This window comes from Dermacentor silvarum, chromosome 8 (genome assembly GCF_013339745.2).
Source record: "Dermacentor silvarum isolate Dsil-2018 chromosome 8, BIME_Dsil_1.4, whole genome shotgun sequence".
Classification (NCBI taxonomy): domain Eukaryota; kingdom Metazoa; phylum Arthropoda; class Arachnida; order Ixodida; family Ixodidae; genus Dermacentor; species Dermacentor silvarum.
In genome coordinates, this window is record NC_051161.1 from 157,967,674 (window position 1) to 158,104,389 (window position 136,716).

Genomic DNA, 136,716 nt, shown 5'->3' on the forward strand with positions numbered 1-136,716 from the left:
GCGCTCTGAAGTGATGCTGTACAATCCGGCTCCTGTCCCCGAACCTCTGCTTCAGCAGATCGATGGCACTCTCATAACACGCTTCAGTCGTTAGTAGTCCGGCAATGGCAGCGGCTGCTTCCCCTACCAGGTAGTCGCGGAGGTAGTGGAATTTATCAGTCGTGCGCAGAGTTGTATTCGCATGGACGGCGCCGTTGAATTGCTCCCAAAATGACGTCCATTGACTCAAGTCTCCATGGAAAGGCTTGATTGTCAGCGTTGGGAGACGAGGTCCGAAGCTCTGTGACGCAACTGTCGTTGGGGCAAGTGGCGTATTTAGCGTCGTCAAGGGAGGAGTCTGCACCGTGCTGCCGACGCTGAGATCTTCGAGTCGGGCCCGGAGGCGTGTCAGGGTCTCAAGCGTCTGGTCGTCATAATGCGCTGCAGACTCGTACTCTCTTTCAAGATCCCCGACAGGAATCACGTCCTCAAGCTCGGCATTGATCTTCCGAAGCTCGTCATGGCTGGCGACGAGCTTGTCTAACCTTGCTGAACGCCGTTCGGTCGTTGCAGCCGCTCTCCAGCAGCGTCGTCGCCTCATTAATGATTTTCGTTGATTGGATTCGTCTAGTAGAGCGTTTCGCTTTCAGGCGGTCCATCTTTCGTTAGGATCGCGGCTTACTTGCTCGTAAGGTAGCCGGTTCCGCGCGTTGCTTCCCTGGGTGCGGTTCCGATGAGGAAAAGATTGCTCCGGCTGTAGTTTCTAGAAGAAACTCGTCGGCGCCGGGGCTCGTTGTCCACGTCGTTGGGATCCGCTCGTTGTCCCGGGTTTCGGCACCATATGTTGCGGAACGCCGGCCGCTTAGAGGTCGCGTCACTAGAAAATACTGAGCCGCGATACACTCAACGAAGCCTTTAATGGCGAGAGACGAACACAAAAGGGTATCATGATGATGATAACGGTGCGCGCACTTCTTGGCGCCAGGCGCGGAGGCAGCCCAGCCCACGATTCCTTCTTTTTCTTCGTCGTCTGCTAATATCCGACATGCTTATCATGAAAAATGCGCCTATCACCACCATTGAGCAAGCTTACATTATTCGTTGAGAATCAGCTTTCGAGAACTGCAGTGACAAAAGGGCATTTTTGCTTTTATAAGACGCCCGGTGAAGCTGCACGACAATTCGGTAGGACAAAAAGGTCGACGCGGACAAGATAGACGGAAACCGGTGGCGGCCGCTCTATCGAGATTCCGCACCCGCTTTGTTGAAGCGGGACTTAGCCTTTAAACGCCCATCAATAGCAGCAAAAGTGCTGATTCACAGTCGACTAGCTGGCCGCGTGTCTTATGCGCGCGGCGGTTATCAGATAACCCATTCCCGATTCGCGCTCGGCCATGCTCGACAGTAAAAGCTGTTGACGTGGTCCTGTTTTTTTAGAGCGTAAGCTGTTATGGGCTCATTCCAATAGCTGTTTCTGGTCACGATGAAGCCGCTGCCGGCGTTTGGCCGTAACCGCTATCGCCGGAAATGGGGAAAAAAGAACCCGCTCTCCGGCGGGATCGAACCCAGGCGCGCTGCGTGGGAGTCGGACACTTCACCACTGAGCCACGCAAGCGCTTGCTATCAGGCAGCACAAAAGTTCCCTTTATACGCGCCCTATAGGCCGGCGCGCAGGCGCACACGACCCGAGCCTCCGCGAGTATGGTGGCACCATCTAGTTAACGTGCCTGCAACCGCCGCGTGCGACGAGATGCGAACCAGACGCGATGCGATTCAGACGAGGCGCGCAATCAACGCTATCCCGATGTTAGATGCTCGCCGCGTATTCTTGGTACCTCTTCGGTACACGTTATGGCGTCTCCTCGCAAGGTACGAACCGCTGCTGAAGAAGCGAATCGTAGAGCTGCGTGCCTGGCAACAACCAGGCATCATCGGGCTCAGCAGACTGCTATGCAGAGAGCATTACAAGCCGCAGCTCGCCGTCTACGCCGACGCCGGGCGGACAGTTCAGATCGTTCTCGTCAAAATCGAGGCGAAGACACTTTGCCGCGAAGACTCTGTTGTGCGTGGTGCCGAAATTGGAGCTACTCTTGCGCCGCTCAACCAGCTTACGCTGTGACTGTGCTGCGTGTGCCGCGCAGGCCTGTGACTTTTTTCTTTTATTGTTATTACGTGTATTCTGTTGTCGTCCAGTAAACTTCGTGCGTCATTGCGCGAATTTCGAATCTTAAAGGTCGGTACGCCACGTGGTGTAAAATCTGTGAACTAAAGGCGATGTCCGGAATTGCTGGGGTTGCTTACCGGGCTTGCCGCGTTGGCCGACAAAGTCATGGAAGTATCCACCGCAACCATCGCAGCCACGACATCTTCTCCGCGTGAAAATACATGTCATCATCATCATCATCCGCCTATAGTTATGTCCACTGCAGGACGAAGGCTTATCCCTGCCATCTCCATGCGATTACCGCTGTCTTGCGCTAGCTGAACTTGGGCTTGCGAATTTCCTTGCTTTATCACTCCACCTAGTCTTCTGCCGTCCCCGACTGCGCTTCCCTTATCTTGGCCCCCATTCTGTAACTCCAATGGTCCACCGGTTATCTACCCTATGCATTACATGGCCTGCCCCGCTCCATTTCTTTCTCTTAATGTCAGTTAGAATATCAGTTATCCCCGTTTGCTTCTGATCCACACCGCTCTCTTCCTTTCTTTTAGGCCTAACATTTTTCGGTCCATCTCTCTTTGTGCGGTCCTGAACTTGTTCTCGAGCTTCTTTGTTAACCTCCAAGCCTCTGCCCCATATGTCAGCACCAGTAGAATGCAATGACTGTACACTTTTCTTTTCAACGACAGTGATAAGCTTTCACTCAGGTTTTGGCAATGCCTGCCGTATGCACCCCAACCCAATTTTATTCTGTAAATTTTCTAATCATGAACAGGGTCACCTGTGAGTTATTGACCTAGATAAACATACTCCTTTACAGACTGTAGAGGCTGACTGGCGATCATGAATTCGTGTTCCCTTGCCAGGCTATTGAACATATTTTTGTTTTCTGCACAGTAATCTTCAACCCCACTCTTACACTTTCTCGGTTAAGGTCCTGAATCATTTGTTGTAATTCGTCCCCATTGTTGCTGAATATGACAATGTCATCTGCAAACCGAATGTTGCTGAGATATTCGCCGTTGATCCTCAGTCCTAAGGCTTCCCAGTCTAAGAGCTTGAAGACATCTACTAAATATGTAGTGAATAGCATTGGAGAGATTGTGTCTTCTTGCCTGACCCATTTCTTGACAGGTAATTTTCAACTTTTCTTCTGGAGAATCAATGTAGCTGTGGAATCTTTGTAGATATTGTTACGGGGACAAAAGGGTATTTACAATATACGCAGTTACAAGGTTGTAGCCAGTGTCTCCGAGACACTGCAACCTCCTCTTTTCCTCCCAACCTCATTTTGTCCACAGCGGCTCAAACTCGTACGTGACATTAACCCCCGGCGGCAGAAGCATCGTTTCGATGCTTCTTTGGGTGTCGAGTCAGTGTGCGAGTTATAGGGATGTAGTCGCGAAACGTACGCGATATCAGTTCCTGATGGGGTAGAAGACTTCGAAGTCACAGGTGATATCTCATATGTGAGGCTGGTGACTAGGCAAAGAACTCGGTATGACCCGTCGTATCGTGGCAGCAGTTTTTCGCAAAGGCCGACGCGACGGGAGGCTAAACAAAGCAGGACAAAGGACCCAGAGCTGAACTGAGCGTCACGACGACGACTGTCGTAACGGTGCTTTTGAATAGTCTGAGACGCCAGAAGACGGTCGCGGGCAAGGTGACGTGCTGTGGCCGCGCGAACAATGGCGTTGTGAGCATAGAACGTGGTAGTGTTGGCATCAGAGGGGAGCAGCGAGTCAAGAGGCAGGAGTGGGTCACGGCCATATAGTAAATAGAACGGGGAATAGCCAGTAATATCTTGACGTGGCGAATCGTATGCAAACATCACGAAGTGTAAGGTGCAGTCCTAATCCCGCTGACCATCAGACACGTACATAGAGAGCATGTCCGTGAGTGTACGGTTGAGACGTTCGGTAAGTCCATTTGTCTTTGGGTGGTAAGCCCTCGTGAACTTGTGGGACGTTGAGCAAGAGCGAAGAGGGTCGTTGACAACCTTAGAAAGAAAACAGCGATCACGATCAGTGAGTAGCTGACCCGAGGCACCATGATGAGGGATCACTTCATGGAGGAGAAAATCAGCCACATCTGTTGTGTAGCTCGTAGGGAAGTCTCGCGTTATATGGCATAACGCATGGTATAGTCCGTCGCAACGGCCACCCACTTTTTGCCCAAGGATGAGGTTGGAAAAGGGCCATGAAAGTCCAGGCCGATGAGGAAACATGACTCACTGGGGATATCTATAGGCTCAAGGTGCCGAGCGGGAGACAATGGAGGCTTCTTGCGGCGTTGCCAAAGTTCGCAGGCAGCGACATAGTTTCGAACATAGCGATATAGCCTAGGCCAGAAAAATCGTCAGTGCACACGGTCGTACGTACGGGAGACACCCAAATGACCAGCTGTGGGTACATCGTGTAACGTCGAGAGAATTGTCGAGTGCAGATGCTGGGGAACAATGGGAAGCACTTCAGTACCATGTCGATTCATATTGCGTCGGTGTAAGGACCCGTCCTGGAGAACAAACATGTCGATTCATATTGCGTCGGTGTAAGGACCCGTCCTGGAGAACAAACATACGGACAGAGACGTCCTGTTGCTCTGAGGTAAGGCGTTCGATGATTGATCGCTAATATAGGGCACGACGCTGCTCGTCGGCGATGCGTGAGAAGTCTGAGATCAACAAAACTCAGGTATCTGTAACGGTTTTGGTGCCATCGGGTGGGTCGAGAGGCTGGCGGGCGAGGCAGTCGGCGTCCTTATGTAGCCGTCCAGTATTGTAGAACATGAAAAATGAGTACTCTTGCAGGCGTAAAGCCCAGTGGCCAAGACGGCCTGTCGGGTCTCTGAGTGAGCATAGCCAACTTAAGGCATGATGATCTGTCGCGACTGTGAAATGTCGACCGAACAGGACCATAAGGGCGGAGCTTAGCAATCGACCAAACAAGGGGCAAGCATTCACGTTCTGTGATGGAGTAGTTTCGATCTGGTGCTGAAAGAAGACGGCTAGCATACGCGATCACACGATTGGTGTTCCGCTGTCGTTGGGACAAGATAGCGCCAATTCCATGGCCGCTTGCATCAGTGCGAACTTCTGTGCAGGAATGCGGATCAAAATGACCCAACACGGGTGGATTGATATGGCGACTGATAAGTGCTGAAAATGCTTCAGCCTGTTCAGGTCTTCAGCAAAAGTGGTGTCCTTTTTGAGGAGGAGAGCACAGACGATTTCGACAAAGGTCTCGATAAATCACGGGAAATAGGAACACAGCCCTAGGAAATTGTGGACATCAGCTGAAGAACACGGAAGTGGAAACTCACCAACGGCACGAACTTTGTCAGGATCGGGCTGTACGCCAGCAGCATCAACCAAATGACCAAGTAAGCGTATTTGGCGGCGCCCGAAATGGCATTTTGCAGAATTGAGCTGTAGACCAGCGCGTCGGAAAACAGCAAGGGTGGCTGAGAGTCGGAGGAGGTGAATCTTAAACGTCGGTGAAAAAACGATTAGGTCATCAAGGTAGCAGATGCATGTGGTCCATTTGAATCCCCACAGAAGAGAGTCTATCAAGCGCTCGAAGGTAGCATGGGCATTACACAGTCCGAAAGGCATCACTTTAAATTGGTAGAGACCATCTGGGGTGACTAAGGCGGTCTATCCACTGTCATTTTCCAGTAGCCAGAGCGCAAGTTAATCGCTGAAAAATAACTGGCACTGTGTAAGCAGTCCAGCGCGTCATCAATACGCGGGAGCGGATACACGTCCTCGCACCTTATGCGCTCGGGCTGTCGGCGTCTCCTGTCGTCGTCGTCAGGGTAAGCAAGCGGCTCGTGTTCGCGCTCGGCACGCGCTCGTGCCACTGCTCCCGCGTTCGTCGTCGTCTTCCACAGCTGGCTGCGTTGCCGTGCATCATTCCAGCATAGAATTTCACTTCTGTCGTCGTAATTGGGAGGCCGCGTTTACGGGCTTTGAGCCATTGCTTAAGGCAGTATGAGCCCATAGCAGTGCATCACTGCATGCTTCGCACCTCCCCAGGTTTCACGTTAGTGGAGCTGCATTTCGCTCAAAGGGTCATTTGACACTTTTTGGTAATCTTATTGAGGTGACGATAATGGATACAAAATCTGCAGGTATTGCCCTTCTTTTTAAACAAAACGACAGGTGACTCCAACGGACTGCAGGAAGGCTCGATAATATCTTTGGAGAGCATTATGACCACATCCGTTTGGATCACCTGGCGTTCAGCCGCTGACACACGGTGGAGCCTCCTGTGTATAGGAGCAGCATCACCAGTGTGGTTTGGATGGGTGACGACACGGGTTCGACCTAGCGGGCGATTTCCAAAATCAAAATGTGTTCATAGGACATCAGAAGGCGGAGAGGGCGTCGGCGTAAGCGGGACATAGATCAGTAGCTATCATTGCCGTAAACGTGTCGTTGCGTGGAGTAGGAGGGTCGGAAGCTGCAGCATTGTCGAATCGTGGTTCGGGCATTAGAGCAGCGACTATACAGTCTTTAAAAGGGGACAGCACAGCGAGAGACACATCTCCAGTAAGCACTTGCAGACACGAACCAAAGTTCAGAAGAGGAAGCCACGCTCTATTGTTGACAAGAGTTACAATTGAGCTTGGTAGTGCTATTTGGCGTGCCAGGAGGGCGTCGCAAAGTGGGGACACCACGTAAGGACCATCTAGAAGTTGTGGAGAAGGCGACATGAGGACGTAGGTCACAGCATCAGGTTGCATTCGAGCTAATTCAGAAGAACGAAGTCGGGACTTGTGGTCATCGGTCATGTTGGCAAAGAAATGGGGCAGCCTAAGGCAAATGGTGCCGGTTCAATATCAATAAGTGCTGAATGGGCAGTGAGAATGTCGATACCAAGAATCACTTCGTGGGGATACTTGGCCAGTACAGTGAACAGTGCTAACACTGGACGGCTGGCAATAGTAACACGGGCGGCGCACATTCCCATCACGGCTGTTGTACTGCCATTAGCTACTCGGATGGCAGGCGACTCAGCAGGTGTCAGGACTTTTCGGAGATGGCTACGAACATCTTAGCGCATAACCGACACCTGAGCACCAGTATCGATAAGGGCTTCACGGGTACACCACCAACAAAAAATGAAACAAGGTTCAGTGGAGCAGCAGTGGTAAGCAGGGGTTTTGCAGTCCGAGTCATCAATGCAGCCTCGCCTCCTAGGGCTGCCTTGCTTAGTTTCCGAGAAGCGGCCCCCCTAGGGTGGGGACGAGAGGCGTCGAGGTGTGGGCGAACGGGACTGACGGCGTTGTGGCGATGGCGAACGGCTAGTGGTGTTTCCCCGAGAGGAAGGCCGGCATTGTACGATTTAGAGAGGGGCGACAGAGGCCGAGGGTCTCGGTCGAAGCGACGATCTGCATAATGTCGAGGCGAGGAGTACCAGCGGCTACTACGGCAATGGCGAGAGATGTGACCGACGCGGGAGCAAATTGGCCTGTCGTCTGGTGTTCGCCACTTAGAGGGGTTCCGATATCGACCCGGGAAGGACTGTCGAGGTGCGGTAGGGGCGGTAGGGGTCGGACGTGGGCGGACGGCAGACTGGATGTCCATGTTTTCAATTTCTTCGCAGACAACAGCTTGAATGAGCGACATGGTCATGTTGTCGTGCGTATGGGGACAGTGAGAACTTGGAGCCATCGCCTCAAGGTCGCGACGGATGACCTGTGTCAAGCTTGGCGTTGTTGGCGGATGTGATGCCGGAGGGTCGTTGCCGAAGGAAGTGGCAGCCGTATTCGGAAGTTGTTCGCAGCGTTGTACAATGCGGTTGGTCTTCGCTTGCTCAAAATTGTGGCATTCCTTAATGATGGACTCAACCGTAGAGCGGTTCCTGCAAAGCAGGAGGTTGAACGCATCGTCAGCGATGCGCTTCAAGATGTATCAAACCTATCGGCCTCCAGCAGGCCCGCGTCCGCTTTACGGCACAAAGCCAGAACGTCTTGAATATACGCGACGTACCATTGGGTTGATGTCTGGGCATGAGACGCTACCTCTTTCTTGGCCTCCATTTTACGTCCCACAGGCCTTCCGAAAAGATTGCGTAGCTTTTCCTTGCAGGAGCCCCAGCTTGTAATGTCGGCTTCATGCGTCTCGAACCATACGTTCGCCGTTCCTCCCAAGTAAAAAATCAGGTTGGTCAGTAAAAGTGTGCCATCTCACTGGTTGTGCTTACCGACGCGGACATACGACGTCAGCCAGTCTTCAACGTTGACCTTGCAGTGCCGACGAAGATTCCCGCGTCAGTAGGCAAAACAGCGGAACTCGTGTGACGACCGCTGCGAAGATCCAGGTCCAGCTTGAGGCGAGATTGCACCTCAACCAAAATGCTACGGGGCGAAAATATGTATTTGCAATATATACAGTTACAATGTTGTAGCTTATTGGCCAGGGTAACACCATCTGCCGATCTCAGAGACATTTCAACCTCCTCTTTTCCTCCCAACGTAATTTTGTCCGCACCGGCACAAACTCGTACGTGACAACATTCCAGAAGATATTCACATATGCCTCCTGAACTCCTTGATTAGGCAATGCCTCTATGACTGCTGGTATCTCTACTGAATGAAATGCCGTTTCATAATCTATGAAAGCTATATTGAGAGGTTTATTCTACTCCAAATATTTCTCGAATACCTTATTGAAGACATGCATGTGATCCACTGTAGAATATTCCTTCGTGAAGCCAGCCTGTTCTCTTGGTTGATTGAAGTCGTGTTGCCCTCATACTATTAGAAATTATCCCGATGAATATTTTATACAGTACTGAAAGCAAGGTAATGTGCCTCCAATTTTTCAATCCTGTAACGTATCCGTTCTTATGTTTTACTATAATGTTGACATTCTTCCAGTTCTGTGGTACACTTGAAATCTTGAGGCATTGGGTATAAAGGGCCGCCACCTTTTCAAACACGATGTCTCCTCCAGCTTTGAGTAAATCGACTGTTATTCCGTCTTCTCTTGCCGATTATGCAAGGATCTTGTCTTCCAAGACCCTTCTAACTTCATCGCTAGTTACGGAAGGAGTCTCTATATCCTGTTCATCACTACTTGTAATGAACGTAGCGTGGCTGCTCTGGGTACTGTAAAGATCGGTATAGAATTCTCCCGCTGCTTTTACTATATAATCGAACTTGCTTATGCTGATGATGACACTAGGAGTGATCCTACATGGTTCCTCCCAAGCTTCCGCACACATTATGAATTGAGGATGTTAGAACACAACTTACCCTTTATATTAAATAAGTATACCGACATTCATCATTACACATTAAGCGCACTAAGACAACATTTTATTGATGCGCATTTATTCTGACAATTTTCCCACTTTCATGCTTTGTCGTTTCTTTATTAGGTCCTTTGTTACTTGGGAGAGCTTACCTACTGGTTGCCTTGGTGCCTTACCTCCCATTTCAATTGCTGCTTCTGAGATAAGCCCAGTTACGGTTTCATTCATTACCTCTGTTATCTTTATCGGTGACAATACAACCTCTCCCCAAACCCTTCCCTGGTGTTCAGCAGCGCATTCTCCGCTCGAACCCTTATGTGAGTGGCTGGAACACATCATCTGTGTAGCGAAAGATCGCTGCACGTCATCTCGTCGCCCACGCAGCCGTAGTTCAGGGAAATCAAGATGCACAGGCACTCGCCATGAAACATCACCTACAACTTCTGGCGTTTTCTACTACCACCGCCGTTTTGGAAATGACGCTCGTCACTGTCGGAGTCTCTGTGCCTGGCAGGGAAACAGGCCGGCCTACCTCCAATGCCGACGAGTCGTCCGGCCCAACACGAAAGTCGCCTTTTCTACGTGACGGACATAGTTACGGGACAGCAGTTCTTAGTCGACAGAGGAGCTGATGTAAGCATTATTCCCGCCCAAACGAAATTTCACCAATGGCACCAGGACTTCTTTTTTCGTCACTCCGTCATGCTAAACCTCGGCCTTCGACGAGCGTTCTACTGGATTTTCCTTGTTGCAGACGTCCGTCATGCAGTTATTGGAGCAGACTTCTTGCACAACTACGGACTACTTGTCGGCGTTCAACGACGCCGTCTCATCGACTCCGTTACCCAGCTGCCCGTTCCCGGCGTCCCAGCGACAAGCACATCGCCGATCACGCCTATTTCTGAGATGTTGGATGCACCGTTCGCCGAGATCGTCGGCGAACGGTTATGCAATTTTCTGCTGCTACAAACCTCGAAGCCTGTAAGAACCCCGACCGTGGTTTGAGAATCATTCGCACACCGGTAGATATTGCGTTCTGGCGGTTTGGCGGCTTGCTGCTAAATAATGCCACGTGGAGCCGTATAACGCAAAATCATTCCATTATGATTGCATTCTAGTCTCCCGACATCAAATTTACGCAACCACGGACGTAAGAATTGCACGGTCACCAGCACGGTTGATTTTCGAAAGTTTCTTGGTTGACCCAAGAAATAATCTCTTCGTTTATAAGAAGTCAATTTTATTTGTTCTGAAGGGAAATAGCGTTGCCTGCTTTGACAGTATTTTATTATTTAGAATTGGCTGAGAAAAGGGAGGAGCGTGATGAAGTAGATAGGGCTTCAATGGCTCCGAGCTGCTGCAGTGAAAGCAGATACCCGGATAAGGAGGGCCGGGCTGGCGTCTGCGATTAGTACGCTTCCCCTTGCTTAGCTTGGGGTAGGTGGCAGAAAGTAGCTGCGGCGTGGAACGGAAAGTTAGAAATGCTGCAAAAACACATCATCAGTTACAAAGACTTGGCAGTGCAATGTCGCATACATTTCGAAAGGGCTTGACAACGTTATATACTACCACACCAAAACAAGTATTATAGGCAGAGAAATTCATTCTCCCCGGCAGCTCAGAGTAGCTAGACTGTGCATTCGGAACGACGCACTCTCCGGCTATTAAAAAAAGTACTTCGGTTTTGTTTGGCCGAATAATTGCATCTTTAGTGTATACAAATCACTGTGACGTGGTGAGTCCTCGCGGTTTTGTGATGTCGCGTGACAAACAGGCGAACTGGCCGCAGCCCGAAAAGTTTGACCGATTGCGAAGCGCTAATGTCGAAAGACTTAGAATCGAAGAGAGTTATATTTCTGGCGTTCGGCCTAATCATGTATAACCATGTATACAAGTCATGTCAGGTGGAATATTTTCGATGTTTTCGTGACGTCGCGTGACAGACAGGTGAAGTGGGAGTGGCCCAAAATATTTTTGGACAATTGTGGAGGGCTCGTGGTATAGGTTTGGTATACAGTTTGGTATAGGTTTACGTTATAGCGCCCCTACTTCGCAACCTAATCAAAACTGTAATGGTTGTTTTCTATTCAGATGGAGAAGTTCTTCAGCGTAGTGACAAACCTACCGAAGAAGCATGGCTGGGCACTCTACGACGTAGACCTCGACGACTTCAGTAACGAGTGCAGCAATGGCGCCTTTCATCGGCTTAAGGAGATCAGCCGATACATGCATCTGTAACGCAGGCTGGCCACCACTGCTCACAGGCGACCACCCCCTGTCTCGGCTTTCTCCGTTTGCCTGTAGTAAAAGAAAAATGCTGGGTTCAATGCAAATAAGCAAGTTTCCTCTATCCAAGCATCTTCGCTTCACACTTTTCATTTGAACATTCTATACATATAGATGGATGCAATAATAATGCAAACATACACGGTTGCGCCAAGTGGCCATGGTAGTGTATCGTTAGGACCCCTTAGTTTGGACCCAAAATAATCGAATGTTTAATTTCCGGCAGATTGTCGAACGTATTTTCTTTCGATTTCGGTTCAGGTTCAGCTTGGGAGCGAAAATTGTAAAGTATCCAACTGGTTTGCAACATTCTGATCCGGTTCATTTGGGTACAAACAGGTTTAAGGTATTACAGTGCCACCGGTTTCCGAGAAAATGCAAGAAGTAACAAGTTGACTTCGATATTGTGACCTACTGAGGGCATCTTTCTTTTCTATGGGTATAAACTTGAAAAATTTGTTGGAATGCGATGCGACGTCTGGTGAAGTAAATGAAAGCTTATGTCTTCCTGGTCTATCTGGGGGTGAGAATGGGGTGTTTAAATGGCAGATTTGGGGGGATAAAATTTTCAGGCTGATGATGGAATCAGCTGGCTCATGACAGCAATACTGGATATATAGATATTGGTAGGAGAGGCCTTTGTCCTGCACTGGAAATAAATAGGCGACGGGTGCTATACCGCCACCACAGCCGCCGCCAACGCTGCAGCCGCTGTTGCCGCCGCCGCCTACATCGACGACGACGCAAATGAAGTATATATAAATAGGTAAGTCCACAACAACACACATCACATTATACGGTCGTTATACGGTCGGGATTCATTGCGCAATGTGCCTTTGGATCGAGCGAAACTGGTGGGTGCGACGTTCTTTCTGGGTTTTTACCTACCAAAACCAGTTCTGATTATGAGGCATGCCGTAGGGAAGGGCTCACGATTAATTTTTACCACTTGGAGTTCATTAACGTGCACTACAAGGCAAGTACACGGGCGTTTTTTTTTCATTTCGTCCCCATCGAAATGCGGCCGCCGCGGCCGGGATTCGATCCCTCGATCTCGTGCTCAGCAGCGCAACGCCTTAGATGACTGAGCCACAGTGATGGTGATGCGTGCTGACATCTCAAACCTCCTCGGCGGCTTGGTAGGCCTTTCACTGCGTAGCTCTTTTAGACCAAGCTGAGTTGCTACAGCGCTCATGCGGTCCCACAAATCGTGAAACGTAGTTTCAGATCACAGACGGGGACATCCCCCCGCACAGCCTTTCCTCAGCTTGTTTGACACCTGCAGCACGAAACGGTGAGCGTTGGTGGACGCTTGCTAGTTCCTCACCGGGACCAAGCAGAGCTACGGAGATATTTATTAACGCGTTAGCGGTAAGGATGCCGTGTCGCATAAAAACAGGGTGAGTGTCACTACCGAGTCTGTCAATAGGCCTTGAAAGTTCATGGTCATCGCATATCTGTTCATTTGTGCCCCTCTTCTATTGCGCCGCTTCCCCAACCATAATCAACAAAAAGTGCTCCTTCGTTTCCCTTCCCACTGCTTGGGCAACATTTCGACAGCGTGTCTTGAGGCACTCGCACGTGGCGGAGTCAATCAGCCCGCCTGTGCGACGAAAGCCGATACCTCTAGTCCAACTTTCAGAGAGCACTCAGCGTCATGAACAGTTACATTTATTTTAGGGTACACTGCTGAGCGAGGACAAAACAGGTAAGTCTACAGCGAGACACAACATAGTGCAAAACGAAATTCAAAGACATGTCTGCGAAGAGAAAAAAAATGGAGGTAACCCAGGGAAAATACAATTTTGGCAAGACCCTAAATACAACATCAGTATAAAGGAAAAGCGTTAAACACCAAGTGCCATCTGTCATCAGCGCACGGAATTGTGGGGTAGAGCGCGGGAAATACCAATGCTGAAAAAGCGCAGTGCGAGCAAAATATGATGCTATCCGACGATATTGAGCGTGCCGTGTTGGTATTGATGAACGGGTGCGCAAGTATGAGTTAGGCCTAAGTTTACATTTTGTAAAGGAGAGACACAGAGACAGCACCTGTTCCGGGGCCGGCTGTTCTATATTCTGCTTCGTCCTCGTCTTCCCCTCGTTCGCCCTCTGGCGCCCGGTGTCCGAGCGCCCGAGCCCAAGTGCATCTCTTTATCTTTTCACTCGGCCACGCTGCAAGTTTCCGGCATGGCTTGCAAACACGCCACTTAACACGGAGGTAACCTGTTCAGTGTGTGAAGTCGTCGTTGGTGAGCCGTCCAGCTTCTCTGGCGGGCGGCCCTGGCTGTTGCGCGCTGGTCGCAGGTCTTGCCGAGGATAATCCTGCCGCTCAGCGTTGTCAATTTCAGGCGAAGTTGAAGAGACGCACTTCGACTCGGGTGCTTGGACACCGGGCGCTAGGGGGCAAATGAGGGGAAGACGAGGACGAAGCAGAATACAAAACCGACGACCCCGGAACGGGTGCTGTCTCTGTGTGTCTCCTTTACAATGGCGCAGTCTACAATGAACCTGCCTTAAGGCGTTACAGCCTTACGTGTCTCTTCGCGGTTCTTCGGCGTGCCGGGTCCCTCCTGCCCAGGAACGCCGTTCACGCTTCCTCGGTTATGGAGCTGGGCACTCTGCCACCGTCGCAAGCACTCACCGCACCCTCCGGAGACGGAGTCCAAGCCTCCTCGTTGGCTCTAGGGCAGGATTCTACCGGGGATCTCGTCGAAGTCATCGCCAAGCTGAATCACCAGCTGGAGCTTTTGTCGAACACCTTCGCATCCGTCGGTGGTTGCGCTGTTGCACATCAGACTGAGACAGCGCATCGGCCCCACCGTCTTGGACCTGTCCTGCCTGGGAACGCCGTACACGCTTCCCTTGGCGAGAATATCATCATCAGAACTCCTTCTACTCTTCAGCCACCAAGGTATGCCGTTGATAACCGGCTGCCGCGACTACCACAACGACCGCACTATCCGTGGACGCCGGCCCTGGTTCCTAGGGCAGCTGGACAGGTAGCCTGGCGGAGATGATACGATGCGACTTCCAGCAGCCGGCTTTCGTACAAATACCGCAGTGGCGCGGCTTTCAAGATGACGTCATCCTTTGGGTTCGCGCTATCAATGCCATGGGTGACCGGCATGCTTGGCCAGACCCACAAAGATAGTTGGTTGCGGCAACCCGACTTCACGGCGCCGCCAAGGCTTGGGACAAGTACAAAGGCATCAAGCAGGGCTCCTGGCTTGAATGAAGTATAGCTCTTAAAGCTGCTTTCGGCCCACTTCCTTATGCCTGCGCGTCCACTACATCCCTGAGCATCAGCTGCGGCTCGTCGTCGTCGAAGATCGCGGCGAAGAATCAATGGTTCAGCAACAGCGGCAGCGAGTTGATCCCTCAGCCACCACCGCATCAGTCACACGCCTCCGGTTCGAGCATCTCCACGTCGGCGTCCTCCGCTTTCCATAGCGTACCCGGCAGCAAGGCCTCCAAGACAGTGGATGAAGCTGCACCCGCAGCGGCGGCGTAAGCAGAGGCATGCGGCGACGACGCGGGCAACCTGCAGTACGGCGACCCTCAGGACACGGACCCAGCCGCCGTGGCTCTACGGCTGCTCAGGACCGAGGAATCGCAACAAAAGCCCACTCCGGCACACGCCACCCGTGCCGCAAAGGGGGCGCCGTCCACCGGCGAGATGGCCTGCCAGCCCGTCTACGAGACGGCGTTAGACTTACGTCTTAAGCAGCGAGAACCCCACCAGGGCCTTGACCGATTGGCCGAGAGTCTTGCCATCATCCTCCCTGGGCTGCAGCAGCCGCCGCGTGCCGGCCCACTCTACCCGGTGCCGTCGTCGTGCTCGTCTTCGGGAGTGTCAGTTACACCAAGTCACAAGGGAGGCATCACAAGACAGCCTTCACTGCAGGATGCCTGTTGTCCGAAGCTACCACCACACCAGGGGAGCAGTTGCAGCACTTCGGTATCTTCTAGCATTCAGCAGCAACCAGCCCCAACACCTTGTTGTTCCAGCAGCAGTGGCGGTGGCAATTCTTCAGTTCCGATTCTTGCTATCACAGCTCCTTATTTGCGTTCAGGCAAGCGTCAGTGGCCATTGACCAGAGCCATCTACTACCACGGCCGCCTTTTTCCGAGAACGCCCCTGCTGCACCTGTCGGCGCTGTCGTTGTTAAGCGTAGCATCCATGCAGGTGTCACGGTGTTCCCTTCAGGGTCAGTGCGGCACCCAAGGCACAGTAGCCACCGCAACGAAGCGCCGCTTCAGAATGCGACTATGCGACATATGCGACTGTGCCCTCCAGTCATTCAGAGCATCACCCGCCGTGGACAACCTCTCAAACTCTTCCTGTGATAGTCCTTCAAAAACCTAAGAGGGGAAGACTGGTAGCACCACTCATAATAATCAACGGTGCACCCTTCAAGGGAATCTCGCAAGACAAAATGTTGTTAATCATGAGAGAAGTGGGTGAATCCTTGCGAGGATAGGAGTTGTACAAAGTTGAAGGAAAAAGTATGAACTACGCCGAGAGACGTCTTAGATCAAGAACAGCAGCGCACACCCCTAATCCCTTGTTTAGGTCGTGAGCCGAGAATGGGCTTCTTCTGGCGGCGTAAATCAACGTGCCTTCTAAATTCACTAGGTGCTTCATGCAAGGATGATTAAAGCGCCGATTAGATCGCCTCGAAGTATTAACGCGACAGCGTTAATACTACGCTTCGCGATAGCGTGTCGCAGAAAATCCGGCGTCGGTGACCGACGTGCGATGTCGGCTCGGTGGCCGAGAAAATCATCCCCGACTAGTCTTACCACTTCAACCGCACAGGCCTTCTACGTGGTGAACGATTTGGTGAACAACAATTGAATTTATCACAGTGAAATCCGTCAGAAAAATAGTAAAGTACGACTCTACGATTCGGCGTCGGATTCGCCGCCCGATTGTTTACCAATCGGCGTCGGATTGTAATTTGAATGTACGAGAAAACCTAATTCTGCAACGAGGAAACTCAAACACAAACCCATTTTCCAGCATTTCTACCAGACCTACAGCGGCGCGTTCGGGTACTTTACTTGCGAAAATAATATCCAGATGGCACTCGCATCCTAGGCAGGTCAACGACTTCGCCTGCTAATTCGCTTTGTACACGCGCGCCCGTCAGGGCGCGCGTGTACAATTACTAAAACAATTGCGCAAACAATTACTAAAACAATAAAAAGGTGCTAAGGAATTCACATTTTATTATAAGACCACTTATACTACCCCTGCAAAAACGTCTATCCAGCAATGCATTTCTGTTTAACAGTGAAGCCGACTTTAGGGGATTGGTGTAAGCTTGATCTTTGTAAGCTGGCTTTCCCACGTTCAGTGTTGTAGTGAATGAAGCTTACGTGCCGTATGCGAACGATGCGATGCCAACGGGCCCCGATATTGCTATCGCGTTCTTCTCTTAAAGGTCATCCAAATTTTCCTTGCGCAATGTTCTTTTGGATCGCGCGAAACTGGTGGGAAAGACTTGCTAGACATCTCAGACCTCCTGGGCGTCTTGGTAGGCCTCTCAATGCGTAGCTCCTTCGGACCTAGCTGAGTTGGCACAGCGCTCATGCGGTCCCACAACTCGTGAAACGCGGTTTCAGACAGCAGGCGCGACATTGTTCGCACTGAGTCCCTGCAGCTTGATTCACACCTGCAGCACGAAACGTTGAGCGTTTGAGGAGCCTTGCTAATTCCTCACAGGGGCCAAACAGAGCTACGGAGATATGCGAGTATGTTCTCAGCAAAGTTTCAAACCTCCCGAGGGAATTTCAAAACGGCTTTGCTGCTGTCTGCCATCGAGCATTTTCCTTGAAAGATCTCGCTCAGTCTTTCTTGGACCCAGATGTAGTCCTCAGTGAACCTTTTCATCGAATTTATCCTGACTGTCCACGTTGTCGGGCACAGTGCAGAAGGCTATTTGGCATTGCCTCTGGCTATCTGATGGATGCGCTACTAAGGGAAGAATAGACGAATAAATACTTTTGCGCTTTTTTGATTCAAGACTGACATTGGAAGCATCTTTTACGGTACCTTACGCATCGCCAGTGATATCGCAACTATTAGTTTCCTGCACTACAGGATCTAGGCAATGTTTACTACAATGTCCATACAGAGATCTTGGCTCGCAATGGCCATGTACAGCGCGTTCCCCTGCTATCTAGCGCATTGTACTGGCCAGTATAGTTTCTGTGGATGTTCAGTGCCCTGTCATCCGTCCGAACGCACGCAGAAGGAAAACTGCTCTTCATATGTCACATCAGTTCTTCCGTCAGCTATTATTACGCCGTAGAAAGGGCTACAAACCGCGTGTCTAAAAATTTCCAGCTGTGTCTTGTGGGCCAAGATCTGGCCATGATCTCAATTAACTTTTGGTTGTGCACGTCACAGCTTATCCATTTGTCCTTTTCCATCCGTTTTCTCAAGGTCAGGGTTTACGGTGGAAATCTACTCGATTTGCTTGATGAAAGGTCAGGGGATGTTCCATTCATGCTGGAACATCCTCTGACCTTTCATCAAGCAAATCGAGTAGATTTCCACCGTATTTTGTGGGTCTAATCAGAGCTTGGCCCATGCGACTCAGGAAGTGGACGGAACTTACAATGACACGTCGAGTCATCCAGGCTTCATCCTGCTGCTAGCTACACCGCTCTGTTAGTAGCTCTGTTACAAGGATACCCCTTGGCTTCGACAGGTTGTGGTCCAAGGAATCTAATTGGAACTGGCTTTTTTCATGCTGTCGGAACCTCTGTATAGATTTTTTTCCAGTTATTAAAACCAGTCATAACAAAAGCTGGTTCTGCTGCTCCAGGCCTGCAACCCGTACCATTGGAAAATAAAACACACTCGTGACAAAGCCTTATATCGCCTTTACGGTCGTAGGATAGCTACGGGAATTTTTCAAACAAATCCCGCTGGCAGGACCTGTTACTCTTGTTTCTTGGCAATGAAGCGAGCGAACGCCGGATGGAACTGATCGGTCTTTCTTTACTCGATTTGCTCCACGGTAAACTCCCGACACCAAGGAAGTGTGTGCTGCCTCCTTTTCCCAAGTCCCCTCTTCTTCCGGTTTCATCAACTGTTGCTTACACTGGCTAGTATTTACAATGCAGTTTTATTCGACAAGCCTTACCGTCGGAGCATGTTTTTTCACAAAATGGCTGCATTGCTGGGAGGGGGACTCAGGACATACAGGCACCTACTGCTAACGCAAAAGGGGGAAGCGAATAAAACAATGAACAATAAAAACAATGACCCTGGCGTAGTCCTCAGTGAACTTTTTCATCGAATTTGTCCTTCACGTACGCTGAAAAAGCGTGAAGAAACACGTATAGGTTCTTGCACGTAAGCGTTTTGGTCTTTGCAGAAAAAAGGCGAGAGCTTGCACTAGGCTGCGCAAAGCTCAAGGCACAGCGAGGCTGATCGATTGATTGCGTCTTGATGGCTTACATATTGATGTCTTACATAGAATGTTGGCGCATGCGCAACACCACCGTCACGAGATCTTTCCTGGCCTCACAAGACGGACTCACCGCAAGTGCTCCACTGTCGTACTTCGTCAAGCTCTGTAGAATCCGCGCACCGGCGTCGTCTTCATGCTTGCTGTAGGCTCACTGCGCGTTGCATAGCGCAGCTTGCAACAGCGACACCGCGTTCCACCGCGTTGCAATGCCGACAACGCGTTCCAGCAGACCCGCTCCGTGAATGCGTCTCTCTCGCTCTCATTCTCAGTATCTCTCACCCGAGCATAGCGCGCAAAACCTCTTCACCTCGCACAGCATTGGCACGAGCGCGTGTGAACGCGCCAGCGCAATCATATGATTCTGTTGGCGAGGCATGCACCACCGTTGTCCGGTTCCTGTAGGGCAAGACGACGCTGACGTTTGGCCTCAACATCGTGCTCCCGAGTCGGCGGCTCTTCACTGACGCTTGGTCTTAACATCGCCCTCCCTCAACTCGGTGTCTGCGGCTCTTGGCTGACGTTTCGCCTGGGCTTCGGAAGCCCTCACGCTAGAACGGGCACATCGACGACGAACCCTTTCCCGAGCGCGTTCGCGGTGTCGTTGCTCAAACGCGTTAGGACACGTCGTCAGTGAACCATATGGTCCACAACACAACGATATGGTTCACATAAATGTGTAGCGCCCACCGACGCCGCAGCGCGGTGCGCTTCGTTCGGCGCTCTCAGCTGGTGCCTTGGCGCCGGCTGTCGAAGGAGAAAATAAAAAGAAGCGTAGCGCGTGCTCGGGGCGCAAGCTCGGCACGCGCAGTGTCGTTCCAAAAGCCAGCCACGCTGGTCGTCGCAGCCCCGTCGCTCGGCTCGCCGCCTTCACCCTTCTGATCAGGGACGACGGCACGGCTCGTACAGCCGCCGTCACGTCCCTCCTACATTGGTGACCCGGGAGAACGCGCGTTCCACCGAGCGACACGCTGCCATGGCCACCTGGCCGGAGCCACAGTTTGACCCGCCTCTGCCGCCGTTCTCGTCCCGCTGCGTCGGCGTCTGGTTCGCGCAATTCGAGGCTGCTCTGGAGCTGAATGCCATCTGGCTCCAGGAGTTCAAGTACGAGGTGCTATTTCACGCCCTGCCACTTAATCTCCAGCTCCGCCTCGGCGTTCCATCGCCTGGCCCGCGCCCCTACGACGAGCTACAGCAGTCCATCCTGGACTTCTACGGTGCTGTCTACCACCCTCTTCCAGAGGTAGACCGCGCGGTGCGCGAGTCATCTCTGCCAGCGCCCTCACCGCCAGCACCAGACGCGTCTGCTCCTGCGCCCGTTAGCCACCATCAGGCAAGCCTTCCTCCCTCGACTTGCCACGATACCCTATCGGCAACCACCCGATGCGCTACCGCACACTCCCCGGCCTCCGACTCTCTCCACGGGTCTCTGTTGTGCGAGTACGCGCATCATGGCGTCACCAAGGATATCGCCACGTCATCGCCTTGCTCGCCTCCAACGATGATGCGCGACAGTGGTGCCATCACTGACCCTACGCCGGCTCCTGTGCGGCACGTAATACGCCGCCGACAACGCTCGCGCGGGTACCGCCGGCGTACCATTCGCCTCACAGGTGGACGCCACCACGGACGCGGTCGAGAGCGGACGCGTCTCACGTCGGCTCCTGTGATTTTCGTCAGGACCTGCGGAACCCTGCACGGCATCCCACGAAAATTGACCCTATCATCTTCCTAACATCGTTCTGCAGCAGAAGACACCACTCTCGTCCAGGTAGGCCGATGTTTGGGCATTTTATGTCCACTTCTTGACCTCACCTTGGGGAGCTACGCTTGCCCTAACGAGTTAGGCCCAACGCCGACTGCGCCGGGACTCTCCCGCGGACGCCGCCTTATATGGCGGTCGCCGCTCACCGTGGATATGATCCCACTACCTTGGCGTGGAAAAACGTTCCTGCCTCAACGTCCGAAGACTCCGTTCCACCCACGGATATCGTGGACGAGGGACTATTTACAGTGATGACGCTTCGTAAGCGCCGCCAGCAATCTAACACTGCTAAGGCCTCGGATACCGATAAGGCCAAGTCAGCGAAGACCCCACCCAAGAAGAAGACATCCCGTGTATCGTGGCGGCCCGCCGCTATGCCCCGCAATGCTGCGGAAGACTTCACCATCGTGCTCAAGCTTCGAGTCACGGTGGATCTCAAAGCTGCGTTCCAGCCAGGTGAGCTAGGAGCCAAGCTTGCCTCATATGTGAACGCTACCAGCAGTGATTGTATCAGTGTGTGGCCCATTTGGGCGCAAAATATCATCGTTGTCTCAACCAACGACATCAACACTGCCAACCTTCTCTCGCGAGAATTCTCGCTCAAGACATCCCAGGGTCCCCTACCGATGATCGGCCACGCCAAGATCAGCGGGGAAGTGTGCCGTGGCGTCATTACGGTGCACGAACAGGAGACCTCCGCCTCCCTGAAAGCCAAGATCCACTGGCGGGGTGGAAACATCGCTTTCATCAGGAAGCTGGGCAAGACTTCCGTGGCCCTCCTCACTTTCGAAGGCCACCACGTGCCACGGTTCGTGCACTACAACAGTGTCGTGACCCCGGTACGCGAATACAAGCGCACCATACCAGCCTGCTACTGCTGCGGGACGGTGGGCCACCGCCCGGAGCTGTGCCCCCACCCCAACGATCAACGCTGCGGCCACTGTGGTCTAGTTGTGGGTGCCTCTGAGGAGGGGATGACCCCACATGAATGCAAGCCATCGTGCCTGGTGTGCGGCGAGGAACACCTCACCGGATCCCCGGCCTGCAAGGCAAAATTTCGCCGCCTGCAGCAGACGGGCGGCCAACATGGTGGCCGTGGCTCCCTGCAGCAGCGGCCAAAGCACAAAACATCTGACGTCACGCCGGAAGGCCGTCAGCCGGGAGCAACCAACCAAACCCCCAAGACCAATCAGCAAGTGCCACATCCACCCAAGACATCACAGGCGTCACAGAAGACGTCATCCAAGACCCCCGACCAGGGCGCCCCGTGTTCCTAGCCGGGGAATTTCCACCCCTGACCTCTGGCGGTGCCCCCAGGCAGCCAGCAAAGAAGACATCCTCTCAGGTAGGCAGCTGGGCGGGGGCCGCCTCCTCCTCTCGCTCTCCCTCCCCCACCTCCTCTCCCGAATTCCTCGTGCTCAAACAAGAGCTCGCAGCGCTCCGGGCACAGAACGCGCAGCTTCTAGTCAAAATAGCCACTTTGGAGGCAGGTAGTACGCCCTCCACCCCCGCGTCACCGCCCCCTCCCCTCCCCAAAATTACCGTCGCCGTTCCGGAACCTAAGCCCATGTGCGTCGCTCCGTCCGTCTCGGAGCCCTCTAACACTGAACAGCGCTTTCAGGCTATTGAAAGCGCTATGACTGCTCTGGTGACACAACTCACCACCATGAGCAAAAGCATCGAAAATCTCTCCAATACCGTCACCCATCAGGTGACGAGTAACATTAAGACTTGGCTCCAGGACACCAACCCTCGCAGCCGCAGGGCTAGTCCCCTCAAGGACGTTAACCGCCCTTCTAAATTGTCTTATACCAACGACCTCGCCGAACTCTCTGAGGACTCCGAATCCCTACTTGCACAAGGCACCAACGTAGGGGCCGAGTCCATCCCAGCCACCCCAAATTCTCAGTATGGCGGTAGCACCTAAACGCTTACCCCCATCGCGAAACCGAAAACCTCAACTACTTTCTCTAATTCAGTGGAACTGTAGAGGCTTCAAGGATAGGGCCAAACGGGCCAATTTCAGCCTCTATCTCGAAACCTTCGAACACCTGTGCGCGGTCGGTGCCCTTCAAGAGCCCGGCAACGCCGTGCGCCTCACAGGCTATAACACTTTTCAGCGGGACCCATTCACCTGCCTTCTTGTACATAAAACCTTAACTGCACAAGAAGTCGACCTCGACCTCTCAATACCCTACTCGTACACCATGGTCACAATCCTTCCCCTGCGCAGAGCCGACCCCCCGGTGCACATCCTTAACATTTACTGCCGACCTAAACTCAAGAAGATCACTTTCGCTGACACCTTCACCAGGGCGCTGAAGATCGCAGGGCGCGATCCCCTCCTAATAGTGGGCGACTTCAACGCCCCTAGCAGGCTTTGGGGCTATCGCAAGGAAGAGATGCGTGGAAGGAAACTCGCGGAGCTAACTTCCACGCTGGGCATCACTCTTCACACCGACCCTGCGCAACCAACTCGTCTAGGTAACTCTGTGACCCGGGACACCTGCCCCGACCTTACCTTCACCAAAAACATCAAACACGCAGACTGGGTCAATACCGAGGAAACCCTCGGCAGCGACCACTGCATTCTCAACACCACACTCTCAACACGACCCCTACAACGCCCCATCACACAGGCTCACCTACCCAACTGGGACGCCTTCCGACAGTCCGTACCTGTCTCTCCCATCCTTCACAATGGTTATTCCCAGTGGGCCCAATCCATACTCCAAACACTAAGACAACACGAGACCGCAATACAACTCACGGACAGCCACGCGGACGTGGATAACCATCTCCTCCATCTTTGGGAGGCCCGTCGCAGCCTCACAAAGAGATGGCGCCGACAAAAACACAACCGCAAACTCCGCATGCGGATACTGGATCTCACCCAGAAGGCGGCCGAGTACGCTGCCCAGCTCGCCGATTCAAATTGGGTAGGCCGATGTAATACTGCCGCCAGGCAAATGTCTGGCCGCAATACATGGAGACTCTTCCGTAGTCTCATCGACCCCGCGCAAACGCGAGGCGAGGCACAAAGACATCTACATCGAGCCTTTCACAATTTTCACGGCTCCACAACACAGCTAGCTCTCTCGCTCCGGGACCGCTATCTCTGCACTGAGCAGGACCCGCGGGGCCCCGAGTATCACTACGCTGGCAGGGAGAACTCGGAACTGGACGCTCCTTTTCAGTTACACGACCTCCGTGCGGCTCTTGCCAAAATGAGGCGGGGCACGGCTCCCGGGCGAGACAAACTCACCGTCAAAGTCCTAGCAAACCTACCCGATACTGCACACCAGTCGCTTCTCGAATACATCAATGTTATCTGGTCCGGAGAAACACCCCTCCCCCTAGATTGGAAAACATCTCTAGTAACCTTCATACCAAAGGCAGGGAAACCCATCAACACTGATAACCTTAGACCCATTTCTCTTACTTCTTGTGCGGGGAAGCTAATGGAAACTATGGTCAGGGATCGTCTCTCCTCCTACTTGGAAGAGCGTAACACTTTCGCTGACTCAATGTGCGGCTTCAGACCCAACAAATCTGCGCAGGACATACTCCTACAACTACACCACGAAGTCCTCACTCCCATAGAACACCCCCACAATGACAAGATCATTCTAGCGCTTGACCTTAAGGGAGCCTTCGATAACGTTAAGCACGAAGTCATCCTAGCTCACCTCAGTGCCACTAACTGTGGCGATCGCACTTTCAACTATATTCAAAATTTTCTCACTGACAGAGCTGCATACATTCGCATCCAAGATCAGGAATACGGCCCTTACCCACTGGGCACGCGAGGCACACCACAGGGCGCTGTGTTGTCGCCTCTCCTTTTCAACTTAGCTATGGTACAGCTCCCGGCCCGGCTGGGTGCTGTCGACGGGGTAAAGCATGCGCTTTATGCCGACGACATCACCCTGTGGGCCACAGACGGCAACCTGGGCAACATGGAGGACAGCCTGCAAGCCGCAGCCCATATAGTGGACGAATATGCGGCATACTGCGGCCTCCAATGTTCCCCACAGAAGTCAGAATTCGTGCACATTCGGCCCATGCCGAAGTGCACTTCGTCCATTAACCTTTCCCTACATAGTGGACCCATTAACGAGGCACAGGAGATCCGTGTCCTTGGACTACACATACACAAACACCGCCGAGTAGAGACAACACTTCACAAACTCCGTAAGGTTGGAGAACAGGTGGGCCGCATGGTCCGCCGTGTTTCCAACAAGCGGGGGGGTCTCAAAAGCAAGGATGCGCTTCGTCTCGCACAAGCTTTTGTCACGAGTCGCATCTTGTATGCGACTCCGTACCTGCACTTACGGAAACACGATGAAGATTTTTTGGAGGTCACCCTCCGCAAAATCATCAAGCGAGCCCTAGATCTCCCCATCTCCACCTCCAATGCGAGACTTCTTGCCTTGGGGGTGGTCAACACCTACCGGGAGCTTCGGGAGGCTCACTTGACAAATCAATACACCCGCTTGGCGCAGACCCCGTCAGGCAGACGACTCCTAGATCGCCTACACATCAGGCATGAATTCCACACACAGGAGCGGGTACGAGTGCCTGAACACTGGAAATACGCGATCCATGTTCGACCCCTCCCCACCAATATGTCCCATGAGTCACACACTGGTCGCCGGGAGGCGCGGGCTCTTGCCCTCCGACGCCACTACGGCTCCAAACAAAGCGTATTTTACACGGACATCGCCGGCCCTTACCATGGGGGTTGGTATACGGCCGCCGTAGTCCACCAAGACAGGCAGGTGGATGGTCTCTCCTTCCGTGCACCCAATGCTACCCATGCTGAAGAGGTGGCCATAGCCCTAGCTATCTCACATGACGCTTCCAAAATCATCATATCTGACTCCAGAGGAGCCTGTCGAAATTTCCAGCTGGGATGGATCTCACCCCTAGCTGCTCAAATTCTTCGACCTTGCCCGCGGGTAGGTGACCCCTCTCCCCGCTCACTAATCTGGACCCCCGGCCATCAGGAACTCACAGGCAATGAGGCAGCCCATGTTGCCGCCCGCGCACTCATTCCCCGGGCAACTGCCTCCTCCACCGATGACCACTCTGATCCAGAATATAATCCTCCTCTTCTCACTTTTAAAGACATAAGTACCCATTATCGGGACTCTCACCGCCGCTTTCCTGCGCTCTGCAAAGGGCTCAAGAAGGCGGACGAGAGAATTCTTCTTCGCCTATTCACGAATACGCTACTGTGCCCGGCAGTGCTCAAACACTTCGACTCTTCCTTTTCCGGCCTCTGCCAGTACTGTGGGGAGGTGGCTGACACTTACCACATGGTATGGGCATGCCAACTCAATCCTTCTCTAACCCCCAACCCCAACCCAACCCGAGAGGACTGGGAGGCGGCCCTGCTCGGCTGCCTGGACCTTCCGGCTCAACAGGCCATGGTCCAGCGTGTCACGACAGCGGTTACGACCAATGGGGTCCCTGAATAGGGACTCCACCTAGTATTGTAGGGAGCTGGCCCACTAAGGGCTGGTTTTCCCGAACAACCTCTGTGTAAATAACACCTTAATAAATGTTTACCACCACCACCACCACCTCACAGGTCTCCCCGTTCCTCCTTCAAGACGCATGGGCCGATCATTATATTGTCGGCTGGACGCGCCCCTCCCAACAGCGTCCATTCTGCGAGTCCCTCGACCGTTGCGGAGCTCCCAGTGCCGCCCACCTAAGTAGTGGTGGCGAACCGATGCCTTCATGTTGACGACTCGGACTGGCCACGGACACTTTTCAACCACGATTCAACTGCCTCGCCATTTAGACGTTCCGTCTGGGCGAGGGGCCCTGTAGCGCCCACCGACGCCGCAGCGCGGGACGCTTCGTTCGGCGCTCTCAGCTGGTGCCTTGGCGCCGGCTGTTGAAGGAGAAAAAAATGTGGTTGATCCCTCTTATATAGGAATCGGTATAGAACACGAAAGTGAAACGTGTCTTCACAGAAGTAGTGTAATGTTTATTGCACATTGATATATAATGTCTATTGGTGTTTTGTGGCTAAAGCGCCCTTAGGCGTTGATGCACCCACGCTGACGCCTGGTGGCACGTCTCCTCCATCACGACTACCAACGTCGATGACCATGAGCAACCGTCGTGCATATGGAAGCTGCACTACGCTGCACACGCTAGCACAACGCGAAAGACGAAGCACGTAACTGACACACTAATACAACGCGCAAGACAAAGCACGTAACTGAATCGTCACCGAGTCAAATCAGCGCGTACAGCGCGTCGTAATTGCAGCCTCCGCGATCAACTTCAGAAACATTTTCAGAGCTAATTGCGGAGGCCACGCTCCGCTGTGCTGAGTACGGTGAACGCCACCTAGGTGGCGTTGGTAGTGCTTCTTGATGCCAGCGTCCCTTCGAATGCTGGCATCGAGGCGTCGGAGTGCTGAGACCACCGAAGCGTTCACTGTCGGTGCGCGTTAGTGTCATAATGCAGTACTTCTCTTTTCTGCTCGTAGGCGGCGGCACCGCCCCGAGCAAGAGCGCGGGTACACGGAGGAGTGTTAGATATATAAGGCGCGTCTGTGTAGCTCTCTGCAAATGCGTTTGTGGCGCAATGGGTTAAACGCTCGGCGATCTATCGTCGCGGACCGAGAGGTCGTGGGTTCGATTTCCAAATTTTGCATGTTTGTGGAACTTTTTCTTCTGGTTTCTTTCTTTGTATTATGTTCGTGTACATTGTAAGAACGTCATATCCGTGACGGAAATACGTCAGTGAAGTCTTGGTAGACCCCGGCATAAAACACTTTCGTGTTAAAAATCACAGCATATCCACGGGGTGAATGATGATGAGTGGGCGAAGCTCCGGAGGGAATCATCGGATCTCCCGCTTAAGGCGACGCTAGCACAAACGCGTTAGAAACGTGCAGTACTCTCTAGTAAGGGAGAGCGTCCACAGCGTCTTACGCAGCCATTTACACATACATGCCGGAACGTGCACCGCGTTTGCCGACGCCATCACATGACTGCTGAGAGAGTATACCCCCCCCGTATTCATAAACGCTCCTCGACTTGACTTGCCATCGCCTTGGGCAGCGCGTTCGAAACGCGTTGAAGGTAAGGCGGAGAGGCCAAGCTTCTTACACGGGCCGTAACGCTCTAGCACAAACGCGTTAGAAACGCGCTAGAAACGCGGCCTTTCGTTAATGTTGGGTATTTATTGCCATCGTGGTGCGTGTGTCTATGTGCGCTTCGTGGCGTAGTGGTTAGCGCCGCGCGTTCGGAAGCGAGGGGTCCCTGGTTCGATTCCGCGCTACGGACACAACTTTCGGAATTTTTTCATAAAACGCCGGAAGCGTTCTCCGGAAGCCGGAAGCTGGCTTCCGGAACCGGAAGCGGGTATTCGGAAGCGGGGAAGCGGAAGTCGGCTTCCGGTTATACTATACGTATACGTATATATGTATATATGGGTATACATACATATACGGACACACAATGCCATCTATTGAGCAATTCATAAAACTAGACGTGGTTACCTACTACGACGGAGACGAACGGGTACCGCTATACGGAGCTTCGCCCCTAATAAAAAAATCACAGCATATCCACGGGGTGAATGATGATGAGTGGGCGAAGCTCCGGAGGGAATCATCGGATCTCCCGCTTAAGGGGACGCTAGCACAAACGCGTTAGAAACGTGCAGTACTCTCTAGTAAGGGGGAGCGGCCACAGCATCTTACGCAGCCGCCATTTACACATGCCGGAACGTGCACCGCGTTTGCCGACGCCATCACATGACTGCTGAGAGAGTATACCCTCCCCCGTATTCATAAACGCTCCTCGACTTGAACTTGACTTGCCACCGCTTTGGGCAGCGCGTTCGAAACGCGTTGAAGGTAAGGCGGAGAGGCCACAGCGTCTTACACCAGCTTCTTACACGGGCCGTAACGCGCTAGCACAAACGCGTTAGAAACGCGCTAGAAACGCGGCCTTTCGTTAATGTTGGGTATTTATTGCCATCGTGGTGCGTGTGTCCATGTCCGCTTCGTGGCGTAGTGGGCTAACGCCGCGCGCTCGGAAGCGAGGGGTCCCTGGTTCGATTCCGCGCTACGGACACAACTTCGGAATTTTTTTTCTCATTTTTCTCAGACAGGTTACACACTACTGGTTACACACTACTACTACGACGACGGGGACGAACGGGTGCCGCTATAAGGAGCTTCGCCCCTAAAAGAAGCGCAGCGCGTGCTCGGGGCGCAAGCTCGGCACGCGCAGTGTCGTTCCAAAAGCCAGCCACGCTGGTCGTCGCAGCCCCGTCGCTCGGCTCGCCGCCTTCGCCCTTCTGATCAGGGACGACGGCACGGATCGTACAGCCGCCGTCACGTCCCTCCTACAAATGCATGTTCGTCAAGCGTGGCTGTATAGCCTAGTGGTTTGAAGGCTAGGCTATACTGCCACGCTTGCAGAACATGCATGTTATTACTAGGTTTGTATGCAATTTGGAGATCACGAACTGACTACATGCTAGCTTTAAAAAACGCGAAATCGGCGTGGACCCACTTGTGTGATGTTTTTACATTCACAAGTTCGCTGCTTGACGGTAAAGATGTGTTTAGCAAGACATTGCAGGTGTGGCAGAAGCGCCTGCAGCAAAGACTAGTCTTTATGTAGATGTGTGATTCCCTTTCTCTGGGGTTAGGAAACCTGTGAAAAAAACGATGCAGTGCATAGTCAGGGATTGTTCCATTCATGCTGGAACATCCCCTGGCCGTGGGTACGCTGGTTCAAATCCCGCCTCGGCAAGAAACCTGGTTTTCTTTTCTTTCTTCATTGCTGATGATGATAGCTTCTTCAGACGAAACACAAATTACGGCTGGCTTAAACAGTTTCGCTCTTAAAAAACTGCCGATCTTCAGTTGAGAAGCCGACATCGAAGCGCACATCCGAATCGTGCGCGCCACCATCTCGCCGAGACTGACGAGGGTTGCCAGGTCTTCGGAAGAAAACGTTTTTCAAAATTTTTTTACGAAAAAAAAGAAATTTTCGTAAACTAGCCAAAAAGGTCACCAACTGCAGCAAAAGCTAAAGATAGCAAAAAATTAAGAGCCCTTACACTACTATAAAATGGAAGCCAGCGAAGCTGTGAGTATGGTGGGTCTGCTGTAGTGAATGTTGCCCCCACGATGAGAATGGGCGTATCGTCGTTAGGCTTCACCCAAACGAACATGTCTATCATGAACGTTCCGGTTGAGAAACTCGCGTTGAAACCTGGCCGTCGCACCGGGGAAGTTGGCGCTAGCGTTGCCGAGGCATGCACCACCATTGTCGGATTCCTGTAGGGCAAGACGACGCTGACATTTGGCCTCAACATCGTGCTCCCGAACTCGGAGTCGGCGGCTCTTCACTGACGTTTGGCCGTAACATCGTGCTCCCTCAACTCGGTGTCTGCGGCTCTTGGCTGGCGTTTCGCCTGGGCTTCGGAAGCCCTCACGCTAGAACGGGCACATCGACGACGAACCCTTTCCCGTGCGCGTTCGCGGTGGCGTTGCTCAAACGCGTTAGGACACGTCGTCAATTGCTCATGAATGGCTCATGACCCCTTAAGAAATGGCTCATACCCCCGTAAACGCGACCTAGCCATTACGAAGACCGAAGAGAAGTGAAATTCTACGCTGTAATGAATAGCGGCAACACAGCCAGCTGTGGAAGCAGACGACGACGAACGCGGTAGCAGTGGCGCGAGCGTCGGCACGCGCTCGTGCTCGGCACGGCATCCAACTGGACGAGCGCAAACCGAGGGGCGCCAATGAGCCAGCTGTGGAAGAAGACGACGCTCGAGCCAATGCTGATGATGACAGTCTTTTATTGCGATAGCAATTATATGGACACTCAAAAGCAGATTTCTGCCGTCGGCGTCGCCGTCGCCGTCGCCGTGAGGTTCCGTATGACGTCAATGCAGATGAAATCGTCGCCGCGCGCCGCCGAACACTGTATGTGCGAGTGAAAGGGGGCGAGGGACGCGCTCTTTCACGGGGAGTGAACGCACGGCGGAGAACAAACGCGCGTTCTGCGCCGTGCTTCCTTAAGGGCTGCAGAAGTAGGCGTCTCTTTCCTCCTTTACAATCACCATATATGTAGAGCAAACGCGCCTTCTTCCGACGCGCGAGAGGCCGTGGGGGAGGGGGGGAGGGGGAGGGAAGGGAGGCGACGTTTAGCTGCGGCACCAAGTGCCTATTTATATCAGAGGCTCCGGCAACAGTCACCAACGCCGCAGGCATTTTGAGCGAACGCGGGCAAAACGCCGACGGCGTCGACAACAGTTCTGCGCGTTGCCGGTCCTGCTGCATGTCCAAGTTTATACAGCTGATAAAGCTAATATCATTACTCCGTATAGCTCTCTACAAATTTGCTATCGCAATTGATGCTTCGCCTTTCAGGTGAAACTGCGACAACTTTTTTCAACACGCGGACAGTATCTGGGGGAACTAGCCCCGTGCGTTCGCTTTTTCGCGTCGTTTGCGCGCCTATTCGCGCTCCTGGGCACGCAGTCGCTCCTTGCATTGTTCCTCCGAACGAAGGGCACGCGGCCGGGCCATCGTGAGTCAAAGGGCAACTCCACGTCACGGAACGGCTAAATGCCGTTGTCGACACTGAGAGACGGTGCGGAACACAATGGGCTCTTTCCGTCGGACGCAAGTGAGGGTAACGGCGACGCTGGACAATGGCGTGCGCTGCCTCTCTCGCGGACGCCAGGGGAGATGACGGTGAAGCGCAAAACAATGGATCATCCATCATGGGCTGTGACACTATTTCCGTCGTATGCAAGGGAGGTTGACGGCGACGCCGAACAGAAGCTCGATCCAACGCTGATGATATGATGATGCTACACGCGGACACGATCCTGGCGGACCTAGTCCTTAAGAGCGTCGCTGTAAGATGTAGCCATGCTGCAAAGAACCATCAATTCCCAATTTTTGAAGCAAAAATAAAGAAAAAAAGGCGAGAAAGACCTTTAGTTTTTGCTGCACTGGTTGCAAACGAGAATACAAGAACAATATAATTCACAGCCCTTATACCACTGTGAAGATGGAAGCCGCTGTAACTATGGTGGGTCTGCTGTAGTGAATATTGCTATAGTGAATTTATATATTATCATTGTTGATTATATTGAGCATCTTCAGCATGTCCGACAAAGAGGAAGCACACCGGCGTCTTGTTTTTGCGCGGCGCGATGGCCGAGTAGTGCGTTTTCTGCGACAAGTCCGCCCCATCGTCATAGACTAGCGTATGAGCCACAGCGTTCATAGCCACTGCCCACTGCACGGCAGCGTCATATCCTACGCGGGTATGAGCCAATCTTGATTTATTTCTTTCTCTCTTTCTTTGTTTCCTTCCTTCCTCCCTTCTTTTTTCTTATCTCTAGCTCATACCCACATATCCAATGCGGGTATGAGACACGTGATTTTACTATCGTTAATCTTCACGTAACTGACGGGCATGCGATGTTATTGATGTCATGACCTACAGTCATGTTAGTCATCCGTTTTGACACTTGTGCTAAGGAACAACTGGCGGGAAACCGCCATGTCCCTGAAGCCAACCGCAACGCATGTGGAGCCGAAATAGGGATGATGATAGGTTTTTCTACACGCGGACGCGATCTTGGGGGAACTAGCCCTTAACATCATTATCATCATTCTCAGCCTATATTTAGGCCCATTGCAGGACGAAGGGTTCTCCCTGTGATCTCCAATTACCCTGTCTTGCGCACATATTATTATACCATAATTTGCTGCAGTGAATATTGCTATGTAGCTGACGTTCTTTGATATTGTCTGCCGCACACTTGCGTGCTTTCTCATAGCCGAAGTGGTGTCGCCAGTTTCAGTTCAAAACACTTCCTGCACGCCATGCTTGCACCGCCACATATGACTGCTCTTCAAACGTTCTCATGCCAGCTGTATGGCGTCAGACACGCTCTACTCGCAAGCACCTTCAGTCGCAAGCACCTTCAAGAAACTTTACGTAGAAGTTTCTTAAACGCGCTTGCGACTGCATATTAGGGAGAGTAGAGCGTGTGTGACGTCATGCAAATTTCTTAAAGGCGCTTGCGACTGCTACCAGGGAGAGTAGAGCGTATGTTACTCCATACGATCTACGGGAACGTGCACTGGCACCTGTAATGTCATCGCTGGCATGCCGCGTTTCGATTGTTGCAGTCGCTTCTGCAACTATCCATGCCGCGCAAAGTACAAGTTGCTCGCAGAGCAGAAGCTGCAGCCCCTTCCTCCCACGCTGCCTTCCCTTTGTCCTCCTTTCGTGTGGGAGTCGCGGGTCCCCCTCGCTCGTTGCGTTGTTCCTCCGAACGAATGGCACGCGGCCGAGCCATGGCGAGTCGTAAGGGCAACTGCTAAGAGCGCTAGCGCCGCGCCAGCGCTCTTCTTCGACACGCAGACATTGCGCTACTGAGTAGAGTAGCGATGTCAACGTGACGGAACGGCTAAACGCCTTTGTCGACCCTGTTAGGGGAGAGGCGGGCGAGAGCCCAGAGAGAGTCAGCGGCACAGGCGGCAGAGGCCGGCAGGGCTGCGCGCATGCGTCGCAATGGGAGAGCGGGCACGCACACGCACAGTCTAGGGTGCCTCCGCTCCCTTTCCACTGGGAAGTCGCCTTTGCTCTCCGTCATGCGTTCGCTCCCCGTGAAAGCGCGCGTTCCTCGCCCTCGCGCGCTTTCACTCGCACATACAGCGTACGGCCACTGAGAATTTTTTTTCTACATCCGGACGCGACTATCGAAGAGTGAGCCCTAAGCAGCTTCGCTGTTAAAACGTTTGCTAACACAGAACTTTCTAAGACTATGGCACTTGATAATTAACTCACAGAATTCAAGATGTAAAGTTTATCAGAATTCAGGGAGATTATGAAAAAGCGTGTGGCTTGTACTTTATGAGCATCCACAAATAATACATGCCCGATACGTAACTTCGCTTCCGTGCGTATGGCTACTTATTTCACGGCTGCTGCCAAGATATCATTGAGCGATTATTAATTGACTTTTAATTTCGCTTAACGAACTCACGTTCATAAGCCTATATGCAGGAAAGATCATAATTGTTTAGTTTGATTCAACAAAATAATTCTTATTCGCACTTTTTCCACGATGAAAATCACTACCAGTGTTTTATAACTGATGACACTGAACTACAGAATAATCTAGACGGCGCCGAAGGTTGCGGACCGAAACGGTAGGAGGTTCGAAAAAAACTGCCTCCTTAACTACGGCATATATGGAAAATAAACTGTAATATTCTCCGGATTTCAGCGCAGTGTATGTGTATTTCTTCGTTAATCCCTGTTCCACACGATGGTCTCATTTCTAACAACCGTATTTTGTCGTCAATTGTGTTTCATTATGTAGTTACGATACGCGGACAAATACTATAATTAACGAGTATAATATAATTGAAGAGTGCCTTATGTTTTTTTAGCATTCTTGCAAACTTCGCACCTATTTGCCGGGAGCTTACTTTCCTTTGGCGCCGCCCGATGCTAGAGCAAATAAAGAACTGCCTTGGGCTTCAATTTTTTTTCTTTCTATAAGCTTGCAATACTTTCGGCTAAAACTGATCGTTCGTGAAATGGAGCTGAAACATGACAGTGATCTCTGAGTATACGCATGGTAAGATGCAAATTTCTTGCATTTGAATTTGTTTTCACTCTTGGAAAGGAAGATGGCACAATCATGCACATTTTTATTATACATGTATCTAAAAGGAAACGTCACTTATCTATTTATTTGTTGAGGTTCATGCCTTCGCTACAGAAAATGTACGTTAACAAAAAAAAAAAGAATGCTCGCCATATTGAAACTTTGTAATGTGAGTATTGGACAACGCGGACACATCATTTAAGAGAATAAAACGTGGTTTTATGACACAAGAACACGGCAAAAACTACGGTTATGGTGCACGCGCACCGAACGCGGCGATGAAACTGACTCACTGCACGCGCAACACGCGACACAACGTTGCCAGAATACGACAAGGCTCACATCCGACCACTATTTGTGATGGGCTTTCAATCTCACGCCCCGCTCCTCTTAAAAGTCATAATCTTGTAGCCATTGAAGTTTCCGAACGAGACTGCGAGGCCGGTCACGACGGTGTAGTCCATCGTAGTCAGTCACTTGGAGTAGGATCTGGCGGTACAGTTGCGGGTCCTTTTTCGCAATCGCTTACAGAAGAATCATCACTGGTAGTCTCAGCTTGCTATTCTTCAGAACTGGCAGCTGTTTATTGTCTATCTGAAGTGCTAGGCCTGACTTGGAAAAGCGCAGAGTCGACATATGAAAGATGAAATGGCTTCAGCTGGCTTCGGGACTGTGCGTCTCTTTCTCCTTTTTTCTTTCTTCTTTTTTCTTTCGTTCTTTCTCTTCGTCGTTCCGCTTCTGCTTGTGTTTATTCTCGTGGGAGGCATCCGAGGCATATTCCAGTTTCATGATTGGGAGTGTCACCCATTTGTGTTTGTGCTTTTTATGCTTGTGCTTGTTTCGCTGTGGCTGATGACTCATCATGCAATACTGTTCAGGCAGCGGTCCGGGATGAAGCCTGAAGCCAAACAGTTGGGCGACGGTAAGGGCCAGGAGTTCCTTTCCACAGACGGGTGGCTTTTTGATGAGAGAGCGTAGTGAACTGTTGTCTTGACCGCCGGGAGCATCGATGTTGCCTGGCATATTGGGCAAGCAAGCACTGAGCTGGTCCTTGACCTCATGACCGCTGAATTTGTTGTAGGAGTGCTCCAATCCATATGATGCCATTAGGTTTGTGGCTCCGTTGAGCTCACTCTCATTCGCAAGAAGCTCTTGACACTGGCGCTCAATGAAGCCGCGTCCCTCGTTGCTGTATCTGTAAGGTTCACGGGCATATGGTAATGCGTCAGGCACAAGGTCAAAAGAATGTTCAGTCTCTTCGTGAAGGCCCAGATCATTGTCATCAGTGGCGAAGAGGTCGACATGCTGGCGCAAGACGTCTTGAACTGCTGGGACTTCTTGCTGTAGCTGTGCATGCATTTGAGCATCACGTAGCTGTGGGCATTGACGTTCAAACTTGAAATCAATGCTGAAAAGTGGTGTCTCCGGTTAACGTGGTACTATTTCAGGCAGCTCTTCATGCTGTTCGAGCGATAACCATGTCGGTAGGGTGTTGTCAGGCAACGGTGCAATCTGCAGGCAGCCTGTAGATGACGCTGCTTTTGTGAAAGGAGACATAGTGCTACTGGGCCACACAACAGCATTGGACATCCTTGGTAGCACTTTCTCATGGCATGGCATCACAATACCCGTGCTAGGATGGTGAATTTCCGTTGGATGAGGTGGCCGTACAAGGAGCTCAGCGTGAGCTGCCTCAAACCAATCCTAATCAAAGGCAAGGAGTTTCTAGCCAGAACTAGAACCTCGAGTACTGCAGAAATAAGGCCAACAGTGATTCGAGTACAAAATGTACCAGCTGGCATGATGGTACCACCACCTACAACAGATATGGGAGGCTTGGTCCATGGTAATAGGTTGGCAGATCCAATGAGATGAGCGAGAGTATGGTCTGTTTAGAACCACTGTCTGGAAAGGCATCAACAGTGCCTATAAGTGGAATGTCTGCTTGAATTCAGCACACTGCACAAGTGATCCCTCGAGTGGTTCTGAAGCGTGAAGGGACGCCATGGAAGCAAGGTGGGTTTGTTGGCGGGATGGCTGTGGGTCATTGGACTTGGGATTAGGGCTCTTCGATGCAAGATGGCCGGTTTGGCAACAGTTGTAGCATACGGCATTGCTTAGATCTTTCCCAGGGCTTCAGGCAGGTGCGCCATGTCGGGAGCTTATTGTAAGATAGCGAGTATTTTGCTGGTCCAATGGTAAGGAGGAAATTCGACGTGAGGCTGATGAATCAGTTGGACTCATTTGTGAAGGAGCTGTGTTGTTCGAAACATCAGGATGCTGCACAGTCAAGGGACGCACTTGTGAAGTTGATGTTCTAGCTGCAACAAGTGGCGGATTTCGAAAGACAGAGGAATGTTCCATAGTTCGATCAAGTTGAGTGGCGATGGCAAGAAACGCACTCTTAGTCGGTGGACGTTCTGCTGCAATAGTAGTTTGCCAAGTGTGTGTCGCGCACTCCCTGTAGTGCATACTCGATGCGCTGATGGTCAGTCAGTTGCACAGGACACCTTGAAATGATGCGTGATTTGGCCAGGGAATAATCGGCAAGGCCAGACGCGTCCAGGTGACTCGACGCGTCTGGTGACTATGTGCTGCCACTGCAGGAGCGGAAGTTTGTGACCAAACTGTTCTTCGAAGGCAGTTTTGAAGTTTTCCCACGTGACGCAGTGATTTCCTGTCCCGCATTTCCAGTCTGCAGCAGGGCTGCGGAGTTTACCAAGTGCTACGGCGAGGAGAGTAGAACTTGTTCACGAGGTCAATCCTTGCGTACGCTCAAGTTCGATCCACTGTGGAGCAGAAATACTATAAGCACCACTAATGGTTGGGACCGACACGGAACGGTCGGGAAGCGTTCTGACTTTTTTTATATACAATACCTACAGCGCGCTCTAGGGCATTATTGTAGCGTGGAACATCAGAAATAAATAACAAGAGACATATACTATAAGTTAGGCAAATGATGCAGCATACACAGCATCTAGATACCTATGCATTATTTCAGTAAAAAGCAAGAACAAAAACTAATATACAAAGATGAACAAGCATGTCACGCACACATGAAAGAAGAACATCTAAATATAGTGATCTCGGCTAGCATCGTTGGGAATAATCAACAAAAGGGATAAGACAGACAAGGACAAACAATATTGCACTCATATTAACACGTGGTTCTGTCCCGTCATTAGAAAGTATGTGGGAGTGGCAGTAGCAATTTGCGCCTGTAGACCGTTCCAGTCGTGCACTGTTCGTGGAAAAAAACTGTATTTGAATGCGTTTATTCGGCAACTGTATTCGCGTGCCTTTAGTGAGTGCTTAGTGCGGGCGGAAATGTAGCTGGGCTCCTTTATGTATTTCTCTTTTTGAATGCCAGTGTTATTGTTTAGAACATGGTAAAAGAAAGAAGAGTCTGAGGTATTTTCGGCTGTTTTCAAGTAACGGCCGCCGCAACTTGTCGCGCAAACCAGAACACCTCTTTTGAAAATTATAGTCGCCAGATACGAATCTGGCAGCCCGTTTTTGGACGCGCTCAAGTTCTTCAACATTGAGCTTTGTATGCGGGTCCCAGGCGGCACAAGCGTACTCGAGTATAGGACGAACACTTGAAGTATGCAAAGTTTCCTTTAGCTTAATGGGATCATCCTTAAAATTACGTCGGAGGAAGTTTCATGTGCGGCTGGCTTTCGCGGCGATATAATTGACAATTGGAAAATTCAATGGAAATCAATCAATGGAAAAATTACTCCTAATTACTTATAAATTGAAACAGCAGATATTTCTGTGCTACCAAGGAAGTAGTCTGCTTGAAGGAATTGTTTCTTTTTCGTAAACCGGACCAGATTGCATTTCGAGAAATTCAGTGCCATATTCCATTTTTGGCACCAAGAGTACACGGAGTTGAGGTCACGCTGTAGTATAACTGCATCTGCTTCAGAGGATATGGTGCGGTAGACAGCAGTCGTCAGCGTAAAGTCGAACGGTACTCGAAATGTAGTCGCTAAGATCGTTTATAAATATAAAAAAAAGAAGTGGGCCTAGGAACTGACCCTTGCGGAACACCAGAGGTCACACCCACGCTTACTGAACTGATACCGTCTCAAACTACGCACTGTTTGCTTTCCATGAGGTACGCTTCAATCCAGGTCAGGAGTGTAGTAGAAACATTCAAAAGTGAAAGCTTTTGCAGTAATAGGTCGTGAGCAACTAAATCGAAGGCTTTTCGAAAATCTAGCAAAATACAATCTACCTGACCGGCAGAGTTTATGGAAGTGGAAATATCACGGGCAAATTATACAAGCTGTGTTTCACATGAGAAACCTGACCTAAATCCATGTTGTGTTCGACAGAAAAAATTATTGTTTTGTAGATGGCTGATTAACTGAGTATAACTGACATGTTCTAGTATTTTGCACGACACGCTCGTCAAAGATATAGGCCTATAGTTGCATGTTTTACTTCTATCACCACTTTTATGTATGGGAACAACATTGGCACTTTTCCAGTCATGAGGATGTTTATTTATTTATTTATTTATTTATTTAACATACTCTCAATACCTGATGGCGTTACAGAGAGGAGTGGTGAATCATTATATGTTAGAAACAGCAGTTTGAAAGGATGAATGAACCGGTTTGCTGGCGACCGAGGCGGGGAGGTGGTTCCATTCGGATGCTGTCTTGGGCAGGAATGAATTGAAGAAAAGGTTTGTGCGGCAAGTTGGTACTTGTACCTTGACGTTGTGGTCACCGAATACACCATAAAATCTTATCTCTGATACACACGTTCATCACGTCCCGCTTCATTTCAGCTAAGCGTCGTGACGATAAGTGTTGGATGAATTTGCTTTGCTTCGAATTGTCGATAAATTCTAAAGCCCCTTGATGTTGGATTTGAAATGTTGACGGGCCCCGGAGCAGATGTAAGTTTAACTTTCTGTAATAACAGCATATTTCCCCGTTCAGAAATTTCTATATTATTCATTCTTGTCAGGTTGCTTGAAGTTTGGAAGGGAGCGTGTCTTGTTTTTTGACTGGAAAACACCGATTGCAAATAGAGATTGAAACAGTTGGCTTTTCCCCTTGAATCCTTGCCGTAATCAACTCCATCTAGTATCTCAGGTAAAGTGACACCGGTGTTTCTGGTGCTTTTAACATATTTCCAGACTTCCTTCGGGTTTGTCTTTAATGCATGTCTGCCCAAGTGTGCTTAAGTCTGCCATTTTTGCTTTGTGTATTTTCTTGGATAGGTTTTTGGTTTGTTTTTTTATCTCCGAGCACAGATTTAGTGCCGGCGAAAGAGGCTTTTCCGTCGGTTGACCATCACTCGAAGCTGCTACCTCACAGGGCAGTATTGCGCGCCGGAGCCATTCAGCATGGCGGATGTGTTGGCTCCGCGAAAGAGGGGGAGAAAAAGAGGAGGTTGACGGCTCCGGAGAGGGTGTCGCGGTGTAGATCAAAGAGCGCCGCTACTTTCCAACATCAAGGGTCTTTAGAATTATCGACAATTCGAAGCAAAGCAAATGTTTGACGTAATATTTCAGTGGAAACCCGCTAGGTGGAGAGAAGTAATTAAATGAAAAATGAGACATCCACCTAAATGTAGCAATTGCTACAAAGAAAACCTATACGAGATCTTCGAAAGAAAAACCTAGCAGTTGAAGAAAAATTCGTCCTGGTCCTGGCAATGTTTAATGACTCAGCGAAAAAATGAACACTCAAAATCAACTGGAATGGGTTGGGACGTAGGCACTCGATTCCCACTGGGCACATCGGCACATCGATTCCCACAGGGAGTGGGATCTGCCGGCTTTTTACAGCGTAAGCTGTTATGCTGTTATGCGTAAGCTGTTACAGCGTAAGCTGTTATGGGCTAATTCCAATAGCCGTTTCGGTTCGCGATGGTCTCCGCCGCCGATGGTGTCCGCCGCGGTACCCGCTATTGCCGGAACTTCGAAATAATAAAATGTCACAGTTTCGCCCTAAGGGCGAATCAATGAATGCGATAGCAACACAGCAATGTCATACGAAGTAAGGTGAGCGGCCTTGGTAGCAATATGAATTGTAGTAAACATGAGCTGATTAAGTAAGCAGGTGTGCTGCGGCGTAAGTAGACCGGCATGAAGAGAGACTCGATGACCACGAGAAGGCGCGTGTGAAACGGTGGTGTTGATGAGAAGCGCTTACCGTGGGCAGCGCGTGCGAAGGGACACACCTGTAGTGCTGCACTGCCGATCTGGGCAGCATTGCATGTGTAGCGTGCGTTGGAAAATGTGGCCCGACTATTACTAACTGAATGAACAAGCGTGGTGTGAGCGCGCACAAACAAACATGAATAGATCACACTGAATGACTGCAGCCAACGACTGTCAAAACGCTGGCAGCGGGCGAAGGTACGTGCGGTCTATCGCTTCAACGGAAACTGAGCGGCGAAATAAAGGTCAGAGCCGTGTGGAGATAAGAGACGGTGCGGACGAGCGACGAGCGCGGTTGCTGGCAGCGTAGAAGTGCGCCCCCCCCCCCCCCCCCTCCCGCTCCCTCCGGCGCTGGCTTCCCGCTTCCTTGCGTGCGCGTGGGAGAGATAAGAGACTGTGCGGACGAGCGACGAGCGCGGTTGTTGGCACCCGCGCCCGCTGCATGGGCACCAGATACTCTACGCACATGGGCACCAGATACTCGCGTAGCTCCCACATGAACTCCGCTATTCAAAATTTGATCGTTGGGCTAGGTAGTGTCGAGGACGGGCCCCAATGTAGTCATTTGCTGTAGCCACCTATTGTTGATAATTAGAAAGTTAATTAGCGTAACTTCGCTAATCACGCACGTAAGTGCGGAAATTGCTCTGTATCTTGAGGCCGCCAATCCGTACACTCGAATGGTAAACAGAACTTAACCAAGATTTACATTTTTCTAATTTAAAAAATTGGTGCAGCTAAAGAAAACACCCTGTATACCAAGTGAACGAGACGCGAAAGTTACGCGGTTTGTATTTATTTTTGGTACAGCAGCCCCTCCGACGGACACATTCCGCTCCCCAAGAGCCAGTTAAGGATTTCGCCTTAACAAAGACACAGCAGAGCGCGGGAGGCAGTCTTGTAAAACAAAGCGAATGCATGAAATAAAAGAAAGGAAACGATAGGGTGTAATAGCGTTAGCATGAGCTAGCCATATCTGCTACGTTCTCCTGGTTGTCATCTCCAGCTTATTTTCTTCTGCAGCCCGTTCACGTTGCTCATTCCACGCATAACTAAATGAAGTAAGCGCGTGGAATGCGCGTAAGCGCTGCCCAAGCGAGCTAGAATGATATAGACAAAATACCCGTATTCACCGCCGGCAAACGCTTTCTCTTTGGGGTAAGTCACTGCGATATTACCTTGCGGTGACGTGGTACTTAATATATCCCAAATTATCGCGATGTTGGCTAATCGCAACTAAAATATCAGGTTCGTAGGAGACGCCCGCCGCATTGGCGCGGCTTCCGCAGCAGAGAAAGCCCACGATGGATGGATGGATGGCTAGATGAGGCTGAACCCTTTAAATCGGGCGGTGGCATACGCCACCTAGCCATGACTATTAACATATTTTGTACTTTGTGGTGGGTGAAATGTCACCCCTGCCTTGATTTTAGCCACCAATCAGATAACCTCCGTTTGGTTATTTCTACCCGCTTAAAGTCTATTTTGCCTTCACTGTCCCTAAACCCCCAATGCTTTGAAAAAATCAGCCCCGTTGCTTTGCACTGTAGGGTTAAGCCCTTTACAGAAAAGTATGAGGTGTTGAGCCGTTCCCTCTTCTTCTCCACACGCACCGCACAACGTGTCTATACCTTGGTACTTGACTCGGTGCATCTTAGTCCACAATACTCCCGTCCTGGCTTCAAACAACAAAGAGCGTCCCCTAGAATTATCGTAGATATTTTCTTTCGCAATTTCATCCTTGAAAGTTCTGTATGTTCCCAGTGCTGTATCCGGTGCAGCAGCGCCGCGGCGCGGGAGTTCCCAAGAAAAGGTCCTCGCTCCTTTCATGCATTTGCGCGGTGCTTTGGGCACTCTCAGTATTCTAGGTCGCTCTAATAATAACAGCAATAATAACTTGTTTATTTCCATCAACGTTGGAGCAGACTGCGGGTAAACGCAGCTTGAGAAACTTTTCGCCGGCGTATCTTAACTGCTTGACCTTTAGGCGTGCACAAATGTTCCAGTTACTGCACTATTGTTCCTCTTGCTTAAAATAAAAACGAAATAAAAAAACCCGCTGTTTTATGAAATTAAAATTCACCGACGTTTACGATGCTCCCTAATTCTAAATTTCAGCCCAGCTCTATACGTGTTTTCATTTTGCAATATAATGGCTGGCGTGGACAACCTGTATGGTACGTTGCAAAGGGAGCGAAGTCTGGCGCGAATACCTCGTTCATCGGGATACCGCGAGAAGGAGCGATTCGCAACAGCCGCCGCAGACAGACCATAGAGTGGATTACAAGCATGGAGGAAGGAAAAAAACTAGGAGGGAGCGTCACGTGACAATCTTGAAGCCTAGTCATAAAAAATTTAGAGGAATGGGATGATGGGAAATAGGCCCTCACGTGATAGGCAAGCGGTAGATTTTACTCGGCTCGCTTCGGTGGCTTCGGTTTCGTCTGCTGCGGGGGTTTCGGAATATGCGCACATACTCGGCGTGGCAAACGCGCACCGAGGTTAGTGAAGGAATTCGAGTGTGTGAAGCAGTTGAGTCTCGCCGCTTAATTAGCAGACAGGCGCCACGGCTGTTGCGAACGAAGGCGTCGGTTAACTGGCATTGCGCCGAACAACCCGGGAGGACCACCTCAAGGACGACTGGTTGCGTTTCGGTGTGGTTTCAGGGAAACAAGGGAACGATTCGCCCTGCAAACGTGTGAAGGCAACCAAGCCGCCCTTCCGACGACGATTCGTTGCGTTTGACGACGTCTTCTGGGAAACAATGATGCCTTTCGCCCCCGCAAAATGAGCACGCGATTAAGCGAGCGTACAGGGTCCGAAGCGACTGTCCCTACGGGAAAAAAAATGTGTCCCGTCTTGTGCTCAAGGATGGACTGGCGAGCCGGAGACTCCGAACATATTTAGGGCCGTGCCGGCCCGTAGCGCAGTCGACACTGTTGTTCGAGATCTGCTCAAAGTCTTCGGCCTCTTAGCAGACCGGCGAGAACTCCCGTCAGCAGTAGGCACACCTACGTGATGAAGTGTTTTGTGCCAGGATGCCCTAATCGAACAGAAAATCGGCGCGATGGCCTGTCCTTCCATAGGTAAGCACAATGAACATTTCTTTTATTTATCAAAATGGAACTGCAATATTCGCGATCGTTAGTGACTACGTGCTCGTGTGAATTATAACTGACGAAATGGTCGTGCAATACTATTCTATCCATTTTTTTCCAACTTTGTCATAATTCTTACTAAGTGTTAAACATTTATTTCTCTTTAAAGTACTTTTATCAGCTAGCGTACACTCCTAAAAAGGTACGATGTGAAACTATGTATTGTCGAAGGATTACATTTCCTGCTATAAATATTATTATTGACTGAATTTTGTATGTATTTCTTGTGGCTGAAAACAATCAAAATTGCAATAAAACTAATTAATTGAAGAAACCATGAACGATTAGTCTTCACATAACATACCAAGTTTTGCAATAGTTGCCAAAAACAATAATTTTGTAGAGAATATTCTGCTCGTAATAACTCGGCTTGTACGTGAGTGCAAAGTTCAAACATCATGTTGCAAAGTTCAATCACTCCCCATGTTGAGGCTAAATATCATTTTCTTTTTTTTTCAGAAGATATGATGTTGGTTGACATATTTTAAACAACAGGTAAATAACAGTTGAGATGAAATAACACAGCTTTACTTTAAATTACAGGAGTGAACATCATTCTCATTCATTTATTAGTAGTACCCTGAAGGCCTGGAGGCATTACAGAGGGGGCATTACATTACATTATGTATGTGTTACAGCTATATCTTTGATATTTTTGTGTGAAACATGCACTGCAAAGTTACTACAGCTCCATTTCCCCCGAGATTCAATTAGCTGTATGTGTATTTTACAAGCACACTTAGATCAAATATAGTTTTCTACACAAGGGGATGCGGTGTGTAGGGAAAGCATGCACAGATCATGTGAGGTCTTTTGCATGACTCTGCAAAGGTTGTGTAAATGCATTCCACAGCAAATGTTATTGTTGGACCTTAAAAATATCTGGTGGGTTATTCTTTAACTGCAGACGCTTGCAAAGGACGATGCCACAGCAATGAGTCATCTTTAAAGTGAAGCAGCTACATCCACGGGAACATAACAGCATCAAGTTGAGCCAGTAAGTTGGTGCACAGCTGTATGCAGCCATAATGCATGTTTCCAGTTTGATCATACCTTTTTCATGACTGTGGTAGATGTCCCCCACCATTCCTGAAGTGAAATATGCTTTTCTTATATTCAGGCAGGTCTCTCTCAAGCTTCAATGAATATGGACATCTCTGAGGGCTTGTGTGATTGATGTGCTAGCAGAGGGTACTGCTACATCTGCTAGCGCGTCCTTGACTGATTCAGACATCGCTGTTGAGCCTTCCGAAATCCAACATGTCCTGGCATTTTTTATTGTCGTAATGATCACAGAGCTTGCTTAAGACATTTTCTCACATGTGTGCCTTGGTTGATTCATGTTCTGATCTGCTTTGCAAAAATCTGGTGTTTTCCTTTAATATATATATATATTGGATTTCACTTTTAAAGTAATAATTTAAGTTTCAAAAATGCATATGAGACTGCCATACAGCTTTTTGTAAGATGTTTTCGACAGATTTAAAAGATCTATTAGTAATGCTCAGAATGAAGAGAAAGATAGAACTGTTCAACCTATCATTGGCTACATTACAGCCCTTTTTTGACACAGGTGACAAGCATACTGCGTTCAAATTTCATTGTTAACACTGACAAAAGCAAGTGCTAATGAAAGACAGCCGTATATGCTACATCATAATGTCATTTTAGTCAATCTAGGATAAGTACAAGATAAGGAAAATAAAACACTGCAGCAAAGCAGTGTTATGTAGGATGAAAAACCACTTTTTTTCAGTAAAGTTGGAATAAGGAAAACACACTCCTTCTCTGAATTATACTTCAGCCATGTCCTCTCATTACACACATAATTAACATCCTTGCTAGGCTCCAACATTTACAACAGTAATAAAATTTATAACATGCCAACTGTGCTGGTAAGCTTTATCAACATTTTTTGGAACAGTAGATAAAAAATACAGTATATAGCCACAGCCACTGATCTCCCTAACAATGTCCTGCTTGCTGATCATTATTGTGCTTAAATTTTAAATGAAGCCAATGGTGTCGCTATTAGTCCCAGGTTTTAGCTTCAACTGTGCATCTGGTGTTTAATTTGAAAGGTCAGCAATTTCAAGATATGTTGCAGTAAGCAGTCCCTCTTCATTGCACTTGGTGTATTTTGTCCAGTCTCCCAGTCCAAGGCCCTCCAGGACGCTCAAGGCTGATGCTTCTGCAGCACTGCCTACACACAACCCAGCGACACCTCGAACAGCAAGGCATACTATGGTGAGGATAATACTCGACCACTACAATTTTTACATACTTGTTTCCTTAGGTAGCTGCAAGTGAAGTGGCATATATTTTCGTGGCAACTGTTTAATAGCTCAAGCATAATAAACGTCACTCAGTGAACTGCACTTGGACACTAACATTTATGATCATGGCAACCATCTAATTAAATACTGAAACATTCATATTTGTTCGCAGCGGTATGAGTTTCCTCAGGGTTTGCATTAAACACCAATTATCGGCCAATAATCCTTTTCCAATTTTTCTTTTGCATTCAATTGACACAATAACTAGAAGACCAACAGGTTTTTCACAATTTTCTATGCTCTTTATATGTTCGATCGGTCACAATGAGCCGTGATATATGAGCTCAGTATATTTTGCCCACTCAAAATAAAAGGCTTCTTTAAAACATCTCTCATTGAACTATGCTACATTGGCCTCTTCTGTGTTAGTTGTTTTGTACTTCTACCTTTCCTGCCTGGGCCCAGATGGGCCTGCAGTATTTAGCAAATAAATAAACAAACAAAATTAAGTGGCACTAGCAAGCTCGTGTGGATGGCAGTTTTATGCCCCCACAGTTTTTAAGTTCACAAAAGTGTAAACGGAAAGCGTCGTGAGCAATGTAATGACCTAAAATTAAGCATTATATTCTTCATAGCTTGCACAAGAGTGTATGCAACAACAATTAATTTGTTCTGCGTACGTGCTTTGTGTCATGTTGGACGCTCATGCATCTGTTACAGCGTGTGATATTTTGCAGCCACAGCCAGCAGAAGACGCACCTAAAAAGGCCTTTCTGAGGCATGAAGTATGGCGTTACACAATTACAAACTGCGACCAAGAAGAAGATGAAGACTCTACGGCAATCCCATCAACAGCTTTTTCAAAAGGTTGCTCATCTCGGAAATGTCATAGAAGATTTATCTGACAATCGCATTCTAGGAAATGAGGATGTCGCCATATTGCAGAGTCTTGGTGGGGCAAAAAAAGACTTGCTCATGCGTCAACTGCCACATAAGTCTGGTGCCAGCAATGTCACCCGCTTACTCGCCAGAGCTCAGGCCATTTGCACTGACTTTGCATTTTTATTCTCCTAGAGCATACAGATATGTACGAGCTGTTTCCAACATATGCCTCCCGCATCCAAAGACACTGTGTAAATGATATCAATCCATTGATAGGGCTGCTGACTTTTCAAAAGAGGCAATGACTGCATTGGCTATCAAGGTAAAGCACGGCTCTCCATATTATGCAATCTCGTTGTGGATGAGATGGCCATTCAAAGAAGTAGTGTGGGATGGGAAAAGCTTCCATGGATATGTTGACATGGGCATTGATTTCAATGATGACAGCTTTCCAGTTGCCTAAGATGCATTTGTTTTAATGCTTGTTGCAATCAATGGCAGATGGAAGCTGCCGATTGGCTACTTTCTAGTGCATGGCCTTGGTGGTGAGCAGAGGCGCAATTTGGTGCTGCAAGCTGCTAGCTTCACTCACGAAAAAGGTGCACACATTGCGAATTTGACCTGCGATGGCGCTGCAGCGAATTTGTCATTGCTGCACAGCCTTGACTGCAAGATGGACCTGACTGAGCTGGATGCTTCTTTTCCACATCCAGTGACAAAAAAAGCTTTTCTTTGCCATGTTGGATCCCTGTCACATGTTGAAGCTACTGCGGCACACCCTGTTTGATAAAAAGGCTATTGTGATACGAACAAACAGTTCATATTGTTGAAACACATTATTTGAGCTGCATGAAATCCAGTACACAGAGGGCCTACATTTGGCAAACAAACTTAGACAAGCACATATTACCTGGAAAAGCCAGCCCATGAAAGTCTCATTGTTGGCTCAAACGTTTAGTCAATCGGTAGCAGATGCTCTTGGTGACTGCAGAGCTCAAAAAATTCAAAATTTTCAAATTCCTTGCCAACATAAGAGTTTATCAAACATGTCAACAATGCATTTGACATTTTAAATTCAAGACATCCAAGGCAAGAAGAATAGAAAGGACTGCTGTGTCCTGAAAATGTGGCTCCTGTCACTGCATATGTCAAAGAACTTATGGCCTACTTTTGCTCGCTCAGGGAGTCTGCAGCCGGTAAACTAATGACAGGGACCAACCAAAACACAGGCTTCATTTGCTTTGTGGTGTGCTTAGACAACCGTCCATACAACCACTTGGTTACAGAAAATGGCCTATTGGCATATCTTTCGACTTCCAAGCTCAGCCAGGACCACCTTGAGTTACTTTTTTGCTGCAATAAAATCATTTGGGGGCTACAATGACAACCCAACAGCAAAGCAGTTTGCAGCAGCATTGAAGCGTCTGATAGTTCGTAATGAGGTCAAGGACATTGATGGCGGAAATTGCTTTCTATTGGAACACATCGAAATTGTCTTTGTACGCTCCTCTGAAAAACCATACTCCATCGATGTAATTAACCTCACTGCCCCTCAGAGAAGCCCTGCAGCCAGTGAACCACTCACAGAAGCAATTTTACAGGATCATGGTTACTCTGCTGACCCAGGCAATGTGTCTGAGCTTGGGTGCCTACGGCTCGCAGTACTGGAAGAATTGCTACACAAGTTTTCTCGTGGGTGAATTATGTTCATGATGGCCCACACAATTCATTCCTTTATCCATCAACTTCAGCTGTCGCACCAGGTTTTATGTTAAGGCATTTATTTGTTTTTTGAGTGACTTTGTAAAGTGCATATAATGTTCAAGAGCGTTGTATGCAGATGTCAAACTTTTATAGAGGGAAAATTTGATACCTTATTGTAAATTCTGCAAGTACATATTTGTTGTCTTGCTGAATGCTGTAGCTTGAATCGCCTGCATGCAAATTATGCTTAAACAATTGTTCTGTTCAGCCCAAGCTAAACAGTGTGGACAATGACGGTAGGTTAGCTGGCCTACCTTTCACTAGAGCAAACTGTGTGATGACATGGACATGCTGTGAATGCTCTCAATGGATTATGTGTGAGCTAGGTATACGCTTGAGGATGCCAATGTTTTTTTAATGTTTATCCTGTATGTCTTTTACCTGACTTTTGTGGAAATTTGCCACTGCTACCTGGAATACCGTTGGTGTTAGTATTTAAATAATTTAATGTGCTCACTCTGTTCACTTGCTTTACAATAGCCTTTTATGATGCCAGATTCACAGTAACCACAAACATTTGGTGTATACCACTCAATGAGTGTTTTAAATACCGTGAAATATTCATTCATTTGAGGTTCACAACGTAATAGAGCCGTCGCGTCCTAATTGCGGTGTGTCGGCTCAGCTTCGATGGTGCTAACTTTTTTTGTAGGTATGTGATACAAAATAAGCTTCGTTGTACATTTTACTTGCAGCAAAATGCATTGTATTTTAATGTTGACATACTTACTTTGTGGGTCTGACCTCACATCAATTGTTTCAACTTTGACTTTGTGAACTACCACTCTTTTTTTAATTTCTGCATATGTATTGCTTACTTTTCTGACAAGCATAATCACCGAAGCCTTTCGATATTTGTGAGGACAGCGCAGATATAAATATTATACAATTATAGCCCTGTATTGCATACAAGGCATTGTATACTTACAATGCCTTGTTTTGCTTACAATGCCTTGTATATAGGCGTTGCATACAAGGCATTGTAAGCAAAACTGCAGCTACATTCAAGGACAGCTGATCCCATTGACCAGTTTTATTAAAGGTATCAATACTACGTGTGATATAGTTTACTTTGTATAACATTATTATACAAATGCCCTGTGGCATACAAGTATGCTAATACTGATACCAAAGAGCAGTGGCACAATAAGTTTTCCTAGTTGCCGTTTATAATTTTCTTTTGTGTATTATCTTTGCAATGTACTTCATTTAAATTATAAATGTGGCTTCCTTCTGTATCTGTGTGAAATCTTCTGGCTTCTATAGGTGCAATAAACACTGAATAAAGAATGAAATAATTACCTTGTCATAAAAATGTGCTTTCCATAGTACAAGTACACCAGCAACACAATGAATCCACAGGTGCAAATGAATGCTGCCATTTTTCCCTTGCCGCTATGTATTCAGTTTTCATGCCGTTTCACACTAGCAGAGGAAGAAGGGTCCCCCTGGCAGTGTTTGATTCTAAGACATAATTATGCTGTGGGGCTATACTCGCATTCGGAAACAGCTGAATAAACTCTAGATAGTGCACAAATCCCGTTCATTTGCTTTATTATATAACGAAAATTGATCCCCGAGGCGCGTCTCAACAGCGTCGTCGCACCACAGAATCTTGCAAAATAGTACACGTAAATCTGAATAAACGGCGATTACTTCGGCGTTTAGAATGCAGGCTAATGCTATTTATTTCTCTCAATATTAAACACGCCCACCAGAGCCTTTTATTAAGCGAAAATGCGACAAAAAAGTGTGCTTCAAAACATCTCGTTTCTTCCTAGGTGCAAGACAGCGTGACAAAAATTATTTCTCTCAAAATAAAACACGCACACCAGCCTGTTATTAGGCGAAAATGCGACAAAAAAAAAAGTGTCCCTCAAGACAATCTCGTTTCTTTCTAGGTGCAAGAAAGCGGGACGAAAAATTAGCAAGATAATATGCACCACAGCTTAAGCTGCACAACGGCTGATTTGACGAAACTTGAGTACGAAGGAAAAATAGACCACACTCGGGCGTCTGGACGGGTTTCGAGCCGCGAGCGCTGGCAACTCCACTAACCGCGGTGGTAAGCGCAAGTGACGCCTTGAAAATTTTCTGTCTTCATGAGTCAGACGCCCCAGTCTTGCTTCACGTTTCAAGGCATCGCATTTCAAGCGAAGAACGACGCGCGCAGTAGCAGAAAACCACCACCCACATACGGGCCTCCAAGCCAGTGACGGCAGGCGCCACTAAAAGTTACCACGTACCAAACAATCCCGAATGTTCCGGCAACCTTGTGGGCCTTTTCCGCCCCATAAGGCACCGCGCACGAAGCCCCTGAGAGAGGGAGGGGTGGCTTCAGAGGAGGTTGGCTTGCCGAGGCTAGCGGAATCACGTGATGCTCCCTCCTAGTATTTTTTACCTCCATGATTACAAGAGTGGCCACTCCAGCCTAAAAGCGGCCGAGCTACGCAGCTTCATGCCGCCCGCTAGAGGGCTATACAACACTCCGTCTCCAAGGTAACGCGCGTACTAGTTATCTACTGTAGTAACTTTTCTAGTGCACTATACGTCTACTTGTCTATGTGGCTGTAGACGTAGACGTTATCAACGGGATCAGCCGGCCATGAGCGATGGAAGACAAGACTAGTATATAGAATAAAGCATAACGCATCGCTACAACGTATCGGCCATGGTGTGATCAGGCAAGGTGATGCTACAAAAGATGCGCGATAACGTCTGCGTGGTATTTGCTGGGTTCGTCTGCCAGAACTTCGTCTGTTCGTCTGTCTGCTTGGCTGCTGCTTGGTAAGAAGGCCTTCATTACGTTTTTTTCCCTTCATTACTTTGCAAATTGCTTATGTATTGGTCGCTTCAGCCGTAAGTTGAGATTTGTCGCATTGCGCTGTTCGGCGCAGAGAGCTTTTTTGTGTTCCTCACTTCGCGCATGATGTTCGTGGATTGCTTCACATTATGTAAGAAACAGCAATTTGGAATGCTGCGCAGCATGTTTGCGAGAAAATCGTTTCTTGGCCCGAGAAAGTGAGTCGGCACACGCCGGTATACGTAGTCTGAATTCAATGCAGGTGTGTGCAATTGTGTGAAAGAATGCAGTTATGCTTAGGATCGTTATTCGTGGCGTGCGCAGATTGCTTGAAGCCGTTGTTATGAGCGCAATTAGAGAGAACTTGCGAATTGAGAAGAATGTTTGTAAGCTGTGGCTACGACGTATTCTGAATAAACACCCCTGCCTTAGTAGCGCATGCATGGCACCGAAGGTCGTTTTTTTTTAGCTACGACAGTTGCACGTGACGCTTTTCGCGAAAGGGCGATCTGAAGTTCGCAGGTGAAAATTTGTGCGAGGGCGGGAGAGAAGACGTAACCAGTGCTTTTTTTTTCAGGTCATGCCGTCCGTAGTCAAGTACTACGAGAATTACTGCTGTGTTGCGTGGTGCAGTAACAACGGCAGGAGAGGGAGAGAGCGTGGTTGGCTGACAACTGCAGTGAGCAGTCTTCATTCCTTGTTTACTATGCAGCCCGAAACTACCACTTAATAAGAAAGGTTAGGCTTCAAAGGACGAGCGTTGTTTTCCTCTATAATGCTAATGCTGTCTTCTGCAGTTTTACTGTTCTGTGGGGTTTTTCATAATTTGCCTGTTTATTCCTTTTGTGAAATTTATTATAAACATATGGCACCTGTATTGGCTTGTCTTGCACTTTGCAGTGCAACCATCTTTCTGTGCATGCGTTCACTGAACGTTGCGAAAAAAAGTGTGCATGGGCTTACTAAGAATATGACTTGAAAATAAAACGTTTCGTCTCTTCCAACACTTGTCATGCTTATTTAAAATGTCTGCATAAACACACAGTGACATCGTGTGCTTGCTGCTCTGGCGGTACAGCTTACACGAAGCTACTCGATGCATGCAAGCAACGCGTTCAAACAAATCGAAATATAGCCTCCAGGACGAGCACTCGCATGGTAGCGATCTTGGAGGCTGTGTAATTTTTCTAATCACCAGAAGATAGCCTTTTAGATTAGTTTTCCAGTGGTCCCAATCTCTGAGTCTGTGTAGATTCCACACACCGGCTAGGAAGTGTCCTCTCTTATCACTGTATGTTACTCTATGGACAGACCTCCCAGACGCCGCGCGCTACTCTGGCGCCATCTCACCCCAATGCGCCTCTTGCGCGGAACTACGCTTTTCTTCTCGCGCTCTCTTCGCTCTCGCCGCTTTTTTCATCACTCGCTGCGCTCCGCCTTTGCTCTTTCATCCGCTGCGCTCGTTAGCTCACTCGCAGCAAGAACGGGCGCCTAAGAGTTGCACTCTAAAAATTAAATTCATGGGCTTTACGTGCCAAAACCACTATCCATAATGATGCGCACGCCGTAGTGAGGGACTCCGGAATAATTTTGACCACCTGGGGATCTTTAACGTGCCCGCAATGCACGGGACACGGGTGTTTCTGCATTTGGCCCCCATCTACATGCGGCCACCGCAGCCGATACTTCATTCCTCAAGCTTAGTAGCGCAACACCATAGCCGCTAAGCCATCTAGGCGGGTTCTCTTATGCACTGAAGCACAAAAGTCGGCAGTCTTCCTTCACCGCCCTTGTCTGGTTGTGTGCCTAAATTGTTTAGCGATGTCTTACCAACACGCCGAAACGGCCACATTAGGGCACTATAGGTTCGTAATTGCTTTTTTTTCCTCGCCTCTCGAGCTTATTTAGCTGCGGGCTACGCGAAAGAAGGTGCCAGGGCGTCCATAGTTAGTATAGAGTTGTTCCACAATAAGCGAGAAAAAGGTGGAAAATCCGCGGTGATGTCCGCACATGTTATACCCGAATGTGCCAGAAGGCCATACCGCGTCCAAGTCATGCTGGTCGGCGGGCGTGTACACTGCCACCATGTCGGTAATCATTGGATCTTAGCTATATGTACAGTTTGCGACATTATTGTTAATTTTTCCTTGGATTTTTATTTTATTTTTGCTTTCAAGAAAGCACATTATATTGGGGAGGGAGTCCTCATCAAAATATAAGTCGATGCTTCTTGTTTGTCCTGGCAATGCAGAAATAAAATCAAGTTGACGTTTATTCTGCGAAGTCTTACATTTTGCAGCGGCAGTGAAATATTTCCATGACTCCTTGGCCACAACAGACATGACAAGAAGCATGGGCGGATGGTTTTCATTTTTCCGGGGGGGGGGGGGCTGGGGCCCGACCAGCTTTCCAAAACCTGCCCATATATATATATATATATATATATATATATATATATATATATATATATATATATATATATATATATATACCCTCTGCTAACAATTTTCTATTTCTAGCTTTATGCCGAGTGCAATTATATCGACACTTCAGGCAAATTGTCGCGGTTGTCGTCGCCGTGATGTTCCGATTGAAATCCAAATGCGATATACATGAGCGACCCTGTGGGTGCAGGAAAAATCACGTGACAGTGAGCCGAAAAGGATGGCGGCTGGATGGCTTTATTTCTCACGCGCTCAATATTCAAGTTAGTTGTATAGGTAACGTAATCAAACGCGAATGGGAACGAGAGCACGCGTCTTCTCCTCTACCCCTACCGTAGCTGTGAATGACGGTGCGCGGCTGACGCTTATGGGGCCTGCGTGCCATATCTAATTGTTGGTAATCATTGGTGGGTGCAATGATAAAGGGCGACCAGGGATGACTGCTAACTTCATGCGCACTGTCTTCCTTGCCGGGCTGTCTTTCTGCGCCCCTAGTGTTGCAGAGTTAAGAGATAGAGGTCATCGCATATCACTCACAGGGGCCGCGTCAGTAGTGGACACAAAAATAGGCAGATAATGATGATGAATCTAATTTTCTAAATTGCGGTGAATCGCGCGGCTGTACGAACCGTTCGCCTCCGCTGCCGGCGTTCTTCACATTGCTAGAGTTGTGAAAGCGATTGCTCGAGGTCATCCAGTGAGGTATTTACAGGTTTACATGGTGCGTGCTTACTCATTTTAATTTTATGTGAATGTTTACTACAATTTATATGGCCACTATAACTAACGTATAGACTCGTGTAAGGGCCACACTTTTCTGTCACGATTTTGACAAGCCTTTCGTGGGACCGGGCATTTGACCTTATTTTTCCAACTACGAGTATCAAATCTGCCGTAAACCTCCGCGATCGCCTCCTCTCGACATTGGGTCGCGACGCGCAAAAGTCCGCCTGCGCGCGACAATTCGCTGTTGAGCCCGATCAGAATCAGCGCATGGAACGCGATTGCTTCTCGACTGGATGTCTTTTTTTTTAAACATTGGCTGTCAAGTTATGGGTGCGGCTATTACACGGTTGCGATCCCTACACGGATTTACACGCTAAGAATCTTCCTTCGTGTAATTGTCTTCTAATTCGCTATCACTAATACTGCTTCACCTTCCCGGCCTAACTGCACTCTTTTTTTTAATTTTTTTAGTACTTTGAGTCCGAATATAAGCGCTACTGCGCATGACTTCTAGACTTCTATTTATTCCGATTTTGAGTGAATCTGGCTTGGCATCATTTCGGTTACTGAGTGAATTCTATATACAAGGTGCTTCAGCGAACAGTTCCCAAAATTTTTAAAGGTGGCCTGTGGCAGATGGTACAATTCTAGTTCATGAGCTCGTCTACTCGAAGAGGCGGGCATTACTTGCACAAAAAATTGAAATGCATAATCGACTAATACCAAAATTACCCAATTAAGTTTTTAGCTTATGGCCCATGGCCTTATGCCTTATGGCCCATGTTGGCCCATGTTGCAATTTACAAATTCTAGCCGCGGAGTGTGGATCCACTTTGAACTAAATCTCAGGCTGACACCAGTGTCGAGATATTAATTCTCTAACTTTGCGGGGAAATACATTGGCGTGCCAGTCACTTTCTCAACAAAACGTGGTTTTATGCGTCAAAGCACAAAAGTATGAAAAGAACTAATTATGGGATTTTACGCGTCAAAACCACGATCTGATTATGAGGCACGCTATAGTGGAGGACTCTGGAATAATTTAGACCACCTGGGGTTCTTTAACGTGCACGTAAATCTAAGCTATACGGGTGTTCTAGCATTTGGCCCCATAGAAATGCAGGTGCCGTGGCCGTGATTTGATCCCGCTACCTCATGCTTAGCAGTCCAACACCATAGCCACTAAGCAACCACGGCGGGTTAGTGCAAAAGTAACTGGAACGCGAATGCATTTCTCCGCAATGTTCGGGAATTAATTTCTCGAAACTGGTGCCATTCTGAGAATTAATTCCTAGTGCATCCGCCTTGCGAACTCCACGGCTAGAATTTGTAAATTGCAACATGGGCCATAAGTTAATATGTTAAAAACCTCATTGGTGAATTTTGGTAATTAGTCGATTATGCATTTCAATTTTTGGGGCAAGTAATGGCCGCCTCTTCGAGTAGACCATGTAATGAATTGTAATTGTGCTATCTGCGACACGCAATCTTTAAAAATTTTTTGAAAGTGTTTGCTGAAACACCCCGTATTTATGGCCTCTGCATGCAAGATGCGATGTTTCCATCCCTAATGCGTAAATGTTGTAAATAATTAGAAGATTTTTAAAATTTTATTTTGTCGCCAGTCGTTAGCATTGCCTACTAGAAAGAGAATCAATATTGAGACACATATCACTCACGTGCTTTTCACACGCCGTTGATAGAAGACTCTGCCGAAGGGGTCACTGAAGTCTGCAGGTGTATTTTTTTTTCAGGGTCAAAAAAGCACTCAAAGTAATTTGAAGGGAGGTGAACACACATCAACATATTCATTGTCTAGGTATAGGCTATCCATTTAGTTGGCTACCTCCTTCTCTTTAAAAAATATAATAAACTTTGTCATTTGTATATATTTAAATATATTGTGTCTGTGTGTGGTGTTCTCAGCGGAAATGTAGAAAAAAATGGTAAAGTGAGGAAACATGGATGAGGTAGCCGCCACTGGTGCTTCTAATGCACTTGTCCTCCTATTGTCATGATTTGCCGAAACAAAGCGAAAGTATAAATTAAAAGCCGTGCAATTCCGCGCCAACAATGGTGCCGTAAGCTTTTAGCCACAACAAAAGTGAAAATGTGGAGGCAACGCAAGAGAATCCTCAAATTATGTGGGTTAGAGAACTCCGGTAATGACATTTTAGGGGCGGGGTGGGGGGTGGGGGGGGGCTACGGATATCCGGGGGGAGGGGGGCTCAGCCCCCCCCCCCCCGGGAAAATTCCGGAGGGGGCTCGAGCCCCGGAGCCCCCCCGTAGTCGGCGCCTATGACACGAAGTTCCGTTCACTGCAGGATTGTTCGACTAACGCGACAGAATTTCCCCATTTTTAAGTTATTCCGTGAAATTAGCGTACAGCAGAAGAACCATTCTTTGAATAAAATGGTAGAAAAACAGTTACTAAATTTACCGCGCGTGCGCGAGGACCTCACATGGACGATGCACCAAATGACGACTTAAAAGATAAGGAGAAAAAAGCAACACACGCACTTCCTTCATATCGACCAAGTTTTAAACAGACCTGCTGAATAGGGTCTTTGCATTGGCCACTGCATAAAACACTGGCATCACCTTCACCCGCTACTTCGCTCTTCCAAAGTTATGACAAATTACCAATGCACATTTTCAGTATTTAATTTGAAAATAGTCCTACCCTCAAATAACCATGGCTGCAGCTGAAGAAAATATGCCGCAGTTTCGCCCGAAAGACGAAGCATCTTGCGATAGCAAATTAGTAGAGAGCTATACGGAGTAGGGATAATAGTTTTTTCGGCTGCATGAACTTGGACACATTCACCTACTGACTGAATTAACAAGCGTGGTATCAGCGCGCATAAGCAAACATGAGTAGATCACACTCGATGACCGCAGACAACCACTGTCTAAACGCTGGCGTGAGCAAGCGCGGTGGCCGCAGCGGGCGCAGCAGCTGCAGCGAGCGCAGGTTCGTGTGGTCTATCGCTTCAACGGAAACTGAGCGGCGAAAGCACAGCCCATACAAAAGTCAGAGCCGTGTGGAGATCGCTTTCAAGATACGGTGCGTGCGACAGCCCGCACCGGCGCAAAGTACAAGTACGCAATTGTTGACAGAGTAGAAGCTGCCACCCCCTCCTCCATCCCGAGCTGCCTTCCCGCTTTCCTCCTTTCGTGTGGGAAATTGAGTCGCCAGTTCCCCTTGCGCCCGGTTGCAAGATACGCATTTGGTGCCGCAACACAGCGTCGCCCTCGCATCCCCCCACGGCCTTTCGCGCGACGGAAGAAGTAGTGTTTGCTCTATGCCGTGCGTTCGCTCTCCGTGAAAGCGCGCGTCCCATGCGCGCTATCACTCGCACATACGGCGCGCGGCGACGCTTTTATAGCTCATAGAATTTGTACGCAACCTCACGGCGACAACGACCATGACGGCAATGGTCGTCTTCGCCGACGGCAGAAATCCGCTTGAAGTGTCTATATAATTGATATCGCAATAAAATAAATAATGCATTAGGCACTATGGGGACGCTCCTCTCTCACGCATCCCCTGATGTTGTTTTCCTCGCATGGCTCTCGCATCTTCTGTAATCCGGCTTATAAGCGTAGCTGGGTGGTGTCCCCAGTCCGTGCCATTCCAGATTAGCACGAGAGATGGCGCGCTTCGCGGCATCGTCCTAGGGTGCCTCGATGCCAGCGCCGCCGTTCAGGGTGGTGCCAACCTTTGACCGCCCGCCGCCGCTTTCTCGCTGCGACGCCATATTGTGTCACAGCGAGCCGTTGCGATTGCTTGGTGCCGGTGCTGAGTTCGAGGCACAGTGCGCGCGGATGCTTCGCGGACGCTTCTACTTGCTAGACAGTGTTCAGCCGCATGACTGACAAGCTATCAAGTGCATCGTGTCGACATGACGGGCTGTTGTGTTCCCAAGTGCGCCGGATCGACGCGTAAAGGACTGCGTTGTTTTCGCTTCCCCCGGGACCCAGAGCGACGGAAGAGATGGGAAGCCCAAGTAAAGCGCGATCACTGGAAGGCAACGGATAACTACTGCATTTGCGAGGTAAGTGTCAAGAATGTTTAGACTACCGCACCGTGTTTTTCATTTAAATAAGAAAGTATTCTCTGATCCTCGCTCACGTACCTACGTTCGCTCACGAACTAAGTAAGCACTGCACCGATGCTGTCTGAGTAGCGTATGGTTTGCGAGCGCGCGTCGCATAGGCTTTTTTCGTTTTGATGGGCGCAGTCTGTACCCTTATTTTAAGGACTGACGAAGATGCTTAGCCGCGAAATAGTCTTACATTAGCTACGAATCGTCACGTAAGCCACATATTTTCCTTTTTCACGGGAAGCACACATCGTGTGTGTCTCTTGTTTCTTTTTTTTTTCGGTACTGGTTATTTGGGACTAAAGAACGCAGTGCTTCGTCTGGGGAGAGCGGCTGTTTTGTACGTGGTAAGCGAAACATTGTGATTTTCTCTGATTTCTCAGGAGATATCTTGCGGACCTCAGGGTGTTACGTTACATAGCTGATTTTTTAGACTTGTACATATTTGTAGCGTGGTGATCGTAAGCCGATGGTCATTCGTGCTCATTCCCGATCGTAGTGGGTACTGTGACGGTCTTTAAATGCCTGTGCACGGTATGCACAGGTGTAGTACAGTTAAGGGGCATCATGGGACCAAAATGTTTCGGCGCTTTCTGGCATGGTGTCTGTTGTAGCCTGTGCATTTCTTCGAAACGTGTGAAGCGAGGTAATACAGCATTGCTTCTGCTAAAATTTATTTTTAAGCACTGTAATGGGTTCTCTGTATTTACAAGGCAACTTTTCATATCAATAATCACTTTTGTTGTTTTACCTGTACTTAGAAACACTTTGAAGAGGACCAGTACGAGGGAAATCGACAGGATGGGCGCCGTCTGTTAAAGTCAACAGCCCTACATCATCATGGACTATATTTTCGAAGTGAAAAACATTGCTAATCTGTATTTGACTGTCTTAGTTTCATTTACGGTTTTTGTACGTGATATGTATACAGTGTTGTTTATTTTTTCAATGTAGTTATCAGTGTTCTAATGGTTATTTATGAAATGTTCTGTACTCGCTATCGATGTGTTTGGCTGATGCGACGTATTCGATGGTAGCTGATGTATGTATTCTGGCTGGATATCTTGATTAATATTACCCGCGGTTGCGTTTTCTTGTTTGCATTCTTGTTTTCGATTTATATTGTGTGTAATAAGGTTGATGTACTCACTTGAACCCCCCCCCCCCCATGTAATGAATAAATAAAAAAAAAAACTCTCTCTATCCCGAATTGTGTGTCGAGCCTACCTTGCGAATTAATTTTTTTTATCTCGACTTTCAACATAACCTTCAGGCGCCACACAGTACATTTCATGTACATATCTCTTTCATGATTGATTGTACTAGACATTATAAGTAAATGTATTTTGTGCATCGTTTGATTTCTTGTGTGTACTACGCAAGATTGACACAGACAAGTTACGTTACATTTTTCTCTACAGCACTAACTAAACCTTATTTTCACATCGCAGTTATTTTTACACCAGCTTAATCCTGTCAGCACACAGTTTTGTGGGCAAAAAAAAGCAAAAATTGCGCGTAGATATCGTCAAATAATTGCAACGAACGCGAAGAGCACGCGCAACGCAAGGGAAACTAACCGCCGTGCGCGAGTGGCTGGCTACAGTAAAGGAGGCGTGACGTGTAAACCAAAATACAACAGCGAAAAAGAAAAACTTCCACACACAGGGGGTCACAAACCTTATATACCAAGCATCGAAGCGCAAAAAAAAAATAAAAAAATAGTGCGTATTTTAAACATACACACGGCATATTAAATGTGATTGAATTAGGCAACTTGGGGCATGTTCCCGGCGCCATACATTTACGTCTTCGACCTTCGACGAGTTAACGGCTATTGGTTATAAAGATATGCAGATGGGACACCGATAAAAAAATCCTCATCATGGCAAAGCACTTGGAAGCGCGCCGCGCGTAACACTTTATGAACGCAAGCGTAGCTGAGTCTCAGCTCGTGTGACACAATATGGCGGCGCCAGCGGGGTTGTCTCCACCCTGGACGGCGGCGCTGGGCATCGAGGCACCCTACATCGTCCTGAGAAAGGCTTCGCAGCGGGGCACCGGGATTGACGACCGCGATCTTTCGAACGCGGCACCTTTCGCGTGACTACACGGGAACGGTTCGGTATTGGTGTCCAGCATGGGGGGGGGGGGGGGGGGGGTAACATATGCGCTCGCCAACCGGTCGCGGTGAGTCGTACTTCCTCGATTTGTCGCGCGCCCATCGGCAACATCGTCGTTATGTTTCTTTTGTTTTTGCATGGCGTTCTAAAACCGCACACCTTACCTATACCATATAGCATAAATTTGAGTTCAGTATACTTGTACATTTGACGTTATTTTCTTTAGCACCATTGTTCCTCCTATTCTTTTGTGTTCTTGCTAAGTGGCAGCTACAAAGTCCAGTTCAATGGCAATGTTTAATGAAAACCACACGCCCACAATTTACATGATGCAATGTGGTGGCCCCAAAATAAAAGCCTTGAACACTGCATTGACTTGGGCACTGCTAAGGAAAACGAAAATTCGCAGTTACAAAAATATTCAATACTAATAAATACATTTTTTATAGCAGAGGCGTCATACTGTTCCTAACAGTATAAAAAGCCACTATACGTTATACATAAAAAGACGAATGCCGAAAGGAATCCGAAGGATAGTCACCAATTTCACGTTTCAATTTGAAAGCAAAAGCTCAACTTCTGCAGCGGCTCACATATTTGCTGCTCAAAATAGAGATTCGGATATGCCTTACTTGGTAACTGTGATTGGCACCTTGTAACAGTGAAGCGAAGAGTGGCATATCCTTTCCAAGCTGGTTAAGGTGATCAAACAGCGCTCATTCACCGCAGTTCATGCATGCGATCAGAAATTGTCCCAATGCTTTCATGAGTCGTTACAGACCATGAAGTAATGAGAGAAAAATGTTCTATTTTTATTATCAGATAGACTCCAAGATCAGATTCGATTGAAAGACGTTCAGTACACGTCGCATTTCAGCTCAGGGTTCATCGGTGATCCAAGAGGACAGTCGAAGGCGATTGCAAATCTATCAAAATTCATCAATGCAAGGTTTGTCCTACGCAAGAAAAAAAGGCGAAAAATTAGACAATAGGAGACACATACCTTCCGCGATATCTGTGGCACCAAACTCGAGACACATATGCGCGGTAATAGTGGGTCCTATGCATTCGCTTCTTGCAGTGAGGCCATCACAGCACGAAATTGAAGTTAATGCGACATATAGTCCATGCGCCCGATTTCTTCACCTCTCCAGTGCATAAAGTTTACAATTGAGGGCACTAAATAGTATCTGCACTCTTCTGCAACCGGAAACTTAAGTCGAAACCTTGCAACTGCCGACTTCCTTCGCCTAGAAACAATAACGATTATACACAACTTGTCATACATCTCATTGATAACGCCAAATTCACACCTCTTCCATCCTTGGAACAATTCACTGATGTAAGAAACTACGAGCCTAATGAAAACTCTGCTTTGCTGTAGTCTAGTTGGGAATCGTAGGCTTTTCGAAGCAATACGTTCACAACTTCTTCCTGCGTCGGATATGTCTGGATTAAGGTAAATATTTATAGAATTGTCCGAGCATGTAGCTGGTTATGCTTCCCACTTCTATAACTGCATTAACTGCGGTTGCGTTAGACATTGCCTTAATGTTTTGGATTGTTGATCTGGTGACTGTGCCGAAGTTTGAATTCGTGACTTTAATCAGGTTTTCAAGAAACCGCTTTTTTGCTTAATGTCCTTACTTATCATTACCACACAAAGGTTTTACCCTCACGAAGCTGACTATTACAAGTAAAATGGGCGAATACTCAGTTTCGAATACAAACTACACATTAGGCCATAACTATTCGTATTCGCAATGGAAAAGAATTATATATTTTTGAAACATCGAAACTAACAGAATATTTCGCAACAACCAACTGTCTGGAGCCTGGTTACTGTCCTCTGTCTGCTGAACAAATAGTCAAGGAAGTGAAACAATGACAAACGTTTCCGACATAATGTAGAAACAAAAATGGTCAATTCCAGCTTTATTTCTCGGTTAGCCGCCGAAGCGTGCATTCTAGCCTGTGAGTTTTTGGTTGCAAGCTGTCATTAATTTGTCGTTTTACACGCAATGTGGGTTTTTACATGTGTCCATGGGACAAAAGTCCTTCAGCAGCCATATTTTTTTACGAACTCATCTTTTTTTGGCAACCATTCATCTGCGTTTTTGGCAAGCTTGTAAAACGAGCTATTCAGTCTTTGAAAGCTTCTTCGCAACCAGGTTCTAAATATATTTAGAGGCATGCAGTTATTTATGGCTACTGTTCATGTGTATAAAAATTATTTTCTTCCTATTAGCTCATTCTTCAGCTTTAAAGATTTGATTTCAAGATTTGTTTATTTCGACCATATTTACAATATACCCCCGAGGAGAGGCTAAAGGAGGCTGGTAAATCATGTCTCCTGACAAGGCCTTCTCCCGGGATTACAAATCATGGCATCGGTGGCGAACAGCCTAAGCACATAATTGTCAAGAACGCTGCTCACTAAAATTAATGTCCACCAAATGTACACCAAAGCAATGATAAAGGACTGCACAAACTATTTAGCAGTAAACACAAAACCGAGAAAGGAAAGCGCTGCGGTGAATACAAGAACATCGTTTGTAAAATACAACAAACCAATTGATGCCAATTTATATGTTTCTGTGATTTTTCAAAGTTATACAGAACGAAAAAGCATGTTTACTTTTTTCTTAAACATCGATACACTAGCACTTTCTACAGGTATTTGCAGGATCGATTGGTACGTATTACACAGAGTTGCAATTTGGTGATGTAAACTGTTTTCCATAATTGGTTCTAGATTTAGCAGTAGACAATGCGACAACACGTAAATCATATTGTCACGGGTATAAACTATGTACAAGATGTATTACAGGAGATAGATAAACAGCAGCTGAGAATACAGAGATGCTGTTGCCACTTCGCCGTCTTCTCCGACGTCGGCATTGTATGCTTTCCTCACCGTAACACAACCCTTCGGCGGAAAATCACCGTCCCGGTGCGTCAGACGGGGCAGTGAAGTAGGGTATAATAGGGCTTACGCCGATAGACGTGTACGAAGTCAGGTGATGTGAAACCGGGTGGCACAACGGATGACACTGGGATGATCTGATAGGTGACATTGGTCACTTGACGTAGAACGCGGTAAGGACCTTTGTAGCACTGAAGGAGTTTCTCGGAGAGCCTCACTCGTCGGCAAGGGGGCCAAAGTAGTACGAGAGAGCCTGGTGTAAAGTATGTCTCACGATGGCGGCAATTGTAAGTGTGCTTTTCAGTTTCCTGCGATGCCAACAAACGAGTACGGGCAAGCTGGCGCGCATGGTCAGCGTGGGCGATGGCGTCGCGGGCATACTCGGTCCGTGATTTCCGTACCAAGGGGAGCGAAGCGTCCAGAGGTAATACAGGGTCACGACCGAAGAGCAAGTAAAAGGGGGAATATGCAGCAGTATCGTGGCGTGACGAATTATAGGCGAACGTGACATAGGGTAGCGCAATATCCCAGTCCTTGTGGTCGAGTGAGACGTATTTCGATAGCATGTCAGCGATGGTCCATTAAGTCGCTCAGTAAGGCGGTTGTTCTGGGGATGATAGGAGGTAGCGAGTTTGTGCTTGGTAGAACAGGAGCGTAGGATATCGGCGATGACTTGGGAGACGAAAGTGCGGCCATGGTCGGTAAGGAGCTGTCGCGGGGAGCCATGGACTAAAATGAGATCCCGAAGTAGGAAATCGGCGACGTCAGTCACGCAGCTCGTGGGAAGCGCCCGAGTGATGGCGTAGGGCGTCGCGTAATCCATAGCCACAGTGATCCACCTGTTGCCGGAGCTGGACTCGGGGAAAGGGCCAAGGAGATCCAAACCCATGCGGAAGAATGGCTCAGTTGGAATTTCGATCGGCTGTAAGTACCCGGCAGGAAGCATTGCTGGCTTTTTTCCGATGTTGGCAGGGCTTGCAAGCAGCTACGTATCGCCGTACGGAGCGTGCGAGGCCGGGCCAGTAGAAGCGGCGGCGCACGCGGTCGTAAGTGCGAGCAACCCCAAGGTGTCCGGCAGTAGCTGCATCATGAAGCTCCTGAAGCACGTTTAAGCGGAGGTGTTGCGGAACGACAAACAGAAGGGGAGGACAGTCAGCGTGAAAATTGCGGCGATACAATATCCAGTCGTTGACGAACCACCGTAACGATGGATCAGTGGGAGCAGATTCCATTCAGTTAATGAGGGTCCTCAAGGTAACGTCATGGCGTTGCTCGTGGGCCATGCCCAAAAGCTGGGAAATGGAACGAACACTTGCGAAGGCGTCCTTGTCGGCGTTGGCAGGCGTCTGTACAGGGTAACGGGACAAGCAGTCAGCGTCATTGTGTAGGCGACGAGACCTATACACCAGAGAATAGGAATACTCCTGTAGCCGCAAAGCCCATCGTCCAAGCCTCCCTGTGGGATCTTTTAAGGACGAAAGCCAACAAAGGACGTGGTGGTCCGTTACAATAGAAAAGGGCCTGCCGTATAAACGGGGCGGGATTTCGCTACAGTCCACACAAGTACCAAACATTCGCGATCGGTAATAGAGTAATTCTGCTCCGCAGGTGACAAAAGACGGGTAGCGTACGCGATAACACGTTCACGGCCGTGCTGAACTTGTGCCAAGAGGGCGCCGATGCCGTGGCGACTGGCATCAGTGCGCACCTCTCTAGGGACTGACGTATCGAAGTGCCCTAGAATCGGCGGGGTGGTGAGTAGGGTGCTAAGCCGAGAAAAAGGCGGCGGTCTAAGAGTCTTCCCATGAAAACGGCACACTTTTCTTCAGAAGATCTGTCAGAGGGCGTGCTATGGTGGCAAAACTTTTAACAAAGCGGCTGAAGGAAGAGTAAAGGCCCAAGAAACTTCGGACATCGTTTGCGGACTCTGGGACCGGAAACTCTTTCACGGCGCGAAATTTCTCCGGGTCCGGTCGGATGCCAGACGCATTGACATGTCCAAGGACTTTAATTTCACGGTGGCCCAATTTACATTTCTTCGAGCTGAGCTTTTTTTCTTTTTTCTTTATTATTTTTTTTCTGTAGCTTTACAGAAACGGTGAAAGGAGCAAAAGGCATCGAGGCCTGACAGAGGCTCCTGCTCCGTTCAAAAAGTTTGACAACAGCGAGAGCTTTCATGTAGCACAAAAGTAAATACAACAACGTCGTTTTAAGATATTGTAACAAAGAAGACAGCATTGTCAACTAACAAATTACGTGATAAATAAACAATAGAATTGAGATTAATCACTACTTCGTGACATGTGAGACATTGGTATTATGTAACATACACTCAGTATAAACATAAAGATACATCACAAATTGTCAACATGATAACCAGGGCGGAACCAATACTAAGTAAGATTGTACGGTGTTACATATTTAAACAGCATGAAGAACATATATAAAATATCACAGGTAGCAAGCAACAAAAATTGACATGTAGTAATTACAGCACGCTTAGATATATAATAGGAAGTGAAAATAATCAGTTATATTCGATTTCATTTTCAATTAACAAGACCTTGAAAGATTTCTTAGTAAGCATATTGTACTCTGTAGATCCCAGACGATTCAGCAAGGCCGAGATTTGATAGGTTACATGTTGTCTGCCATAATTGGTTCTCGTCCGCGTAACTCGAAAAGCTTTCCTACGTAATGGATACTGATTTTGCGATTGTGACCCGTGAACATCAGAAAGTTTCTTATCTTTTATATATTGTATTTTATATATTGTAATAACTTATAATAGTAAATTTGGGAGGCCTTTAGTAGGTCATGTTTTATAAACAAAGGCTCTGTTCTCAAGTGTTGCGGCCTTCCGTGATAATTTTCGAAAAATCTCAGCACTCTCTTTTGTAATATAAGTTTATTGTAATTCTGCGTATATGTAGTGCCCCATACTAATATACAATACGAAAGCCTAGAATAAAATAATGAATAATATAGCACTCTCTTTAACCAAGCAGGTATAATGTCACTTATTTAATGTCGCTGTAGACCGGCCTTGCGAAAAACTAGCAAGCACAGCTGAAAGGCGCTCAAGGCGTGTGCTGAATGTGGGCGAGAACACAATAACATCATCTAGAGACTAGGTAGCAGAGACAAGTCGACCACTTGAATCCTTGGAGTAATGAGTCCATCATACGCTCAAAGGTAGCCGGAGCGTTGCATAGCCCAAAAGGCATAACTTTGAAGTGGTAAAGATCATCAGGCGTTATAAAGGCGGTCTTTTCACGATCGAGATCATCCACAGCGATTTGCCAATATCCGGACCGTAGATCGGTGGACGAAAAATACTGTGCCCCGTATAGGAAATCAAGGGCGTCATCTATACGAGGTAGTGGGTAGACGTCCGAGGTAGTGGGTAGACGTCCTTTTTCGTGATGCGGTTGAGGTGCCGGTAGTCGACGCAGAATCTCCATGTGCCGTCCTGCTTTTTGACCAGCACAGTTGACGCCACCGGACTTGACGACGGCTGAATGATGTCTTTCGCGAGCATATTGTATATTTCCGTTTTGATAATTGGCGCTCCGAAGCTGAAACTTGGTAGGGCCGCCGATGAGTGGGAGGATTATCGCCTGTATGTATACGGTGTTTGACAAGTGACATCTGGCCTATCGGACGGTTGTCCAGGTCGAATATGTCCTTGTACAAAAGCAATAAACTGCAAAGCTGTTAAGCCTCCACAGGTATGAGATTCGGGGAGATCATTTTCCTAATGTCGTGGTCAGTGGAATTGGAAGAGCGGAAAGGTTCACAGGACGCGTCGACGGCAAAAGTCTCAACGCAGTGAACTTCTAAAGCAGTGATCGTAGCCAGGCTGATATCTTTAGACAGAATTTGCTTTGTGAGCCCGAAATTCACCACAGAGCGATACGTGCGATTGTCTGTGACTCTCAGTATTGTATGCGGGACAGTAACGTTGTTCCTGAGAACGATGGCAATTATAGGAGCGGAGAGGTAATCACCATCGGGAACTGGCGTAGATGGCGCCATTTTGATGTATGTCAAGGCCTGTGGTGGAACTGGAACAGAATCAGTCAGTCTTAGGCTACGTTCACACTTGCTCTCGAAGCAGGCGGAAGCGGCAAAAAGTTCTAAAAATCCGCCCGCCTAGGCGGCGAAGCGGGCGGAAAACCAGGCGGAAAGCAAAATCGGTCTCGGACCGATTTTTTCGCCATGGCGAGGCGGAATCGCGGCGGGAAGTCGTTCCGCTCGACCGGAAGCACCACTAGCATGTAAACATCCTGTCGTAAATTTGTACATGGCACCAAAAGTGTAGGCTGCGATGGTGCTCGACGCGATCTAGATCCACCACTTTCTCTACGACAACAGTGACACTAAAACGTACTGTCAGCAATACTCGCGATAGTGTTCAACGTCGCGCGACCGGAGGTGCAGCAACGAAGCCTTGGGGTGACCCAACTTCTCGCGTTTTTGCAAAGCTGGGCGAACCCACCACAGCCGCTTCCGAGGTGTCCGCTCCTTCCGTTTATTCATTGTCCATTTCTAGGAAACAAGTAGGTAGAAGTATAAAAAACAATTTCTTCGCCAACTTCTGTGGCAGAAAAACGTTGGGCAGATTCCTCGTTGGCGCTCTATAATTCTCCTCGCACGTGCACGGTATGTTGCAAAAGTCACAGGGCGCTTTTTTCGTTGCGCGGTGGTTTTCTCGTCGCGACAATAGATTGGGAGCATAGGTCTCACGTAGGACGCGCAGGCTTCGGCGAGCCTCAACACAAGGGCCAGCCCGGGTTTTAGCTTTGGTGTACTGGAGGCGCCGATAATAATACGAAATGATGAAATGTTATTACAACCTGTAAATAAAAGCTATTAAAGAAATATAATCACGCCTAGGCACCAACCTTTGACTCAGCGCTACCATGCCCGTATGAGGAGAATTACGGAACGCCTACGAGGAATTTACCGAAGGTCGCAGATGACAAGCGAAGTTGCGCGGAATGAACACTTTTGATGACGGGTGGGACAGTGAATGAACATACCGCTCGAAATGGTGCGATAGTGAGCGCCACCACGCCGACAAACGTACGCAGACTAGATGGATGTGGGCGAAAGCGGCAGCGGTGGCCGCGGCGATAGCAAAACAAATGTGAACAACTTGGACATGCGCGGAAAAGATTTTCCGGCCGCTTTGGCCTTTCCGCCCGCTTGCCGCTTCCCGAGTGTGAACGTAACCTTAGCTGAATTTCGTGAGGTGTCGGAGGATCGTCCAGCAGAGGCAGGTCAAGACGCACAATACTTGAGGAGAAATCGATGAGCGCTGAATGGGCAGAGAGGAAGCCTAGGCCTAGTATGAGGTCTTGCGGGCATTGGTCAAGCACAGTGAAAAGAACTGACAGTATGGCGGCCGGAATGCTCACAAGTGCAGTACACAGTCCGACCACGGCCACCGTGCTGTCGTCGGCGATTCGTACGACCCGAGTAACGGCAGGCGTAACAATTTTCCTTAAATGGCGGCGAAGGCAGCTGGTCATAATCGATATGTGCGCTCCGGTATCAATGAGTGCTGCGACGGGTGTGCCATCAACGTGGACGTCGAGAAGGTTACGTTTCCTAAACAGCGTCAAAGGAGGATTTTGCGGCGAATTCGACATTGTATCTCTACCCCGAGGTGCCGCATTTCCTAGCTTTCCTGCTGGGATGGTCCTGGGTAGGTGGGCGAGGGCGAGCGGTGAAGCTGGGGGACGTGGTTGGCGACGTTGAGGCGAGGGCGGGCGAGTATAGCGGCGAGGAGAGGTAGCGGCTTCGGATGCGTCGTAGAAGCGACGGGGTGAAGAACTGCGGGGCGAACTTGAATTCCAGAAAGTTTTTCGAGGCGGGGACGGGCAACGGCTACGGCAGTGACGGGAACCGTGACCGATTTGGCCGCAACAGAAACAGATCGGCCTGTCATCAGGTGTACGCCAGTCCAATGGATTCCGGGAACTGTATGGATAACGGGCACTGTTGGGTGGACTGCGATAGGACCGAGGCATAGGAGCAGGGTCGGTGTCAGGACGACTCAAGGAACAGGCGCTGGGGCGACCCATATTAGCAATTTCCTGGCGAACCACGTAGTGAATCAGCGATATCGTCTCAGCAGTGTTGGTCCAATACGTCTGTTGACGCGAGACAGGAAACGCTGCTTCGAATTCGCGGCGCACAATGCGGGTCAAGTTTTCCCTTGGTAGTGGCAAGCTAGATTGGTCGGTTGGGTCGGTGGAAGAGGAGGTCGCTGCAGTATTTAGAAGCCGTGTAAACTGATTATGTATGCGGAGGCTCTTCGCCTGCTCGAAACGGCGGCATTCCTTCATGATGACGTCGACAGTCGATAGGTTTCTAAAGACGAGAAGGTTGAATGCGTCGTCCGGGATGCCTTTGATAAGTGCCCAACCTTGTCCGCCTCTGGCATTTACGTGTCGATATTATGACAGAGGGCGAGGACATGCTGAATGTAGGAGACATACGACTCGATAGTAGTTTGGGCACTCGTGGCGAATTGTTGCTTGGCGGCTAGCTGTCGACCGGTTGGATTGCCAAAAACGTCAGACAGCTTCTCTTTAAACAGCTCCCAGCTGGTGAGCTCTTCCTCGTGTGTGTAATTACATGTTCGCGGTGTTCCGTCGAGGAAGAACACGACATTGGCCAGCATTATCCCACCGTATCCCACCTGCTCACCTTGCTGACTCGCTCATACATCTTCAACCATTCTTATACGTCGACACCATTGAAGCCATTGAACTTGCCGGGGTCTTGCGGCTGAGGTAGGGCAACGTACTGGGTTTGCGTAGTCGGCGATACAGCTGCAGACGCGGTGCCTGCCGCTGGACGCATGTTCCCGGGCAGGGTGAGACGTCCACTGCGGAGCTCCATGGCGAAGACGCGTACCTCGCTCCTCTCACCAAAATGACGGAGAAGACAACGAAGTGGCAACAATATCATCTAGAGATGCTCAAGAGACGAGCCGCGTCGAGAAAGACAATGAAGTGTGTTGGGCTTTTGGCGCGAGCAAGGTGTCAGCCTGGCGGTTTGGTTCCAGTGTAAATATATTGTAAATAGCCTCTTTTGTGCGTGTCTTTCCACACGTAACATTCTGGTGGAGGATTGCGATCTCCGTCCTCGCCACGGAACTCCAAAGTGGTCGGTACATCGAGCTTGTCACCATGCCTCCCGGTGACGAGACCGCATCTGCACGGCTTCGGCTCGTCCGCCTGCTCCAATCGTCACGGTTGCCCAACATCGCGACCCTGGTGTGTTCTCTGGCCTGGAGGGACAGGACGTTGACGAATGGATCAAGCTCTATGAATACGCCAGTGCTAATAACAGGTGGACCCAAGGATTATGCTCGCGAATGTCATCTTTTATCTCGGCGGCACACCACGCGTGTGGCACCAAACGCATGAAGATGAGTTAACCAGTTGGGACAGTTTCAAAGAAAAGCTACGGGAACTGTTCGGCGACCCCATTGGGCGCAATGTTGCCGCGAGAAAGGCTCTTGCGTCTCGTGTTCAGACATCTACGGAGCCCTACGTTTCATACATCCTCGACGTTTTGGCTCTATGCCGCAAAGCTGACGACACTATGTCCGAAGCAGATAAAGTGGCACATGTGCTAAAGGGCATCGCCGACGACGCTTTCAATTTGCTTGTTTTCGGTAACGTGTCGACTATCGATGCCATCATAAAAGAATGCCGTCGCCTTGAACAGGCTAAGAGCCGCCGTATCACACACCACATCACGCGGCTACCAAACACTGCTGCTACGTCGACATGTGAGGGTCTACTGCGTCAGACGACCACCTGTGACGACGTAACACGTATTGTTCGCCGCGAGCTCGAGGCCACCTGTTCGCCAGCCTTCTCCGCGACGCCTCCCGATCCGCCTGCAACCACGATTGCCATGATTCAGGCCGTCGTCAGACAGGAATCTAAGAACATGGGTCTGAACTCCCTGTGTTGAACGACTCAACCCAGCCTTCACCAGTTCTCTAGCGGCCCTCCTCCGTCGCCGGCCGTCCATTTCTGCTCCATACCGCAACCCATCCGAATGGCGTACCCCTGATGACAAGCCGATCTGCTTCCACTGCTGTCGCATCGGCCACGTCGATCGTCACTGCCGCAACCGATGGCCACCACCTGCTCGGACGTACGCCGACGCTTATTCCCGTACCTTTCGACCTACTGTTCCCTATGCTACCGGCCATGAACCCGCTGCCGCTGATGCCCCATCTCCGAACCTTCCCTACAGACGCTCGCCCTCACCTCGACGCCATCAGTCTCGTTCACCCCAACCCCACCGTTTTTCTTCGCCGCCCAACACCTCCTGGATCCGGCCGGAAAACTAGCCACTGAAGCTTTTGGAGGTGAAGCTGCGTTGTCGACCCTGCCCTCAAATTCTCTGCTCACGTTACCTACGAACCAAAACCTTTTTGACGTTGACGGCTATCCTGTCACTGCACTGATCGATACAGGAGCCCATATTTCTGTTAAGAGTGCTTCCTTCCGACGATGACTCAGAAAGCTCCTCACCCCAGCGTCGGCACGCGTCGTCCGCGTTGCGGATGGCGGTACTGTCCCTATCGTCGGCATGTGTACGGCACGTGTCAGCATCGCCGGCCGCCACACTCCTGTCCTCTTCACCGTGCATGCTCATTGCCCCACGACCTAATTCTCGGCCTCGATTTTCTCTCTGCGCATTCTGCTCTTATTGACTGCTCTGCCAGTACCCTTAGCCTTGAGTTGCCGATTCTCGCAGAACCTCCGGATGCACCCCAGTGCCGCTTACGCCCCACCGGCTTTATTCGCCTGCCACCAAAGTAATTAGCCTATATTGAACTGACGTCTTCCCCACCTGTTCCTGATGGCGAGTACCTCGTCACTCCTCTGCCCGACATTCCACTATAGTATGACGTCACCATGCCTCATAGTGTCATATACTATTACTAATAACTGCACTCGCATGCCTATCTTTAACTTTGGATTGGCAAAGCAAATTCTCCCGCAAGGTATTTGCCTTGCCAACGTTGATTGTCTCGGCAACCATCAAGTGGCAGCTTTATCAACCGATGGTTCTTCCGAACATGGCGGGCCCCTCGCGCCAGCCTCGGGCGCCGATCCCAACATAAAGAAAATGGTTGCGGCAGACCTGTCCTCTACGCAGGCTGAAGACCTTTGCCAAGTGTTATCGTCGTACCGAGACACTTTCGACTTCGACGATCGCCCTTTAGGCCAGACGCTCGCTGTCAAGCATCGGATTCCTACTAGCGATGCTACGCCTACACCGACGACCATATCGAGTTCGGGGACCTGACTTCAGACATGATCAAACTGGGGTCTAAGGGGACGCCACAAGGGGCAGTCATATCCCCAACCCTCTTTAACCTCGCCATGATTAGTCTATCCAGGAGACTCTCTGCTATCGATGGTATCAGTCATACCATATACGCAGACGACGTTACCATCTGGTGTACGGGAGGTAGTGATGGACAGGTAGAGACGGCCCTGCAAGAGGCGATTGATGCTACCGAGAGATACCTCGAGTCTACAGGCCTTCGGTGCTCACCTCACAAGTCGGCAACTGCTACTATATCGACCCAAGCGCAGAGGCTACAAACCAAAGGGATGGAAGTCACTCGCCGAATGCGACATCAAACTACGGACAAACGACGGAGGCTATATTCCGAGGGTGGATGCCATCCATATTCTCGGCATGATGGTCGAGTCGAGTGGCTCTAACAAGCAGACAGTGCTGAAACTCACTAAGAAGCCGGACAATGCCATCAGACTAATAAGAAGAGTGGCTAACCGGCAGCAAGGCCTCGGAGAAGACAACCTTGTGAGATTGGTGCATGCGTTCGTAATGTGCCATTTCACTTACGTCGCAGCCATGCACAATTGGCAAAGATCGGAGCGCGATAAGCTCAACGCATTAATCAGGAAGGCAATCAATAGAGCCCTCGGCCTCCCCATATACACACACACGGAAAGCTTACTTCAACTCAGCATGCATAACACGCTAGAGGAATTGGCGGAAGCACAGGAGAGGGCCCAGTTCGTCAGGCTATCTACCACACAAGCTGGAAGGCACATCCTGCAGGAGCTGGGCGTTCCGCCCACAGTCGTCAAAACAAAGTTCTGCAGCATCCCTCGAGAGCAGCGGGACCGCATCACTGTCGCCCCGATCCCACGAAACGTCCATCCGCAACACAACGTGGGAAGACGTCGGGCGCGCGCGAAGGCCCTCCTGGAAAAGGCTCGTGAACGGGCTTCGGAAAATAGTTTCGTAGACGCAGCGCGCTACGCCGACGGACAGGCCTTCGCTGCGGTTAGCGTAGACCGTGAAAGCAAAAGTAACGAACGCAATCTCGATTCGGACGACGTCCTCTGAGATCGCAGAGCAGGCTGCAATAGCGATGGCCTTATTGGACGACAAGAGGACATCAATCTACAATGACTCGAGATCAGCCGTTCGGGCATTTGCCAAAGGAACCACATCTGAGCTGGCCCTAGGGATACTAGGAAGCAAGCAGATCAAGCCACACACAGTGATCTGGTTTCCAGCCCACATGGGACAGATCGAGGGTGCCCCACCCAACCTCAATGAGTCGGCGCACAATGCTGCGCGAGGGATTATCAACTGCGTAGCTACGAGTACCGGGCAGCGTGACGTTGGGGGTACACAATCGGGACACTCCTTCCTCGTACAACGAAATTACTAAGCACTTTTACTTGGCTCGTAGGATCTACCCCCTGCCACATTGTACACTCAATAGACCTCCGGCTTTAACACTAAGGCTTCTACAGACGGGGGCATACCCAAACCCCCTACTTCTTCACAAAATGTACCCCGAAATTCAGACAACAAATGCATGTGCACTATGCAATCACTTAGCGAGCTTACCTCACATGCTCTGGCGGTGTCCCGCGTTACGTGGCGATGAAAGCAACACTTCTTCACGTTGGGATGCGGTTCTACACAGCCCCAACCTCGAAGAACAGTTATGGGCTGTCCAACGGGCCCGCGACGAGGCGGAGAGGCTCGGCCTCTCTGTCCCGACGTGGGAGCGGCCCGCTGCGCGCTAGTGCGCGCCCTAAAGGACCCTAATAAAGTTCTTCATCCATCCATCCATCCATATCGAGTTTCTGCGTCGGAACGCCGAGTAATTCAAAATGAAGTAAACAAAATGCTAGATAAAGACATCATTGAGCCTTCTTCGAGTCCCTGGGCGTCACCTGTGGTGTTGGTTAAGAAGAAGGGCGGCACGTGGAGCTTCTGTGTAGACTACCGTCATTTGAACAAAATTACTAAGACGGACGTCTACCCGCTCCCACGTATCGACAACGCCCTTGACTGACTTCATGGTTCCAGCTATTTCTCTTCTATTGATCTTCGCTCTGGATACTGGCAGATTGCTGTTGGCGATATGGACAGAGAAAAAACCGCGTTCATAACACCTGATGGCCTATACCAATTTAAAGTAATGCCGTTTGGGTTATGCAATGCCCCTGCCACATTTGAGCGTATGATGGACTCCTTGCTCCAGGGTTTTAAATGGTCCACGTGTCTCTGTTACCTCGACGACGTCATCGTCTTCTCGCCAACGTTCGACACTCACCTTGAGCGTCTAACAACTATACTTGATGTATTTCAAAAGGCGAAGCTGCAACTCAACTCGTCCAAATGTCGTTTTGGCCGCCGCCAAATTACGGTTCTGGGCCATCTCGTCGACGCTTCCGGAGTACAGCCTGATCCCGACAAAACTCGTGCTGTCCGAGACTTCCCGGTTCCGAAGACAGCCGCAGACGTTCGCAGTTTTGTTGGGCTATGCTCGTGCTTTCGTCGTTTTGTTCAAGATTTTGCGGCAATTGTTAGACCCCTCACTAATCTGTTGAAGAAAGGCGTGCAATGTTCGTGGGCTACTTCAGAAACCACCGCCTTCTCTCGTCTCGTGACACTTCTCACCTCACCACCCATTCTCGCTCACTTTCGACCCTGATGCCCCTACAGAATTGCGTACAGATGCCAGCGGTCATGGCGTAGGTGCCGTCTTAGCCCAGCGACAGCGGGACCAGGATCGCGTTATTGCTTATGCAAGCCGCCTCCTATCACCATCGGAGCGCAACTATTCCATTACGAAAGGGGAATGCCTTGCTGTAGTCTGGGCAGTTGCGAAGTTCCGGCCTTACCTTTACGGTCGTCCTTTCTCCGTCGTCACTGACCATCATGCCCTCTGCTGGCTCTCGTCGCTAAAAGATCCTACAGGCCGGCTTGGTCGATGGGCTTTGAGGCTACAAGAGTTCTCATATACCGTGGTGTACAAGTCTGGCCGCCTGCACCAAGACGCTGACAGCTTGTCGCGTTACCCTGTGGACGACTTCGACTCCTCGAATATTGACAGTGCTGCTTGCGTTTTCTCAGTATCCAAGCTCCTTAATTTCGCCGACGAGCAACGTCGTGATGCCTACATCAAAGCACTCATCAACCGTTTTGAACACGCTCCGGCCGATGCTGCTCTACGCCTCTTCGTCCTCCGCGACGGTACTATATACCGTCGTAACCTTCATCCGGACGGCTCTGAGTTCCTACTTGTAGTACCTAAACACCTCCGCTCAACCGTTCTATAAGAGCTTCACGACGCTCCAATGGCAGGACACCTTGGCGTATTTCGAACCTATGACCGAGTACGTCCCCGTTTTTTCTGGCCGGGCCTTGCACGTTCCGTACGGCGTTACGTCGCCGCTTGTGAGCTTTGCCAACGACGCAAGAAGCCTTCCCAGCTCCCCGCTGGTTACCTGCAGCCGCTCGACATCCCTTCCGAGCCATTCCATCGTGTCGGCTTAGACCTTCTCGGCCCATTTCCGGAATCGACATCAGGAAACAAGTGGGTTGCCGTCGCTGCGCACTACGCGACCCACTATGCCATAACACGCGCTCTTCCGACCAGTTGCGCTACTGATGTTGCGGACTTCCTCCTACACGATATCATTTTGATGTATGGTGCTCCACGTCAAATGCTCACCGACCGTGGCCGTACGTTTTTGTCCAAAGTCATTGATGACATCATGCGTGCCTTCTCAATACAGCATAAAATTACTACCTCCTACCACCCACAAACGAACGGCCTCACTGAACGTTTGAACCGCACCCTTACAGACATGCTATCGAAATACGTTTCAGCCGACCACCATGGCTCGGACCTGGCTCTACCTTACATTACCTTTGCGTACAACTCTTCCTGTCTTGAAACTGCTGGAATTTCCCCGTTTTACCTCTTGTATGGCCGAGACCCGACGATACCACTAGACACTGTGCTTCCGTCCATCACAGCTTCAACTAGCGGCTATGCCCGTGATTCAATCGCTCGTGCTGACCATGCTCTCCAACTTGCGCGTGCTCGTCTGCAAGTGTCTCAAGACAAACAGAAGCAACGCTACGACCTCCGTCACCGTGATGTGCATTTCGGGCCCGGCACCCTCGTGTTGCTTTGGTCACCATCGCGTAAAGTTGGCCTTTGTGAAAAACTGCTCTCCTGTTACATAGGCCCATATCGCGTGCTCCACCAAGCGACCTATGTCACCTATGAAATTGTTATAGCCACGCCCACTACGTCCTCCGCTGTGACAACCAGTGATATTGTCCACGTTGCCCGACTCAAGCCCTACACCTCTCCAAGCGCCTTGGATATTTAACAGCACCGTGACGGCGCTTTAGCCGCCGGGGGGGTGGGGGGTGGGTTGTATTACAATATCATCTAGAGATGCTCAAGAGAGGAGCCGCCGCGAGCAAGACGATGAAGTGTGTCTGGGCTTTTGGCGCGAGCAAAGTGGTTTGGTTCCAGTTTAAATATATTGTAAATAGCCTCTTTCGTGTGTGTCTGTCCACACGTAACAATATGTAAAATCCCTCGACAGATAAGTATTATTGAAAGTATCGAAATCCTGCTTGATTTTATAGAAAATGTAAACTGCCCAAGTCAAGTTATAGGAATGAGAGAGATCGCGACCACAGCAAGTCTTGAAAACATTTGCTTTGACTGCTGGGCCTGCACACAACGCTCGTAGGGCTCTTTGTTGAAGTGAAAACAGTTTAGAGGAATCAGTTTTATTGCACGTACCCCATACTAGGTTACAGTATACAAGATGGGAATGAACGAGAGCAAAATTTCTTGACTTGTTGTGGAAGAAGAGGCCTGATGCGATACCAAATAGATCTCGCCATTTTGATTCTAATATAATTCACATGATCTGTCTACCCTAGGTCGCTGCAGAAGCATACACCCAGAAACCGGCAACTATACACTTGTTTAATACGCGAGTTATTGAATTCTAATTTGATATGATGACTTAATGGTTTGTTTGTTTTTTGGATGAAAGAGCATAAACTACCTCTTCTTGACATTTAATTGAAGCTGGTTGACAGACAACCAAAGGAATAGGCGGTTCAGCCAGGCCATTACACTGCTGCTCCAGTACTTTAAAATTAAAACCAGAAAAAAATACATTTGTATATTCAGCATACAGCACAATGCTAGTAGTTGATGGAATGTTGACAATGTCATTAATATATACCGTAAAAAAAAGAGGGCACGAAATTGAACCCTGCGGAACACCAAAATTCATCGCACCAAAATGAATGAATGAAAGTCCTTTATTTAGAAATGGGGAGGCACAGGTCCTCTGTAGGGTAAATGGGGCATTAATGTCGTCACTCTTCAAATAATTCACTGTCTCAAGACATAGGCATTCTGATGTAGGAGTATGCACCCGTACTGAGGCGGTGCGTGACAAGTGCTGTGGTGTGTCGGTCCCCCTAAACCACCCTGATCAGGCCGCTCCGGCTAGCATATGTTGCAAATAATAACTGCGTATCAGGATCCGTGAGCAGTGCTTCACGGTAGCTATTAAACTGTAATGGCTGTATGGCCATTCTGCCTCTGTCGAACGCGGGACATTGCCACAGTAAATGGTGAACGTCTGCACGGCATCGCAGCCTGCAGTGCGTGCACGTAACAGTCGTAATGTCGGGATGTCGGCATTTTGCCACAGAGTATGGTGTGTAGGCCGAGTTTGCAAATACCTTATTTACAAAAAGCTCCTGACCGCGCGAAAGTGAAGACTTCTTTGAGAAAAGGGCAGGCGGGTAACCTGCTTCAGGCGTTGTTTGCTTGCAGTACGCAGGGACGTCCATACATAGTGCATGGTGGTTACCGAGGGAACCATTTGGCTTAGGAGGTCATACGAGTTCACCCTGAGGGGTGGGGGCTGAGAAACATTGGTCGACCCACCTGCGGAAGCAGCAGCGGCGTGTGCCGCAGTATTGCCCCCAGGCACACCCGTATGCTCCGGCGTCCAGATGATTTCTATCGGACTATTTGCCTTCTCGTGCCTACGAAGGATAGGTTGAATAGCAGCAGCTATAGCATCTTCCGAGGCTGGGCCAAATATTTCAGAGTAGGCTGCGTGCGAATCCGTATAAACGCGGACAGACTTCCGGATGGTATATGGGAGGCTTGTGGTGGCTCGCCAGATAGCCAGGACTTCAGCATGCGCTGGGGTACCGGGAGATGGCAGCTATAGGCTCCTGAGTAAGCGGTCGTCTGCGTGCAAACCCATGCCATGTAGGCCCGGTCATTTGAGATACAAGCATCAGTATAGATGTCGATTTTGTCCAAGCTCGCTTCCTTGAGTTGACGTGTGGCAAGAAGATGGCGAGCAGGAACGTTGTTCCGAGATATAGGACGGCGAATACGTCGAGAAGCAATCGGGGTTTCCCAAGGGCGTAAAGACATATTAAGAGGAGGTGCGTCGTCATGTTGCTGGCCATCCCAGGCCAGAAGGCGACGACCTTGCGGAGTATTTTCCATGCGGATATGGTGTCGGGTGTGGGCCTCGCGGATGACGTCCTGCAGTGGAGGCAAGCCTGCAGCGCGTTCAAGTGCAGGTATCTTAGTGTGTTTAGGGAGCCCCGTGACAGTGCGCAGCGTGGCCCTGTGAAGGCGTTCCAGATTCCGGACGTCCGTGTGAGAGAACGTGTATATGGGTGAACCGTAGAAGGTTTTACCGATTGCCACAGCCTTGGCGAGGGTACAACATGCCTGTGGTCATGCTCCCCCATATTTGTTAAAGAGTCGACGTATTGTGTGCAACATGGTTGGCCATGCCTGTCGGAGGCTACATACCCACTTTTGTGGGCTGTTGCAGCTGGCTATAGGCAGGCCAAGAACGTTGATCTGTCCGTTTTTGGACTGTATGGTGTGCGATCCAATGTGCAGCGAGATACTCATGTTGGAGTTGGTGCGATGCTTTCCATCTATACTGATAAGTTCTGTTTTGTGTGGAGCGAGCTGCAGTCCTATTTCATTAAGCGTGGCCTCTAAACTGAGGAGAGCTGCCTGCAGCTCGGTCTGCATTATTTCCTTGTTAGTATTATCTGCTGCTTCTGTCCAAATAGTTATATCATCGGCGTAGATGGCAAATCTAGCCGTTGTGTCTCGTTTTAAGCCACTCTGCACATGGCCAGATTAAAGAGCGTCGGTCATAAGATGGATCCCTGCGGAACGCCTCTGTCCAGGTAATAAGTCTTTGGGCTCCATCCGGGTGACGCCGCACTTAGGCGAATGGGCCGAGCTGCAAGGAAATTCATTATCCATGTCTGGGCTCGCTGGCAGGGGTAGCGACCAGCTAGCTCTTCATGGATGACATCATGGCGAACGTTGTCGAACGCTTTCTGCATGTCAACGGCCAGCAAGTAGTCAGGCAACACTTTTCGTGACGTGCGGTTAATAACGCGTCGTAGCAGCCAAAGGCAATAGTGGGTGCCCAGGTTAGGGCGAAAACCCACCTGAGCTGGGTTGTAACCAGGCCGGGTTATCTCGAGGTAATGGGATATACGCGTGTGAATCATGCGTTCAATGAGTTTACAAAGCGTCGAAGTCAGAGAGATTGGTCGGAGGTTACTGTAGACGTTCTGTTTTGTGCCATGTTTTGGTATGGGATAAATGAGAGAGAGCTTAAGTGCCTCAGGTACGCTTCCTGAAGCCCACAGGTCATTAATTACTTCTAGTAGAGCGTCCTGAGCTTCTTCTCCAAGGTTGCGGAGTTCTTGCCATGTTATTCGGTGATGCCCTGGGGCTGATCGAGGGCGGCCGCTTTTAATTGCTGCTAACATTTCTCCCATGCTAAATGGGCGGTCAAGATCTGGGTCAGATTTCGGTATGGCGCAGACGTTTGGAGGCACAGGCGGAGTGAGTGATGCATGGGGAAAGAAAGTTGTGATGATTTCCTCTTCTACTGTTACGGGATCTGCTTTCGTGAAGAGCTCGGTCAATGGAGAGTTCCCCTTCCTTTCCCGCTAAGGCTACGAAAAATGCGCCAAAGACCCTGGAGTCCCAGGACGCGGCCGAGACGCTCGCAGGTGGATTGCCAGGCTTCGCTTTGAAGCTGGAGCTGATACTCATTCATAAGCTTAAATTGGCGCTTGATTTTCATAAGGTCATTGTGTCTTTTACCACGTGAGCGATATCTTGATACTAAATAGTCTGCTCTTTTCCATAAGTTGGCCAAATGATTGTCCATTGAATGAGTGTTAGAATCGCATGGTACTGTTTCTCGCGCGAGTGAACGGGCCTGCTGAAATATATCCACGTGACCCTCAATCGTAGTGAACGATCCAGTAACATGAGTCCGAAAGGTTCCCCAGTTAGTTATTTCGGTGGTCGTCCTAACGCGGAGGCGTTTACGATTAATTGTCAGGAATATGGGGAGGTGATAACTGCCCCTGACTGGCTGTGGGCAATCCAGTGCCACACAAAGTTGGGGCTGGCGAGGATTAAATCAGGGGTCGTGTCTTTCTGCGATTTATGCAGTCCAATTCTCGTGGGGGTGTCAGGGGTGTTACAGATTTCTACAGAGGAACGTTCGATGGCTTCGTAAAGATATCTTCCTCGTTGATTGGGCCTTGAGACACTCCAGGTGGGGTGATGGACATTAAAATCAACTCCAATAAGCAGAGGAAGGTTCTGTGCTGTCTGTTGAAGCGTTTCCAGCCATGTGTAGGGTTCAACAGAAATGTTACCCGAGCGAAAGTACGCAGACGCGGCCACAAAGGGCTTTTGCGCGGAGGGCAAATTTTAGCAGCTATAATTTCGCGATTCTTAGAACAGAGACCGTACCAAAATAAGATTTTACACCATGCATCTGTGTATATTGTGGCCGTTCAGTTATATATCTTCACAAGTGCATTTGCAACTCCGCGAATACCGTTAGTGTCTAATTTTTAAGTAGTATTGAATGCTTCACAGAGTCGAAGGCTTTACAAAAATCTTGAAAAATTCCAACACAGAGCAGTCTATTTTCAAAATTGTTAATTATGGTATGTTTGATATCTAACAATGCTGTGTGAGTCGATTTATCGGGCTGAAAACCACACTGTTGTTTACAAATAAAATTTTTAGCTTGTATGAAATTGTTTAGCCGATTAAAAGGTACACGCTCAGCTACATTTGAGAAAATTGGCAGTACCGAAATTGGACGATAATTAGTCGGGTCGTGTTTGCGGCCTCCTTTGAAGAAAACGGTGACACGCGCCACTTGCAGTTTTTCTGGCAATACTCCAGTGAGGAGCATTCTGTTGCATATATGCGTAAGTGGGCCAGCGACAATATTAACAGCACATTTACAGGGTAGGCAGCAATTTCATCCTCTCCTGGTGAACACGTGTTCCAAAGGCATTAATGATCCTCCCAACTTCATCTGTTGCTGTAGGTGACAAAAATATAGAATCGTCACTACAGGAGGGTAACTATGAGTCTATAGTCCTGGTTAAATTAGTGTTAACGGATGCAAGGTACGCACCTGCTGCTATAAAGTAATAATTAACTTTATTAGCACGTAAGACTCCAGGATAGCTTACTTCATTGATCCTTAATTCCGAGGGGAGGTCTTTTTTCTTGCTCCCTATCATTGAGTTGATACCTTGCCAAAGTAGTTTAGGGTTGTGCAAGATAGATGAAAATTTATTAATATAGAATAAAAACATTGCCTTCCTTAAATGTGAGTTTAATTTGTTCCGGAATTTCTTAAACTCAATTAGCTCATCCGTGTTTCTTGTTTCCAAAAAGCGAGAAAACATTTTATTCGTTTGTTCAATTCTTATCAAAAGTGCTCCCGTCAACCATTCTTTTCTAGCCTTCCTATGCTTTTTTATAGCTTGTGTCGGAAATGCAGTGTCATACCATTCTAATACTTTTTCATTAAATATATCGTACGCACGACATCAGCCTGCTTCATTGTATACGTCAGCCCAATTGATAGTGGACATCAAATGACAAAAGCAAGCGATACTGTTCTTATCGTAAACTCTCCGCGGGCGTGTGGGACCACGCATTTTCGCTTTTCCGAAAGAGCGAAAAGAACGCCAAATGGTCATTGATTCCAGATGCAAATACACCTGACATATTACAATCCGGAGGATAATTAGCAAAACACAGATCTATTAACGTTTGCGAGTGTTGTCATATAGGCGTGGGCAAAGCAATATTATTCTAGCAACCATTTTACAGCATTGTTTCACTCAACCTAATCTTTTGAGGATTATGTTCAAGCAAGTTGATAATAAAATCACCCAACTTAATGATGCGCCATTTATTAAGGTTTGCATGCTTCAAAATTGAATCAACCCACCGAAAGAAGTTATCAAAATTGCCTTGAGGGGGACGATACACTACCATTACGGCCACTCTACAATTAACAATTCAGACTGTTTCAATGTCATCATGAACAAGAGAATAACTGGATAAAATATCAAAGGACAACCGGTTATGAACGTATAAAAACACGCCACCACCTCGCTTTCCGTCTCGAAACACTGAGTGAGTTTCTGTAACTCGGCTTCTACTTGTTCTGATGTATTTCTTAAGTTCTGGGAGTTTAAATTGTAAAACGATAGTGTGTTTCACGAATTGTAAGCACTATTTTTTAACATGTCAGAAAATGATTCGGAAGTGAAATATGCTATCGTAAATCAAGTGTTCTGCGCAGCCCTGCAGGTACATGCTCTTAAGCAATCTTATCAATCTCCTCCTCGCAAGCGATTCTAATGGCTCGTGCTCCTGGTTGCTTTCGAGCATGAACATTTCCTTCCTTTGACCAGACGAAGTCGTAGTTCATTTCTTTAGCCTTTGTTTTAGCGAGTCACAGTAACTTCTTGTTGAAAGCGGTCAGGTTATCAAAAGAATCTGACGTCATCGTCACATTCCCTTTGCTTTGAGAACCATTCAGCTTTTGTGGCTGGATTGGCAAAACGGATCATGACCACAAGCACTCTGTCTGGTCCAGAAGGAAGGCGATGGAACCCTTTAACGTCACTAGCTTCCATTGGGGGTAAACCGATCTTCTTTTCAAAGCTGCTAACTTTAGTCAGCAAATTTTCTCCGTCTGTCACAGGCAGTCCGTGAATTTCCATATTTTGCTGCCTGCTGTACTGGCTTATGTCATTCAGTTACTCTTTTGCTTAGAAGCTCGATTTCTTTGCCGTGTCTATTGGATGCCTCTAGTAGTTTATCACAGGTGTCAGACAGGTGTTGGACTGACATTTCAATGCTCGACACAGTTTCTTTCAATGAAGTTAGACAGTGAACTTTCACGGTGAGGTTTGACAAAGTCTGACTAATCTCAGCAAGCCATCTGTTTGAGACGGTAGACGACAGGTTACCGCTAGTGAATACATTCGTCGTACCGAGTTATAATAAGATAAATATTCCTCTTGCAATTATATGCATGTGCATTTGACTGTTCGTGTTTTGATTTGAAATTCAGTACTTGATATTCCAATATGAACATTCCGAAAATGTTCATATTGGGCTACCACAAATTAAAAAGCGCTAGAAATGACCGGAAGCAATTGTGGCATGTACCTGTGGTGGTTTGGCACGAGCTTCTTCGGGTGCAGGTCATAGTAGAAGGCACGACCTCTTATCTTCTCGCACATAGTCTGCAAAGGGTAAGTGCACAGCAGTAAAAGTGATTGCGTAAAGATTTTGAGAGCAGTAATTTTGCTGACACATGCAATAGCAGTACACAAGAATTCAGAAGCATTAATGGGGACACAAAGAAGTGAGCATGTGAAACGACTGACAACCATAAAACAAAGAAATATTTCGGAAAGGAATACCCTTTTCATGTGAAACATAATCCTAGTTGTTCCTGCATAGAAACTAAAATTATTGAATTACGACTGTTGTCTAACGGTGAACTTTTGTCCCAACCGCATTTAACAGCAATCACTTCTTGTACACCTTTTCTAGTCTACCTCCAATAACTTGAACGCACGCAAGGAAGTGCATTTCTCGTCCGAAGAACTTCTGATCTATGACATCAGGGGCTATTTGCAAGAAAAATTTTCCCCTTGCGTAAGTTTACGAACAACTAAAAGCTACATGCTAGACACCGGAAGGTGCATTGCAATGAGTAATTCTGCGAGAAAGGTGAAGTCTTAAAGTGATATCACCCCTGTCTTTGGGCAACTCATACTTGGCAGCTTACAGTGACTTGTAAAAAGTTTGATATGTGGATGAATCTCGCTACGGGAAAACATGCTTAAAGCAAATTGAACCTCCCCCTCCCCCCAGGAATATGGTCTGCTAAGAAATTAAAATGCGGAAACTTTACTAACATCGCCACGATCTTCAGTCGACGCTCAAATCTGAACTTTTGTTCCAAGAGTAGATGTTAGTTAGAGGTATTTTTTTCTTGCATTGAATTAATTACGATATGTTACTTGTACGCGCTGCTAGCCGATGTTAGAAAATATAGTGCAATCAGAATTGAAACTGTAGTATGAGAAAAGGCATTTTGTTACATTTTGATTAACTAAACCTTACGTTACATATTTCTAGGAGAAAATATTTACTCTTTTTTAACATTCGTCCTTTGACGAACTCTGATATGATATAACGCCTCATACTTGCACATCCGTCAAAATCAGCAAAACTGGTTTTTTTTAACTTTCTCATTTGATTTCTTTGCGGAACAACTTCTAGTGCTACAAATTAAATGTCTATTCTGCCTAATTGTTTGTCTATAGCTAGGCGATATTGTCAAGTAGTATTGTCGCTGAAGTAAACAGTCGTAAAATGTGTATGACGAAACTGATACTTTATTGGGCGAACCTGTGCCCACAAAAGCTAGCCTACACTCGAAGCACAACGATAGCGGCGAACACAGTCGGCGATCGTCTAAATCTGATCAGCGGCGAAACGCGTTGGCTTTTATACCAGTCATCGAAGGTTCCAGATTAATCCTGATGCCCGCGTGTCTTCCAGAAAGTTCTACACAATTCGCGTCGCTCATACAATCATATTACATGAGCGATGGTAACCACAGACGAAGGATAGAAGCATAGATAACGTTCGAGAAGCTTCCGATGCAGGCGCGTCCTGCGCCGACCGATAAAGTTTAACATTTGTTAGCCGGTGGAAAGCGGCCACCGGTGAAAGAAAAACATGTATAGGTGTCAATACCCTCCCCTTAAAAAGCATCGTCCCGATGCTACAAACACGAAAGCGAAAACAAAACCACGCGTAATAAAAAAAGAAAAAAAAACGATAACAAAGTAACAAAGTACCTAACGTCGTCAACGGGCGGAGAAAGGCTTAAGACGCACCACATGGATGACTTCAGGTCATGCCCGGCGCCTCTGTGATTGCGAAATGCCGTCTGGCACGACCTCATAGTCCAGTGCGCCAATACGGCCGATGATCTTATATGATCCCAAATAGCGACGTAACAGTTTCTCGCTAAGTCCTCGTGGGCGTATCGGAGTCCAGACCCAAACACGGTCGCCGGGCTGGTACTCGACGTAGCGTCGTCGAAGATTGTAGTGTCGGCTGTCGGTCCGCTGCTGGTTCTGATGCGCAGGCGGGCGAGCTGTCGACCTTCTTCGGCACGCTGCAAATAAGTGGCAATGTCGAGATTTTCTTCGTCGGCGACGTCCGGTAGCCCGGCGTCAAGCGCCGTTGCCGGGTTCCTTCCGTAGACCAGGTTGAACGGCGCCATGTGCGTCGTTTCTTGTAAAACCCCTATATATAAAAAGTAGCGACACTCTCCTCCTCCGCCTTCCCTCCTCCTCGTTTCTCCTCTCTTTCGCGCTCCTTTTTCGACCGTTGCGCCGGCTACACCGCTTGAAACACGTGCACTTGTTTATCTTTCACCGCTGATCAGATTCGACGATCGCCGAATGTGTTCGTCGCTATCGTCGTGCTCCTCGCCAGTCGGTAGACGCTTCTCTGGCGAAAATGGCGATGGAGCGTGATCGTAAACAAACGAAGCCAGCGCCCGGGGGCTCGACGGTCCACGTGAGGCCATTAGGCCAATACCGACGCGGCGTTGGCCTCGGACAGGGTGTGCGAGGAGGCGGCGGCATACTTCACAGCGTGACGCTACTTTTTATATATAGGGGTCTTAGTCTCTTGCACTGCCCTAGGGATGGTAATATCGATGAACGATTAATCGATTAATCGACGAAAAGTACGCCGCAAAACGATTAATCGTCATCGATGTCTACCTTTAATTTAATCGGTTTAATCGATGAAAGCAGTTCGATTAATCGTTTTCCAGACAGTGACTAAAGTGGCGTGAAAATTTTGAAATCGTACTATAGAATGCGGAGCACGAGCAACGACAGCGCGGCTGCGAAGACCGAGAGCGACTGTCGACTGTTTTCCCGAGTCATGTCGAGCTGGCCAAGCGTTTCCCCGCTTTAAGCACACGTCACACAGGCTGCCTGGGGCCGGAGAGAGGCCGCCCCCCGTGGAGGAAGAAATGAACTAGGAGAGATCATTACGTGAGGCAGCAAGTCTTGGAAAGCGAACTCATCGACAAGCCATTTCCTTCGCTGTTTACCTCGCAATATAGGGTCAGCACGTGACCCTGAGAGACAACGTATTGGCCGATAATGTTTGGTTCGCAGTAGTTTCTAATCGGTGCGCACCCGTTCAGCTGCGCTGCTGCCCTGCAGCCGGCAGCATTAAACCTACCGCGCGCTCTGATGTGGCGATCACGTGTTGGGCCGTTACTTCTTGATGTCAGTCGTGCTGCAATGCTCTCTTCTAATTTCTCCTTCCTCCACGCCCACCCTCCTCAGTAAGTGCCATTTTTAACATACAGGGTGTTCCTTTTTAAGTTTTATGGAATTTTTAGAAATCGCCTGTAGCAGGTAGCATAATTGTTATCATTGATGAGGCGGACATTATTACGAGAAATTGAAACACATATTCGGCTAATTAATAAATATTACTAATTAACTTCATAGTTAATTAATTTACGACGTATATTGAAATTTACCAATTGCAGCCGGTGAATTTATTTATTTATTTATTTCACGTACTTTCCAGGCCCGAACGCGTTACAGAAAGGAGTGGAGTCAAAAACAAAAAATAATGCTAGCAAAAATACAAAGAAAAATAGCAAAAGGCATTCTGAACAGCTGTCTTGAAGTTGGTAGAGTCGGTGATGAGTGCGACTGATGCGGTAACGCGATTCCAGTCCGTGCTTGTCCTAGGGATGAATGAGTCACTGTACCGGTTTGTGCGGCACAATGTCACCCCGATTTTAAGGCTGTGGTCAGGGCGGGACGAAATATAAGTAGAGTAGCTGTCTGGGTCAGTTGGTACATACTGAATAGTAAAAACCAGTCAAAAGACGAAGGCCAGAGAAGAGACGTGGCACACACGACGACTGGAAAACCAGTCGTCGTGTGTGCCACGTCTATTCTCTGTCCTTCGTCTTTTGACTGGTTTTTACTATTGAGTACGAAATATAAGACGGAGGGGCAAGAAGGGTTTCTTTTAGAAGAGGGTTCAAATGAAAAACTTTGTGAAAAAGGGAAAGACGGGAACATTTGCGGTGTGACGAAAGATCAGGTAAGTTAAGAGTTCATTTCATTGATGAGATACTTGCATAGCGAGAATAATTAGATAAGACAAAGCGTGCACCGCGGTTTTGAATACTTTCTAGAGTAGAAACTAATGAAGACTGAGTCGGATCCCAAATGGCTGAAGCATACTCCAATTTGCAGCGAACTAAAGTTTTGTAAAGAGTTAGCTTCAGGGACGAAGGGGCAGAGCTAAAATTACGGCGCGAGTAACCAAACATACGGTTAGCGTTATTAGCAACATAGCCAATATGCGAATGCTAAGAAAGGTTATTTGATATGTGAAGGCTGATATGCTTGTAAGAAGTAACTGACGTCACAGGTACACCATTAATAAAGTACGTGTGCATGACAGTGTTACGAGATATTCGCATGACCTTGCATTTATTTTAATTTGCATGCACCAATTAGAACACCACTCAGTTACGCGGTTAAGGTCGTCCTGCAGTTCTTGGGAATCGGAAGAATTAGGAATTTTACGGTAGAGAACACAGTCACCTGCGAATAGCTTTATGGAAGAACAAAGAACGCAGTTCGGAAGATCGTTAATATAGATTAAAAAACATCGCCCAAGCACTCCGTACAGATGGTTAACCAGCGAAGCTGAAACGTGCGGCCCCGATGTTTAGCAGTGGGTTAATGCCGACAATATATTGAAGCGTTTCTCAAATATTGGCTGCATGTTTGTGTTTCTAGTGGAACGCAAGCGCCAATGGCGGGCGGACGCTGCTAACCACGACGCCGAGCTAACTCGAGATATCGAACGCATGCGACAACGGCGAGCCGAGGAAGCGGCGTTGCGGCCAGAGCAGCGTCAACGTGGCAATGGCGGGAACGCGTTCGCCGGGGCAACGCCCGCTTTCGGCGGGAGTTTCTCGGGCGGCATTTTGGCTTCGGCTGCGACGAAACGTCCACGTTGAAATCACGAGGTGGAACGCAAGCGCCCATGGCGGGCGGATGCTACGCCGAGCTAACTCGAGATATCGAACGCATGCGACAACGACGAGCCGAGGAGGAGGCGTTTCGGGCAGAGCAGCGTCAACGTGGCAATGGCGGGAACGCGTTCGCTAACGATGTAACTAACGGCGCTAGCTGCCAATGGCGCGCGCGCTTGGGTGCGACGTAGAGAACGACGTAATGACGGCGCAGCCAATGGAGACGTTTATCGAAACATGGGACGAATGGTTTTTCGTTTCGCCTAGCGATATACAGCTTTCGCTGTAAAAGAGAAGTGGTCGGAGGACTGAGCCTTGATGAACACCTGCTAGTACATTAGAAAACAGGCGTATCCACTTGTCAGGCGTATCCACTAGGAATTAATTTCCAGATTTTGGAACTGAGGTTTGAACAGCGAAAAAAAACAAGGACACGAAGAAACAAATACCACAAACAAGCGCTTGTTTGTGGTATTTGTTTCTTCGTGTCCTTGTTTTCTTCGCGCTGTTCAAACCTCAGTTCCAAATTATGAACCAACTAGCCCTCATCAAGAACTTACTGAATTTCCAGAATGACACCAGTTCGGAGATATGCACCATCAAACTCGCCGTAAAGAAACGCTGTTGTTCCACTTACATTTTTACCAAAATGCCTTGAAGTACAAAAGTAACTGGAATGCCCATGTATTTCTTCCCACACTTTGAGAAATAATATCTCGAAACTGGTGTCATCCTGTAAATTCCTTTCAAGTGGGTCTTGCGAACTCATCGGCAACAATTCATTAATTGTAATATGTTTTGTAAAGTAATTAACTAAGAAGTTCATTACTCAATGTTTGTTAATTAGTCAAATATGTATTTCAATTTTTCGTGCTACTAATGTCCGCCTCTTCGAATAACTCAGCTCAACGATAAGAATTATGCTACCTGCCACAGGTAATTCTGAAAAATTCCGTAAAACTTAAATATGAACACCCTGTATATTGTTTATTCCTTCACTAGTCCCTAGTGGCAATTATAGTTGGCCTTCAAGAAGTCAAACATTATTCTTTATCAAAGGTTATACCCTTGTATTTCTTATCCTGGTTCCACCTTTCAAACGTTATAATGGGTACTTACGTGAGTAGATAACTGTGTTTCAGCCTTTTTAAAGCGCCGGAAAAAAAAAGTCGATTAATCGATTAATCGACGAAAAGCCCCGCATCGAAAGCGATTAATCGATTATAGGCTAAACCGACGAACGATTAATTGTTAATCGATTAAAATATTTAATCGACCATCCCTACACTGCCCTGTTGTATGCGAAGGTCACGTAGGGATGGCATCCCATGTCTTGTGTTCGACGTCGACGCATAGAGTAACATACGGATTACAAGAGTGGCCACTCCAGCCTAAAAGCGGCCGAGCTACGCAGCTTCATGCCGCCAGCTAGAGGGCAGTACAACACTCCCCGTCTCCAAGGGAACGCGCGTACTAGCTATCTACTGTAGTAACTTTTCTATAGTGCACTATACGTCTACTTGTCTATGTGGCTGTAGACGTAGACGTTATCAACGGAATCACCCGGCCGTGAGCGGTGGATGATAACACTAGTATTAGAATGAAGCATAACGAATCGCTACAAAATATCGGCCATGGTCTGATCAGGCAAGGTGACGCTACAAAAGATGTGCGATAATGTCTGTGTGGTATTTGCTGGGTTCGTCTGCCAGAACGTCTGTCTGCTTGGCTGTTGCTTGGTAAGAAGGCCTTCATTGCGTTCTTTTTTCCCTTCATTACTTTGCAAATTGACTATGTATTTCTCACTTCAGCCGTAAGTTGACATTTGTCGCATTGTGTTGTTCGGCGCAGAGAACTTTTTTGTGTTCTTCACTTCGCGCATAGTGTTCGTGGATTGCTTCACATTATGTAAGAAACAGCAATTTGGAATGCTGCGCAGCACGTTTGCGAGAAAATCGTTTCTTGGCGCGAGAAACTGAGTCGGCACACGCCGGTATACGTAGTGTGAATTCAATGCACGTGTGTGTAATGGTGTGAAAGAATGCAGTTATGCTTAGGACCGTTATTCGTGGCGTGCGCAGATTGCTTGAAGCAGTTGTTATGAGCGCAATTAGAGAGAACTTGCGAATTGAGAAGAATGTAAGCTGTTGCTACAGTGTATTCCGAATAAACACTCCTGCCTCAGTAGGGCATGCATGGCACCGAAGGTTGCTTTTTTTTTAGCTGCGACAATTGCACGTGACGCTTTTCGCGAAAGGGCGATCTGAAGTGCGTAGGTGAAAATTTGTGCGAAGGCGGGAGAGAAGACATAACCAATACTTTTTTTTTCAGGTCATGCCGACCACAGTAAAGTACTACGGGAATTACTGCTGTGTTGCGAGGTGCAGTAACAACGGCAGGACAGGGAGAGAGCGTAGTTGGCTGACAACTGCAGTGAGCAGCCTTCATTCCTTGCTTGCTATGCAGCCCGAAACTACCACTTAATAAGAAAGGTTTGGCTTCGAAGGACGAGCGTTGTTTTCCTCTTTAATGCCAATGCTGTCTTCTGCAGTTTTACTGTTCTGTGGGGTTTATCATAATATCGCCTGTTTATTCCTTTTGTGAAATTTATTCTCAACATATGGCACCTGTATTGGCATGTCTTGCACTTTGCAGGGCAACCATTTTTTTGTGCTTGCGTTCATCGAACGTTGCGAAAAAAAAAGTGGGCATGTGCTTACTGAGAATATGACTTGAAAATAAAATGTTTCGTCTCTTCCAACACTTGTCATGTTTATTTAAAATGTCTGCATAAACACACAGTGGCATCGTGTGCTTGCTGCTCTGGCGGTACAGCTTACACGAAGCTACTCGATGCATGCAAGCAACGCATTAAAAAAATCGAAATATAGCCTCCGGGACGAGCACTCAGACGGAAGCAATCTTGGAGGCCGTGTATTTTGCTAATCATCAGAAGATAGCCTTCGAGATTAGTGTTCTTGCGGTCGCAATCTCTTAGTCTATGTAGATTCCACACGCCCGCTAGGTGCGCTGCGAACCAAAATCAGCCGCAGGGGCCTATGGAAGTGTCCTCTCTTATCCTTGTATGTTACTCTATGGTCGACATACTATCGGCCAGAAAAGTAAACGGACCACGACTCCAGCGGCCGGAGCGGCTGCCTGGGTACAACGGGGCGCTGCTGTCTCGCTGCGGGTAAAACCCCTATATATAAAAAGTAGCGACACTCTCATCCTTCCCCTTCCCTCCTCCTCGTTTCTCCTCTCTTTCGCGCTCCTTTTTCGACCGTTGCGCCGGCTACACCGCTTGAAACCTCTGCACTTGTTTATCTTTCGCCGCTGATCAGATTCGACGATCGCCGACTGTGTTTGCCGCTATCGTCGTGCTCCTCGCCAGTCGGTAGACGCTTCTCGGGCGAAAATGGCGATGAAACGTGATCGTAAACAAACGCAGCCAGCGCACGGCGGCGCGACGGTCCACGTGATGCCATTAAGGCCAACCTCCATGGAGCGAAAAAGCGACGAACTTTCGGCGGCGGCCGCTCGGCGACGGCCGCCCGCTGCCCGACGTCAAAGAAAATGACTGTTCGCCGGCGATCAACTCTATCCAGATATTCGCCGCCCAGCTAAGCGCCGCCGCCGGAAGTCGTCGCGCTTGGCGGAGAGAGTGGACCAATCGGACCACAGCGCAGAGGTTGACTTCTGTAGGGCGCCCGTCGACGGGAGTTTCGGTTGTTGACGTTTGGCTACTGTTCGGCTATTGCCTACCTTCGTTTCAAACGCTTGTTTTCCAGTGCTGTTTCACCTCCTTTTTGGTTGTTCTGCCTCAGTGTTCTAGTTAATGCGTAACTGCTAGTTTGGTGTATTCTATGTAGTTAGAGGCATCGCTTCCCGATGATGTACTGCCCATGCATGCCCGCAACATGATGCCTTGCGTGCCGCCGTGTTTCGGAAAGACGTTTGATTGAAGTTTCCAGGGTGTAGTTCACTGGCACATCCGTGAAAAACGCGAGCTGAAGCATCGCGTAGGTGCGGCATATGGACGGCTCGCTACTTGAAGCGACAAAAGAGCCTTCTCGCAAGCCACGTACGTAAAACATGGCGGCGGTCCCCGCTACCCGCTTCGAATTGAATTTGGCGTGACTTTTGTAGAATTCGCTTCGTTCGCAGCAAATGACTGCGTAAACGGCTTTCGCTTAGTCTCAGGCCGCTTCGACGACAGTGTATTATGAATAACCTTGTCGAGTTTTCGCGATCGCTTCTCGTTTCAAACGACATGAAGCCTAACGAGGGATGGTGATGATGATGATGAGGATTTATTGGCATCCCCTTTGAAACGGGGCGGTGACAAATAGTCACCTAGCCTGCGTGATTTAATCAGGTATACTATACATGTTCTTTATCTAGCATTTTTGTATACCTCTCATTATTATTTTTCTTTTTCAAAAATTTACCTTGTGCCTCTGCCTATGATTTTAAGAGATCAGGTCGTAGCCATCTTTTCCCTGCTTTTTTTCCACCAGTACTCCAATCGTCTCTTGCTGATCTCTACGGCTGATCTGTTTATGTTTCCTTCCACTTTGAAACCAAGCGCTTCTGGGAGTTGCACGTTACCTACGGTTCTCGCTGGGTGGATCTCGTCGCATTCCATCAGGATGTGCCGAGTGGTTTCTGGATCTTTACTGCAGCATGCACATGTCTCATCTAGTTCCGAATATTTCTTCCGATATGTTTTCGTCCTTAGGCAACCGGCTCGAGCCTCAAATAGCAAGGCACTGCCCTTTGTGTTATAGTACAGATTTTCCCTTCTAATTTCTTTCTTCTCATTCTTGTAAATCTCCATTGTCCTTTTTGTTTCCATTCTTTGCATCCAATTCACGGTCTCTATTTCTCTCACTTTCTTTCTGATGACTCCTGGCTGTCTATTTGCAGTTTCGATTATCCTGTACTTGGTTGCCAACTTCCTTGACCTCTTCTCCATTCTGTGTCTACGCTTTTCATGTAGAGATACTTGTGCACTTTAGCCGCCCATTTATTTTCATCCATGTTCCTGAGCCTTTCTTCAAAACTAATTTTGCTCTGTGCTTCTCTGACTTCAAAAGAGGCCCAACCCATGTCACCCTGCACTGCCTCATTTGTGGTATTACCGTGGGCTCCCAAAGCCAACCGGCCTACTGATCTTTGGTTAACTTCCAAACCCGCCAATATATCCGATTTTAAGCATATAATGACATTTGCGAATTTTAGCGCTGGCACCATTACTCCTTTCCAGATTCCACGCACCACCTCATACTTATTGTGGTCTCACAGTGCTCTGTGTTTCATTATTGCTGCATTCCGCTTCCCCTTTATTTTCAGATTATCTGGTTGGTTGCTTGAGTAATTCTTTCCTTCATTTATGTGTACGCCGAGGTACTTATATTGCTTCACTATGGGTGTCACTTGCTGTTGAATTGACACCACGAAGTTGCTCCACCGCAACACTCTTCTGTTCAAGTGCTTCGCTTTTAAGAGATACTGTAAGGGCTGGTGATCGGTTTGTACCACGAATGAGGTTCCATAAAGGAAGACGTGAAATTTCTCGATCGCCCAAACTAATGCCAAACATTCCCGCTCGATTGCGGAGTATCTCTTTTCGCGAGGCTGAAGTTGACGACTGGCATACGACACAGGGTGGAGGAAACCATCATGGTCTTCCATAAGAATAGCGCCTATACAGGAGTCTGGGGCGTCTGAGCGTAGCACAAATTCCTTTTCAAGGTCAGGTGCTTTTACAATTGGGCCGGAAGATAGTGCCTTCTTGAGCGATTCAAACGCTTCTTCTCTTTCCCTGTTTAAGTCGTTTTATTCTTCTCCATCTTCTTCGTCATCTCGGTCAGGGGCTGTGCTTTTTCGGCGTAACGGGGTATTAGGTCGCGGTAGTAACCGGCCAACCCAAGGAATGAGCGAAGTTGCTTCTTTGTCTCTGGCTTAGAAGCGTCGGCAATTTTCTTTATTGTGCTTTCGACTGGCCGGATGTTGCCGTCTCCCAATAGGGGACCCAAAAAGGTGACTGTGGTCATAGCCACTTCACATTTCTGTGGTTTGATGTTCAATCCTGCTTGTCGCACTCTGGAAAACATTTGTTTCAACGTTGCTAGATGCTCCTCCCATGTTGTGGTAGCGACCAGCACGTCGTCTATGTAATGAACAACATTTGGGATTCTCAGAAGAAGCCTTCCCATCAGACGAGTCAACACAGCGGATGCGGTCTTGACACCAAAAGGCATATAGAGGAAGTGATAATGCCCAGATTGAGTTGAAAAAGCAGTCTTCTGCTGCGACTCTTTGTCGAGGGGTACCTGCAAATATCCTTTGGTTAAATCAAACTTGGAGAACCACCTCTTCGTTCCCACTTCGGCAAACAAGTGATCGGTTCTGGGTATAGGTTCTGCGTCACAGACTAGAAAACTATTTGTGCGTCGAAAATCTATGCATGCTCTGTAGCTCATGTCCGGTTTTTTAACTAGAACGAGAGGGGAATTATATGGCGACTCGGAACGCTCTATAACCCCAAGCTTCAACATGTCCTGGACCTCGTTTTCAACGACTTCCTTCATGGCAAATTTTAAAGGGTATTGTGGAGTGTGAATTGGTTCCGAGGTGGTCATTTGTAAGCGGCATTCCACCAGGTTTGTTTTACCCGGAATCTCCGAGAATATGTCTTTGTATGTATTTAGTACATCACATATTTCGGCACGCTGAATCTCCTCGATAGCATCTCCGATCGTGACGGAGTCAATGCCACCGCTGTCATGGACCTTAAAGGTAGGTAATGGCTTCTCGAATTCCTCTTCCTCGACCACCACAAAAGATGATGTTTGAGGAAACTCTTCCAGCTGACGTTCTTCATATTTTTTTAACATGTTGATGTGAAAAAGCCTTTTACTGTGTCCCAGGTCCAGCCAATAATCGTAGTCATTCTTTTTTCCTGTGATCACAAACGGCCCTTTCCACTGCATTAGTAATTTGTTGTTATTTGTGGGAAGCACAATCAGGGCCCAGTCGCCAACTTTGAGTTCTCGTTGTTTGCTGCGGCGGTCGTAATACTTCTTTTGCGACTTCTGTGCTCGGCTCAAGTTTTGTTGTGCCAGCTCCAACGTCTTCTCCAGACGTTTTCTTAAATCTAGGACATATCCATATGCCGTCTTGATTTCTTCATTTTCTTGCTCCTGAGTCCAGAGCTCCTTCAGTATGCTCAGAGGTCCTCGAATATGTCGGCCATAAATGAGTTCAAACGGCGAAAACCCGGAACTCGCTTGCGGGGCTTCATGATATGAAAACAAAAGAGGTGCAAGCAAGCGATCCCAAGATTTTGGCTGTTCTTGAACCAGCTTCCGCAACATCTGTTTCAAGGTTCCGTTAAACCTCTCGACCATCCCGTTACACATAGGACGATACGGAGTGCAACTAAGATGCTTGATTGCCAACAATTCATTGACTTCCTTCATGAGCTCCGATGTAAAACATGAAGCTTGGTCGCACAGAACTTCGCGTGGGAAGCCAATGCGATAAAATATCTCGACGAGTCCTTCCGCAACTGTGGCTGAGTCGATTGCTGTCAAAGGCACAGCATCTGGGTAGCGAGTCGCAAAATCCACAAGGTAAGTATATATCAATGGCCGCTTGCGGAAGTGGGAGTTAGAGGTCCAATGATGTCAACCGCCACACGTTCAAAAGAGGTGTCGATCAACGGCATCCGTCCCAAAGGCACCTTGCCCACCTTGCTTTCTGGCGAAGTCCTTTGACAGGCGTCACAGGATCTGACGTATCTGCGGACTTCTTCTTGTACGCGAGGCCAGTAGAACGCCTCAAGAACGCGATTCGTTGTTTTCTTGATACCCTGGTGTCCAGACATGGCATTCTCATGAGCCAAATGCAACACTTGGCCTCGCAGCGACTTCGGGACTACTGCTTGTTGAAAAGTTTTGCCAGGGGATAGAAAGTAATGTCGATATAAAATCCCTTTCTTGATGACAAACCCAAATGTTGTTGATCCTTTGCCAACAAATTCCTTGCCCACTCTGGCTCTACATACATCGAGCGTCCCGTCTTTCTCTTGTTCTTCTCGGAAATTCTTATGAGACATTTGCCAAGGAAGTTTAGCCGACGGCAATCTTTGCAAGTTCTTCGTGCCTTTTATACCAACTAGAAGTGAATTTGGCCGGTTACCGTCGTCCACAGAGCGAGCTTGCTTCTTATTGGAATCATTTCGAGAAGAAAATTTCCAGGAGTCGTCTGGGTCATTGGCCTCACGCGACCCAGGTACATTCCCCACTATGACATCGTACAGCGGTGTGGTCATACACTTGACGATCACTGTCCCAGAGAAGTAGGGAGACCTAATTTGCACCTTGGCCTCAGGAACTACAATGCTACTTCCATCTGCCAACCACAAAGTAGCCGTAGTGCCAGTGAGGGTTTCATCTGGCACGAGTGATCGGCGAACAACCAAAGTATTACTTCCGGTGTCCCTTAAGACGCGAACTCTTTGTCCATTGACTTCGCCTGGCACAACCGGCATGCGACGTGTACTTGATAGCGGTTGCGTCTTCACCGTACCAGTGATGTCCTCATCTTGACTCAAGGCGTCGAAATCGTTAGTGGGTTGCTGCGAACTGTTCTCGTCCTTGGGCAACAACATACAAAAGGTAGCTGGCCTTGATGTGCTGTTCTTTTTGGTACAACTCTTGGGTTCATGTCCAGTTTTGCTACAGTATGGGCAATATAGTTGCTTTACCTTATTGCGACAGTCAGAAGCCTTGTGTCCCATACGCCCACAAACGAAGCATCTGATCTCCACCTTGTGGGGATCGAGGTGCCTTCCCGCGCCTCGTCCCCCAGCTCGCGCGTGGCGCTTAGCTCGATCCCCGGGAACCGCCGCCGTAACGGCAACATGGCGGACATGGTGAGCGCGCCGGACCTACTTTCCCGCGCAAACCGCGCTTCTCCCCCCCGGAATTGGACTTGCCCCGCGAGACACGTCACCGGGACGCGCCCTGATTGGCCTCCCGCGCGACGGCCCCCGGGCACCCTCTCCACCCGAGCTCTCGTCCGCTGAGCGCTTCCTCGCCGCGGCAGGGGGAGGCTCACAGGCTCGCAACTAGGTGGTTACATGAGACCTTTGTTTTCGCGACTCCTCGTTATCGCGCTTGGTGGACCGCTACCCGGTTAGCCCTAGCGCAGCGGGCGCGCGTACTCGATCGGTCTTGCGGCGAGCCTTGGCCCGTAAGCGCCGTGACTGTAGCACTGAGCTGTACCTTGGGTGAATAAACCCGTGTTTGTTGGCGATGTGACTCCGGAGCCTTCTCTGCGCCGTGTCGGAGAGTCGACGAACCCTGCCGTAGCGCCTTTGTGCGTTGCGGAGTGGAGGAGCGTCGTGCCCTTTCCTGACCGTCGCTCGTAGGGTAAGCCTTGTGCAAACCCATCTCCACATAACTGGCGCCCAACGCGGTTTCGGCATGGCATCAGTGCAGGCCCCTTCACGGCCCTCGTTCCTGCTAGACCCCCTGGCTACGGACTTAATGTCCTTCGACGCGGACGACACCGACAGCAGGAGGTACGTTCGCCTCGTCGACCCTCTGCTTTCGGCCACCGGGGGCGATCCCTTCTTTGGACAACCCTTTGGTGACGACCGCTCGGATGTGTACGATAGTCCTAGCCATGCCAGTTTCGGGTTTCCTCAGCTGTTTGAGACGCGCGCGGAGCAGGTGCCTACTAGCCCCTCCGACGTGCTGTTTCCGCTCGCTGGCCCCTATTTGTCCCGAGCGCAGCAGAGTACCCCGTGTGTCGCATCGGAGCCACCCCGCTTAGATGCCGGCACGAATACGCTCGCCGGCCTCCCTCTCTCCCGAGCGTTGTTCACGGCGTCATGTACTGCGTCGGAACCACACCGCTCTGCCGGTGCGTTCGCGGGCCTTTCCCTGCCCCGAGCACAGGCTTGTGTCGCACCGGAGCCTCACTGCTTAGGTGCTGGCACAACCTCGCTCGCTGGCCTCGCATTGTCCCGAGCGCAGTTTAGTGCCCAAAGTGCCGCATCGGAGCCACCCCGCTTAGATGTTGGTACAAAACCGCTCGCTGGCCTCTCCTTGTCCCGAGCGCAGCTGGGAAACAATGTCGAGCGCGAGCCACCCCGCTCAGCCGACAAAGTCGCCGCGCTTTCCGACTACCGCTTGCCTCATGCACAGCCGAGCGACATTTTCGACGCGCGCGAACCACCCCGCTCCGCCGTCGATCAGTTCGCCGGTCGCGTGAAGCCTCATGCACCTGTCGGAGCGGCAACCCAGCTCTCCTCCATGCCGTTTGCACACTCGACCCTTAGGGTCGAGTGTGCATGTTGGAGAACAGGCGCAGGTTGGCCCTTCTCAGACCGCTGCGCCTGGCACGGAGCAAACGCCGCTGCACACCGCAGCAGCTCAGCTTCTCCAAGTCCTGATGGAAGCGGTGCGCTCGCAGCCTAGTGCTCTAAAGGGAGACCTCCAGTCCCCTCAGCCAGGCGTGCCGAGCAGCCTACGGGTACCTCTCCCGGAGTACGGCGGTTATTCGGACCGCATGAGTGCTACGGAGTACCTCGAGGCACTGCACCGCTATCAACAGGCAATGCGGCTGGACGACAGCGCGATGCTAGGCACTGTATTGCCCGTCTCGCTAACAGCCCACGCGGCGCGGTGGTACCGACTTGTCGGCCACCAAGCTCGTTCGATGGAGGAGTTTAGGACGCTTTTCCGCAGCGAATTCCTCCCTCCTGACTATGAGCGCCGCATGCGTCGCGAGCTAGAGCTTCGGACCCAACACCCCGACGAATCTCTGCTCGAGTATGTCAGAGCTATGCAGGAGCTTTATCTTCTCGCCGACCCTTTGGCATCTGACGCCGAGAAGGTAGAGCGGGCCATTCGTCAAGCCCACCCAACCTTCGCTGCTTACATGCGGAGTGCCCGTTATCGTGACCTAAACGAGTTGGCCTCCGATGCGAAGCGGATTCAGGGCGACATACTGGCAGCGAGAGCCTACTGCCCGCCGCCACCGCCGTCCGCCTCTCTCGAACCTCGTTGTGCGTGGGCTGGTGGTGACTCGACACCCCGTAATCCCCCGAAATACGAGGCCACGAGAGAGTACCGAGAAGCGCGCGACCTTTCTGACCGCGCTCTCGACCCGTACTCGTACGCCCGGGCGCGCTGTTCTGCCCCGCACGGCCAACGAGAGCGGGAACCCCGTGCCCCTGCGCACGAGGGGAAATCCGATCGCGGTGCCCCTTTGGCTAGCGAAGGAAAACCACCCAGCGCCCGAGACGCGCCCAGGCCCCCTCAATCGGACCGAGGCGTTGTGTGCTACCGTTGTCATGAACGCGGCCATATTGCCCGAACATGCACTGTGCGCCGCCCGACGCAAGAGCCTCCTCGCCCGTCGGGAAACGGCGTCGGCCGCCGGTGAGCCCCCTATCTCCGGCGGCGACAGTAGGGGCGCATGGTGGTGAAACGCCACCTCTGGCTCCAATGGCGTGTCGCGCTGGCACTGACTCGTCCGCCACGCCGGCGCCTTTCATCGCCCTTACGATCGCTGCCCGACAGTTTGTGGCGTTGCTGGATAGCGGGGCCTCGGTCTCGCTGTTCGGCGAAGAGGTTATGGCTCATTTGCGCCGGCGTTCTGTCCGCATTAGAGCCTGCGACACTGCCTTCCACCTCGCGAGCGGCACGGCTACCTCGTGGGGCTCGGTGCGGTTGGTTGTGCGCTGGAGAATCGCGTGCGCCGTCAGCGCTTTGTGCATCTCCCGGGTCTTTCCGTGCCCGTGATTCTTGGTCGCGACTTCCTCGCCCGCACGGGTATCGTGATTGACGTCGCAAGCGGAGGCTACAGGGCTGGCCCTTCCGGCCCCCTGCAACCCTTCGCTACACTCCCGCTGGCCACGGCGGCCCCTCAGGCGCCGGATGCCGCGCGAGTGAAGGATGAGAGACCTAGCGCGGCCCCCTTGGCTCGTGTCCCTCACTCCACCGCCGAAATGGGCCCCTTGGCCGGCCCGGCGGAAAACGGTCGGTGCGATCCGCTTTCTCACGAGCGTTGCGCTGCTACGGCGGTCAAGGTTCCGGCTACCCCGGCGACCACCCCGTTAAGCCGCAGCTCGGACTGCTCGCTGCCGCCTTTGTCTGACAGCTTGTCGGTGCACGAGAAGGCACGCCTGTCGTCGCTGCTGACTCGTTTCAGCGCGATGTTCACTGAACGACCGGGTTGCACCTCCCTTGTGCGACATCGGATCGACACAGGCGACGCACTGCCGTGGAAATGCAATCCTCGCCCCGTTAGTGTGGTCAAGAGGAAGGCAATTGACCAGGCATTGGATGAGCTTATTGAGACCGGTATTGTCCAGCGCTCAAACAGTCCCTGGGGTTCTCCGGTGGTAATGGTCCCTAAAAGAGACGGCTCTTTTCGGCTCTGTGTGGACTACCGCCGGCTGAACGAGGTCACGAGGAAGGATGCTTATCCTATGCCTAACGTGGACTCAATCGTGGCTAATCTAGGCGATGCGTGCTACTTCACCACCCTGGATGCTAGCCGCGGCTACCTGCAGGTTCAGATGGAGCCGGCTGATGCGGAAAAAACTGCGTTCACCTCTCACCGAGGCCTTTACCAGTTCACCCGTATGCCATTTGGCTGCTCTGGAGCCGCAGCTACGTTCCAGAGATTGATTGACCGCATTCTCGGGGATGCTAAGTGGCGCTATGCGCTGGCGTACCTCGATTACATTGTCATCTTCTCTCGAACGTTCGAGGAGCACCTCCACCACCTGGAGGACGTCCTCGAGAGGTTACGTGCCGCCGGGTTGACACTAAACCCGAAGAAAGCCCAAATAGCTGAGACCCGCATTTCCCTATTGGGCTTTACCATTGACAGAGGTCGTGTTCTGCCGTGCGAAGAGAAGGTCCGAGCTATCCTCGAATACCCGACGCCGGTGAACATTCAGGGCCTTAGGCGCTTTTTGGGTATGGTGAACTACTACAGACAGTTCATCCCGAATTGCGCCGCTCTTCAAGCGCCCTTGACCTCACTGTTGAAAAAGTCGGCACGATGGAGCTGGGGGCCTGAGCAAGAGGGTGCCTTTCATGCACTATCCCGAGCTCTAGTGGCCACAGCCGAACTGAAGTTGCCCGACCTCAACAGGGAGTTCGTTGTCCAAGCTGACGCGAGCGACCTGGGCCTTGGGGCTGTGCTGCTTCAGGAGCACGACGGCGTTCTTCGACCAGTCGCCTTTGCAAGCCGGTCACTGAACGCCGCCGAGCGCAACTACAGCGTGACTGAACGGGAATGTCTCGCTATAGTTTTTGCTCTCCGGAAGTTTGACTGCTACGTCGACGGAGTGCCATTTGTGGTGGAAACGGACCACATGGCGCTCACCTGGCTTAAGCGCTAGCGCGAGCCTTCGGGCCGCCTCGCGCGCTGGGCGTTGACACTGCAGCGGTACAACTTTGTTGTGCGCTACCGGAAAGGGAGTTCAAACGTGGTGGCGGACGCTTTGTCGCGAGCCCCCGTTTCGGCGTCTGATCCTTTGGTCCGCCACTCCCATGAGCATTCGCACCAAGTAGAAGCCGGAGCCTCAGTCTCCAATGGCTCGAAAGGCGCGACCCCCGACGGCGAAGTGATCCTCGGATTGCCAGCCCCGGGAGAGGACGTTTACCTGGTGGATCCCGTTACCTCATCGGGTATCGTCTTCAGCAGGCAGGAGTTACTAAAGGCACAGCAGAGCGATCCATTTTGTCGACGAATTGTCGACGGGCTCACAGAGCCGAGCTCCCAAGAGGAGCGGGGCGGCTATGCCGTCGGGCGCACCCGGACAGCTGGTATTGCTGTTGGCGCCGAGTGCGATGCAGCTGGTATTGCTGCGGGCACGTTGGATACGTATCTGCTTGACGCCGATGGAGTTCTCCTGCGCTACATCCCATCTGAAGAGGCTCCTCAGGAGTCTTTCAAGGTGGTGATACCCCGCAGTCTAAGGAAAGCCACCCTGAGCTATTTCCACGACTCGCGGGTGGCCGGACATGCGAGTGGCCTTAAGACTTTCCAAAAGTTGTGCCGCTCCGCTACCTGGCCAGGCATGAAGCGTGACACTCTTCACTACGCCCGCTCATGCCGCGTGTGCCAATGTATGAAGCCTCGCGCGGGCAAACCCCCGGGCTCATGCAGCCAATCGACAGCCAGCTACCCTGGCAAGTCGCGGCCTGTGACATTATGGGACCTTTTCCCAGAAGCCGGCGAGGCTACGTTTTTCTCCTGGCTGTCACAGATCACTTCACGAAATGGGTTGAACTTTTTCCCCTTCGGAAGTTAACGGCATGCGCAATCTGGGACAAGTTGACCGAGGTCTTTAACCGCTTTGGCTTTCCGGCGGAGCTGATAATGGACAACGCGTCCTACTTCACGGCCAAGGTGTTCGTGGACGCGTGTGCTGCCTTGGGCATTAAGCACCGCAAGACAACCACGTATCACCCACAGGCCAACCCGACAGAACGGATTAACCGGAACCTCAAGCCCTTGCTCGCGGCCTTTGCCCAGCAACATAGGGATTGGGATGTCTGTCTTAACGAGATAGGCTTCTCCTTGCGGTCCACGGTGAACCGTTCGACTGGGTACACGCCCGCTTTCCTCAACTTCGGGAGAGAGCTGCCAAACCCCATGGACCGCGTTCTGCGGACCGGCAGCGGGGCGTGCGCCACGAAAGCCGGCCTTTCCGGCTACGCGGCGGAACTGCGCTCACGGATGGACGCGGCCCTTGACCTGGCCCGTTCCAACCTGGCAAAAGCGCGAGCTGGACAAAAAGCCCAGTACGACCGGTCACATAGGGACGTGCACTATGGTGTCGGCGATCTCGTCCTCAGACGCAACCATGTCTTGAGTGACGCCGCCAAAGGCATCTCTGCCTCCCTGTCGGCCAAATGGTTGGGCCCGTACCGAGTGGAGACCAAAATGTCCCCTCTGGTATACAAGCTGGCTGACTCCCAAGGGAGACCAGTCGGCGGTCCAGTTCACGTCTCGGACCTCAAACCTTTCGTTGCCCGTAGCAACGACTGGGGAGAGGGGGAGGCGGTCAACGAACCGCAGGCAAACCGTGATACGGCTGGTCCCAGGCCACGCCACCGGTACAACCTACGGAAACGCACCTAGGCAGGTTTTCTCCCACCAGCTGGTAGCCGGACTTTATTCCCTACCACGCCGATGAACGGAGAGACACAGCTACGGTGCGAAGGCGCACGTTGAAGTGGTGACAGGCCCTTTTGGCCTAATATACCCTCTCGTGCTCACCCGCCTTATGACGCGCCTAGTCAGCTTTCTCCCCCTAGCAGGTAGCTGGACTTCATTCCCTACCATGCCAGTGAATGGAGAAATGTAGCTACGGTGCAAGGGCGCACATCGAAGCGGTGACAGGCCCATGCGGCCTAATATACCCTCTTATGTGTTGCCCAAGCCTCAGCCTGGCAAATGCCCCTTTTTGGGCTGTCAGCAGGGCGGGCAGCTTCCTTGGCACGCCGGCTATGCCGGGGGGCGTTCCTGTCCTTCACCTTGCGTCGTCCAGTCTGCTCCCTGCGCCTGGCTCCACTGTGCCACCAGTCTTGCTGACCACGATGCTGGCTGTCCCTGGTCTTACCATGCCAGCCTGTTGCTGACCTCAAGGCCTGCTGCTCCTGGCCCTTCCGCCATGACTGACTCCTGCCTCTGGGGGCCACGAACCCGTGCCAGCCTTGCCTCCTGCTGCCTAGGCTGCCGCTAATTGTGGCTGGCCCCCCATCAGTTGCTGACTCCTGGCCGAGGAGGGTCACTCCGGCTGCCGCTGCTGACCTGGCTGCCGGTTATCCCGGCCTGCTGTTCCTGCGCAATCCGGGGAGCCCAGTGACTTCTGTGGTGGCTGCTGCGCCAAAATGGCAGCCACGCCTCGCGCGTTCCTGGCTGCTCCAGTCCGGCGGACCTCGAGTGTTGCTGGCTGAACCATGGTGCTGCCCTGCCCCATCCTTCCTGGGCTGCCGACTCTTCCACCTGGCAGGGGGTCCTTCCAGTGTGCGGAACTTTGGTGGCCAAGGCAAACCCCTAGCTTTGTGTCAAGAGAAGCGACGTCTTCACCTTTTTGGACTGCTGTGGCCCCTTCTCCCTGTCCTGGTCCTGAGGAAGACGACGACACCCTCTTGGACTTTGCCCCGTTGGCTTAGCCCTCTTTGGCTGAGTCAACCTTGCCACTTGGCCTCGGTCAGGCACTTAGGAGGCTGGCCTCGGTCTTTAGGAGGGGGGAATGTGGGGATCGAGGTGCCTTCCCGCGCCTTGTCCCCCAGCTCGCGCGTGGCGCTTAGCTCGATCCCCGGGAACCGCCGCCGTAACGGCAACATGGTGGACATGGTGAGCGCGCCGGACCTACTTTCCCGCGCAAACCGTGCTTCTCCCCCCCGGAATTGGACTTGCCCCGCGAGACACGTCACCGGGACGCGCCCTGATTGGCCTCCCGCGCGACGGCCCCCGGGCACCCTCTCCACCCGAGCTCTCGTCCGCTGAGCGCTTCCTCGCCGCGGCAGGGGGAGGCTCACAGGCTCGCAACGAGGTGGTTACATGAGACCTTTGTTCTCGCGACTCCTCGTTATCGCGCTTGGCGGACCGCTACCCGGTTAGCCCTAGCGCAGCGGGCGCGCGTACTCGATCGGTCTTGCGGCGAGCCTTGGCCCGTAAGCGCCGTGACTGTAGCACTGAGCTGTACCTTGGGTGAATAAACCCGTGTTTGTTGGCGATCTGACTCCGGAGCCTTCTCTGCGCCGTGTCGGAGAGTCGACGAACCCTGCCGTAGCGCCTTTGTGCGTTGCGGAGTGGAGGAGCGTCGTACCCTTTCCTGACCGTCGCTCGTAGGGTAAGCCTTGTGCAAACCCATCTCCACAACCTTTGAACCCGTGTTATCTCCTTCCGCCTTTAAACTTGTGTTTTCTCCCTTATCTCGAACTATTAGTAAGTTCCGTAGTCTTTTTGCCTCCATAAAAATATCAGCCGCTTCTGCCATGGTTTGAAGAGTCTTGCAGTTCTTCTCTCGTAAGAAGAGCGCCAGCTGACTGTGACAGTTGACCATGAATTGCTCGGCCACAATTAAGTCACGGACAGAATCAAAGTCCTTCCCTGTCTGGGACATTTCTATCCAGCGGTCGAAAAAGCTTAGAAGCCTTGTGGCATACTGCCTTCCAGTTTCGTCATCTTCAGGCTTGCTCTTCCGGAATTTCTCCCTGTAGCCTTCAGCCGTGAAACGAAAACGTTGGAGCAATGCCAACTTAACTTTGTCGTACTCCAGAGAGTCATCAGGGGACAATTGCCCAAATACTTTCAGAGCTTCGCCGCTTAGGGATAAACTAAGAGCCGTTGCCCACTTTTCCCGAGGCCAGTCTTGACCTGTCGCCACCCTCTCGAATCTCTTCAGATAGGCGTCAAGATCATCACGGTCCTCGTTGAAAACCGGTATAAGATTGTGCGGATTCACGACTGAAGACGCACCTCTTTGGAGCCCAGAGTCAACCACTGTTCGCTCCGCTGCACCAGTCTCCGCTACTCTAAGGCGCAGTTGAAGCGTCCGTTCTTCCAATTCCAAGCGTCGCTGACTTGCCTCTCCGCTATGGCCTTCCGTTTCTGCGACTTTAAGACGCAACTGTAAGTTACGGCCCTCCAGTTCCAGCTGGTCCTTCTTCGCCTCTCTCTCCGCAGCTCGTTCCTCGCGCGCTCGCGCCTCTTGCTCATCGAACCATGCTTGCAGTGCCGGTCCTTCCGACCCCATGCGTTCTGCCAGCGTCATTAATTCTCACGTGTTAATTTTTTTCTTATGAAAAACAACAACTGTAGCAAACGCTCAAGTCCTGTCGCGGACAGAAATTGTCACGGTTCGTTTGTGGAAAGCGACTTGAAGTAATGTCGCTATCCGTGTTTTCTATTCAAACGAAGGATGAGAGCGTTTGATCTCAGAAGTGAAAGAAGAACGCATATCTGCATAAAGAAAGCAGAAACATAACACACAAAAACAAAGGATAAAAAAATAAAGAGCGCTCTACACTGCTTGTAACAAAGACGGTTCTCACAAATTAAAGTCACCGCAGTTCAAATGCTACAGTTGTTAGGCGTGTCCGACCACACAAGCACAGTAGAATGAGAGCGGGGTACGGCTCACCAACAGTTTGGGGCAGTATGGGGTCCTTCGCCGAGCCGTCGTCGAAGGAAGGCACTGGTCGCTCCTTGAGCGAACTCCAGTTGTCACGAGAGGGGACCTTCTGCTGGCTCAGGAGGTTAGGCAGTCCTGGTTCTGCCTGTAGAATCTGGAAGCTCGAGCCCGTGGCCCGACAGCTCACTGCAGTCACGCGGTGGGACCATGTCCTAGCTCCGGAAGCTAGGCAGACAAGGTTCTACCGGTAGGAGTCTGGAAGCTCGGGCCCACGGCCCGACGGCTTACTCCCGCTCCCGGCGGACGCTAACTTCTTCGGCGCTCGCTTGCGTCCGAACACCACCACGCCGTTCTCGGGTCTCTTCCACATCTCCTCTTCGTCCTCCCTTTTCGCCTACGTCACCCATCGTGTACGGCCCTTAATGGCCGCTTTCTTTTTAGTATTTTGTTTTGACGGCGCGTCAAATTTCACGCGCGTCGCTTCTTCGTCGTCTGCTTCTTGCTCTCGATGTTCTCTTCGCCGCACCCATTCGCTGTGAATGTTGTCTTCACCGCAGTGCTCTCTTTATCAACTACACTGGCTTCGCGCACTGTCACAGTGCCTTATTTTACGTGTAAAAACATTGATTTAGGCGCTGTTTTGCCCTCTGCTTTCATTCGCCAATGTCGCTTTCGTAGCCTATCTCGTCTGGCCACAATGACTACTCGCGGGCTGCCTCGACCACATGGTCGGCGAGGTTCGCCGGCTCTTGGTTGCATGGAGTGTGGTGTGACGAATTCGCGACGGCGCTTCGCGCTGCATTTTTCGTCACGTGAAATTCGTCGCGAAAGTTCGCTGCATGGAGGTTGGCCTTTATTTAGGCGCTCGGTGAGGCCATTCGTCTGCGAGTGGTAGGCGGTGGCCCGGCGATGGCTTGTCTGGCTGTATCGCAGGATGCCTTGAGTTAGCTCTGCCGTAAAGGCCGCACCTCTGTCGGTGATGAGGACTTCTGGGGCACTTCCAATGACTGCTGAATTTCTTCTTTGACTATGTGAGCGATCGAAGTCACCTGAAGCTGCGACCTTGGGAATAACTTCTGCAGCTCTTCCCGTACGACGGCTCTGATCGTCTCTCGCAGGTCGTCGGCGCCTAGAGCTTGAGCTTCGGCATAGTTTGTCAGCGCATGGCGGTTGTATTGCCTGGCTCGCATTTCAAGCGTCTTCTCGATCGTTGTGGCCTCGGAAAGAAATTCTGCGACAGTCTTGGGTGGGTTGCGCATCAATCCGGCGAATAGTTGCTCTTTGACGCCCCGCATCAAGAACCGAACTTCCTTTTCCTCAGAGATGTCGGGGTCGGTGTGGCGGAATAGGCGAGTCATCTCCTCCGTGAAGATCGCGATGTTCTCGTTCGGTAATTGCACTCTGGTTTGTAAGAGAACCTCGGCCCTTTCCTTTCGTACTACACTCGTGAAGGTCCTCACGAAGTTCTCACGAAATACGGCCCACGTCACCAGAGAGGTCTATCTGTTCTCAAACCTGGTCCGAGCAGCGTTATCCAACGAAAAACAGACATGGCGCAGCTTGTCGTCATCGCTCCATTTGTTGAACGTCGCGGTCCTCTCGTAGGTCTCCAGCTAGGTTTCAGGGTCCTCAGCCGGTGATCCACGGAAGGTTGTTGCAGCAGGATGTAGGGTGCTGGGGCTGCCATTGGGGTCGTCGACTTGGCCTTGATCGCTGTGGTCTTCTCGGGAAGAAGCCCGTATTCTGGCAAAAGTCCTTGCTGCCTACGGCTAGCTCGCTGGCCCTTCACGACGTTGGTCTCGTCCTCCGGTTTCGGGCTTGGGTCGCGGCTTTGCGGGGGCGTTCGTTGCATGAACACAAAAGCACCTCCACCAGATGTCACGTAGTAGGGACGCTGAAGTAAACCGTCGTAAAACGGTGTATCACAAAACGGATCCTTTATTGGACGAACCTGTGCCCACAAAAGCAAGCTACACTCGAAGCACAACGATAGCGGCGAACACAATCGGCGATCGTCGAAATCTGATAGCGGCGAAACGCGTCGGCTTTTATACCTGAGTCATCGAAGGTTCCAGGTTAATCCCTGCTGCCCGCCTGTCTTCCAGAAAGTTCTAGACAATTCGCGTCGCCCATACAATCAGATTACATGAGCATTGGTGACCACAGATGAAGGATAGAATCATCAATAATGTTCGAGAAGCTTCCGATGCAAGCGCGTCCTGCGCCGAGCGATTACGTTTAACATTTGTTAGCCGGTAGAGAGCGGCCACCGGTGAAAGATAAACATGTATACGTGTCAATATAGATGTTTATCTTTCACCGGTGATCGCTTTTCACCGGCTAACAACGGTTAAACGTTATCGCTAGGCACAGGACGCGCCTGCATGTATCGGAAGTTTCTCGAGCGTTATCGATTCTTCTATCCGTTGTCTATTGTCACCGACGCTCATCTGATTGTATGAGCGACGCGAATTGTTTAGTACTTTCTGGAAGACACGCGGGTACCAGGGATTAATCTGGAACCTTCTATGACTGATGCATAAAAGCCGACACGTTTCGCCGCTGATCAGATTTCGACGATCGCCGGCTGTGTTCGCCGCTATCGTTGTGCTTCGAGTGTACCTTGCTTTTGTGGGCACAGGTTCGCCCAATAAAGAATCGGTTTCGCCATGTATCGCTTTTTCAGGCACTGGAATATGCTGAAGCACTTACCGACGCTGTACGGCCCGTAGGTTGGCCAATTCTCCTTCATCTGTTCGGCGATCTGCTCCCAGATAGATTGTTTTTTTTTTACGGTGTCCGCATAATCTGCGCGGCTGAGGTCCCACAAAGTTGGAAACTCTTCCACGATGTGGATGAAATAAAAGGCGGCGTCATCGCACAAATTCATTGTTCAATTGAAGTGAACGACACCAGAAGCTATGAAGCACTGAAACCAGGCGCCAGCAAACAAAGCAATGATAAGCAATGCGGTTGTCCTCGAGCAGGAAAGAAGTGTACTGGTTGCCAGGCACTGCGTGTTTATAAGTTAAAGCTGCAGCTGTGCCCCGCCAGAATCCGGATGTGAAAATCGGGTTGGCTTTATCCGTCCGCGCGGCTCCCGGACGAGGCGCGGACGAGGCAAATCGCTGATGTGAGGTCACGTGACGCGCCGTCCGGCTCTACAAATCCGGATTTGGTCCTTCGTCTGGATGCACCATAACAGTTTTACGACTCTTTTATTCAGCGTCACTACTACGCGACAATATCATAAATGATGGTCACAAGGAACATAACTTAGCGCCAGATAATTTACTTAAATGACTTTCATGGTTACTTCAGTATGTTTGTTGTTTCATGAAGACCAGTCAATCAATGGTTGCTTGAGCCGCATACGAACAACGAGAGGTTGTAAACTTGATCTTATTGAATATAAGAACAAAAAATCACAATTTAGCTACAAGGTACTTCTCCCATTCATTGTATTACTCTTACATGAACTTACCATAGCATATGCGAAGAAAAATATCTGATCTTGGTTGTACGTTTCCAAACCAGGAATCACAACCGTCTTGTAATACTCTTCGTACTTTGTCATGTACACCCTGTAGGCCTGCACGTTCAAAAACAGCCCATTAGGATGCTATAGACTTTAATTATACGTATAAACCATGAACTGAACAATTTGATTCGCATACTATATATCCGTGCTTTTTAAGTACGTATGCCGTGTAACACATGATCTAACGTTGAGCTCGAGCTATGTGCGTACGTTCTGCTCCACCGTAAAGCTATCTTAATCTTTGGCATAACACTGGAAGCGCGAAGCTGAATCATGGTTTAACAATGAAAAAATATGGCAGTGAAAAGCAAATTCGTTTGATGACAAACTTACGCAAGTGTGAACTGGCACCCCAGATTTCAAACGGCGAAAAAGAGAAGATGAAGGTACTGCAGTTCACTGTTTTGCTGGTCAACAATTTTATTTTGCGCAAAAATCAAAGACGAGTAGTATTAAACTGCGGTGATCAGTTTTATAGTTGTGACGGATCACAGGCGGCAGTCTTGATTTCATAAAACCAGTTTGAAAATTTTGAATTCCCTGCATTCATTGCACCGCAACTGAACTGTGCCTACTAAAAAGTTTTATTTGCTAAATCAATGTTCAAATCAAGCGATGATGGACATGCTGAAAGCAGTGACCAAATTAGTGTCGCTTCAGCAATACAGCTAAAAAATTACGTGAGAATAAAGTGACGCATTCGTGTCACTATAAGTATTAGGTGTTCAGGAAATAGCCAAGCTTGAGGTTTTTAGATGCGCTGGGTGCGCCTACTGACGGCACCACCATATTGACAAGTAGGGCATAGCATTGTGGACATACATTCTCCTACAGTTACAGAAACCTGAAAGAAATGATATCTCTAAAGACACGGCCTGGCTGAAAGATTGTTGAAGAGTAGTACCGATGAAAAGTGAGGCATTCACTTCAGTTTCATCGAGTTTACCTTATTTTAAATTACATTAGCTATGGATCCTGAGATGCAAATACCACTCACTTTGAAAGCTTCTTTTATGGCGGCATTGTCGGCGACGAGCTCGTCTTGGTTGACGGTACCATTTATCTACGATTGCAATAGAAAAACATCTTTCTGTAGATAATTTTCTGTGGCAACATATAAGAATGCAAAAGAGTAGGGATGCGCAATAGCATAGTAAAAATTACAGGTTACTACAAATTCCCAATGAAAAAAGACAAATTATAACCAATTATGGTAACAGAATAAGAAATCTTGGTTAATCAATTTTTTCACTATGATCATCTAAAATTTATAAAATTCAGAAAAATAACTCAGCCATTACTTTATGTCCCAGTTTTCTTCTGGTATTCACAGTTATCATGATGGCCGATAAAGTACAATATAAGAGTGGGCTGCCAGCCAGTTTCAGAATATACCTGGTCATGTTGTGCAGTATGTATCGCTACGACCATACAGTTCGAGTGACCTATGTCGATGACCTATAAACACCTGTAAAGGCATAATGCAACCCAGTGTCCGCAGAGGTGCGTCAAGTGCAATCGCTGTTTTATCATTTTGTTGTGCCTGCTAGCCGGTATAGCAAAAGCGCATTTTTGACGCACCTGTTCATTTTGAAATATACTTGTGGTTTACTTGAACGCATTGCGCACTTGCATGCCACCCTTTAGTCCGATAACTACAGTATTTTAAATCGATTTCGAACTGCGCGAAGAAACTACTAATTGCGCGGTAGAGTTATTCGTGTCTGAACTTATACATTGGCTGCATACCTCTTCACCGGTGAAAGGGTTGGTGAACCATTCTACTTGTTTCTTGAAGCAGACCGATTCAGCGCCGTACTGACGGCGCGTCATGCCGCTCCACCAGTCATCCAGGATTCCTTTGTGGTTGTACATGGAGCCTCAGAGGGAAGAAAATAAGATTGCTCTTGGTTCATTCAGAAAAAGCACACTTTTCACGATCATGAGCTGCTTAAGCAATGCCCGAGTTCTGCGGAGTCAGTCTGTTTGGCTTGTTTTGGTCCGTCAATGTATTCGCTTCATTTAGGATTTTGATAACCGATTGATACTTTTGGTTACCGATTTAGGGTCTTGGCAGACTTTTGGTTGCCGGTTTGTAAAGTTCGCTCTTCAATGTCTTTAAACCTTTTTACTTTTACGTTTTTTAACGTCCAGACTTTAAATCAAAATTTTGCTTCCCGCAGTCACTACAATTCAACTTGTTTTTTGAAATGCATCAAATTTCATTCAAATAAGTCCATTACAGGCTGTTCTATAAGAGCATTTCCGCGTTTTACAAGAATTTGATTAGGGGAGTCAGATTTTTGGTCCCAAGGTAAAGCTTCCTCTTAAGACTGTGCTTCGACTCCACAGCTACGTTGATTTCAACTTCCATGTTTTGGCGTTAAACATTATATTGTAGTGGTGAATGTGCAGCACAAAACGTGGGACGAAATCCTGCCGTACGTAACGTTTGCGTATAACACTGCCACGCAGGAAACTACATGATTCACGCCGTTTCGCCTCGTTTATGGTCGAGATGTTCAAACTGTGCTCGACGCCATGATTCCGTATGACGACATCGATCAGCTCGACCAGTTAGCTCCTGACGTCGAGGAGTACATTCAGCGCACCGAGGAAGCACGTCAATTGGCCCGTGTGCACCTAAGACAGCAGCAGTGTACAGATGCAATAAGGTACAATCTCCACCATCGGCAAGTTACCTATGAGCCCGAGGACCAACTTTGGGTTTGGACCCCCATTAGACGGCGAGGCCTCAGCGCGACACTCCTGACAAGTACTTCGGACCGTACACAGTATTAAGGCGTGTCAGCGACGTGAACTATGAACTGATTCCTGACGGAGACCTGTCATCGCCCAAGCGCCGATTACCACGCGCAGAGATTGTGCACGTCGTCCGCCTCAAGCCGTATTTTACAATATTAACTAAACTAACCAAATATTGCACGCAATATATCATGCATGGTAATGATTTTTACAATACCCTATACAAAATTGCATGACTACGAAAACAAAACATACAAAATCTCGTTTCCTGAAATTGCAAACTTAATACATTGGAATAGTATGGAAATGTACTTTATGCAATGCCACAAAACCAATTTAAGGAAGTAGCATATCAAGGTGTGTAACGTCAGACAATCGCTAGGCACATGTTCTTAAGGGCTAGCTTGGCATTTTTTAATGGTGTAGTATTGGAAGCAGCCACGCGGTTCTCATCAAAAAGAGTTGGCACATAGTGATTCGTTTTTGTTTTCGTGGTTAATGCGCATGAGCACGACTCTGCTCTCTTCGGCAATACCCGCTTTCCTGACAGACTTCCATAGATGCCGAAGCGGGCGATCTGGCTAGCCCCAGACTAAGGCTTTTGGACAGTCCGTAAGGAACCGAGTACATTCTACAGTAACAAAGGCAGGACGTGCACGATTTGCTCGGGTAATATGAAAGAGTAAGCCGCTGCAATAAATGAGGTACTATCGTGAGCAATCTGAGCTCGAACACGCGAGCGCGTGCAAAATAGCCTCGAACTCTACATCGGCCGATTTGCAGCGGCCGCTTTTGGAAACAAATTGGAAAGGACGCCGCGCTTCCGATGGCTGTTCACACTCCCGCCTCGATGTCATTGCTGCAAAACGGTAGCTTGTAGCATGTCACTGGCCGCTAGCGGTGATATCAATTCACATCAACGCGCACATCTACATCAAATGACCTATCAGGCTATGTAGCTGCTGAGATATCGGCTGTGACGTAGACTGCCATAATGCACAGGTCATGCTTGTATTAAATCTAGGCGGTGTTGGCTGAGCGTTCGGATACGCCACTTTTATCATTTTTTTTGTACGCTAGCGAAGCGGGAGTGCCAACAGTTAGCGGAAGAGCGCCCCTCCTTTCACCTCCGGTTTCGGCAGCGCCATTCACGTATGACGCTATCTAGGTTTTGAGGCTATTTTCCACGCGCTCCCGTGTTCGAGCTCATATTGCTCACGATAGTACGTGATGGCCGCTCATGAATCCAATCTTTCTTGTAAATAACCCTGCGGTATTCTGGTTTTTGAAAATTACAAATGTGCGCTAACCACTTGGGAAATACTTGAATGCAATACTTTGGAATCTCAATTTGTAAAAAAAATATGTTGAGACATGGTCGCTACGTTGCCTGGCGGAACGTCTACGACGTATATATATACTGAGGAAGTCATAAAGCTTTTCGGAATCGTGAACGCCAATATGTCACACATAGGTAATGTCAGATATTAGATGACAGGAATCGTTGGGGAAGTTAACAGCTTTCCATTTACGAAGCAGTATTTAAACGATCCTACTGGTGGTAGTGAAGCGAGTTCCCGGCAATGTTTCGGTCGCCCTAGAACACAGCATCTCGACTTCTTCCTGCAGGTAACAACGAACCACCAAGTGCACTTATTTTTCGTCAGTTCAAGTGTATGTTCAAGCCTCTGGCCGCTTTTCCACTCGAAAAGGTCTACTGCTACCTTTTGCGACGGTGAACATACATCACGCAGGGCTCTAGTGCTATATTTATTTGTAACCCGTTCCCGTGCCCTGTGCTGCTACTCCGAGGAGAATGTCTGAGCAGTGTCGAAGCTATCGAAGACGTACAAATTATGGACGTTCCCGAAGACACATACTGCACCCGTTACAGTACGCTCGGCTCGATTTCTACGGGTGACCCATTGCCCATAATGTGTTCGATTCTTCTATTGCCGATGAACTTACACCGGGCCAGCGATCACAGCTTCTGTGCATCTTACAAGAATTTCGCACTTCTTTCGGGAAGGTTGCCCGACGTGGGCAACCTTCCCTGGGCCGGATGTCCACTGCTACGCACTACATCGATACTGGCTCCCAATCGCCATCGCGGCAACGCCCATATCGTGTATCGGCTACAGAACGTCGCGTGATTAATGAACAAGTGGCCGATACGCTCCGCCGCGAAGTGTACCGACCTTCCCACAGTTCATGGGCATCTCCCGTCGTCCTTGTTACGAAGCAAGACGGTTCTATACGGTTCTGTGTGGACTATCGGCGCCTCAACAATATCACTCGTAAGGACGTTTACTTGCTTCCGCGAATCGAGGACGCTATTGAAAGCCCTACAAGGAGCAGAATTTTTTTCATCTCTCGATCTGCGCCCAGGGTATTGGCAAGTACAGTCGCAATCTTTTTTAGGGTGAACGCGGGAGCGCGTGGCTTTCTATATCACCAGCGCCGTCAGACGGCAGCCACAATATATCTGCGTACATGCTCGGGGAGGGTAGGCTCCTTTCGTGCGCATTACGTCATCGGAGTGCTCGTGTGTCGTCTGCTAGCAGTCCCAGGCAGCACACCACCACTGGGCCAAGCATGGTCCAATGCTCGCAGAAATTGGTACGAATTTTGGCCCAATCCTGGCATTATGGCAAAGTGCAACCCGATCCAAGGTCCACCCACTGTTCGAGCCAAGATTGGCCGTACAGTTTGCCATTGTAGAATCGAATGTAATTCAAGCATAGAGCCAGTGCACAGCCATCCTGTATCCAGTCTTTCAAGAACATCCAGTGCTCTGCCATTCTGTATCCAACATGTTTCAAGAACATCCAGTGCCTCAGCCATTCTGTATCCAACGTGTTCCAAGAATATCCAGTGCTCAGCCATTCTGTATCCAACGTGTTTCAAGAATACCCAGTGCTTAGCCATTTGATATTCAATGAGTTTCACGAATATCCAGTGCTCAGCCACTTTGCATCCAGTGTGTTTCAAGCATAGCCTGTACTCAGCCATTATGTTGCTTGTATGCTAGCTTACTGCCTATACAATTAGTAGCGACGAAAACGTGATGGAAATAAGTGCGGGAAGGAAACTTCCTGCAGACACACGCAAAGCGTAAACGAAAATATAATTTATTTAGAATACTATTTACAGTACTATTTACAATACAATTCTTGAACTGATGCAGGCATCAGTAGGGGTTCTCAGCTCCAGGGGCAGCAGCAGGAGGAGGGGCAGGGGCGGCAGGGGCTGCAGCAGGGGAAGAAGCAGGGGCAGCAGCAGCCGGACAGGAGGGGCCGACGGTGGACTTGCCAGGGACCTGAGGGCAAGGGTGGGGCAGGGAGAGGGCAGCAGTGGGCAGGCAATGATTCCTGCCCCGAAGGGAGGGATCATCGGGCTGCTCTGCTGCAAACGTTTCTGCGAAACGCCTCTTCCTGCCCCCATCGCTGTCCACAGACCCTGGCAACCACTTAATGAAGTCCTGTGCTTGTGTCAGGTCGCCCCCCCCCCTTTCGCACAGATGACATCTGCACACAAACATGCAAAGACCACAATTAGTACATACAGCATGCACCGTAAAGATCACCCACAATAGAGCAGGCAAACACATTCAACAAAAGAAAACCTTCAAGAGACTTAGTGAAATAAGTTGCTAAGTCTTTAGCACACAGTTTATCTGACAGAATTTGCAACCGCAGCCAACCTTATTGAATCGAGGTTGACAGCATGCTCAGCGGCGAAATGCAGGATACGCAAAGTAATGCTGCGGATAATTAAATGCTATCGTCTTCCCCGCCATGAAAATTCTTGATCCATTTACAGGATCTTCATCTCTGTTGCCTTCATTGACATTCTTGTTTTTCCTCCCTAACATAGCGTTAACGTCATCAGTGATGATCACACCATGTCTTTACTAACCGAGACATATTCAACTGCCTCACCCACTGATGCTAAACGTGCAAGCTGCCTGGTGTGATGCAATTCATCGGCATGCTCGTCAAGCAATTCACCTAAGCTGCCATTGCTGCTACTGCAAAGCACACTTTCGCAATTTCTGCAAGGACAGTGGTGACTGAGTATGTGGCTTTCATAGTAAAAAATGAAATCAGCCAACAGGGACGCCCAAATTTCTTCGTTGTAGAAGCTGACAAATTATATGAAAGACACCATTTTGGCAAGGACAACCTCTTGTTATGCAAGCCATTTCGCCGTAGAGGAGTTCGGCTGTATACACAATACTTCAACAATGCAAAAGGATGACTGAGGAAGCTTTACCTGCGACTATCCGGCATAACTTCAAATTGATGAATGCCCTCTTCCCCTTCCTGCTATGAAGGCTGTAAAGCACTTGGACGGGGTGCGCCATTACAGCCTTCATGGCATACGATGCCACCTCGCGCAGTGACTTCCCTCCTATTTGCCAGAGATGTGGAAATGAGCATTGTATGCGGCAATGTTTTCAAGTTGAAAAATCTACCCAATACTACCAGAATATAATTTATTGCCAAGTGAAGTGAATTTTTAGCTGAGTGCAAAGCAAAACATTTTTGCTGGAAGAGGTTTGTGACGCAATGCCCTTTAATTTAAATGTGCTCTACAACACCTAAGCGTTACTGGAAGAAACATAAACACGAAGTGCATCAGGTCTTGTCTGTTCTGTGCATTTCATGTTTGTGTTTCATAACCCTTAGCACAGTAACTATGTTTCATAGTAACTACCTCTCCAAGCTCACTATCATTTGTAAGCGCACCAATTCTACTCCCATGCAAATTCCCAATGCATAATTAGGGGATGTGACATTAGAGTGCAGGAAAGCCAGATGTATACATACGTGTGGCACAAAACAGCTTAAAGGCATACCGACATAATATTTTCAGACCTTCACATTTTGCGTTAAAGCGACTGACAACCAGTTTTTAAAGACGTAGTTTTGTGGTAACCAAAAGTTAACCCTCAGCAATGTTTGCACCTGCAGCTTCGCAAATTGTGAAAGCAGCCTATCATTCTGCTTTCACAGGAGAGAGTGCAACTGCAGTTAACTGCCTACATTTTGGCCTTTCCAACCACTTTTGAAAATATAAAGCTGGTACAATAAGTTTGCATTGTCGTACAGACCTTCTTACATTTGTACAACGTTTTCCCCCCAAATACACACCTACATCATGGCTGCCTGGCCCCCGTTATCATTATTCTGTCGATAGACTTACCAAGCCAACTCATCAAAAACAAAGGCAGTGCCACTTTCACTACAAACGAAGGCTTATCATCATATTGTAAGGTAAAGAAAATAACAGAAAAATGTGGACTGCATTTCAATACTAATAAGAATACCATGAACCCCATACAATAATAGAAAGCCATGTGATAGGCCTCTTATTTATGGTAAATAAGGAACAGTGTCCTGAAAGCGTAGGGAGGCGTAGACACACCCCAAGTGCGGACTTTCAACCGGTGTGTTTATTGAATGAACGAGTTTACGAACAGTTGAACGGCACATACACCTGGAAGGCAGTGAACAATTTATGACTTGCACTCGTGGTTAGATCAGGTGATACTAAACAATAATGAATTAAAGAAAATAAAAACCATCGCGCTGCTCCGCTGTCAACGATTTATGTGGTCTAAAAAGGAAATTCCTTCTAGGAAGACTATTGCAGGCTGACTAATGCAACCTGGTCCTGCTTTCTGTATTCTATAGGCCTCGCAAATTTCATGCGTCAATTGGTCTGTGAGGCGAAAAAGAATCTCGGTCCGAGAGAATTCTGCAGTGTACCCGCAGTCATGGCAATGCATTGCGAAATGCAAGACGCAAACAGTGCATTTTGGTGCTCCCTGAGGCCCACGTTTACACACTGCCCCGATTGTCCCACGTACACTCAGCCACAGGTGAGGGGGATGCTGTACACGATTGCAGTGGCGCAAGGCAAACACACATGTTAGTGTGCCTTACAGGGCAGACGCTACCTACTTTCTTTCTGGCTCAAAAGAACAAAACAAATCTATGCCATGCCACGATCCCCCCCCCCTTCAACCTGTGCGAACGCTAGTGGATGTATAGCTAACGACTTGCTTCTTGGTGCCGCATCTTTACTCTCCAAACTTTACTCTTCGCAGAAGCTTTCCTTAAGACGCCAATAGCATGCTGTCTTGTGGAAAGTTTGTGCAAGAATTGGAGCATGCTATGGACACTAGCGTTCGCACAGGTTGAAACAAAAAAAGGGGTGGGGGGGGCGGGGGGGACCATGGCATGGCATAGATATTTTTTTCAGCCAGAAAGTGGGTAGCATCTGCACAGCAGTTACAAAATGTGTGGAGAAAGGTGCAAATGCAAAAAAAGTCTGCCCTGTTGGCACACTAATATGCGTGTGCCTTGCGCCACTGCAATCATGTACAGCAACCCCCTCACCTGCGGCCGAGTGTACGTGGGACAATCAGGGCGGTGTGTAAACGTGCGCCTCAGGGAGCACCAAAATGCACTGTTTGCGCCTCGCATTTCTATGGCAATTCGGGTGCACTGCAGAATTCTCTCAGACCGAGATTCTTTTTCGCCACACAGACCAATTGACTCATGAAATTTGCGAGGCCTATAGAATACAGAAAGCAGGACCTGGTTGCATTAGTCAGCCTACAATAGTCTTCCAAGAAAGAGAAATTTCCTTTTTAGACCCCGCAAATCGTTGACAGCCGAGCAGTGTGATGTTTTTTTTTAATTCATTCTTGTTTAGTATCACCTGATCTAACCCCGAGTGCATGTCATGTATTGTTCACTACCTTGCAAATGCATGCACAGTTCAAGTTTTCATAAACTCGTTCATTCAATAAGTTTTCCAGTTGAAAGTCAGCACTTGTGGTGTGTCAAGTTTCCCTTCGTCAACGTTTTCAGTGCGCTGTTCCTTATTTACCATGAATCAATACCAAGTTGTTCCAGTTTGCCCTCCTCTTCAGGCCACTTATGCATCTTCATGTTTTTGCGATGTGGGGCGCCAAGGGTTATCTTTCGCAACTTTTGGGGAAGAATTAAAAACATAAATCCAATTTAATGAGAAAAACATGGCTTATTTTAACCAGTAGGATAAGTCATTTTTGCACTAGCGGTTTTCTCAATTCATGTTCCGAGCATTTGTCTGTCCCTTTACGTTAAGGTCCGGACTCTAAAACCCCAGAAATATACTGGCAAACCCCAGAGTGCACTAAATACCTCATTTATACTAGTTTTTCTACAGCCAGGTTTCGTTTAGCTTTCTCCCTCTCATAACATCATGGCACAGAAGGCAACCACGTAAGACATCGGAAGGTTTGACACTTGCTTCGACTTGCTTGTTGAAAGGATGTTTCGGCTTCTACACAGAAGCCTTGTTCACTGACTATTATTGATTTCATTTAGCTACAACAGGCATATGGTCAGCGACTATGTAAGTAAACAAGGCTTCATGGGGAAGGGAGAACATATAACCCCTTCAACAACACTATTTTGGTCTGCATTACATTTATTGTGGGTTTAAACTGGGTTGGAAAAAGCATGTCAAAAAACAAAACGGATGGCAACCAAGGTGAAAAAACATTAAACAATGCTATTTCCCCTTCACGGGGGCCGTGTTCTCTCTATGGCCAGCATCTGTTTTTGCCATGAATGTTCAATGCAATGGTTCGAGCTGTTGGCAATTTGACCAACTTTCCCAACCCTTGTCATTAAGGCATGGAAAATGGGGCACCCCCATTACAATACCGTGTGTACTCGCATAATGAACGCACTTTTTTCCCTTGAAGGTATGCGCTTGTTGGGGGGGGGGGTGCTGCGTTTATTATGCAGGGTAAAATTTTGAACGATTTGTTTTTCCGCGGCCACCGCTAAAGAAAGCCGCAGTTTCGTCTGCAAGGCGAACCATCGATTGCGATAGCAAATGCGCAGAGAGCTATACAAAGTAAGGATAGTAGTTCTATCGCCCGTATAAACTTCCAATGTAATTTAACCAGCATGGTGTCAGCGCGCACAGGCAAACATGAACCAATCACACTCGATGACCGCGGACACTCACTGTCGAAATGCTGGTGTGAGGAAGTGCTGCAGCAACAGCGAGTGAAGTGACCTTCATGCCATGTATCGCTTCAACGCAAACTGAGCGGCGATAACGGAGTACGCTCAAAAGTATAAGCCGCCGTCGCACCTAGACTCAGCCTCCGACACAGATCGTTTTCAAGATAGGGCACGCCCGGCCGTGCAATGTGCAGTTGCTGTGCCGCCTCCCTCCCCTCCCAACGGCGCCATGCACACGACGAAATACGGCGCGTTTCTTACCCGCTTTCTTCCCTCCAACGCGGGATAAAGCCGCGATCATTGGCGCCGACTTCAAAAATGCACCTGGAGTGTCCATATGATGCTACCGCTATTAAAGTAGGAGACACACGTACAATTCAGCGTCTCATACAATCGTACCCACTGAATGCCATATCGGACGCCGAATCGTACTGTGTCTCTCCTACTTCACGGCAGCAAGTTAAGGATGTCTTTATTTCGCGGGAGAAAACATTTTTTCAAATTTTGACGACGAAAGTTGGGGATGCGGTCATTATGCGAGCGTGTCCATTACATAAGTAAATAGGGTATTTAACTTATTCAATATGAAGGGCATAAATTCTCTTACATAATGTAGAATAGTGGGGTAGATAAAACAAAGCACAGAAAAATCAGAGTAGTGGAATAAAAAGTAACAGGGGCCACAGGGTATGTGGGTTTACATTCTTAAAGTAATTGCTAGTGCTCTAGAAAATGCTTTGAACCATTGCATGAAACTGGATAGTTTAGGAGTTTGTTTCATGGGCTTGTAGCACAAGAAAAAAACATGTTAGTGCAATGAGGCAATTCGACAACAGGTACACTAGACTTGCTGCAAATGTGGTTTTCATTACATATCGAACTGCAATGCAATTTTCAAACTCTAATATATTGAAAACAAAACAGCAGATTAAAATGAGGTAAATGCAGTATATACAGAACATCATTGCAGCCCTTTTCCTGTAGTGTGTCCCACTTGTTTGCACTGCTATTTATCGTTCACGATGTGCCAACTCGTCTAACAACAAAAAGAATTTATTCACAAGTGCTCTACATTGTGTCCTTCTATAGAAAGCTGCCACAGTTTGAATTTTATATCAGCAATATATTTTATTACCTTAACGATTTACTCCTGCTTCATGAATGTATATCTACGGAGAGCTGTTGGAAATCACCGATTCAGCAAGCCACTATGGTAGCTCAGTGCCTATGGCATTGCGGTGCTGAGCTCGAGGTCAAAGATTTGATTCTGGCCGTCAGGGTCACATTTCGATGAGGTCTCATTGCAAGAACACTAGTGCACGCTTAGATTTAGATGCATGTTAAAGAAACTAAGCTCCAGTCCAAATATGTCATTAGAAACTATACAGCAGGGAACAAATTATTTCCATGAACTCTTTAGTGTGTGCGATGCAAAGTCCCTTCACATAGAACCCACAGCAGGTTTCATGAAACAGCACAGAACTTCCAGATGTTACATAGCCTTATAATTACAAATAAAAGGGCAGTGCAAACCAAGGTGTCAGCCACAGCCTCATCCCGCACGGCTGCCCCTAATATTCTTTAATATTGTCGGCAGGTAGCCGAGGAAGAACTGGAGGCACCGTCGACAAGGCTGGCTGAGACACTGCACGGGTCTTGTCGAGAGGCTCAGTTTCATCCATCCTCTCAGACACGACCCGTACTTCATGCCTCAGCTGCTGCAGCTCATGCAGGACGTCCCTGTTCTGCTGCCGCACCTCCAGCTGCACCCGCAGCAGCATCGCTGAAACACAAAAATATTTACTGCACAGCAAAAGCGGTAGATTTATGGCATATTTGGTTGTTTCAGAGCACTCTGGTAAATGCAAAGTATCAGGATTTGTACAGGTCTCGGTGACAAAAATTCATAAGTATTTAAAGACTTTCAAGGGTGCTTCCAGCAATAGAAGGAGAGGTGGAACCATTCTATTGTGTCTAATGGGGAGTACCATATTTTCCGGTCTATAAGTCGCATCTTTTATAAGACTCAACCCCTCAAATCGGCAGCTTTTGCAGAAAAAAAACGTTTGTTGCATGCACTTCGACTTGCCACTTTAGCCTGAAGCTGTCACCTCTAGCTTCCTGGTCAGCCCAGTTGGCAGAGCGACTGCTCTGTAAATGTAACCCTGCTCCAAGTTTGCCTTCCCCTTTCACATAAGCATGAGCATAAAGAAACAAAAAACACTAGCAATTACCGGACAGCTCCGTGGTGTCCACAGCCAACTCGCATTCCGCCTTCTTGGCCCTCCTATTTACCTTGTCATAAGTACCTTTGAACAGAGTAAAAATATTCAAAACAGATTATAATAGACGCTAGAACGACAAGCAACCTCTTAAGCTGTGCAGGCTACATTCAACGGACAAATGTCACGAATAAGATATTTGTGACCTCTGTGAATGCCCACAGCAAACTGCGCAGACATTGTGAACAAGCTGGCACAGCTTTGATGACGTCAAAGTATCAGTGGTACAAGTTAACATAACTCAGGAACTGTAGAATGACACTAAAGAATTAGTTTGTCATTGTTTTTATATTCTATGCAAGTTTTCAGTTGCACCCACCGCCACCAACAGTCAATGTTATGACATATCGGAGACAGTCAAGCACGTGCAAATCTCAATAAACAATGAATCATTTATTATTACAAACCCCTTTCAATGCAAAAATGCAGATTACATTTGGCATAACTTGGAATGGCAACACTCAAACTGGCCAAAAGGTGCAAGCCTCTTGGTGCACAGTTTTTAAAGTTAGATGTTTAACAAACTATGCAACCTTCTAAGGCAGGTTTACACCTGCAAGATATCAGCCACAAAATGACAAGAGTGCTGTTTATATGCAAGTCATTGCTAATTTTACAGATGTAGGCATTGCAAGCTAGGCGGGGGAAAATTATGCATAATAATTAACAGCGAAGGCTTGATTACTTTCCTGTAGGTGCAACAATGGTGCTTGTCAACAGTAATTGCAACTATTTCAACAGCTATACAGAGTGCATCATACATAAACTTTAATTTAAAGAAAAAAAGGGGGGGGGGAGGCAAATGAACTGTGTTGGTCCTGACCACCGTGGTCTTAAAGGGACACTAAAGAGAAAAGTACTTCTGCATCAGTAAATTACTGTTCAGTCTACACAAACAAAACAAAGTGCATGTTCTTTGGAGTTTGGTTGAAAAAGTGCTAGTATTCATGATGCACGTCATCCAAGTAGCAAAGTAATGAGCCAACGTTTTATTTGTTGTAATTGTCAAGATGTTAATTTGGGAGATGAGCATCATAAGTGACACCAAAACAAAACTGTTTCCAGCGAGGAACACCATTGTGTGCTTATTTTTTACGGCAACGAACCCCCCCCCCCACCCCATGAAATTTGAAAAAGATCATGTGCATGGAATTGCAGGGCCCTGAAACTGTCTTAGTGGGTAAGAAAGCTGGCCCTGTCATTGACAATAACATAAATATTCTTTACACAATGCACCAACAGCTCCCCAACAGCTCCTCGGAACTGGTTTTGGCACATAAAACCGTAGAAAGGACAGTTAACTTTCCCCGCTGAGACTGTTGGATGGCACAGCAACCTTTTGCACACGGGTGCATTGACGCATGGCAGTTTTCATACTTGCAGGCTTCTCTCCACGAGAAAAAAAACATGATGTGGACCTTGCTAGAAGCATGTCACTCTAATATATATATTATACAACTTCCTGATCAACACCCTAACAGATAGATGACTAAATTAAAAGAGTTAGCTATAACTAATTAGGTACCAAAGGCTAATAAATTACTGGCCATTTCTCAACTGGACTCTGAATAACATGCACTTGGTTTTATTTGTGTAAAATTATCTGTGTATTTTTAAAGCTTGCTACATAACAGCTGGGACACTATACCATCAGGGTTTTTTTGTTACAGAGGATAGTGGTCAGAGGTACAAGGATTAGGTACAACACAATGTCATTCCTACTTATCCAATGTTGGCTGTTGCAATAATACGAGAAAAAAGAACCGTATTAATGCGACACAATATTAGGTCAAAACAAAAGGAAAGCGTGGTACAGTAATTGGTACATTTAGTATTTGAGCACTTAATACAGCCACGAGACAGTGAAAGGGCTGCAACAATACATTGAAGTTACTGCCCTCATAAACTCATAATTTCGAACTTAAACTGTTTGAATGAGATGACAATACTACTCTTTTAATTTACTTGGTATATACGAGTTCAAGGTACAAGTTCAACAGTCAGTTAAGACAGCCGAGCATAAGGTTAGCCGTGATATGTACGTCAAACTTCTACAGGGTGCTGAATAATTTCGCTGCACTTGTTCGAAAAAAGGTTTTGCACTCATCACTGCACTGTTCTTGCTCAAATTTTGCAGAACGATCACATTTTGGGGTCGCCTTCGTTGAGTATGACACTTACCACAGTTAATTGCCTGGTGTTTTTAGAAAAAAAAAGTGAGAATCTGCCTTCACTTGTGGGGATGTGACCTGCTGCAACGAGACCACTAGCATAAACTTGTGTCGCTGCCTGCTCGCAGCTGCGCAGCTGGTCAGGGAGGTTTGCCACATGTTCCAGGAGCAGGCAACATGCGGCAAACCTCCCTGACCAGCTGCTTAACGAAACTTAACACCCATGAATTTTGTATATGTAATGAAATTGCGGTCTCACGAAGAACAAAAATCGTCTGTGTGGAAATGCGACTGTCACGAATAAGCAATTGGTGCAAAAGTTAGGTGCAGAACTATTACTACTGACGTAAACCACCTCATGACCTGCCGAGAAGCGTGTTGACTGCTGCACATATTCTCATAATTTCTGCCTAAGGAAGCTGGCATGACATCAGAATCGCCGCGCGTATAAGGAGCCATTCTGCGCCTAGTCTCCGCGTCTAGTACGGGGCACGCTGCAATTGAGAAGTTTTTTTCTATGCACCGAATCTGTTTTAGAGGTTTGGTAAAGATCCACGTGTACCACAAGCGCTCCGCTATTTACACGCGCCGTTTGATTCATGTGGTCGATCCACTGCATAAGGCTGGAGCTTTCTGTGCAAGCATGCGAAATCGGCGGTTTCATTGGAGCATGCATCCTTTTGCACGAGGTACAATTAAGCTCGTCTCCTATGGAGAGCAAAGCTAGCGGAAGGCGGTGAAAGTTTAGGCTAAGTTGTGAACAACACGTGGCTGAAGCGAAGTGTTACATGATCTCATATTGTGGCACTAACACGCACCACTCGTACTGGACGAACAGGGAGCCATTAGGCCACGCCGAGCACTAAAGAAGTCTCTTAGATTATTTTTCAGGTGCTTTAATGTCCGCATAGAATCCACATGGCTTTGTTTGGCACCACCGCAGGAGTGACTTCGGAATTTCTCGCGAAAACGGCTAATTTATTTCCTGGCCCGGTTGCGTGTAGACTCCGCTGCCCTAAACGATGCAGGGGATGAAGTGCTTGTGGCCGGGTAACACGCGCATAGATCCCCGACAGACCTCATTCAAGATCTATAGTGTAGCTATATCGCGCAAGTCGTGCATGAAATCTACGCCCAGCGTCTTTCTGTGCATCAAAAAAGCGGTCTAGTCAATGCCATTCCGGAGTATATAACATGCGCGCATGATTGAACTCATCTCGAGCGCACGTAGTACGCGACCGATCGGCCTAGCCACACGTGTGCTCGCTGCATATTTGGCACGCGCCATTAACTACGCCATCTCACAGAACCTGTGGCATGGCTACTGGTGACGCGAAGGGGAGGGTACAAGCCTATATCACTGGGTAAATAGTGTGCACGCGATCCCGCCTTGGTTCCCTCCCGGCCGGCATCTCGTGCGCCTGTTCAGCGGCCATGGCCATTACCCATTTTATTTGCACCGTTTTCACTTGCTTGACTCTAACCTGTGCGCATGTGGCGTGGTATGCGAGGGGGTAGCTCATTACCTCACTTCGTGCCCGCGCACTGCGCACATTGCGGCCCGGTTGGGGGCGATTTGCGGGGTTGCTGCAGTGACTCCCGCAGTCTATCCCAAGTTATTGGACTCGCGGCGCGCCAGAGCCCTGCTCCTGCAGCTGGCACATGCCATAGTCCAGTCTGTTCCACTAGCCCCCCAACTTGACCCCCTCCCGGATGCGCATTAAAGCTCTCCTCAGTACAGCCTCCCTTCTCTGCTCTGCCTCTCTCATTATTCTCACGATATTTTTGCATGTGTGTTATGTGTCATCTGCACAGTTTGCCGTCCATGGCGGGGTCTTCCCCGTGCCACATGGCCCTAACTACATGCCTCATCCCTCTCATCCTCCCGTTTCTTTGCTTTTTCATGTATTCTTTGCCCTGCATAATTGTATGGCCCGCATTCAGCTTTTCCCTACAGGCTGGCTAGACACGTGTCGGGCGCTTGTCTCTGGGCTCAGCGTCCTTGCAGTGCCTTGGAGTCCTGCAGTGTGCCGGCCACCAGCCATCGCTACAACTACGAACACATTGTTTCTTTCGTTTTTCTTGTTTTTAATAAAGTCTGCGACACCTCGGATCACTGCCGTAAGCATCTAACCTTTTAATGGAGCCTTGGTATGCCTAACTTTCCGCAGACGACTTCCTTCATTGTCAGGTCTCTTTTCCGTTAGAACACCGTTATTCCTATTTTACCTTGTGGGCTTGGCCTCCGTTTTTTTTTCTTCTCCTAATTGGCTTTCTACAAAGTTATTTTGGGTTGCCGGTAACGTCAACCCCATTTCATTTATGTTTTATTAGTTTTTATGCCCGTTATACCTTCGGGTGGTGCGGGCTTTCCCCCACTTTCTTTTTCGGTTATTTTTCTCTGCGGGGGACAAACTAAGCCATTAACTACGCAAATACTCGCACACGACGTTGACCCGTAGATGAGAATGCACATAAGGTACAATCACGACAAGAAAACTCTCGTATTAAAAAATGCATACTCACGCACACGTTGACTTCGGTTACCACGTTGCGCACAAGGCAAGGCTGTCGTCGATGGCGATGGCGCAAATTCCGGGACGAAAGGAGAGAGAGGAAATCGAGGAACCGACGCTCCCTTTTTTTTGAGTCACCTCTTGAATCGCCAGTGCAAAAGTACATTATTATTTCATGAATTCGGGCGGATGATACGCAATAAAAACAAGCATACCGGGAAGCGCGTTCAAGTCGCGTGGGTCGCACCATAATCATTGAATGACAAAAACGAAAAAAATGTGTATTAATGTTTGCATTAATTCGATCCGCAATCCGGCTTTCCATGGCTGTAGAGTGTACTAGTGGCTGCTTCGCTACGGTTTGCAGGTGGTGTAGGTGAATCGAACGTAGCTTTGACACGTTCTATTCACCTGTAGTAACAGCAATGGCGCCTTTGAACACCCTATGAGAAATCCGCCGTTCGTTTCAAAATATACAGGAAAGGTGCAGGGCTGGTTCGCGATTTTGCTGCGCCCTTTCTACTGTCGGTGCCGACTTTGTGCAGTCGTGCAGGTACAGTGTCCTAGAATGTACACATACCTTATAATCTAATACACTGTGGTACAGGTGCGAAGCAGCAGCGCAGAAGACGAAACAGCACACATGCACAAGCGCCGTTAAAACCCAGCTTACAGCTATCTGCCGTGTCTAGGCAAGCGCGGGTATATTAACGTCTCCGAAGCCGATTACACCAGCAGCTCAAGATCTATTTAACGCAAGCCGTGCACATTGGTCGGACAAAACCCACACCTGCACCGGCTCTGCACTTCGGCATTCGTTTCGTGTGCCGCGCTTTTCGTGAATCGGTGCGCGAACTGGTTCACAGTGGTGCAGGCGAATCGAACGGGCCTTTAAAAAATCCGTTCGCTTCATGGAAGAACGGGAAAAAAATGTCGCAGTTTCGCCCGAAAGGCGAAGCATCAATGGCGATAGCGAATTAGCAGAGAGCTATTCGGAGTAGGGATAGTAGCTTTACCGGCTGCATAAAGTTGGACACATTCACTTACTAACTGAATTAACAAGCGTGGTGTCAGCGCGCACAAGCGCACATGAATAGATCACACTCGAATGACCGCAGACAACCACTGTCAAAACGCTGGCAGCAAGCGCAGCTGCCCCAGCGAGCGAGCGAAGGTTCGTGCGGTTTATCGCTACAAGGGAAAACTGAGCGGCCGAATGCACAGCATACAAAGGTCAGAGCCGTTTGGAGGTCGCTTGCAAGATACGGTGCGCGCGACAACACCGGCAGCCCGTACCGGCGCAAACATAATAAAGAACCAAGCGCAAAGCGCTAAGTACATGAACGCATTTGTTGGCAGAGTAAAAGCCGCCTCCCCCCCCCCACCCCCCCCCTCCCTTCCGCGCTTCCTTCCCGCTTTGCTCCTTTCGCGTGGGAGATTGCGTCGCCAGTTCCCCTTGCGCCCGGTTGCAAGATTTTATCGCCCTTGGACTTTATACGAAACCTCACGCCGACGACGGCAGAAATCTGCTTGAAGTGTCCATATAATTGCTATCGCAATAAAAACTTCCTTCATGATGGAAGAAATTTTTCTTCCTCCAGGAAAAAATTTTCTTCCTCCATGGTTCGATTCAATTCGGCTCATGCGTCGGCAGGTCGGCTGCTCCTTGCTGTGACTGACTGCCCCACTGCACTGCTGCTGTCCACGCTTTCGCCTCGCCGTCGTCTTGCGTTTTACGGCACGGGCTACAGCGTTGCGGTTTCGGCATCTGAATCATCCCTCTCGCTGATCATGCCCTTCAAGTGGAGGAAATGTCGAGTCGTAAGAAAGGAATACAACAAGATAATGAATGAGCTAGGACTCGCGCAGCTTGTTGGCCTTCCTTGTCCAACGACGAAGCTGCAAGCTTCACCTCTGCAGACAGTTCTCGTGTAGAGCGACTTTCGCCTCCGAAGCCGGGAACCAGCAGACAATCGTGAAGTTCAATTTCCATGGATGACGGTGGTGGGCCTCCGTTCAAACGGTTGAACGAGCGTTCGAGAAGTGAAGCCTTTGTTGACGACGTCTGCAGACAAGAAGCTCCTTTTGTAGAATTCCATTCAGATAGTGCGGGTACGTCCTCATGTGAGCACAGCGACTGATAGCAGCTCAAGTGACAAAGGAGGTCCCCAAGGTAGCGATTCAAGTGATGAGTCTGATGACTTTCTCGCTTCAGACAGCTTCACTGGGCCAGATGAGGGAATAGCCTTCACTTGTAGTCCAACGCTCTCTCATGTACTTTCCGAACAACTGTCTGCAAGTGAAGAGCTTGCTGTAATTGCTTCCAAACATAATATGACGCATGCATGCATTAACGATGTCCTCGATTTCTGCCGGCGAAGAGGCATCTCTGACCTTCCAAAAGATGCTAGGACAGTTTTGAAAACTGAGCGCAAAGCTCAGGTGGAGCAAAATGGTTCATTTGTGCACTTTGGCCTTGCAGAAGGAATTCGTCAAGTGTTGCAGCCGGGGCAAGTATTTCCAAGTGAACTGAAGCTACAAGTCAACATTGACGGAGTCCCTCTTTACAAAAGTAGCCAGCTTGCCTTTTGGTCCATTTTGTGCCGCATAAAAATGTGGAGGCATCACCGCCATTTCTTGTCAGTGTGTACTGTGGTGCAGGGAAGACGCTATGTCTACAGGATTACCTAGAGCCATATGTGCAAGAAGTCTCCGACCTAACCTCTGAGGGGTTAAGCATAGGAGATGTTCATGTTCGGGTGAGCATTGGAGCCATGGTTTGCGATGCTCCTGCAAGGAGCTACGTCAAATGTATTGTTGGCCACACTGGCTAATATGCGTGCGAGCGATGCAACCAAAAAGGGCAGCACATTAAAAACAGGGTGACATTTCCCGAAGTTCATGCAGCAGCACGGACGAATGCATCATTTAGATCTCAAGAGAACAAGCGCCACCATTCTGGTGTTTTCCAGTGATAAGTGCCCTGTATGTGCTAGCCTAATATATTCTCAAAACTGACTCAAATATATTCTCAATTCATTTCTGTAATTGGCATGCTTTAAATAGAGCTGCTTTGTTTTAGAACAGAAACCAGCATAAAATCCAGGAGGACAGAAGCAAAATAAGTGACAGAACAAGAGTTAGACTTGGAGATATTAGTTTATCTTCACAATGCCCAACATGGCATTTTTGACACACAAGAGTTCGGTAGCTCAAAATGCTGATGTAAGGGTGGGAAAGTTTGCGAAATTCACGCTAGTGTCTTCGACACACTGAACCATAGCTTAAATTGCAGGTAGCTCAGATATAGTAAATTTATAATTAATTACTAAGTTATAAAGACTTTTTTTCAGGTGGGGGGAGGATAGAAATGTACTTTCTAGGTCACAAAGTTTAAGTTGTTTTTTAATCTTTTTTATCATTTGTTTGTTTTTTGTTTTGTTTTAGCAAAATGGGTTTTAGGCTTTCTGGGGTTATTCAAAGGATATATCGCAACTGAATGTTTTGTATGTGCGTGATCCCTGCAGCCATATCTCACCTTAACAAGGTTCATAGGTTATTTAAATGTCTGCGTTCTTTATCAGTGAGAAAAATAGATGTCATGCTTGCATGTCAGGAGCTGTGTTTCTTAATTAGTACATTTCCAGACGCTCACTTTCAAGAGTTGTACATGCCTTTCCCATCTCATGCACATAATAAAAACTGGAGGTATAGCTGCAGTCACAACAATGAAAGAATAAATGGCCACCTGTGTACCCATGGGCAGCAAAAGCAACGTTCATGCATCCTATCATTGATGCACTGATGAATGAATGTAAACCCTGCCACATGTAAAAGGGCTCTGCAAATTATTTCTGTGGCATGTGAACTCTGTGGCATATTTTGTCATGTAGCCACCCTTGAATTGGTTTGCAATATGGCTACAGAAGCCATCAAGCTTGCTGTGTGCTGAAAATCGTCGATTCACATTGGGCCCCTTCTCTACTTTCTTGTGCAAAATGCACAAATATTAGATTATTTCGTTGTTTATTCTTCTCTGTTGTGATCACCTTGACGTGCATATTGCTGCCCATCTCATTTTTTTTCACAGTCACTGTGCCACCACATCAGTAGCACTACTGAAATGCCCATCAGCTTCCAGGCAACAAATTCCTTGTTGACAGCTCTATTCATTTGAGTGAATGCAGCTCTCTTTCAAGCCATTAATAACAACATGCCTAATGCTTGAAAAATGAGCTGCAGTAAGGTGCAGCAATGTAGTTCTGCCTAGATTGCAACATATTTGGGGCTAAGCCTGACAGTGACTACACAATAGAGCAGGTTGGTCATCATTCAGCACCTTGCCTATCTAAGCCTCACATCTTAATGGCAGCAGCCCTGGCTGCTTCCACACATGTGGAAAGCTAGCGTGAACACAGTATATAAATCTGCATCTATGCATGCAGCATGCACATTGTCACTGGAGCAGCATTTTGGTGTGCATTAGCACAATGGAAGCACCACATTAATCCACACTCAATTTTACATTATCTCAAGCTGTGCCATGGAAGATGAGAGATGGCACAATTACTATATCTGTGATGCGTCATGGGATGTACTTATAGTTGTCATGCACATGTCATCTTCGACATGATGCGCCTTATGAATGAAGCAACAGCTTAACCACTGCCTTTCAGTATACGTAGCATAGGGACACTAAAGAGCAAAACTAAGTCATCTTAGAGTTACTTAGGTTGACTTTTACTGCAGAATATAAAGGCTAAATGGTTTTTTTAATGTCGTACTGGTGCATCAATGTGGTAGTATGAAAGATTTCAGTGTGCTCCCTCATATTCGGGGTGTGTTAAGCCAGGGGAAGTACTTAAAAGTTCCTAAGGTTATTTTTTCGCTTCTTTAGAATGAAGTCATTCTTGACAAGATAAACAAGTAGACCCGAGTAGGTCCTTGTCAAAATTCAAGACATCACATTGAGCCTGGTGCTATAGAACTTCACCGCAGCGCTACCACTCGTCTTCTAATTTTGTTTCTTCTCGGACTTGCCAAGCTGCCTCTTTTGTTAACAGGGGCCGTTTTGCTATTGCAGTGCATAATTTACGAATACAGCCTAACTTGGTAGTCCCCTTTAGCACACCTATAATGTAAAGTGTAAAATTGCTGTTACAGTTGAGCCTTATCTGAGGTGAGTACATTGTTATGAAAACAGACACCAGAACCATGAGAATTTTCCTGTGTGCATTGGCATGGGAGATAATTACGATTTGGTTAGAGTGAATGCAATAGCCACTTGGGCTTGCATTTCTTAGGTCTAGTTACAATCACTACCACAAAGTGTATGTTAATTGCAAACACCTACTGCACTTCCTTCAAGCAACTGGTAGTAGGATTCTCACACATAACTTCTACACTGTAAACGGTTTAGAATGCATACATAAGTAGGAACAGCTGATCGTTTGGTGCGGTCATTAACATGATGAAACAGCACTGAAGACAAACACAAAAGAAGAAACAGATAATGCAGTGACTATAAACTAACGTTTATTTGAAATGTGTGTGCCATTTCATCAGGTTACCACACGAACTTTCCAGTTGTCATTAGTTTTGCAGATTTTAAGCTGTTTGCAGTGCTAAAGATGAACACCACACAAAGAAACAACAAGCTTTTTAATAAACTGTAGTTCACATAAAAGGACATTTAGAAGCCTTGTTGGTGCATATGAAACATGATTTAAGAACCTCCCCCCCCAAAAAAAAGCAGACACGGCACCAAAGAAAGAGCACACAAGGGACAAGCGTTTTGAGGGTTCCGAGTTGTGTCAAACCCGCCCCCTCAAGATATGGTTGTGCGGCGAGGGTACGCACCCTTTCTCGTTCTGCTCGGCTTATAAAGGCCGCCCAATAAAGATGTGCGTCTGTTCACATCACACTCCCGTGTCATGTCTCGCTCGTCCGCCAAACCGATACAAAATTACTAATCCTTCCGATTCCCAAGAACTGCAGGACGATCTTAACTGCATAACTGAGTGGTGTTCTAATTGGTGTATGCAACTAAATTCGTATCTTGCGCAGCGTGCGCCTCGTGTCAAACTCGCCCCCTCAAGATATGGTTGTGCGGCGAGGGTACGCACCCTTTCTCGTTCTGCTCGGCTTATAAAGGCCGCCCAATAAAGATGTGCGTCTGTTCACATCACACTCCCGTGTCATGTCTCGCTCGTCCGCCAAACCGATACAAAATTACTAATCCTTCCGATTCCCAAGAACTGCAGGACGATCTTAACTGCATAACTGAGTGGTGTTCTAATTGGTGTATGCAACTAAATTCGTATCTTGCGCAGCGTGCGCCTCGTGTCAAACTCGCCCCCTCAAGATATGGTTGTGCGGCGAGGGTACGCACCCTTTCTCGTTCTGCTCGGCTTATAAAGGCCGCCCAATAAAGATATGCGTCTGTTCACATCACACTCCCGTGTCATGTCTCGCTCGTCCGCCAAACCGATACAAAATTACTAATCCTTCCGATTCCCAAGAACTGCAGGACGATCTTAACTGCATAACTGAGTGGTGTTCTAATTGGTGTATGCAACTAAATTCGTATCTTGCGCAGCGTGCGCCTCGTGTCAAACTCGCCCCCTCAAGATATGGTTGTGCGGCGAGGGTACGCACCCTTTCTCGTTCTGCTCGGCTTATAAAGGCCGCCCAATAAAGATATGCGTCTGTTCACATCACACTCCCGTGTCATGTCTCGCTCGTCCGCCAAACCGATACAAAATTACTAATCCTTCCGATTCCCAAGAACTGCAGGACGATCTTAACTGCATAACTGAGTGGTGTTCTAATTGGTGTATGCAACTAAATTCGTATCTTGCGCAGCGTGCGCCTCGTGTCAAACTCGCCCCCTCAAGATATGGTTGTGCGGCGAGGGTACGCACCCTTTCTCGTTCTGCTCGGCTTATAAAGGCCGCCCAATAAAGATATGCGTCTGTTCACATCACACTCCCGTGTCATGTCTCGCTCGTCCGCCAAACCGATACAAAATTACTAATCCTTCCGACTCCCTAGAACTGCAGGACGATCTTAACTGCATAACTGAGTGGTGTTCTAATTGGTGTATGCAACTAAATTCGTATCTTGCGCAGCGTGCGCCTCGTGTCAAACTCGCCCCCTCAAGATATGGTTGTGCGGCGAGGGTACGCACCCTTTCTCGTTCTGCTCGGCTTATAAAGGCCGCCCAATAAAGATGTGCGTCTGTTCACATCACACTCCCGTGTCATGTCTCG

General features: G+C 48.8%; 4 protein-coding genes across 4 annotated transcripts in view; all 4 read right to left on the reverse strand.

Moving 5' to 3' along the window:
• LOC119462526 (uncharacterized) overlaps nucleotides 1-580 on the reverse strand; it is a 1,089-nt gene extending 509 nt beyond the window's left edge. The window contains exon 1 of the mRNA XM_037723869.1: nucleotides 1-580. This exon is cut by the window's left edge and continues 509 nt beyond it. Within this exon, the coding sequence (XP_037579797.1) occupies nucleotides 1-580 (580 nt within the window).
• A 34,715-nt stretch (nucleotides 581-35,295) lies between these two features.
• On the reverse strand, nucleotides 35,296-36,000 carry LOC119462527 (mediator of RNA polymerase II transcription subunit 19-like). Its single transcript, XM_037723870.2, has one exon. The coding sequence runs from the start codon at nucleotides 35,998-36,000 to the stop codon at nucleotides 35,296-35,298; it is 705 nt and encodes a 234-aa protein (XP_037579798.1).
• A 25,940-nt stretch (nucleotides 36,001-61,940) lies between these two features.
• On the reverse strand, nucleotides 61,941-111,719 carry LOC125947449 (neprilysin-21-like). Its single transcript, XM_049672189.1, has 3 exons — nucleotides 111,618-111,719; nucleotides 84,993-85,069; nucleotides 61,941-62,069 (listed from the first exon to the last, which is right to left on the reverse strand). The coding sequence occupies exons 1-3, from the start codon at nucleotides 111,708-111,710 to the stop codon at nucleotides 61,970-61,972; spliced, it is 270 nt and encodes an 89-aa protein (XP_049528146.1). The 5' UTR covers nucleotides 111,711-111,719; the 3' UTR covers nucleotides 61,941-61,969.
• A 5,801-nt stretch (nucleotides 111,720-117,520) lies between these two features.
• Nucleotides 117,521-118,837, reverse strand: LOC125947810 (uncharacterized). The gene is made up of 2 exons (XM_049673203.1): nucleotides 118,716-118,837; nucleotides 117,521-117,967 (listed from the first exon to the last, which is right to left on the reverse strand). The coding sequence occupies exons 1-2, from the start codon at nucleotides 118,730-118,732 to the stop codon at nucleotides 117,631-117,633; spliced, it is 354 nt and encodes a 117-aa protein (XP_049529160.1). The 5' UTR covers nucleotides 118,733-118,837; the 3' UTR covers nucleotides 117,521-117,630.
• Nucleotides 118,838-136,716: the final 17,879 nt, after the last annotated feature.

Excerpts from the sequence above, each read along its gene's own strand:
- LOC125947449 (XM_049672189.1), bottom strand. The coding sequence starts at position 111,710 with ATGACAAAGTACGAAGAGTATTACAAGACGGTTGTGATTCCTGGTTTG. Across the intron at positions 85,070-111,617 it reads TTTTCTTCGCATATGCTATG|ACTATGTGCGAGAAGATAAG; the intron begins GTAAGTTCATGT and ends TACCCTTTGCAG. Across the intron at positions 62,070-84,992 it reads CTCGTGCCAAACCACCACAG|GACAAACCTTGCATTGATGA; the intron begins GTACATGCCACA and ends TTTCTTGCGTAG.
- LOC119462527 (XM_037723870.2), bottom strand. The coding sequence starts at position 36,000 with ATGCATGCACAGCTACAGCAAGAAGTCCCAGCAGTTCAAGACGTCTTG.